General features: G+C 43.3%; 1 protein-coding gene and 1 pseudogene across 2 annotated transcripts; both read right to left on the reverse strand.

The window, feature by feature from the left end:
- Positions 1 to 506: 506 nt before the first annotated feature.
- Positions 507 to 667, reverse strand: LOC143675380 (U11 spliceosomal RNA; annotated as a pseudogene).
- A 1,466-nt stretch (positions 668 to 2,133) lies between these two features.
- Positions 2,134 to 106,873, reverse strand: PGBD5 (piggyBac transposable element derived 5). Of its 2 annotated transcripts, none has more exons than XM_077149417.1 (7): positions 106,441 to 106,873; positions 46,217 to 46,644; positions 39,593 to 39,727; positions 20,223 to 20,403; positions 16,324 to 16,521; positions 9,440 to 9,545; positions 2,134 to 7,720 (listed from the first exon to the last, which is right to left on the reverse strand). In XM_077149417.1, the coding sequence occupies exons 1-7, from the start codon at positions 106,853 to 106,855 to the stop codon at positions 7,525 to 7,527; spliced, it is 1,659 nt and encodes a 552-aa protein (XP_077005532.1). In that variant the 5' UTR covers positions 106,856 to 106,873; the 3' UTR covers positions 2,134 to 7,524. The 2 variants fall into 2 exon arrangements, with proteins under 2 accessions (XP_077005532.1, XP_077005533.1); XM_077149418.1 differs by lacking the exon at positions 106,441 to 106,873 and adding an exon at positions 87,638 to 88,188 and having other exon boundaries at positions 2,135 to 7,720.
- Between the last annotated feature and the right edge of the window lie 37,306 nt (positions 106,874 to 144,179).

A 144,179-nucleotide genomic window follows, 5' to 3' on the forward strand; every position in this document is an offset into this window, starting at 1 on the left:
CACAACTCCAGTTCTTAAATTTACACCTAATTTTTTTATTCAGTTGTTCCAGGTCCATCTTTCCAACCTACTGAAAGGACAGAAATAGTCCTGTCCCTCCCTCCCTCTGTCCACTCTTTCTGTGTCCTACCTGCCATGAGGCAGCTCTCAAGTTTGAAGCTAGATGAATTCAGGAAAAGAGAGTAATCTAAGAAAAGAGTCAATTAAAAAGCTAACATTTCAGCTGCCCAATTAATGATTTTGTTTCAACCACTGTTTTTGCCAAAGCTGTTTGCACATCTTAGTGGAGGAAAGTGGAACACTAGAAATTAAAGATAACAAGCCTACCCTCACGTGTATGTCAGGATAGAGGGAGAGGTTATTAATACATTTACACGGAGAAAATAGAATCATATATGCATAAACCTGGTGGAGAGTTTCTAAGTAAAGAAAAAACAAAAAATCCCTAAGAATTGTATTTGTAAAGAATCTACTGCAGATGTGAAGCTACAACCAAACATCTTACATGGGGAAACGAATAACATTTAATAATTGCCTGCTAGTTTTTTTTTTTTTCACCAGCTGCCCTAGCAACAAAAATTATGCTTCCGAAATCTCTTGATGTCGATTCCGCACGAAGAGCAACCGAGGCGCCCTACGTGTGCCACTCACGACAGAAGCCCTTTTTGCCTGCTAGTTTTTAATGAAACTTTTCTTTTAGCTTTGCTATGCCCTCTGTAGTAGTTGAGGCCACTTTGTTTTTTCTTGCTCACATTTGGTGGCAAGTATTTCCAAATACATACATGCCCTTCCTCTAAGGGCAGGTTATCAAATTAGCATATACTCGTCACATACAGTATAATTCCAGCCTTTTGAAGAATCTCAGACTGCATCTTTTAGAGAATATGCTTATTTAGCACTTCTGGTGCCCGCCACGGGAAGGGTTCCGTGTGGCCAACGTGGTGGTAAGTGCCACTCCCCAACAGGCTGGGTTTCCACATGATTAGTTGTACCACCGCCTTGGAGAAGCCTTTCTGGGTCATCCCTTCCCTTGGGATAGGTTATCAGTTCTCCTCCGTGCACTCACTGAGCCTTCCACAGACTTCCATCACAGCAGCCTTGCGGGCACAGACCACGTTTGATTTTTCAAAGCGTTACAGTTCCTAGCACAATGCCTGCATGTAGTATTTGAGAATGACCCTCAGTGGCTGAAAATGAATAGGCTCTGAAATCAAGAGACTGAGGTTCGGATCCTAGCTGCACCCCTTCTTAGTAGCATCACCCATGGCTCTGTAAGAACCACCAATAATGATGGTTCTTAGCTCACAAGGCTATCCTTGAGGATGAAATGAAATAACCATGTGTTCTGGTCTACCAAAGCTGCCAGAATGCAACACACCAGAAATGGATTGGCTGTTAATAAAAGGGGATTTATTTAGTTAAAAATGTATAGTTCTTCTGAGGAAAGGCAACTAACTTCCAACTGAGGTTCTTTCTTATATGGGCCTCCTCTCCAGGCCTCTGGATTCCAACAACTTTCCCCAGGGTGATTTCTTTCTGCATCTCCAAAGGCCTGGGCTGAGCTGTGAGTGCTGAGATGAGGGACGCTGAGCTGCTTGGGCTGTGCTATGCTGAGCTCTCTCATTTAGGCACCAGCCAATTAAATCAAACATCATTCATTGCAGCAGGCACGCCTCCTAGCCAACTGCAGGTATTATCAGCAACAAATGAGGTTCACATGCCATTGGCTCATGTCCACAGCAATAGAACCAGGCACCTTCACCTGGCCAAGTTGACACCTGAATCTAACTACCACACTGTGTAAAGAGGCTACCACTAAGACTAGTCCACAAATACTCAATTCATATTAACTGTTAATTTTTAGTATAGTTAGGTTTTAATTAAAATGTGTCAAAAAATGAATGTGAATGAATGAAAGACTAAAGAGGTATATGAAAAAGGAAGTGCACTTATTCAGGTAGTGCAGCTTGGAGGAGTGCAGTAGAAGCCAGTTTCTCTGTGCGCTCATCAATCACTCTTGCTCCTCATTGCCCTTCCTTGGCCAACAGGAGCCCTTCCCACATGCGGGAACGTTGGAACTTCACCCAAATCTCAGCAAGCATACCACCTTCCACTCTCCACCAGGCCATTTACAGATGGAAGGCTCCCTCTCCTCTTTATCAGTCTTTACCTCCAAATACCTACACCAAAGGTCAAGTTTCTAAATGACTTAAAAGAAAAAACAAAAACCCTAAGAATTTCATTTGCAAAGTAGCTACTTAAAGATTGAAAATACAACCAAGCATCTTACATGAACCACTTTTTAAAAAAGACATAAAGTAGTTGTACATTAAAACATAAATATGTTTTACCCCCATAGGGCATGGAAAAGGTGCACAAGTGGATTCAAACAGAGGAGATGGCTGAGAAGCATCTCAGCAATGGCAGCCTGGTCCTGAAGGAGAAGCGCCCAGGTCACCACTGGCCAGGGTTCGGATGCAGCAAAATTCTTCTGGTCATGGATAAATGGGATATTTGGGAGGTGACACACACACACACACACACACACACACACACACACACACACACACATGGTTAAGCAGCGGAACCTACTGCATATTAGCTGTGATTCAGGAGAAGACGTAGCAGCATCACCAGAGGGCAACTGATGCACTCTCACTTTCTGCAAATATTTTATAGCAATAGCTCTAAGTGCCAATTTTATACCTGATGTCCTCTTTTATTTCCTACTGGCAGAGAAAGACATACTTAAGTTTAGAAATCTTTTTAAGGATGAGAGATACGGAGAAGCTATATCAGATAAAGAATGAAATAACAGAGCCCAAAGTGAGAAGTCTCAGCAATATTCCTAATAAAAGATAAAGGTTGTTTGGGGAAGACAACCAAGGCCGCCTGGATGCAGGGACAATAACAAGACTTCTTTAGAGACAGCACTCTTTTTTAAAGCAGACTTCAGAGGGGCCTGGGGGTGGCTTGGAGGGGGACTTTCCCCTGGTAACTACATTGTTAGATTTTGGGGAGTCTCCCTTTCCTTTGGTCACATAAGTCCTTGGCTTTCTACAACCAAGGCTGACAGCCCTTACTTAATATATGGGGACAGACCAGAAACAGAAAACTGGTAAATGGGCAAAGACTTGGGAGAGTCTAATCTTGGCATTTTGGTCACTGTGGCCCATTACATGGCACAGCAGTCCCCAGACCCCAGGGGGCTCTGTAAGGATGATTTCATAGCTGGACCCCATCCCTACATGAGTCCCAGGGTGAGCACTGTCTCTGGAAGAGGAATGCCCAGCTGATCCAGCTCAGTGTTTATTGCAGCCTAAGATGAATATCCACTCAGATGCCCCCCAATCACTACTTACTTTTGAGACTGTGGCTCACTTCCACGAAACCTTTGGCTTTACTAGTTGCTAGGCCAAAAACCACCTGCCTTCTATCTAAGACAAGAAGAAATAAAACATGAAGAGGGCTATTATGGAGTCATAATTATTATGGGATCAGACGGGAAGTTTTGGTTTCCTTATAAGGACTACAGAAAGGGGGGAATACTTTATAAAGACATTAGCTAAACCAAGGATAAAACTCACAACTCTCTTGATGACGCCTGGGCTGGAAATACAGTTTTCTCCCTGGCTTACCTGGGCAAGTTGTTTAAACTCTTCAACTTTCCATTTCTCCTCCTGTGAACAGGGGACAAGCACATACCTACTTCATAGGGCTCACAGTGAAGATTAAATGAGATGGTACGTGTAAAGCATTCTGAACCACATAAAGTGTTCCTTATCGACTAGCCATTAATGTCATGCTTTCCAAACATGGTGTCCACAAGACAGTGCAGTGAACGGTGTGGCTGGTGGTGTTGGGTTGGGAAGACGAGTAAAACAGTCGTCTTTTTCCCTCTCCCACTGATAAATCATTGAATTGTCCTCATCCCAATCCACAGGGCCTGTGGAGAAATGTTTTGTTTTGTTTTGTTTTTGCCATAAAAGGCCAACTACCATTCAGGAGGAGAATGAATGAAGCTTGAGGAGTTGCATTTCCTCGCATCAACCCCCAATAATGGAGTGTTTGCAAGCTGCTTCTCTGTCTTGATGCCCCAGCAGCTCAGAGGCTCTCCATTCTTCCTTCTGGTTGCTGAGGTTGGTTCCAGGGAAAATGGCGGCACATAGGCCATACATGCGGGACTCAGAAACCACCAGTTCCTGTCCTGAGCATCTGTGATCTTGCTGCTTGCACTATGGCAGAGATAATTCACTTTGGTGGCCAAGCCTTGTCTAATTTAGTCAATAAACTGGATATGTTTGCCTGGAATGATCCAACCACCAAGGTCTTCCTGATTAACCCACCTGAGTTTTGAAATATGATCCAAGGGTAATGTTCTATTGACCACAGTAAGATGTTCAAAATTGAGGCTTTTTGATGAGCAGAGTATGGAAAAAAGACACAATGCAAATCAAATATGGAACGTGATCAAGAAAGGCAAAAAATACAAACAGAAATTAATTAATTTAAGTTAAATTCTCCTAAGAATTACCTTGCCTAATTTTAAATACAACCATAATGATGGGACTATATCATAAATTGTGTGACATATTTTAACTTGCATTTGGTATGATTTAATAGAGATTTTCTTTGAGGAGCCTAGAGGCTTTGTTGTTATTTTGTTTTGCATGTGGGTTGGGAAGCTCATCATTCAGGCTTTCTTTTCTAGACCCCTTAGCAAAAACATCCCAAAGGGAATGAGTTTGTTATGGCGGAAGGATGTGAGCAGAAAAGGGATTTCACAGGCCACCAGATGCCAAGGTCCCCATCTGCCTCGCACCCCCGGCTGATGAGCCAGGCTGGCTCCCTCTCTCATGAGCCACTCACTGGGTCCCTTTGTGGTCACCAGGAAAGCCCAACTATGAAATAACCCAATTCAAGTGTCAGCCCAACTAGGAAATAACCCAATTCAAGTGTCAGCTTCATCAAACCCAAGGATACTGGAACCAGATGTATTTTAGGTAGAGAAATTCCTCAAGTCACTCCAAATCACCTCTACAAGGGTAGGTCTGACTCCTGAAGGTTTTCCTAATCATGTGTCTTCCTTCTGGGAGACGAGAAACTCCTGTTAATCCATAACATGCCTTTTTAAGCCTGGAGTAGAGGTTACAGCCACCTCTACTAGATACCTACCTGAACTGAACTGTCTTCTTCAATGGTTTCTCAGAAGACAGATAGCTACCATTTTAAAAAGAGGGCACTAAAACTGTGTACTCTCTAATTACTTGGCCATGCAATGCCATCCACTGCTCCTGCTCATGACACTCTGGAATGACACACAATACAAACCAGGAGAAGTGAGGAAAAGTCACCATTCTGGAAGGCAGACACAGCATCTTCTTCAGTTGGCACAGGCACCTAAGACACAAGGATCCTCCCAGAACTACAACATTTCAGTCAAAACCTTTCTTTTTCTTTTTTTTTTTTTTAACTGCTCAGGGGTTCACAGTACTAAGAAGAGTTCAGGTTCTATACACTAGATTATATGACGAGAAACTAAGCCTTAAAAGAATAGCTCACATTTTTGTCCCTGACATTAAAAAACAAACAAAAAACCAATATATTAACAAAGAATCAACATCTAAATAGACCTTTATTTTTATTTCACTTGTCTGGACAGAAAAGTCATCAGCGTTCATTAGAGTCTCCGTAAGTGTTGGAAACACATTAAACTCGGAAATAGTGGACCTTGTAGAAAAGCATCACAAATTAAAAATATATTTCTCCATGTGGTAAAAGTGCTTTCAATCCAATTACAGGACACGGCAAAGGTGTTTTGGAACACAATGTAAAACTTGGCCTAGGATCCGTGGCACTGAATTAAAAGCAAAGGGGAGCATCCTGAACATTGAATGCAGGGATGAGACAGGCTCCAGGAGCACGCTGACGGCAACACTGCCAACTAACTGAGTGTGAACAAGGGAGAAAGTCCCAAAGCCTGAGTGGAATACATTTTGCATTTGTAAAAAAATGAGGTGGTTACATCAAGTTGGATCAAAGGGGGATTGTGTCATAACCAGAAGTTACTTGTTCTTGTCTGTGTGTGTGTATGTGTGTGGGGGGTCATCAGACCAGCAGCCCCTCTGCTGCCCCATGGAGGGTCCCCATGGAGACACGTATACCTTGATTCAGAAAGAAATCCAGGTCTTTTAGTAAAGCACCGGGAGCCCTGACTGCCAGCTGATCCGCCCAGAGTCCTGCTGGTAGTGCAGGCAACAAACCCCTCTGGCTCCATGTCAAATTACACCCAAGCCAGGTTTTTCCCATTTCAGGGTTTTTGCCAATGCCAGCCACATCATTAGATTGGAGTGGACAGTGCCAGGGTGACTGACTACACACGAAGGGAAGAAAATTAACAAATGGTCATCGGTAGAGAGATTTTGTGGTTTGCTTCAGCAATGCTACCTATTTTCCGAAACAAGTAATTCTGCCAGTGATGATGCCTGTGACAAAGCTGGAGGCCCATGGGCCTTGATGAAAGTGCAACAGCATTTCTTCTTGGAGGGACTGTCCTCTCCAGCCCTGGGAATGGTCACAGGGTTGTGATTATGGAAGGAAGAACCAGGATTAGGATGAGGAAAGGAGGTGAAGGAGGTGGAAAGGAATGGGGACCTTTTCCTTTACAGTAGATCTTAAGCAACAGTAAGAAAATAACCTGAAGATATATTTTAAAATAAGAAAAAAAATAGCATCACATGTCACTGCAAGTTATGGTGGCGTTTCCTTTTCCGCCTGGTCACAGCAGCCGAAACAGACTCTGAAACGAGCAGGGATGCCTCAGTTGCTACTTTAAAATGAATGGAAAACTGCTAGCTGCTCTTTCATTCTATTTTTTTAATGGCACCCAATTTGTTTTTCCTCTTTTGAGAGCCCTGTTCTAAGCAGCCTGCCACCAGGCAGATGTTGGAAAACCCTCTGGTCTCCTATACACACCTGAACAATTTTTAAGAGTGAAGGTCAAATCTTTTGCTTGCCTCCCTGTCACCTCTGGACATGTGGTGAAGCTGACTCATGCCACACATCTCTTTACACAGCAGATGATGTTGCAACTCTTCCTATGTCTGGTTCCTCTGCTTGCAATAGCCTTCCCCAAGTCACCCCTGCTAAGAGATGACACTCCCTCGCCAGGCTCAAGCGGGTATCGTGAGGATATTACGCCCTGCTGAACGAAACACGACAGACAGTAGCAATGGCCGGTATTTGGAGAGTCTCGGGGGGTGGGGGGCAGTGCCCAGTCCTTGTGGAGACCCACAAAGGACAGGCTCTTCTTCCAGTGGAAACTGGGACAAGCAGCCGCTCATTCCTTCCAAGTCCCTGCTCCAGACCGCCAAGGCCTTGCAGCAGCATTCCCGGGGAGCCAGCCACGCATCGGGGGCCTCTCCAGGTCTCTGACAGGGCAGGGCAGAATGGTGAGCTCTCTCCCTCCCCTTACCCTCCCTCAGTTTGGTCCCTTACCCACACTTCGGGCCAGAGCCCGGGGCATCAGTGGGATGGCGAGGTGTCCTCCAAGCCCAGCAGCTCCTTGACAAGTCTCTCACCAAACTGTGCCCGGCTGTATCTCTTCACGTGGTAGGCATCCGACATTTTGTAGAGGATGTACGCGTTGTTGATAGCGATGCTGATGGCGAACCAGAATACCTGCTGCCAGGTCTTGTTTGGTTTATGAGAAATGAAATACCTAAGAGGACAGAGTGGGAATAAGAAAGGCTGGCCCCGTGGCTCATGGACACCCCGGAGAGAGAACCCCAAGAGGCATCATCTGGGGTCAGCCAGATACTTGAAAATGTTTCTCTACATTTGCATGAGGGCTAAAGGGGAAGCATTTGGGTTGGGGCGAAGATTTACCTCAAGGCTTTGTCACAATGAACTTGACTTCAAGAAAATGAAAACGGGTCCTATCAAAGAACGGGGTGGTGGTAGAATGCTCGCCTTCCATGCGGGAGACCCGAGTTCAATTCCCAGACGATGCACCATCCCCCACCCCACCCCCCCATAGAAAGAATGGGGAGGCATGAAGCGGGAGGAAAGCAGGTGCCAGGTCTTCTACAGCGTGGCTCACAAGCTCAGGGGTGAAGGGGCTCAGTTAAGCCCTCGAACTTCCCTACCTGCCACCCCTCCTAAGATCTGCTTCCACTTTCCGAAGGGGCCTACTCCCCTCAGCTCCAGGCCTTTGTGAGAACGCTGCCTCTCTTCCAAGTCCACGCTCTCCTCACCACCCCCACCTACCCCTCAGATTTAGGAATAGGTCTGTCCTGGGTTCCTGCCCTCGAGGGAGCCTCCACTGATGCTCTGACTGAGGTTGGAGTTCCTTCTGTGTGGCCCACAGCACCCGGTGCTAACCCAACTTAACTCTGCTCTCACCATCCTAGGGTTTCTATGTGCTTATTTGTCTCTGCAACGACCGTGAAGTGTTTGAGAATCAACATCCCCAGCACCAGTGCTTCGAACAGAGCAGGCACTCCACCGATATTTGTTAAATAAATGCATATGTCTTTGTAATAACCTTATGGAAACTTAATAAGGTCCTGAGCATGTAAAGTACACAAAAAGTGCTTATTCAACAAGGACTCGCTAAAAGAGTCTCAGGAATGGGGCAAACTTCCACACCTAGGCTGTTTCCCAGGGAGAACCAGGTCCTTGTTCCCTTCTCCCATGAGAAAGGACATCCAATGTAGGTTGCCCTCAAAGAGTGCTGAGGCAATGTCCATTTGCCTTCTGGGTTAAGCCAACCTTGTTCTAAACTGTAGAGCCCAATCCTAGTAATTTCATGGTCATAATAGTGCTCGGAAGCAATCATTCCTGGAGTTCCTGTTAGGGACAGGATGATACTCTGCTAGGGGATGCGTAGCTAAGCGCGTCCCATGTACCATCTGGTTGTGTGTCTACTATGCATGCCCTGTGCACAGTGAGGATGGGACCATGCCTGCAATCTTGTTTAAGGACATCCGTGTTCAGAGATATGAAGTAACCAGTGCCAGAAAATAAATGGGCTGATGCTAAGTGCTCCATGGGTGTGGACAAAGAAGAGTGTAGTCTGGGTTAGAGGAAATGGGAAAGTCTCACACAGGGTGGAGGATCTGAGCCGATGGTTGAAAGGTGGCCAAGATTTGGGCAACTGAAAGGGACAGGCATCTTTGGACAAGGGGAATGGAGAATTTAAATAGTGCAGAGTGAAGGAGCCTGGGTACCTGGGGCAGAGGTTAGAGAGCAGGATGGGACAGCAAGGCTGAGTTGGGAATTCCAAGACAGGGGGGTCAGGATTTTATCTCATGGACTTTTAACTTATCATTTCCTAAAATGGGGAGATTATCAATCATCTACCAATTTATCCATTATGTGATGGCGAGGCAAAAAAAAAAAATCCCTTTTGTAGATTTGTGTTGATGCTTCCACTTACTTGCTGTATTTGTCATCATATTTGCAGATGTAGCTAAGGTGAGCAGCAAATGCCTCCACAGCCAATGGGCAGGGGATCTCTCCACTCTTCCTCTTAATGATGACTCCTGCAGAGGAGAGAGAAGACAAATCCCCCTTCTCACCTACCTCCTCCAAACACCAGTGCTTAATTTACCACGTGCCGATCTTACTCCAGCCCCGGCTGTCCCTAACCAACTTAAAATAGTCAGCAGAGGAGGCGGAAGAGGAAGAGGGGAGGAGGAAAGGACGAAAAAGAAGAAAAAAGCAAACCTAGTCACCAACAGCTTCAAAAGAGTGGAGGAGAAAAATATCCAAGTTAGATGCGTGCAAAGGTGTCTGCTGGCCGGGACACAGAGTGTCAGCGCATCAGAAAAACTGAAAGCAGGGCAGGCCTCAGCAGGCAGAGTTCTCACCTGCCATGCTAGAGACCTGGGTTCGATTCCCCGTGTCTGCCCATGCAAAACAACAATAACAAAAAAAACCTGAAAGAAGGGGCTCAGATACTTGTGTGCCCGCAGTCATAATGGCATTATTCACAAACACCAAAAGGTGGAGACAACCCAAGAGTCCATCCACAGATGAATGGATACCCAAAATGTGGTCCCTACACACAATGGAAGACTATTCAGCCATAAAAAGGGATGAAGTTCTGACACCTGCTGCAACATGGAGGCACCTTGCAGGCACTATGCTAAGAGAAATAAGCCAGACACAAAAGGACAAGTAGGGTATGATTCCACTTATGTGAAATCTCTAGTATAAGCACATTTATAGAGAAAGAAAATAGAATAGAGGTTGCCAGGGACTGGGGGGAGACAGAATGGGGAATTACTGCTTGATGGGTATAGGGTTTCTATTTGGGGTGATGGAAAAGTTTTGGATATCGGTAGCAGTGATGGTTGCACACCACTGTGAATATACTTAATGCCACTAGATGGTACAGTTTAAATGGCAATGGCAAGTTTTACGTTTTCTCTATATAATTTTATATATATATATACATATACAGTTAAAAAAGAATGAGCAAGATTGCCCTTTTGCCTTGAACGGAAAAGTGGCTAGCAGGAACAGTAACGATAAATCATAAGGGACAGCACGTGGCACACGTGGCGATGACATGTCCAAAGACGTCTTTCAGCGGCCCCAGGGAGTGTGCTACACCCGACTGGATGTTTTAAGAGGGAGATGCAGGAGTCACTCTTCCCTCCTTCCCCTTTTCTTGCTCTTCCCCCAGCGGGGCTGGGAAGGAGAGGAAGGACAGGCAGAAGCCACAGGACGCCATGGAGTCATTTCTGCCAGCCTCGATCACAGTAGAAGGGCGGGACGACCAGCTCAGAATGAGGAGGCTGCCCCCCCTGCCTTATCCACTCTCCCTGGGGCCGGCGCTTTCCTTCCAGGCCCCCCCAGGCCTCCGGGACTCCTCAGGGATGACTAGTGCCTCTTTGCAACAGAGCTGCTCCTCACACTCTGCCCCTCAGGCTCATGCATCCAGATGCCTTTTCCTCTATTAAAAACAAATGGGAATACTTCCCAGGGGCACCAGCAAAATCACTGCAAGGTTAATAAATCCTACCAACAGGGTGTGAAAACCGAAAAGGGATCAAATAGCCCTCATTATCCTGCTGCCCAAGCTAAACAAACTGTTTTCCAAGACCTGCCCCTCAGGCAGCTGCCTGCCACACTCCAGAGATAATGTGAAAGACCGTGGAAGCATGAATTTAACCAAATAGCCATTTACATTAAAATGTGGTTTGGGATTTACATGCCGTCTCCTCTGACCAGCCTTCAATTTTTCCTTCCTCAAAGCAACATGTGATTATGGGCACATTGCCACATACATATTTTAAGTAAAAACTTTCTATTATTTGACTTTTTTTCCAGGTCAGAGAATGGAAAAGAAAAGCACAGGATTCTGCAATTCTAGCAACACTTAAGTAGACATGTTCAAAGCAAAAATGACATCCCCTTGCAGGTTGACAAAGAGGTATAAGAGGGGCCAGCTGCTTTTCCCCTTTCCCCCACAGAGAAGGGCAAGGAAACAGGGATCTCACAGATTCACGTGCATAGATTGAGCCGAGATCTTTGCTTTGTTTGTTTGTCTTCCAGGAATTGTGATTTTCGCATAGAAGAAGTAAGTGGAGAGTCTGTGAGAAATTTCATTTCCAGGGCCCCAGCTCTAGCAATCTGGTTCCAATAGACCCAGGCGCATGCATTTCCCAGAGCTTTCCAGGACGCCCAGGAATCAGAGGGCCATGGATTCTCGTCCCAACCCAACTACTCGCTGGCACCAGGCCCAGCAGCCAGGCCCAGCAGCTCTCCTCCCGGCCAGATGGTTCTGGACTCTTTACTTGCTTAGAATGCCCTCCCTCCTCAGAGAGATGCTACAATGTGTGAGCCAGCTGGTTGGGGCATTCTCCACGGCTATGGCAGGTATGCTTGAAAGGATGTATGCACTCTAGAAAAGCCATGTTTTAATTCTAATCCATCTTGTGGGAGCAACCGTTTCTTATAATCCTTATTCAGTACTATAAATTGGGAACTTGATTAGGTTATCTCCACGGAGACGTGACTCACCCAATCGTGAGTATTAACTTTTAAATAGAGGGAGATGTGACTTCACCCATTCCAGGTGGGTCTTGATTACTTAACTGGAATTCTTTAAAAGAGGAAGCATTTTGGAGAAAGCTTGAGAATGACAAGAGCAGCAGAGACACAAGAATTACAGAGTCCACCAGCCAGAGACCTTTGGAGATGAAGGAGAACGCACCTGGGGAACTTCACGAAGGAAGAGGCCGGGAGAGGAAGCTAGCAGATGTTGCCATTTTTGTCACATGCCTTTTCAGTTGAGAGAGAGACCCTGAACGTCATCGGCCTTCCTTGAGTGAAGGTAACCTCTTGTTGGGACATTTGCTTTAGTTGGGACATTTTCTCGGCCTTAGAACTGTAAATTAGCAACTTATTAAATCCCCCTTTTTAAGAGCCATTCTGTTTCTGGTAAATTGCATCCCAGCAGCTAGCAAGCTAGAATAGAAGGGATGTCTATAGCTTCTGATACCTTTCCTGAGGATAACTGCTCCCGGTCCCATATCTCAGCCACCACACTTCCACCGCCAAAGAAGGACTGGGAGAACGTCCTATGCTTCACACTAGAGGCCCCGATGCAGAACCTGGCTTTCAATTGCAGCCTCTTCTGGACCCAGAGATGCCCTGGTCGCTTTGGGTAGTTCAAGGTTCCACCGAGCCCACGTGGATATGAGCAGGTTAGACCATCCCTATAAAGCAATGGAAAGTCCCTTAGTTCTTTTCTCTGAACTCCGCCATTCTGAGTCAGGCGCATTTCCAGTGTGAGTGAGTCAGGATCATTTTTCACAGATCTAAGTGTTTACTAAATCCTAAAAGTTCGCAGGTTTTGACCTTCTCCTTTCAGGCAGCCTAGGGCAAAAGCTAATGGACTGCCACTTTCTCAATACATCCAGCCATGGGAAACCTTTAAGTCTCATTTTCCTTTCAATCCTTTTCATATTTTTAGGTTTAACATGGGAGTTTCAACTTGAAATCCTTTTGAGTCATCTCAAAACCTGAATCAGCATCACTCTCTCAGTGCCCTTTCCCCCATATGATAAATCAGATCACTCTCCTCCCCTCCTAAGCTATTTTAGATTCTGCGATCCTAGCCCCATTTTGAAAGGATCCTCTAATATCCTTTTCTGAGGACCGAAAAGTTTGAAAACTGGAAATGTTAACAAGAAGTCACTTGACATTTATTCTTTGCTGACTTTATGGCCAGGTGTGAGCAGACGCTGTTTCCAGACTCAGTGGATGGACCTGTGCATATTTATGGCTGTGAACCCACACGCACATCTATATTCTACACGAACATCTTTGGGACACTGCAATCAGCTACAAGACATTTGAGAAAAACGCATTTTCCCATTTCAGCAGAAGTGTCTGTGGCCCACCTTCCTCGGGATCTTTGGCTGAAATCTGGGCCACCATTCTGCAAGTCTGAATGAGTGAGTCACAGCCTGACTCCTATTTATATGCAGACATGGTGCATTCCTGTTAGCCCCACTGCCTTGGAACTGGGCATGAGCAAAAGCCCTGGAAGGGAGCTGGTAGACTCAAAATGGATTTCAGAAGAAAAGCGAAAGGATTTGGCTCTCCATGGGGATGTTCCTCAACATGTGACAGCATTTAAGATTTAAAGAGCCTGCAAAAGAAGGTCATTTCTCCTTAGAATTCAGGGTAAAGAAGGATAAGATGCCTTTTCCAGTGTCTAAGATGCCAAAGCAAGAGGTCATCTGGGTCCTGTGGTGCAGAATTCCAGATTTCCCTGGATCTTCCAGTAGGAGCCTTGATCAACTGTGCTGACAACACAGGAGCCCCAAATCCGTATCAAATACTGTAAAGGGGGACAGGGGACAGCTGAATAGACTTCCTGCTGGCGTGGGTGCACGTTGATGGCTCCAACAAAGAAGGATGGACCAGAACTCAGAAAGAAGGCTCATCCAGCAGTGGTGATTAGACAACAAAAGTCATACTGGAGAAAAGACGGTGAGTACCTTTATTGTGAAGATAGCGCAGGGGTCATAACAAACAATAAAGGAGAGAGGAAAGGTTCTGCCACCATGGAACCAGCTGCAGAGGAGTTGGCCCAGGACTGCATCCAATGTGATAGGATTACATAGCCCTCCAGTGTGAAAAACAAAAAACATTAAAGATGATTTGCTCCTTCTCCCCTAAAATAGATGGGCAACCTAATTCCTCAAATATTCCTGACTGGCCATGTATTTTCTAAAATTAGAATTTAAGTAAGTTTCAGAGGGCCAGATGGGTATAGATGAACATAGCAGAGCAGAATGCAAAGATGAGGCGCAGTCACTAGAATATGAGGCTTTATTTCATCATCTGGGTGGCATTTAAAATCAATAAAGAAAGGAGGACTTGGTTGATACGTGGTCCAAGCACAGAGGGGGTGCTGCTTGGTCAAGCATCCCTTGACACTTAACAACAGCAACAAATAATGATAGCACAGGTTCACTTAATGCTATGCGCCAAAACAAATTCCAAGAGGATTAGACTAAAAGCAAAACTCTCATTGCAGGACCACCAGGTGAATACTAAAATTTCTCTGGCCATGGAATAGAGGAAGGACGTTTAAAATACAATAGCAAAGAAAATGATCAAAAGATTTGCCTGTATAGTAATGAAAAATCTTTTTTCATGTTAAAAACTACTAGCCATAAATAAAAACAAAAGGAAAACAATCGCAGAAAAATATTTGCTATCATTATAAAATTTGCTTTCAAAAGACAGGTACCTCAAAAGGAAAACCGGAAAAGAACATGAAGAAACCATTCAAAACTAGTCAACAAGCATATAAAAAAGATATTCAACCTCACCCACAGTCATAGCTATTTATTTAAAAATTTGTTTAGCACTTTCACCTGTCAAATAAATTTACAAAAAAGAGAAAAGATAATAGTGTTGGTAGAGCATTGGAATTTTATGCAGAGTACTTTGGAACTGAAAATTGCAAGATACTGAACACACTAAATTTTAGCATATTTAAAAATCAGCTCCACCAACTTTCTCTTTTTCCACTATCAATATCCTTATTTGTTCCCTTGGTCTCTGGTTTAAAGTGGGGAGAGGGCAACCTTTTAAGATTTGTCATGCTGAAGCATGTTTTGCACGCCATTTTCCAGCTTCCCCAGTTGCATTCATTTCTCTTCATTATCTCTTTCACCAAGCTCAGATAAAGGCAAGGTGCTGCCCTGGAACACCTTCGCAGAGGCCATCATTTACAAATAATTTGGTGGGAAGCAGCAGCCTAATCCTTACGCCCACACAGCTTCCCAGAAAGGCTCTTAACCCTGCACCTGAGCTCTAACCACTGGAGTCCAGAGGTCTAATCCAAATGGTCACTTTCAGCCTGCAGAGTCAATTGCAAACCTTTCCTCTAATTGCCCTTAGCACAACACTCCAGAGCTCCAGCTTCTACACCCCCTCAACCTAAATGGGGAAACAGCAACTCATCAGCTTGAGTTTCTCGATGGTAAACTCAACTAAAATTTAATTTTATTCTGAATGTAATTTAAGCGATGGGTGAAGGATGGGAATGAAGGCACAGCATACGTTTAAAACACATGCAAACCCACGACTTCCTTGGCATTGTTGCTTCAAAAGTAAAGAGGAAAGACTTCTTAATATACAAGAAAGAACGCAAGGGATTGTCGATAGACCAAACAGCTGTAAATACTTTTGTAAAGTGCCCTTTGCCGTTTCAATTTCCTTTGCAAGAATTTACTAGTGATTTTACTATAGGCAATTTTAAATATAATAGACTCTTTGCTAAATAAATCCCTTTATTAGGAATGCATTTTGAAGCCCAAAGAAAAGTCAAGAGAAAAATCAACTGAACATAGAGAAAATTCAATTCTGAATGATAAGATATGGTTGATACTCCCCCACCCCATCAGAATAGACTTTTTACAGAATTCCAGATGAGAAAGTGAGCATGTAAATGTCATTCACACGTGGCCCATTATCACACACACAGGTACCAGGCGGAGAATGAAATGGAGACCTCTTAAGTCATCGGTGAATTCCCATCATCATCATTTCTCTTGACAGCTTCCAAGTAACAGAGCACTAAGGGGCATTCGCCAGTTAGAAGCAGCAGGTATTGCCAATGTGGCTCAGAAGCTGGTGATACTGGGATTAGCCTAACAGAGCTGTCCCTGTGATCAAGGATGCCAAATTCCCTCCACCAGATGTCTTGTGCAAATGTACCAAACCTCCCGCCAGGCTCACGCAGCATCCCTCCTCACGCATCTCTGGCAGCAGGGACATGCCCCTTACCTTGCTGGACTGGGGAGTAGGCATTGCTCAGAAAGCGGAAGTGCCCTTTGTTGAACCAGCAGATCAGAGACATGTTGCCCTTCATCTTTATTCGGTACTGCCCCCGGGCCTGGGGGGCGGCCGCGTTGGTCAGCATGGATGGAGGGAGGCCGGTACAGTCACTTTTCCGGGAGCTGAGCAGGCCACAGCAGTAAATCTCTGCTTGGGGAGAGGATAACAAAATCCCAGACCCAGCATCATTAGAGACAAAAGCTGTTTCCCCCTGGGTGTCATTCTCGGAGGAAAGGACGGTGAGTGCCCATTTCTGAGGCCAAAGCCTGGGAAAGGGACCCTCACGAAGAGACTTCTACAATTTTGAAGACTTTTGTCCCTCTGCTCTTTCCCTCCATGCTTCTATAAGAACATATATTTAAGATTCCATGTAAGATTATATTATAAGCGAGAAGTCAATAACAGCAGCAGCAGCAGCTATCATTTTTAGAGTGCGACTATAAACCAGGCATGGGGTGGGCAGGTGCACACAGCATCTCATCTGCTTCTGGAAGCTTCTGTACACAGCAGGGGATTGTACCCACACTGCAGAGGAGGCTCAGCAGGGTCAAGGCCCTGTCCAGCCTCCCTTAGCTCAGAGGGCAAAGGGCATTAAGCCCCAGTCTGTCTGACATCTAAACTTGAGCTCTAAACCACTAATCACCCCATCCTAACAATATTACCAGGAATATACTGACCCTGAGCCAAGCACTGCGCTAAGGTCTAGGAGACAGAGCTGAGTATCCCTCTAGGGAGATAAGCTGAATGCAAAGGAGAGAATCATCAGAAATCATGGACTGAGCTAAGGCTCTGCCTGTGGATATAAAGAGCGGTAAGAGTGGGTGGGGAAGGCTTTCTGAAGGTGAGGGAATCTGAACTGAGCATCTGAGACAGGGAAGATTTGCATCTGGTTCCCACAAAGACATATCCAAGCCCTAATGCCCACCCCATGGGTGGGAGCCCATTGTATAGAGGATCTCTGAAGACAGTATTAGCTAAGGTGAGGCCAGCCTGAGACAGGGTGGGCTCTGATCCTATCTGCCTTAAAAGCAGAGGAAATGTGGACACAAGAAGAGAGAGAAGGGAGAGGGACGGCCAAGGGAACGAAGGTGGAGACCGAGGTATGGACTGCCGACAAGCCCCTGCCAGGACACTACAACCTTCCAGGAAAGCACGGTCCTGTCGACTTCTAGCCTCCAAAACTGTGAGATGATAAATTCCTGTTTAAGCCCACCGGGCTGTGACACTCTGTTACAGCAACCCTGGTGAACTAAAACCCAGGGGTGGAGGGGAGGCACTATGGCCTCTTTCGACTGTGCCCCAGATCCAAGGCCTTCCCGGGCGCTCCCTGCTCAGAGGCCCTCCCCACTCCACCCAGCCAGGCCTCAGGGAGAAGGGAGCTCCCCCTCCCCGCCCTGCCCCGAGAGCTGGTCCCCTCAGTCTGCACTCAGGGAGTGTTCCTTACTGGAGAGTAAATGAAGTGGCATTTTTGACTGAAAACCCTGGGAAAACAGTCTCATCCTTTACTCTCTTCACAGCCCACTGACGACTGACGTGGGCTCATCAGTAATTTTAAAACATTCCGTATTTCATATGCATTCTTCCCTCATCATTACACCTCTACCTCAAGCTGGGAGAAGAAAAATTTGATGAGTTTTTTTTTCCCTCTCTTGAGAATGTCTTTACTCTCTATGCATCCCCCCCTCCCCACAGGCTATCCATCACCCTTATTAGCAGCAGCGAGTGTTGGATACAACAAGCCCGAGTGTGAGCCAGTGCTGAAAATACACACAGTTCAGCGGCTCAGACCAGGCCTTTTCTGGGATAATGATTTCCAGAGTCTACCTTTTTTCCTAGCATGGTCAGATGGCCTGACCCAAACAGCACTCTAGTCTTAGGATTCAAAAGAAGAATTTTTTTAAAACAGGGAAAGAGGATTACATAAACCAGGATTAGGATGTTTTGAATGTGTCTGGGGTTCAGTATGCACAGCCAGATCAAAAGCAGCTGCATTTCCACAAGAGGAAAAGGGAAATAACAAATCCAAGAAGCAACCACGTTTTCACGAATCTATACTTGTATGGAAATAGGCGTAATTATATGAATTTCCTTTTCTGGCTTTTATTTTAATAAGTGGTCTGTGTGCCCTAGGAGGGGCAGCCTGACGCTTGGCTATGAATGCTTTCTTCAACCCTCGCTTCGCAGTGGAATCCTCTAGGGAACTTTAAAAGGCAGACTTGGGGGCGCGGCCACCAAGTGATTCTGGACGCAGGCGTGTGGAGGAGCGCAGCCCTAAGTGTTAGTCATTTCAGATCAAGCCTGCGGGGCCCCGAGTGAAGAGCTCAATAGCATTAGAGGCTTCTAAAAATAGCATGAGATTTTTTTAGCCATTACCTAACGTTCTCTGGAAAAATCCAACTTTCATACCTAATTATTTTCTTGCAACTAGAAGATTCTTCTCCTGCCCTCCTTCTCACGCGCTGGGTCAGGGGGTGCCCCCTCTTCCCCGAATTGCAGGACCAAGACCCCCAACTCTCAGGGAAGCGGCACTAATTGTCAGCTTCCAAAATACGGTCTGTGATGTTCCTTTTGCAGTCTGGACTGTGTTCCTTCTCCAGGGGCCATTATTCACACCACAGGTAGGTCCCGACCACCCCCTGCTCCCTGAGCCCCACCTGACTCTCAGTCTAGGTGAATGGAAACCCAGACAGGTCAAGACCAGGAGCAAATCCCAGAGCAAACATGGAGATTATTAGGATCTCCTAGAAACTGCAGGGGGATTCTTCATCCCCACCCACCACCCACGCTGCGTGCGGCATTGCACAGGTGATGGACGGGAGGGTGGGGCTCCGGCTTTGCCCACTCCAACGTGGCAGATCCCTAAAGCAGCTTGTTGATGGGGGTTAGCGCCCAAATCCTCCACTTCGTACTTCCAAAGCCCCTCTTCACCCAATGCTCTCAACAAATAAATAATGAGCAATTACTGTAAGCCAGGCCCTTTTGGCCACTGGGGATGGACAGGTGTGTCAGATACAGCCTCAGCTATCAGGAGCAGAACCCACAGACCAGGTCCTTATGGCAGCTGCTGAGGTCGCAGGTTGTACGCTGTTTGCTGCCCATTATTTAAGTCCTCTGGTCTGTTGCTAAGGATACATCAGCAATTCGAGTGGCTGTCATAAATAAGCGGGAGCTTTTTGTGTTTCCTCTGAGTGGACCAAGTATAAATCCCTAAATTTAGGATGAAGCAAAAGCAAATGCAGCTAGCCAAGGGCTTCCTGACTCGGTCCATGTCTTTTCCTATGATCCATATTTGTGCCAGAGCCATGGAAGGTTTTACCCCATCTTTGCAACAAAAGAACCAAACATCTTTGCAGTGCGGGGAACTAAGACCTTGCTGAGGCCCACTGAACTGTTCCCTGCATTAATCTATGTGATTCTTTACAGAAATCAGATACTCTTCTGCTGACTGGGAAGGAGCCACATTACATATCAGGGACAAGTTCAGGAAACTTCCTGAGAGCCTCATTAGAAATTGTTGCCTTGGGAGAAATCCTGGAATGGGCGTGGCCTTGCAACAAAGAACACACAAAGAAATGTGCCCCTGAAAAGTGCACGGAGTGTGGACCAGTGAGTTTCCCCAACCATGAGTCAGGGACTTGTACACCTGTAGATCTGCAGTCCATAGCAGGGGTCCAGGTATATGGGAGGAGCTTAAGTCTGCTAACACATATTTATTCCCTCAAGGAAGTTCCTCTATCCCTAGCATCCCGTGATCATTACACATCTACACTCCCTCCCTCAGCCTTCTCCCACCGAGCTGTCCAGGAAAGGAAGGAGCCATGTTCCCACCAGCATCCCCTTTGACCAACCTTGCTTTTCAAACTCTTCAAACAGGGTCAGACTGGTGATGCTGGGTCCCGTGAAGATGATGTAGTTCTTGCCCACTGCATTCCGGCAGAGGCTTTTGGCCACCATGCTGTGGAGCTGGGACTTATTCTTCAGTGCGTCCAGCCCATCTGGGTCTCCACCTTCCTTCAGGTGGACGTAAATCTTTAAGAGAAACAAATGCACGCACAACAGCATGAGACCTGGTGGCCAAAAACCCATGTTTGGGGAACATGGGTTGCCTTCACTAGTCTGGGAACTCATGGGAAAGCCACACCTTCCAAGGGTCACTGGTCCCATATAAACCACACCCCCCCCATCATTGACTCAATTTCCAGAGCAGTAAGGGTGGACCACCTGGAGAAGGCTCTGCTGTCCACAGAGAGGTGCCGGGTATCAGCAAGCCACCTCTTAGCCCTGGTGGCTGGAGGAAACCTAGGACTCTTCAGTTTGGAAAGGTTACGGTAGAGAAGGAAAATGATGAACATTTACCACATAACGAACCTGGCAGATGAGGTCACCACAAAATACATCCCTCAGATCTAAAACACCGGAGAGAGTGATGTTTACAAAAAATAAAAAAGTAAAGGTTGCTTCACCTCCAGAATTAATATATCCATGCACTTTCCATTTGTATATTGCTATCTGATTCACAACGTATGCTCACAATTATTTCACTTGTTCTTTACAGTCATAGCCACGAAGCAGGCAGAGCAGGTATTTTATGCCTCAAGTTGCAGAGGAGGAAATGGGGAGTGGTGTTTAAAAACAAGCTTGAGGTCTTAGGACCTACAAAGAGGAAGTGCTAATCAAATTTTAAATTCTTTGCCCATGCTTTTTTTTTTCATGAACATCATCAAAAGGGTCAATGCAGGAAATATAAATAAATTCAACCAGAGTTTGGTGCTCTCTATGGTTGGCTGAGCCATGAAGAATTAAGCAGATGAGAATTAATTAATATTCTCCTTTAGAGAGAATAGCTCTCACGGGATGTTTCTGGGTGCCTTTGTTGGCAATAGTTCGCAAGCTAACAGAGCTCGCCTGTGCCTGTCACAATGACTGGGGAGTCGGGCTGGCAGTGCCATCTTTAGCTGCCCTGCAATGCACAGAATGGCACTGCTAAGTGATGGGTGGTTCCATGCAAAATGCCCGGATAGAAACACTGAGGTGGACCACACGGAGGGCGCAGCACGTCTACTTCAATATGCATCTTTTAAAAAATGGCTTTGGGTGCTCCCTTCCAAAATTCAGGTATCTTCATTAAAGTCTGATGTTCTTGAGCCAGATGAATAGCAAGTGAGGTCTAATTCTAAAAGCAGTTCACCTTCTGAGGGTTAATCCTCCCTCAGACATCACCTGAGATGCCCTCAGGGTATACCCACCCTTCTTGTAGCCTGGGAAGCAATGGCTTGATAATACTGAATGGTTTTTATGGGATAATTTTGCATATCACCGATATTTCACTTTAGGGTCTCTAGATGTCTTCACCAAACATGAGCTCTGTTCCCAGAGGGAATTAGATCGTCACTACCACAGGCTACACGTGATTCTGGTTGAGGGAGGACCTTGTCTCAGAACCAGCCTTCTCCTTCAGGAGAGCCACGATTGTGTGGCCCCTCTCCTGGGTCTCTGCCCTGAAGGCCACATCTGACACACACCACCCTCTCCTTCAGATGTCCTCTCTGAACTCCCACAATAACCATGCAGGGCACTGTGTGCCCAGAAACCCAGTCTAGGGACAGTGAGTTTCATCTCATCTGTCAGCCAGGACTCTCACTAGTGAGTGGGCAGTGTGCTGTTGGAAGCAGACCTAATCTTGATGATATTCTTTTGGTTTCCAAAGGCCTCCTTTTCTGGACAGGAGGCATTGATTGGCACACTTGACCTCCAGCAGGTAAAACTGAATAGGACTAAATGTAAACAACCTGAGGTAGGTTACATTTAGTAGGATTAAATGTAAAATTCAACAGCCAAGTTCAAAAAATGAACTGCCTCTGGAAAAGGATCAAGATATGTGAATTTGTAAGAATGCCTTTAGAAGAACAATGAAAAACTTGGTGTCAGATGACAGTAAGTCATTAGACATCATGACTGACCAAGAAATTAATGTCATTTTGGTCTGCATTAACAATGAAGGAGGTGACAGTCTTATTCTACTCTGTTCAAATCAATATTGGTTTTATCCTGTTAAAAAATGGAATTCATCAGAGAAGTACGAGAGGTGAGATGTAGGATGGGATGGACTTAAACCTGGAGATTTGCACAAGAGGAATCTAAGAAACTGTCTTCTTTACTTTAGAGAGCTGTCTTGTGGCCTAAAGACTACATTCATTCTACTTTAGAACTAACATGAAAAGATAAGAACACAGATTCTTCTCAACATCAGAGAGTCTTTTCGAACATTGAGCGCTGACTAAAAACTGGATGGGCTGCCCCAAAGAGGTCCCAGAGTAAGCCAGGTGACCCTCTGATGGAAGGTCTAGACACTGGGGAGGGCTAGGTGGGACAGTTTTCGAGGTCCTACCCAAGAACAAATGGGATCTGAGATCTACTTCTGCCTTACGGATGAGGTAGAGGATAGTTACTTCGGGCCCATGAACAAAACTGCACAGGAGACTGTATCTTTTCCTGATGAACACAGAGCCTTTGATTCACAAGAGGATGAAAGAACTACAGTGAATAGATCTGAATGTGGCCATCTTGGGGTATGTCCCATCAGCCTAATGAAACTGCCCTGAATGTTAAGTCCTAGCAGCAAAGGGCCAAGGATCTAGATTCTAAGGACTCAGCTTCTGTCTTTGATCTGATAATAATTTAGAGAGAATCCATTTTTCCTCTAATGGCTTCTTGCCAATGGCTTTCCCACAGTGGGTAAACTTCTGGCTGAGGCACTGGGTGAGCCAGAGCCCTGTAAGCCAGTTTTGGGAATAAAGTCAGTCTTTTGGAAGCTAGAGTATCCAGGCTACTGGATAACTGGTGTTTTTCTTTTGTTTTGTTTTTGCATGGGCAGGCACCAGCAGTTGAACCCGGGTCTCTGGCATGGCAGGCGAGAACTCTGCCTGCTGTGCCACCGTGGCCCGCCCTGGGTAACTGGGTTTTAAACCATGGTATATCTTTAAGATTTCACCTCTCAGATTTCCAGATTAGATTCCATTGTATAGACCAATATCTTCTTTGTTCCGTTGTGCTCTCCTTGGAAAGGTAGACTTCCACGAGGGCACACAGCACTGCACTGCACGAACCTGAGACAGTTCCTGTTGGGGCAAGCCACTGGACGGACCTGCAGCAGTCTGATCAAAGGAACAGCGACTGCTTCACATATCTCTTTTACCTAGATGAAGTCAACAGGAATTTCCTGAGGAATTGGCTGACTCCTTCTCTTGCTTATTGCAATAAATGTATCAAAGTATTGAATCACGTAATTGAATCCAGGAGAGGAAATTTCTGACTCAAATTAGCCCTGCTAGGATAGAAGAAGGCTACAGCAGTACTTCCAAATTTCTAGTTATTTGCAATCCTTCTTTGTAGCTACAGTTAGAAGACATCCATTGGGATCATTTCAAAAAGCACCTTTGCTACATCCTAAGCCATGTAACCCTGCATGAGTATGGCAATTCATGCCAAAAGCAGTATCTCCGAAATCAAGGGAGTGTCAGGATCACGTTAGGACTTTCATGGCCCCTTTCCTCCATTAAAAAAAAAAAGTTGTATTTTATGATGCATTGATGAAAAGCTGATTGTATTAATGTTATATATTAAAACATTTTCTTTGGTTTAAAAGTTATTTTTTCTCTGATTTTATGAGAAATTACAATATTTTCATGAGCCCCTAAAAGTACTCTGGGCTCTGGGCATTAGCTCCCGTGCCTAGTGATGTCAGCTCTGGCTCTAATGTAAGTGAGGCAGGGATGGGAATATGGAAAGAGGAGAACGAAAAGGCTGTGAAGTTGGCAGTACCTATTGCATTTGGCATTCCCATGAAAGTTGAAAAAATAAGATAAATTCAGCTGGAAAATATTCCACAAAACCTTTGCAAGCTCAGACAGTGGCCCACCTACCACAGGCACCCGATAACTGGTTGTGGGAGTAGCATGCGAATGACCGGATGTGATCTCTTCTGCCTGCTTGGGGTGTGGTTTAATGACAGGCTCTGAAAACAGGAACTAGTGACCAGGAACTGGCACATGATATTTTTATCAGCAAATCACCGTTTAACTGTGACCATGATATTCTATGAACAACAAAATATTTTGTTCTTCAGGATTCATGAGGGTTAAGGACACACATGAGTGCATACAAAAGAAAAAAGGAAAAAAAGCCCCAAATAACCACACCTTTTATGCCAATAATGTTTACAGAGCTAGATCTACAAAATCAATCAAAGCACACGACTCCCCCGTCTGTCCTGAGTTTCAGGTACTGGACATAGAGTGGACATACATTAACAGTCCCGGTGCCTGTCAAGTTTTCCAGGGAAGCCTCGTGCTGCCCCAGCTGCCCTCCTGCTCCAGCTGCAACCAGGCTGGAAAGTCTGACTCCAGATGCTGGGAGCCTCAGCACCTGGGTTGGGTCATCTCCTCCAGGATGGGCTCCCAAGGCCGGGATATCACCTGGGGGTTCCAGGAGACGGGAAGTCAGCCTCAGCTCCCGTAGGCACTTTGTGCAGTCTGGTTACCTAATTATTCTGGCCTCCTTGTTTCTTCTTCCATAAAATACATGGGCTGGGAGGGAAGAACCACAAGGCTCCTTCTACTTCTGGATCTCTGAGCTTTTCATTGGTTCCAAAGGGGAACACGAGTTGTGCCTCGGTTGTCCTTCAGATCAGAGACCCATGGGTCTCAGCCAGTCAGAATCTTAGGCAGTTAACAGAGGGAATGATTCTTAGAGATTTTTAAACAATCGATCGCCCTCATTTGCAGAGAAGCTGGAGAACATGAACGTATCACTGAGATACCCATGCCAAAAATTCAAAGACTCAATTAGGCAGAGACGCATCGAGGGCCTTCCTGCCTTACCAAGAACTTGGCAACATACTGAAAAATATAATTATCATAAAGAAATCATTTCAAGATGGCACGGCAAATGTTCAGGTGACAACACTGCTGAATCTTGAGAATTGTGGGGTGAGGAGCGGGGACTTCCTAGAGAAGGGGATAACTCACCAGAGTCTCCAAGAATAGGTAAGCTTGGGGAGAGAAGAAAGGAGGTAAGGGAATTGAGCAACCGTACACTTTGTCAAGGAACTTGCAGGGAACAAGCAGCGGTCCCTCAAGAGAAGGGGAAGTGGGGAAAAGACCAGAGAGGGAGGGGGCTGGGCATAAAGAGCCTCAACTGTCATGCTATAAGACACAGGGCTGCAGAGTCTGGACCTGGGGCAGAGTATCTCCTCAGGGGAGTCTGTCCAGCTGCCTGTGTACAGGATGCCAGCGCACAGGACGAACTTCAGGGGCCAAGTCCACAGGAGGGGTCCAGTGGGTGGGCGGCCTCAATCGTTAGGGAGCGCTGACCAGGGGGGCAGGACGAGGGAAAAGGTAGAGAGGAGGAAAGAAATACTGTGATATCACCAGAGCGTGCAAGGGCGAGGGACGATCCCGGGGTTTCCGACCTGGCCGAGGCGGCTGACTGTGAGACAGCGCCCTTCCTGAGGGAGACACAGGAGGAAGGGGGGTGTGGGAAGGCAGCCTGTGACCGAGGTGAGCTTAAGGGGCCCGAGAGACAGCCAAGAGGAAGCCGCAGACAGAGGAAGACATAAATCTGCAAAAGGTGAGAGTGGAAGAGACAGATTTAAGAGTCATCAGCACGGAGATGTAGGGAAGTCTTTGGGGGACGGCATGACGGAAGGAGCGAGGTGGCGTCAGACCCTGGGATCACCAGCGTCCAGCAGTAGACAACAGAGGAGGTGTCACAGAGAAACAGAAAATGGGTGGCCGGGGAAGTAGGGACAGATACCAGGAGAGACAGACATAGGGGTAAAAAGTGTCAAGAAGGAGAAAATACTGAGCTGGTCCAAAAACCTGGCTGAAAAATATGTTCTGGATTTGATTGTCTTCAAGGCCACATAACTTGAGGCAGAATTGGAACAGAAATGCTCTGCATGTCTGATTAATCATATTTAAAATCCATTAGTAACAAAGTATTTCTTCATGAACTCACACCCCTGTCCTCTCCTCACAGGACATGTGGCATTGTTTCTGTTAGAAGTTTCTGTACAGGTACCTAGACTCAAATTTAGAAACACTGTGTATTGGTTCTTTTTCTTGCTGCAAAGCAAAATTAGCACAAACTCAGGGCTTACATGTCACCCATTCATCTATTAGCTCACGGTTCTGTAGGCTGGAAGTCCAGGTGAGGCATGGGTGGGTTTTCACATTCCTGGGGGGATCACAGACCGAAATCAAAGTGCAGCTGGCTTTGCTCTCACCTGGCTCTTGGGAGCCTCTTCCAAGCACAGTCAAGTTATTTCCTTGCAATTGTAGCACTGAGGTCCTGCTACTTTTAAAAGTACTCATCCTATTTTCCCGTTAGTTCTATCTCGAGAATTTCAACCCAAGTTAACAATCATAAGTATGTCAAAGGATTTATATGTAAGCACGTTCACCGCAGAGTTTTTTAGAATAGCAAAAATTCTAATTATCCCAGATGAATAGGAGACTGGTTAAAATTATTTATGTAAGTTTGACAGAACATGGCACAATTTTTAAAAATCATGATGTAGAAAAGTTATTTAATGACATAGTAAATATTCACAATAGCCTTGAAGTAGCCAGGTTATAAAATGGTTCTAATGTGTGTGTTTATATAGAAATGTGAATTATATCCCCGAGTGGCTATTTTGGTATGTTGGAATTATTGGTATTTTGGAATTTTCATGTTTTTAGGTTACACATATAATTTTTTGTTTTTTGGCATGGGCAGGCTCCGGGAATCAAACCCAGGTCTCTGGCATAGCAGGCGAGAATTCTGCCACTGAGCCATCATTACACCACCCTAAACATATAATTTAATCAGAAAAAGATACACTAAATATAAATATAAAAAAACTTCCCTATTGTGGAACAGTAATGCATACCAAGCTCTGAAATCTGTTCTATAACTACTTGTTACAATGTACGTTGAAATTTATTGCTGTTTTGTATATATTTTCCACAATAAAAAAAAGTGTTTTTTATTTTAAAAAGAGACCTTCCCAATCAGAATGACCCAAACAGGCATATTTGGAACTTTGGTATTTGTTCCCCAAGACATCCCAGGTTGAAGTTTATGGCTGTTAATATGTATTGTGTTAAATGTGTTCTTGCAGGTGATAACCCTGAACCTGGGCCTGCCTCTCGCTCTCCTGAGGGTAACACATTTTCCCAACACAGCCAGTGACATGACAGTTGAGGGGCTTTAACCCTCTGGTAGAACAAACAAGATAGTCCTGATATTGGACTATCTTGAAATGACTTAGTTTAGTTTTCCCACAAGGGAGCATCTGAACACGGGCATTTTTCCAGACTCCAGCCAACATCTTCCTAAGGGGTGGACAATCAGTTGCTGCAGGAGAAGGGGACATATAGCTAATCATAGGCTTTCCTCTTATTGTTAGGAAAACCAGAAGAAGGCTGAGGTCAAAATGTGGCCTGGAGGGAGATGACAGCAATGAGATGCCAAAGAGGAGCCCAAATTTGAGCACTCATTATAAAATAAGGAGCTTTTTTTTTTTCAAAAGCAAATATAAAACAGTACCTACATTTAAATAAACAGGGTTGTTAAAAAAATAATAGTCTCAAAAGTTTAAACCAAAAGGCATGATTTAGGAAAAATGGTTACCGATTTAGGAAAAATGGTTACCAGCACAGTCAAAATCTGGCCAAATCTGACCCATCAGTTGTCGTGTGGTCTGCTGGTCACCCCAGCCCAGTACCTTACTGGTCTTGATTTGCTTTGACTGAACAACTTCAGCTCATCTAAGCCCTTAGCTAGATGAATACATCTCTGACTCTATGATTAAAAATAAAAAACAAGTTGCCTCCAGTGGAGCCTCATTCCAACCAAGCCGACAGAGCTACTACTGCTGAAGAGACTTCATATGTCCATGTGCGACGTGAAAGCCTACCCTAAAGAATCCCACAGCTACTATGTGGGATGGCAGCATCACTAGAAATCCACATGCATATTCATATGCTCTTAGGTGCTTTCTAGAAGAGCTCCCAAAAGACAACCTGAAGAAAACTTCATTCACTTTATTGTTTTTTTTTTTAAACATGGGCAGGCACCGGGAATCAAACCCGGGTCCTCGGGCATGGCAGGTAAGCACTCTTACCTGCTGAGCCACCATGGCCCACCCTTCATTCACTTTAAATGTTTAGTTACTTGCTGGTTTGTTTTTTAAAAAGCTATATCCCTCCCTACATATACAAAGTGAGAAGGCGATAGGGTTTTTTTTTTTGACTTCCATCACTGGATAAAAAGGTTGGTTGTACACACCAACCTTTTTTTATCTTCATTTGTTTGCCAAGTGTCTTCAGGGCAGAAACATCTCTTTCAGTTGCCACGCTTTTCACCTTTCCTTGAAAAAATGTTGCTTGCGCCAATGATTCATTAATTTTTAAAACTCGGTGTTTAGCATGGGAGAGAAGAAAACTGAAAAATATATATTACATTTGGTTCCCAGACATTGGTATTAATGATGTGTATTTTGGACTATTACACCAGAAAGAACCTTAGGAAATCTGTATGATATTTGTAATACTTTTGGGGGACACATGGAACACATCCTTATTATTCTCAGCCCTGCTTCTCAAGAGGGACCTAGAGTTCATCCCTTTCTTTTTTTCAGACTTCTCAAAAGAACACCAGGGAGAGCTGCAGTAACTGATTAGCTCAAAGGCCATTAATATGCATCAGATGCTTCTACAGAGTGGTTGCTGAAATTTTGGTGCCCTCCAGATTGTCTAAAATAAAGAACTAGAGAAAATCTGGTTCCAACTATGCTGATCTTGACCACTCGTCTCCCCTTTCAGAAAGAGAATCACATTGCTCCATCATTGGTGCAGAGCATATCTGGGGACTGGGAATAATCATTTGTTTGAACCTTTTTCGTAAATTGTTGTGTAAGCAGCAGGATGGACAGTATAATCTCGGTGGTGGGAGAAAACAGCACCGGAGTACAGGATCTGCGTTCACTTAAGTAACACAGAATAGGAGTCTGTCCTCTGGGCCATCTGGGTGGGACAACTGCTCCTGAGAGCCATGAATTTAAACGATGGTCAGCCACCATCATTTGTGGCAGAAGGATTGAGCCGCCCACAAAGGAGAAACATACTGAGAAAGGCATCAGTGTTGGATGAGATGGGCTTGGGCTTAATTAAGTATTGCTTCTGTCATTTGCTAGCTCGTGTGATATGGGGAAAGTTATTTAATTGCTTGGAGCCTTGGTTTTCTCATTTGTAAAGATAATAATACTGTATATACCTCAAAAGGCCATTGCAGTTAACTGAAAGTCATGTACGGAGAAGGTTTTTTACATAGCAAAGTTCTATACCTTGCGCTGTCCCAATGGGGTAGCCTCTAGCCACATGTGGCTCTTTAAAATTAAATTAACAAAACTTATGTAAAATTAAAAATTCAGTTCCTCAATCACACTAACCACGTTTCAAGTACTCAAAGCGGCTAGTAGCTACTCTACTGGCTTGGGGCTACGGGGACAGATACAGAACATGTCCATCGTTGCATTCCATTGCATGGAAGTTCTATTGGATGTTGCTGCTTTACACCATCTTTAGTTCATGAGTTGTTCTCTTGTGGCAAAGTCCAAGCCACCACTGATGGATGATTTTCTTCTCTCTCCACCATTTTTTTCTCACATTGCCACTTACCATTAGCCAGCTGCCCAGGAAGAACACATGTCCTGGGATGCTTCTCGGCCCCTGTCTTCTCTAGCTACTCCATCAGTACTACTGACGCTGCAAGAGCCTTGCTTTCATCTCATTCCAAGGCTCAAATCCCGATGAGGCCATCTTTCAAAATGACGGGTAGGGGAAGGAATGAGTTTGACTATTCTGGGAGCTCTTTGTAGCCGCTCAAGTCAGTGAAGTCTTGGTTCTCAGTTCCTTGGGAAGAGGGCCAGGGTTTAATGTGATTTCATCAGTGATCGGTTCACTTTTATGGGCACTTAATGAATAACTTATTGTCATCTTTAGACGCCCTACATGGTAAAGAGGGCTGGGCAAATTAATCCCATTTAAAAGACTGAGGAAGAGATTAGTTTTCAGCTAGGACATGCAGATGGGTCTATAACAGATGTCCTGTAACCCAGACAGTCCACCTGCACTGCTTGCAAGCCAGCATTTTCCCCACTGCATGATTAAAAACAGAAAAATATCCTGGCCTGGCCTGTCTTTTTTATTCTAAAATAAAAATTTACTCCAAAAGCGAAATTCTACTCCAATCCTCACTTTTGAAGCCAATCCAGTTAGTTACAGCTTGGAACAAAAGATTTCATTCATTTAGTGTACAAAAATGATTAGACATCACATAAGAAAAAAAGGCTTTACACCACTTCCTTAAGTCCTTTCAACATAAAAATTATGTCTCAAAACATGAGGTTGGTGATAACTGATGTTAGAAACACTATCTCATCAGTTAGGATAAGAAAGGAGCATGGCCCTAGGATTGGGAAATAGATTCTTGGTTTCTGTCTAAACTGGAAAAAGTTCTTTCCTTGGGGAGACAACATAGCCTCATGATTAAAAAAGAGTGGGTTCAGGGGTCATAACAGCTGGGTGAATCCCCAGTCAGCCATTTCTAGCTGTGACTCTAGGCCTCAGTTTCCTTGTTGTGAAATAGAGGAAGTAACACTACCTCCCTCATAAGGCTGTTACGAAGAGAAAATGAAATAAGGCATGTAAAGTGCTTAAACAAGAAGCCTGGCAAACAGCAAGCACTCCATAAAAGTTCATTACTCTTTTTGGACCCCCAGAAGGAGATGTCATATAGCCACAGTTTAAATTCAGAGGAGGAGAGGAGTCTTCAGATCAGTCCAGCAACACTGGGGTTCAAAGACCACGTTTTCCAGCATCCCTCACCGATGTTCATTCAAATGTGCCCTGCCAGACACATATAGTGATGTGCTGGGGAGAGGGTACGAAGCAGAGCTCCTTTTTCCTGGCAGTTTCCATCTTCAATTCTACCTTCTATACCCCAGCCACCTCCACAGTAGGTCCCTTCTAACACGGAAACAAAGGCCCCTCCTCTACTGAGCAGGAAACTAGGGTTTGTAATTTGTAACTGTTCTGTCCCTTCTTTACATGCCAGTCATTCAACACTAGAGACGGTATTCCTCTTGTCATCAGCAAAGCATCCCACCTCTTTCAAAGCTTCCACCCAGGGTCCCTGCCAGGCCTCTGCCCATCCGGCTGTCCCTGTCTCAGTGCTGTCCCGCCTGCCAGCAGCCCTCATCGGGAAGCCTGGATCTCACGCTGCAGGTGTAGGCTGCCCAGTTCAACATGTTCAAACAGAAAAAAAAAAAAAAAAAATCAGTGTTTTAACTGGGGGCGGCGGGGGGGGGCAGGCTCCAGGAACCGAACCCGGGTCTCTGGCATGGCAAGCAAGAATTCTGCCACTGAGCCATCCTTGCACCATTCAATGTTTTCATTTTAATTAGTGAAACCCTGTTCTTTTCTCCCCAAAGAATCTTAGACTTCTGCTCAATCACCGTGAATCGATACAAAACAAAACAAAACAAAAAAAAACAGTAACTAAACTGTTGGTCAATGTTTTTCTCACTGAATTCTCAATCTTTTCGACATTGTAGAGAGAGAATGAACAGCTCTCTCTACATAGACAATCTCCTTTAGATCCCACAAAAAGGGCACATGTCTTCCAAGATGCACAACCTTAAGTCTGGGACCAAGCATTTCGCTTGAAACTGGAAGTTTCATCTTCTTTATGAATTGTTCCTTTTGCTCCTACTCGAATTACAGAGGAGTCTGCGGGTGAGGGGACAGGAGAGGAACCCTGGCTGGCTCCTTCTGCAAATAGGGCGTGAGCTGGAGAGTATGCTGGGCAGTCGGGACAGGTCTGCGGCACAAAACAAGAATATTCTCTTGAGCACACCAGAAGTAAATAGTCTGGAAGTGGCGGTGGGGATACCAAAGAAGAGAGCATTAGCCAGTGACCTCATATAATACAAGGAGCAAGTACGTCCAAGCAGCAAGTACGTCTCAGGATTTTCAGAGTCCCATTTCATAAATGATCCCCTCTCTGCTCGTTCTCCTCTCCACTGCTGCTCTTAACACCTGGAACCAAATCACCTGAAAGTCCCGGGAGACACTGCCAAATTGTATGCCAGGTGCACGGACAAAAGAGAATGAAAGGGGCCTCAGTTAGCCTTGAAGATTGTCCTTTGCAGATATAAACACGACACGGATAACCCTGATTCTCCTAAAATGAACTAAAATAGACATCTTCAGAAAGTCAAGCCACAGAAATACTTTATATTTAGTCCTCTGTGTTTTAAATAAGACAAGGCATCCAAATGCATCTAGCCCAGCACCCGGGGTGGGGTGAGTGTTGGGTCATTGCAGCCTTCTTCCTTCTCTTCCTGAGGGAGACTCTGGTGGAGCAGTAAGTGGGTCGAGTAGAGAGCTGTAGGGTAGGAGCCAGGCAGCCCTTTGCCTCCCATTTCTGTACCACAGCATGTTAACTGCAAGGTTCTGGGTAAATCCTGCTCTCAGAGCTTCCGTTTTCCCATCAGGACAATGAGGACACACTTCTTAAAGGGTTGTATAATGTTAAATAGGCTATGCCTTAGTGCCTGGTTATGGTAAAAGCTCAGTGATATTGGTTCCTCTCTCATTCCTTCAATCCCACTACAGTCTTGGTTCACATTATTCTTTGGCACATGACACACAGCTGCTCTGAGCTCCTCTGGGGAGCCTTTTAGTCCCCCACAGGTATCCTCCACCAGGCTCCCCATACTATCCCATCCACGTCTCTAGCATTGCACTTGTCACACTGGATTTAGGAATATTTTTAATGCATCTCTTTCCTACCAGAAAGGCAGTGACAGCTCCATTTATCTTTGGGTCTTTGGTGCCAAGCACAACACTAGCAATATGTGTGTGGTTTAAATAACACATGTTTTGCTCATTTCATAGATTTTCATTTGTATAGGGCACATTTCCCCCTATATTTTGTATAATCCTTGAAAATAGGGACCCGTCTTTAATTTCGGTCCTGAAAAACAACAACAACAAACAACAAAAACAAAACAACTGGGAGCTCCTATGGCTCTAGTTAAGGATTCTATGCTTTAAAAATTCAGAATCCAAAAAAAAAATTCAGAATCCTAGGTGATCAACAGCAGTGAAACACAAGAAACCAACCCCACAGGAGCTGTATAAACCAGGCTGGCCTACAGAAAGAAATCTCCAAGGCCTGCTGCTATTTAAGAAGTCAAGCCAGAAACTCCAGGTCAGGCAGGAAGGGAAGAGGAAAGGACACCCACCTGCAACCCCCACACCCCACAAAGTTGCCCAATGACAAACTGGCTTGAGAACTCTACGAGTGAATGGAAATGCTGCTCCTGCACCGAACGTGGACAGACGGACGGGCAGGGGCGCCGAGGGCCAGAGGCACATGACATTTGTTCCAGCCACGCAGCTACCCATAATTGGGAGGCCCACAGACACCAGACTTAAAGCGACTGGCACACCTGATTGATGGAAGTGAGACAGTTTTAGGGGGAGATAACAGAGTAGAACATTCAATTAAGACCAGAGCTCCTGGAGCTCCAGAAAGGCTTCTCCCTCTTCTGCCCTCCCACAGCATTCACAGTGTAACAGGAAGCCTCTTGTGAATAGTGAATAGTGTGTAATTCACTATTTTTATGTGTTGGTATGTTGTCCGCCAGCTAAACGACACGCTCCCTAAGGATAGGACAATGTCTTTGCTTCCATCCCTATGGTATGCAGTGCATATTTCATTCATTATCATTCCTTAAAGTCTACGCGATTATCAAAGCCTTGGCAGCATGACTGGGCTGCAATCTTGTGTTCAGTAATCTCCTCCAGAGAGCAATGTGACCAGCCCCGTGTGACTGATCTGCAGGCTGTAAGCCTCTTCCCCCTAGACTGATGTCCTCTCAAGTGTGTGGTGCATGGTAAAACACCATGACGTTTGGGATCCAAGAACTTTCAAGGTAAGCACTACATGACAGGCCCACAAGTCATGGGGGAAACAAGGTCCCCCAGTCTGAGCCACGCCTCTGTGCCAGTGTGAATTTGTGGACCCCAGAAAATCCATGGCCTTTAATCCTCATTCAGTATTCCTGGGTGGGAGCTTTTTAATTGTTTCCATGGACATATGATCCACCCAACTGTGGGTGGTAACTTTTGGTTAGATGGTTTCCATGGAGATGTATTTCTATCCATTCAAGGTGGGGTTGCTTACTAGAGCCCTTTAAGAGGATACATTTTGGAAAAAGCTTCAGAGCTGAGAGAGCCATGAGAGCCCACACAGCCAGAGACCTTTGGAGATGAAGAAGGAAAACACCCTGGCAGAGTTTCCTGAAACAAAAAGCTTGGAGAGAAAGCTAGCAGACGTCACCATGTTCATCATGTGCTTTTCCTGTTCAGAGAGAAACCCTGATCATCATTTGCCTTCTTGAATGAAGGCATCTTTCCCTGATACCTTAGATTGAACATTTCTATAGCCTTGCTTTAATGTGGAAATTTTCACAGCCTTAGAACATGTAAACTTGCAGCTTAATAAATTCCTCTTTTTAAAAGCCATTTCATTTCTGGTATATCGTATTCCGGCAGCTTGCAAACTAGAACAGCCTCTTTTAAGGGATCGTTGGAAGAAGTTTTGGAAGAGATTTGAGGAAAGAGGATGTAACATTTTCAGGAGAGGGGCGGCATTTTCAGGAGGATCTGCCTTACATCCTGGAACTCCCAAAGCTATGCATGCTTCTCACTTTTGATTACATTTTTTACCCTGAAACTTATTACTTATCTTTTATACTTTTAGAAACAAAGGATACTAACCCCTGACTATTTAGAATTATAAAGTTAATTCAATCTCTCTCTCTCTTACTTCTATACTACCATACACTTTCCGATATTCTCTTTGGAGGTTAAAATCACATAAGATATTTAATCACTTATATTTGATTCTGAGATTCCCCTTCAAATGAATTCAAGAGCATCAAATCTATAAAATACTGGAGTTCTTCTAAACACCATCACCATTATTATTAATATTGTCAAATTCTTAGCTTTCCATCCTCATTTGGATATGCTTATGAGGGCGAACTCATCCCATCTGAGGTACAGATGAGATAAGAGTTGGCCGGAATGAGCTTCCTATTCAGCTTTTCCATTGCCCTTCCATGCTACCACTGGAAAAATGACTAACCTGTTTGAAAGGTCTTTTTCCAACTTGCCCCCTTGATCAAGAATCTTTAAAGTGGAGCTATTTCCCACTGAAGGTGTCCTGCCCCCTTCACAAGGATGCAGGAAAGCTGATCGAAAGCTTAGAGTCTTGGCAGAATTAAATGACAAAGATGAGGCAAGATCTCGGTCTCTCTCCTGTAACACGCCACCTTGCATGCACTGTCCCTCCAAGGTATCATCATCCTCCTCAACAGAGAGTAACTGGAAGAAAGTTATGTGGTCAGCTCTACAGATCCTAACTGGGAGGTCCTTAGCATCAGCTATAGCACGTAACAATCAATCCCAGAAGCTCAGTGGTCCACAATGATAAACTTTTATTAAGCTCATGGGTTTTCAGATCTCAGGTGATCCAGCCTGGGCATTTTTTCATGGCCATGGGATGGAGAAGTAAGCAAAGGAGAAACATGCTCATGCCCTTTCAAATCTCTTCATGCATCACATCTGAATGACATACCACTGGCCAATGCAAGACATATGGTCAATCTCAGACCTGGAAGGAGGACGGATGGGCTGCTGTCAGTGAGAGGAGGAGTAAAGTCAAATGATAAAGGGCCTTGGAGATTCAGAAACCATGCTTCTCTAGTGAAAAGCATTTAGAAGAGCTCAGTGCATTTGACAAATAATTTAGAACATTTTCTTGTGTATACAACCCCACACTTGACATTTACATGGAAAAGAATCATGGAATCTGACCTGAAAAGGGACCTCACTGACTACCTAATCCTATCTCTTCATTTTATTGAGCACCTTTTTTTTTTTTTTTTTTTTTTTTTTTTTTTGTGGCATGGCAGGCTTCAGGAATCGGACCCGGGTCTCCAGCTTGGCAGGTGAGAATTCTTGCCGCTTAGCCACCGTTGCACCACCCCCATCTCTTCATTTTATAGACAAGGAAACTAAGATACAGAGCAATTAAGAGAACTGGCGAAGTTCACACAATAAATCAAAGTGGCAAGAGCTGGGACTCCTAGTGCCCCACAGAGGACAGTGGTCACAGGAAAGACACAGCATTTAAGTGCTGGTTCTGCTCCGTCCCACACTTAACCTTCACAAGTTTCTGCTTTCCCATCTGTAAACTGGGGCTCAACATCATCTACTCTCTGAATCCTGTAGGACTGGTGAAAATCACGGAGATAAAGATGTGAAAGCTCACACAGTATAAGGGACTGTCCCATGCCTTCCCTTCTGCCCCACGGCAGTACTTATCCAGGCTGGTGACTTTAAAAAGCTATCAAACCAGGATTAGGGCTTGGAGAACCATGAAAAGAGATAGGACCACTAAGAAGAAAATGAGACCACTTAGCTCATTTTCAGTGCTTCCTGGTTCCTCATTGGCAGAGACTTTCCTTTCTCCAGTTTTTGCTGCCTGCCATCAGCATCTTCAATGGATGAATTGGGGAGGAGAAAGTTCATGCTTTACTCCATTCCCAGGACAGCCTGTCACTGAAGTGCCACTGCTCTGTTTCCTGGACACTCAGTGCACAGATGTTTTAAAGGCTGTCCTTGGTGATGGTGGAAACCTGGATTGCTTTTGATTGGAAGCTGCCTGCTTCAATTCTGCTTCTAAAAATAAAACCCCCTCATGCTCCTTGCTGGTCCTTCTGCCCTGTTTTCTTTTCAAACCTCACCTCCTACATTTCTCATAAAGTCCAAACACTAAACCACTTAAAGTTTACTTACTGTTTGGGATGTCTTTTTTTTTTTTTTTTGGCAAAATTCATACTGGTATCTCAAAACCCTGCTCCAATATCTGTCTTCTCTAGAAATTCAAATTTTTGAACCAGCAAGTCATTCGGTCCTCCATGTTTCCATGGCAATCTGTACATATCCATGCTTCCTATTATAATTATTAATTTACACGTTCACACCCTTCACTGAAATGAGAATTTCTTGAGAGTTGGGACAATCTCATTTATACTTTAAACCCCAGCGTTTGGCACACAGTAGAGGCTCAAGAAATGTCTTTCTACTGCTTATTGACTACATCCATTAAACTAGGTGGTTAAGCGGCTGTCTCTATTCCTCAACTCCAGAATGTTCTGCTTAATATTCCCCTTTTTTCATCCCATCAGACCAGTGGTTCTCTCAGGGTTTTGAATTTTGCGGGTGAGTTAAAAAAAATCTTTTTAACATTTTGGGAAGCAACAATAACAAAAAGAACATTAAAAAACAACAACAGGGCAGGCCACGGTGGCTCAGTGGCAGAGTTCTCGCCTGCCATGCCGGAGACCCAGGTTCAAGTCCCGGTGCCTGCCCATGCAAAACAATAACAACAACAACCAAAAAACACCAAAAATCTCCTCCTACCACAAAACCTCTTAGAATCGTACAACTGTATAAATAAAAGGAAACTTAGAAGTACCAATCCAAACTTCTTAATTTATAGATGGGGCTCAGAGAAGTAGGAAAGAACATGCACCAAGATTCTCAGAGATGTGTGGCCTTGGGAAGTAACAGACATGTTTGCTACCTACTCATTTGGTTTGCAGTAAAAAGTATAGGGTGCTGGATGCAGATGGACATGTGCACATTTTGAAAGCTGCACAGGCACACCTCCCAGATGGCAGGACCACGTTGTTCCTATTCCCAGAGCCTAGTACAATGCTTGGTAGATAATAGGTACTTAATACATATTTACTCAAAGAATTTACTCAAAGAATGAATGAATGGGCCCTTACGAGGGGTCATGTAGAAGGAATCTGATGCACTCTCCACCCTATGGGAGTGTAATGGAAGAGGACACTCTAGGGGTGGTGGACAGTCACTGGAGGGTGGGCAGGGACAGAGGGCTCAGGCAGCACCTTCAAATGAATCATGTTTGGGGACAGGTCACTCTAGCTCAGGGCCTCCGGCAACTTTCCGAAGCCTGTGCACGAGCAGACTGGCAGACTTGGACTCAGGGTCAAGCTGGAGATCCTGGCCCACCCCAACCAGAAAGTACCCCAGGCCCACAGGAGAAAGGCTGGATGGTGTTTTGGGAAGTGCATTTTCCTTGACAAGGCTCTGGAGCCAATGTGGTAAGGAGATGTTCAGCTAAACCATCTTATGAATCCTCTCTAGCTCTGGGGACTAGTAGCTCAAGGAAAGAAAGAAGTGCAAAAACCCTGGGGCTCTGGGGGTGAAGCCAAAGAGGGGTCCAATCACAGGGCCAACTAATGGGAGAAGTGTCACTGAGCAGCATGGCAGGAGGCATCAGCCAAACCAGGACACATCACCCAGGTTCCAAATTCTGGTTCTCACCAAGCCCACCCTTCTTTTTTTTTTTCTGTGTGTACTCTCTATATCCTAGCTTCTCCTGGCTGCTCACTACCTGCCTCTTTTCCTGGGAAGCAGTGCTCTGAAGCAGGGCTCTAACCTCTCTTCTCAAATCTGCACCAGCGTTTGCTTGGAGAGAGCAGGTGGTCCCACCGCTGCAAAGGGCCAAAGACGTGGGTACGCGCTTCTGACAAAGGCCCCTACTTAATCAGTTGGCTGTAGGCAGGCCATGTGAAGAAGGCGCCCCTGTGATTGGAAGGCAGGGAAGACACGTGGCAAGGAGGCGGGGCGTCTGGGGATAGCCACAGAGCAGTGTTCTTAAGAGAAATGAAAGACCACGCCCCTTAGGATCCACTTTCTCGGTGAAGTCTTTGGCCGATGGTGATGAGCCCAAGAGTCTACATTGTTAGATCTGAGCCTTGATCGGGGTTCATCGATATTATTTAAGCAGTGGGAAGGAACATCAGATGCGGGCTCTTAGGACTGGCCACTGGGGGCCTCTGTGGGGCTGGGGGAGCAATACCGCCCAGCCTCAGCTGGAGCACTGGGGGTGGAGTCTGAGACGCAGTGAAAAAGGTAAGGGACAAGTTCATGTGCTGACAAGTGAGCCTGAGCTCTCCTTGACTCTTCCTTGGCGCTTTCCTGGCCAGCCCAGGGCTCACCTGAATGATGAAGCCGGTGGATGAACACTGCCTGACCCAGAGGCTGAATTTCCGCTTTTTCCTCTTTCGCAGTTCCCGCTCCGTGCACGTGGCAATGAACACTGGGTCCTCATCGATCAGGGGTTCATGTAGCACCTGCCACGTGATGGGAGGGAAAAATCAAAGAATGTCAACAAAGGCAGAGTGAGCTTAGGGGTTCATCAGACTTGAGGTCAAATCCACTTGTTTCCTTTGACAAGCTGTGTGACCTTGGCTATGTTATTTTACCTCTCTGAGCCTGAGTCTGTCTACAGAAGAGGTAATAGAGTATCTTCAGTACTATTTTGGGGAGGACTAAATAAGAAATTGTATGCAAAGTGCTTAGTACAGGCCCTAACACAGAGCATATATTCAGTAAATGGAAAAAAGTTTATAGGCCCAAGATTCCCAGCTCAAATCTCACTTAAGAGAAATCCCTTGCAGACAGAAATTCCTCTAAATAACCTCTGGCTGGAAATGTCTAGTGGTGGCGCACTTGCTCCTTTTTGAGGAAGTCCTTTATACAGATGGACAGTTCCAACGGCCAAGAAGATCTTTCCCACATTGACTCAAATTTACCTACTTTTAACTTAATCTTATTGCTCCGTCTTCTGTCCCAATAAGAAACAAACAAACAAATCATGCTATTTCTTTAGGTACTAAGGACAGCTCTGCAATCTTCTTTTTCCCAGGCTAAGCATCTCTGTTCTCAATAGAGAATGGAACGCCCCAGTTCCAGGAAGCGGGGTTGCAATGACATGCCCTTCTGGCTCTCCTCCAGGAAGTCGCTATTCTTTTCTGACATGGGTTTCCCAAGGCAATGTTCAAGATTTTAAACTTACTTTGTTGATTTCAACTTCTTGGTTAACATGGTTTTATGACTTTTTCAATGAGAATACATGAAAAAAATGAAAAGAAATAGCAAAACAAAAATTGGATCCAATGGAATTCTTCAAACTAAAGCTTTAGGAGTCTTTTGGGTAAATTTGAGGAACTTCCCTCCCCAGTACAAACTTAATTATGAATTAGTTTGTATGTCTGTAGGTAATTAAAATGAAGAACATGGGCAGGCCATGATAGCTCAGCAGGCAGAGTTCTCGCCTGCCATGCTAGAGGACCCGGGTTCGTTTCCTGGCGCCTGCCCATGTAAAAAAATAAGAAAAAAAAAAACTTAAAAAAAAAAAAGAACATAGGAAAATAGTATGATTCCCAGAACACGCTACATGTGAAGCTCCAGATTGGAAGTCCGTAAACGGCAGCCAAAACCAACCTGCTGTCTGTTTTTGTAAATAAAGTTTTCCTGAAACACAGCCATGCTCATTCGTTCGCCTGTTATCTATGGCTGGGTTCATGCTACTGTGGCATGTTGCCACGGAGGCCCTAAAGCCCACAAAACCTAAGATATTTACTATCTGGCCATTTACAGAAAAAAAATCTGCCGACTCCTGCCATAGATAGGTGCTTTTCGAACTTTCATGAACAAACTGATCACCCAGGGGTCTTGTTAAAATGTAGATTCTGATACACTGGGTCTGTGGTAAGGCCTGAGATCACCCGGGTGATGTGGATGCTGCTGATTCCCAGACCACTCTGTGTAGCAAATCCCCAAAATGTGGGCTGTCAAGGGCATAACAGAGGATAATACTTGCCACTTTTGATTTGGACACTATTCTCCCATTCTTCTATCAATTCCAGCTGGACTTCCATTAAAAAAATAACAGCATTGTATTTTTCAGTCTTAATTGTACAGGGTAGTCTTGTTTTTGTTTTGTTTTGTTTTTTTTACATGCACAGTGACATTAAACTAGGTGTCCCCTGTCTTTCCTTGGGGAAGGGGAGGGCTGGAGAGGCTGGCCTGGCCATGGTGCTTCCCTGGCCCCTCATGCCTGCCTTCACACAGTCGCTGGCTCTTTGTAGCTCATAAAACATTCAAAGCCCCATTTGGAGCCACTCTAGCAAAATGGACAAGTCCCACCTACAGTGGATGGGGAATGAAGCAGATGGAGAAAGAAAACACTGCATCAAGAAGCCCTTTTGCTGCCTGCCTGTACCCTGTCCAATTATTCCTGCTAAAGGAATGCATCCTACTCTTCCTTCTCTGAGACCGTATTAAACAAAATTACCCTCTCTTGCTGTCATCTTCACAAAGAGAATGTACCTATGTTCTGCTTGCATTTAACATATAATCAGTTATAAATTTATATTTAACTATGTATCTCATCAAAACAAAAGGGCCAGCAAGAATTTCTGACCCTCGGATTTTTTTTTCTATAAACATTAAATGAATAATGAATGAGTAATTACTAAGCATGGCATAGAGCAGTGTGCTTTCAAGAGCTCCAAAACTATGTATGTCAGAAAAGTTACTTTCTTCTCTTCCAGGCTGCAGACTACTTAACATTTCTCTATTACACAGCTGTATTTCTTCAGTCCCCTTCTGGGTATGAGGAGATCATTTTGGGGTGTGGTATGCAGTTGTGGTAGAGTAAAGGCAATGTCCCTTTTTATTTTCTTGCATAATCCTTCCTTTAAACTATTTCCCTAATTGCTCCGTTTCCAGTTTTGAGAAAATGTAGTGTTTCCCTATTTGTATACACAGACATATGTGCACATGCACACACACACGTAGCTTGGTTACTATTAGATTCTGGGAACCCTCTCAAAATTCCGCAAATATTCTGAAGACATTTCAAAGGATCACATTTACCGAAATAAAAAGGCTCCAGAGATTGTAGGGAGGAAAAGGATGTGGGTATGTGGGTTTACGAGATGAGTGTGCTGTGTGTGTGCTGAGGGTGTTGATGGAAGGGGATGAAAAGAGAATCCTTCCAGTTGTTCTCAAAAGGTAGACGCGGAGACCATCTGCAGGGGCTCTGGGTTAGGGAGGTAGATTGCAACTCACAACAAACTCAATGCGTGATCCCTTTTTTCACCTCGAATTAAATATTCCAAAGAACAAAAGGCGATTTCCACAGAGGGGATAAGCTGGAAAACCAAGAAATCTTTACAGGTTCTGGTTTCTCCGGTCAAGGATCATCACACGAACACTTTTTCTTCTCTAAGGCACAGACAAGTCATTGAGAAGAGCCTAAAAGGAGGAGCTGAACATGACGTGGCCCTTGCTGGAAAGCCAAGAAGAGAACACTCCGTTTACTCCCCCAAGGGAAAGTCTAGGTCCTTTCCCATTCAGAAAGGACAGGATTTCCACAGAAAACAGGGTCAAGCTACATATCTGGGCAAATAAGGGACAAGGATGGCTTGCAAAAATCTGCAGGTAATATGAAAAATCATAATATGATTTTTAGTCATATTGAAAACCCAATCTTACTCTATAGCTAATAAGAAGATATGTAAAGGTCTTATTTGATCTCCTTTGGTTTATCTTGTTTCCCTCCAACAGACACACAGAGCTGGCTCAATGAGGCTAAGAGACAGGAGGAAAAGGGAAGAGAAGCAAATTCCACCTGATCTTCAGTTAACTGGAATACTGGTCCAGAGGCCAGAGGGGCATCAGGTAGGTTCTTTTACTTTTCTGTTTCCTTATTTTTCTCAGCTATTGGCATGTACTAGTTATTCGCCTTCCCTCTTCTTTCCATCCTTACCTAGCCTGCTCGGGTGGCCTGACACCAACCTCTTATAAAGGGCATCATCCAGCTCCCTCAACCTTGGCTTCTGGTTTGTTTGGACACGTGGGAGTCATGAGCAAGAGATGGAGAGCAAGAGGGGAGAGAGGTCAGGGGGACTGAGTTCCCAGGCTCCCTTCCTGTCTGGTTGCCATCTGGCCTCCGCTTCTGTTCCCAGCCCCCTTCTCAGGCTACAGCCTTCACCGCTCCTTGGCACCCTCCGGCACCCGGGCTAGGGGCGAGCGCAGCTAATGCCTGGCTGCTTCACCAGCCCCGTGGCCTCCCTTCACCCTGACCACACCTCTGTCAATAGGCTTTGCATCCAGTTCACTTCGACTGCCCTCTTAGAACAGACCATCTGTTCCCTGCTGGGATCCTGGCCTAACCAGAGGGGCACTGAGTAGAAAACAGGAGCAAAAAGGAGTGAACATAACTTTACAAATACAATAGGGGTGAAAATAACATGTGAAAAGTAAAGAAATAAGTGAAAGGAAAAATTTAAGGGGGAAAAAAAATCAGAAAACATGACTAGGAAGCCCTGCACTAAATGGGCCTCAGCTAAGCCCTCCTCTTCTTTCAATCTCCTTGACTGGAAACAAAGGAAAGACAAAAGTAGCAAAACTAATCATCACCTCTAGGGTCTCCAGGGGTGTCCCCCATCTCTGCCCATCAGGGCCGTGGAGGTAAAGAGGGCAAACAGTTGTTTCTTGGGCATCACCCCCTCCCAAAGACCTGGAGTCTGAGCACTTCCTGCCCAGGTCACTTGGAGGCTCTGAGTCCTTCCTTCATGGTACCCCAGGGCTTGGAAAGGGCGAGCCCCCAATTCCAGAATTTTCTAGTGGGCACTGCAGTGTGCCAAGAGCCAGCCCCTACTCCTATTCAGTGTAGCAGGCGTGGGATCCATTTTATGTTTCACCATGATAGAGGCCACAGGTGATCAGCTAGGACAGCACTAGCACACTCAGGCGGCACTGGGCCTGGCGTAGAGGAGGCCCTCAGCAAATGGGATGATATCCAGTCCACGGATGAGGAAGGGCTTGCCTGGGCCTGGAGCAGGAAGGATCCTTAACTTCATGTTGTTGCATATCAGTCATCCAGATAGCTAGCTACTTGATTCTTTTTTTTCTTTCTTTTTTTCAATTTTTAAAAAATATAACAACATACAAAAACAAACATTCTTATCATATGATCATTCCATTCTTTGTATATAATCAATAACTCACGATATCATGACATACTTGTATATTCATCACCCGGATCATTTCTTAGAACATTTGCATCAATTCAGAAAAAGAAATAAAAAGAAAAACTTCATACATACCATACCCTTTCCCCCTCCCTCTCATTGATCGCTAGTATGTCCATCTACCCGATATATTTTTTGGCTACCTGATTCCTGATAGATACTTAGGAATAGTCAGTCCACAGCTTTCCCCAGCAACTCTCCAAATATCTGATCCCCAGGATGGTCATGAATGTTGGAATTTATTTTTGCCCCTTGCATCCAACCAACAATCTTCTGATTTGATTAATTTTCAAACACGGAACGAATATAATGTGCCCAGCCCTGTAATAAGACCATGGGGCACAGGGTATTTAAACAGGACTTCCGTTCCAAAAGGACTTCACCTCTTGCAAGGAAGGGAAGTGAAACAATTGGCAGATGGTACAGAATACTCTGTAAGCAGTATAGAGTAGGGAGGAAATTCAGGAAACAGGCCATCAACTGGAAATGCAGGTCTTATACTGGGCCCTGGTGATTGGATATGCTTGTGAAGAAGAGGGAAAAGCATTCCAGGGATCAGAAAGAAAATCACACACAGCTGGAAACCACCAAGAGCCCAGCATGCTCACAGCACAGTGGGGAGAACAGTTCAAAGACAGTTCTAAGGCTTCCACGGACCTGAAATTGGACAATATCTTCCCCCACAAAAACCCTGTGAGTCTCAGCTGTGAGGAGGAAGTAAGATACAGGGAGTCAAGGAGAGGATCTAGAAGAGAACATCAAAAAGAATTCGAAGTTTGTCAAGAAAGTCCTTGAAAGCACAAGGAAGTGTGGGTAGACTGATGGGCCTTTAAATGTATAAATAAAAGTGAACTTAATTTTTCCATCCACATAGAACAAGTCAGTGGAGCTGGGCAGCTCACCTAGGTCAAGATGTTCCTGATTAAAAATTTGGGTTACAGAAATCTATAGAAATGAGCCACTTTCCCCAGGTTGCTGGACCACTAGAACAATTTCGAGGATTATTCTGATACTCTGTCTCACCACAGCCAAATGCAATTGCCACAAGAGTGCACCAGGTAAAAGCAGAGTCTCAAGAGCTGAGAGCAAACAGGGACTTCTGCAGCAGGTTAAGGAAGTTATGGAAGATGTGAGCGAGCCAGTAACAGTTAGGTGTTGGGCTCTATCAAAGTCTTGTCCAAAAGCTCACAGGCTGTACTACTTGTGGCCGGGTAGATCCACATCTCGTCGGTAACTCTTGGTTATGTGAAGAATGATTTCAATTTCAGGCTCATTTCCCTTTGTCCCTGAGAAGGCCTTGAAACCGCTTTTCATCACCAACAGGTGAGTACACGCTCAGAGAATATGACAAAATTAATATTAGCCTGAGCAAAACATAATTTGGAAAGAACCTGTAATTAAGTGAAAGGAGGATTGGGGAGAAGAAAGGAGGGAAATTGCATCTCTGAGCCCAATCTGTAAATTTGACTTGTCTGTGGTTTGGAGTTGTTTATGCTGTGATTCTCTTCTAATCTAATTTGGAGTCTATGGGTTAATGGAATGGAAAAAGGATAGCGATAACCTAGAGGTGACTTTGGGGGAAAAAAGCAGGAAGGAAGGAAGCCCCCAAGTCTTCATTCCCGCTTCTCTCCCACCCTACTGTTGCCAGCCCAGGCGAGGCAAAGGGAGCCCGAGGGAACGTCTGGGTGTTCCTTCCCCTACGCCTCTGCTTGCCCCCGGAGAGAAGGAGGGTCTCACCTGGGTTTGGGAAGGCCTGAAGGCAGCGTCGAAGGCGTGCTGCAGGGAGTCCAGGAAGGGCTGGACCTTGTAGAGGCCGTGCGTGGTCTGGCTGGAACGGAAGGCCACCACGTGGAAGTACTTGAGGATCTTCTCGAAGCGGGCCTGGCCCATGACCAGGGCAATGCTCCCGTTGCTGTAGAAACCGCTGCTCCAGATGCTGAGGACCGACTCACAGTGGGAGATGCTCGTGGAGATCACGTAGCCCAGGAACGCCTTCATCTCCGTCAGGGTCACCTCCACCCAGGCCCCGTCGCTCCCGAACCGCTCCTGGTACTTCTTGGCGTACATGTTTGTCTGCACCGCCATGTTCTTGAGGACATTGTCTGGGACGAAGAGCTGGAAGAAGTCTATGGCACTGGCGCTGGGAGGCATCTGCCGGGTCGGACCTAAAACCCAAAGACAGAATGTGCTTTTCTTCCTCCAACCTCTGCAGTGCCCCAGTTCAACAAGGGCCTGCATTTCCCACCCCTGGCCTTTACCCAAGCCCACCCTCTGCCTGAGAGGACACCCCTACCCTCCATCCTTCAGGAAGGCACTCAAACGTTCCAGCCCCCAGAAGCCGTCCCTGACCTCCCACTGCTTCCCCAGACAGAAGAGTGACGTCCCTCCTCTGTGTCCCAGCATGGGCGGGAGACATCTCCACGCGGCACCCACTGGGTCCCCGTTGGGCGGTCACATCAACACCGTGCATGACCACTTCAGGGAGACCTTTGGTGGCCTTCTTTCTCTGGATGCACTCAGAATTCAATTTCCTACACATCTGGCAAATGAAGTAAATATTCACCCAATGAGAACGGACCAGATGAGAGGAGGGGAGGAGACGCAGGGACCATTCACCTCTGAACATGGAGGGTTGCCTCTAGTTTTCTGGCTCTCATTTTTGTGTAAATTAAGGGTTACTCTGTAAATACAAATGCTTTCACCACTTGGGGCCAGAAATATTGAAGCCAGGTAAGATAGGAATTTTTAATTTATTAGTGAATAACGCTGACCGGGCTTGTGTAGGTAATTTCACTAATGCAATAAAAACCTCACAATTTGTGATGAATTCAGAGACAAGCCCCTTGGATTTTTTATCTATTGTATCTTCTATCTATCTGTCTATTCATCTATATGTTTAAAGAGGTATGGTTTTCCACGGCAAGTAGTAATTAGGATAACAGCATATAGAGATTTGTAGGAGACAAGCTGTGGTTCAATTGCTTCCATCGAGTTATTTCTAAAGTTATTTCTCAAGATACCTAAAAGCTGCTTGTGCTCAAGAATTCTAATCACCCTTTCCCACAATTTTCCTCTACTATTGATTTGTACTATCTCCAGGAAAAAAAAATTATCAGCAAAAGTAAGACCGACAGTGTGTACACAGAAAGGCCAGGGTTTGGACAGATGTGGGCCGATGAAACCCTGAATCTACTCCTATCTAACTGTACGATCTTAGCTCTGGTTTTCCCATTTGTAAAATGGGGACAGTAAAGCCTACTCCACAAGGTGGCTGTGCAGAGCGGAACAAATGAGGTAACACCTAATGTACTCAGCATTCAACCTGGTCCTATGGGGAGAATCTAAAAAACTGGCAATTTTTACTGCATGTCATGGTCAGGTTCATGTGTCAACTCGTCCAGGTGGTGGTACTTGTTTGTCCGGTTGGGCAAGTGCTGGCCTGTCTGTTGCTATGAGGACATTTCATAGAATTAAATCATGAGCGCGTCGGCCACATCCACAGCTGATTCCATTTGTAATCAGTCAAGAGGAGTGTCTCCTGCAATGAGTGCTGCTTAATCTAATCGCTGGAAGCCTTTTAAGGAGGATTCAGAAGAGACAGGCTCTCTTCCTGCTTCAGCCAGGGAGCCTCTCCTGTGGAGTTCATCCAGACCCTCCATCAGAGTCCTCAGCTTCGCAGCGTGCCCTATGGATTTTGGACTCTACGTTCCCACGGTTACGTGATACACTTTTATAAATTTTATATTTACAGATATTTCCTGTTGATTCTTTTGCTCTAGAGAACACTAACTAATACCCTGCAATATTATCAAGAGAAATTCACTGATGGTCCTGGCTGAGGGACTTCAGAAGGCATACATTTCATTGTTCTCAATTTACAGAAGAAACTGAAGTGGCATCAGAGTCGATTTTACCCATAATTTTTCTGGAAAGGCACCAAGCCATCCTGGCACCAGCTGGTGCCAAAATGGTCCAGTGGAGGAAGCCTTGCCTGGTGTGACATTCAGAAGGGCAGGTCTAAGCGGGCCTCATTTCCACAGGAACAGCCAGATGCTCCACACCTGTCTTTAATGAACATGACTTAGTCTTAGCAAAGCGTGGAAGCTTCCAGTGGGTGAAACCATACCTAATTCAGGGACAGTGCTCAAAGAGGAGAAAACCCAGCATTGCAATTGCCTCATCATGCTGAGGAAGCAAAGTGAAAATTTTCTCTTCCTAAATTTATGTTTATTAAGTAATTTTGCCTCCCAGGCCATTTCCAAATGAATTCACACAGCAAACCTTAGCCTGGCCAGCCGCCTAAGGAAGAAACTGGAAAGGAGCCGGCTGCCTTTTTATCTGTTTACTTTTGATTTACAAACATCCTCTATGGCCTCTTTTAGTTGTTGTGATTCCCAGTATTTGAAGAACGTTGGCACAGTTCAATGACCGGGAAGGAAGGAGGGGAGGAGGGTGGGAAGGAAGGAGGAAGGAAGGAAGGAAAGGAGCAAGGAAGTGTTACACAGGAGACTTGAGCCCTATGGACGATTTAACAATATGGGTATTTCACAACATGTGTCCCCAACAAAGATCCAAATCCCTTACACTGGGTTAGTCCATAGGGAGCTTCCCCAGATGTCATCTCATGTACTTCTCACACCTGTGTGCTGCGTTATCCCATTCTGCAGGTGAGGAAACAGGAGTTCTCAAGTGCAAAGGACGCAGCCCGAGTCCATCTGACTCTAAGTGGCATCCAGCAGGGTGACACTGACCCGTGCCCAGGGCCTGCCCTAGCTCACCTATTGTCTGCCACACTACAAATGGTGCCTCTTTCACGCTCACAAGTATCCCATTTGGACAACAAAGAATGTGGTTACATGCTTTATATACTTACAAAAAGTAAGTATATATATAGCGAAGCTGAGTGCGTCATCTCCCTACCACTTCCTACTGTCTTTAAATCACATGATTTCTCATGTTTAAAACCATTTCATGGCTCTACAAACCCCTGTGAAAGAGGACCAAGTAAAAGGGTGTGCAGCAAAGCCAAAACACACATGCCTTCCCTCCACCTCGGTGCTGCACATATTTCAAGATGGGTAAAATAGAGTTAAAATGCATCGTCAGAAATAACTCTGAAGGGAAAAGAAGAACCTACACTCAAAAACAAAACAAACAAAAGCGGCATGGAATTGGGGCAGGGGCTGGGCTTGGGTTGGGGGGAGGACGTAGAAGAAATAGAGACGGTGGGAGCCTACGTTTATCTTGTATCGAGGCTGGGTGGGGGGCACAGTTCTGTGTGTTGATGGTGCCCTGCCTGGCAATAAATTCATACAATCCCCTCCCCTCCCTGCCCACCTCCCCACAATGACACACTGATCGCTTCATCAAGGCTCCCCTCAGCTACTCCCCCACGTTCTCACAGCCTCCCCAGGATTTCCCACACCCTAAAAAATAACACACCACAGCAGGTCCATGAACCCAAGGGCGAACATTTATCTCAGGTTAATAATGCAAATTTCCTCCAAAGGGATTTCCTTTGTCCCAACCCCCTTCCCCCCAAGCAAGGAAATCGGGGTCCCTGGTCTTTGGCAGCAATTAGAAAAGTACATGTTTACTTTGGAGTAGGGTGCGGTGAGTGGGTGGGACGCAGACTGTAATGCAAAGGCAGCTGGGGAATCTACAATGAATCCCCAGGGTTCACAGTGCGATGAGAGAGGCAGACGACAGGACCCAGTGAGGACAGGGCTCCCGGAAGGGCTGAACAAGAGGAACCCCTAATCCAGATCTTGGGGAGAGAGAGTATCTGGGGAGGCTTCCTGAAATGGACTTTAAAGGACTTTAAGGGAATGTCCTTTAAAGGGCAATCGATGGTTGCAAAGCAACCGACCACAGTGGGGGACGCGGGAAAGAGTTGCAAAGGCCCTGTGGTCAGAGAGAGCACCTTTAGCTGCCTGCTACTGGGTAGGCAAGAGAAAGTGAGAGAGAGAGAGAGGCTGGAGGCACCAGGGGAGCAAGGGGGACCCCGACACTGCTGCTTTCTCCTGAGACAGGGAGGGGCCAATGAAGAATCATAAGCACATGATCAAGGTCAGGCCTTAGAAGGTTTGCTCTGGCCACAGGCAGAGCATAGACAAAGGTGTGGGCAGAGGAGCTGGTGGCGGGGAGGCAGATCAGGAGGCTGTTTCTAATATCCAAGTAAGTCATGACAGGGACTTGGCTGAAGTGAGTAGAGGGCAAGGGCCGGTTCCTTTGCTTTCCCTCCTCCTCTGCCACAGTGCACTCGGTTCCCTACAGGTGAGTTGGGGCACACGAATGGGCTACAGGTGAGCTGAGGTACTGATGCCCTCTGCCCCTGGAGGAAGCCTGAACCTGGGCACCAGTGCAGCCTCATCCATTTATCATTCCTAATTGTACGAGGACGTGGAATGGGCTGCCTTATCTTAAACTAAATGCATCCAGAATGAAACCCCTGATTTCCCATCATCCCCCAGTCTGTGCTCCCCTCTCACTCCAGTCTCCCGCATTTCAATAAATAACTCCAACTACTTCAGCCTGAAACTTGAACCACCATGGACTCCTTTTACTCCCCCACCCCCACATCTGCTCCACTGGCACGTCCTGCCAACTCCAGATTATGTCACAAACCACCCACTTCAGCCCTTGAGCTGAGAAAGCCACCAGCTCTGGCCTGGACCACCAAAACAGCCTCTCTTTTAAGGGGCCTTTGCATTGACCACCCCCTCAATAATTCACAAGAGGAAGTTTTAAAATAACATAAACTGAATCACAACACTCCCTACTTAAAACACTTCAATGCTTTCCCCTTGCTTTTAAAACAAGACCCACATCACTTTATCAAGCCTTAAAGGCCCGCACGACCTGGCTCCTGGGCCCCTCTCCACAGGCATCTCGTGCCCCCTTCTGAAGGCAAGCAAGATGCAGGGAAGCTGATGCGTCAGGTCTTGAACTTGAGATTGAGCTTCCACCTCGGGGCTACATGCATGGGGGACCATCTACCCGAAGGTAAACCTCCCTTGGCATCCAATTGCATTGAGCACCCTCGCCTCAAGGAAGGCTTTCCTGAGCACTCCACCGCAAGGAGATTCCCCAGTGCTATTCTTCCCAGTCGTGGCTCCTCCTTTCTTACATTTTTCACAATTTACGGTTATCTTTTTGGAAATTTACACTTTCTTTGGTGTGCGTCTGCTGCCCCACCCTCTGCCCTCCGTCTCAACTGGGCAGGCAGAGGTGAAGGCTGTCCTGTGCCCACTCGGCTGCTCAGAGGCGGGTGCACAGCGACATACAACACAGCAGTGTTGAATGAATGAGTGAAGAATGAATGAACGAATGGGATCTACCAGGGATCTGCACAAGAGGGTAGGCATTTTTTTCTGAGTTCAGTGGGAAAAACCTGGTCTCTATGCCAATGTTCCTGTATTAATGCCTGGGGAAAGATTAGCCAGGAAAAGCTGTATGTGTCAGAGGATGCCTGAGTGGGTGGGGTGGGTTCTGAGGATGGCAGGCAGGGCCAGGCTGAACGAGGGATGGGACTGGAAAACCAGGTGGACTATAGCTCAGAAGGGCTCAACTCTGCTAGCCTGGTGCTGGGTGAGGGGAGAGAGGACAGGGGTGGAGGGATGGCAGTGGACCAGGCTGCAGTGAAGGGATACAGAGGGGTCTGGGGACTATGGCCCTGGGCCCCAGTAAACCTATGACCATCCCCTCCTAAAGACAGATCCGGTGGGATCTTAGAAGCCAATCAGGACTGGGTCTGGTTAGTACCAGGATGGGAAATGATTCTGGGAATTTGGGACCCTTTTCTTTTGCTGATTGGGCAGAATGTGGGAAGAGGAGCAGCCCAGATGACCACCAGCTGACCCACTTGGGTGAGCCTGACTCTGTATCTTCTTTTGTTCTATTTCCTCCCCTCCCTACAAATCACTTCATACCACTTTTTGGCCCTTCCTCTTCTTTTGATGCTTTCCCTCCCTCCCTACCAACAAAGCTACTGGCTGTGTGCTTGGACAAGCCACATAAACTCTCTGTATCTCAGTTTCCTGATCTATTAAATGGGAGTGAGGGTATCACAGAGCTGGTGTGAAACCTGTGAGATCCCGCTGACCCCATCCTGCTCCCTGTTTCCCACTTCAAGACCACAGATATGCAGGAGGCTTGTACCATCCAATATGCGGTACTGATTCCTGTCTTCACCCCATCTAGGAAGAAAGGGGTTGAGTTCTGTGCTTTCTATTGTACAACCTTTTAGAGATGGAAACATTAAGTTTGGGATGAGAATGGCATTTTGCATAAATTAGTATTTTTGGGGGGGTTACAAGCTGTCAATAGTTTTGTAACATAGACAAGGATCAATTAACATTTTAAAATAAGGGTTCAGAATGATGAATTAATTTATCTCTAGGCTAAATCAAACAGGTATAATAATATGACTGCAACGTCCTGCACGTCACCCCAAAAATACTCCTCTCATCTGAAACAGCTAAAATTACATTCCATGAAAGGGTAATGTAGAAAATAGCTTATCCCATTGTTCTCCATGCCAGCTGCAGCGGATCGTTATCTGCAGCTAAACTAATCAACATTTCTCACTCCTTGTTTTCTTTCCCCATAGATAGACCAAGCCTATCTATCTATCTGGCAAACACCTAAGGTCCAAGCTTCAATTACAGAATTCAACCACTCAGCCACTCAGCTGCCTCAGAGATTTCTTCCTCTGTTCAACCTCTTTGTTCACAATGAAGTGTCCAATAACAAATTGCATTCTTGGCTGGATCAAGGTTTATTCCTGGCTAGTCACAGGCACAGGAGAGCCGGCTGTGGGTCCTGGCTTTACCACTGACCTATTGGGGCTCAGCCCCCCTCTTCTGCCTGCAGAAACCCTCCACACCCTTCTTACTGGGCAGCTGTGAGCAGCGTAAAGGCTTTCCCTTGCTACTTAGGTCTTATCAGCAATGCTGACCCATTATGCCATAATTTTGTTCAGATTAACGTTACCCCTACAAATAGTACTTTCCAACAGAGGATACATGAAGCTCCTAGCCATTCTTTAGAGCCCTTTGAAAACATGCAGAAACTTTGCAAAAAACCCTAAGTACAGTTTCAGCTCCATAAGCAAATCAAGCCCTTTGGCTTTCTTGATAGGAATATATAAGCATAAATTCTGTGTTTGTGCCTGCATGTGTGTGTGTGTACATGTGCACATATTTGTGTGTACTGGGTCTTTCTCTGCTAATGCAATTCATTGTTGACAATGAAGAGACAATTTGGAATTAGGCAACCAAGCTGACATTGTTCATAGGAAACACAGACCATAGAATAGCCGTAGATAGACTCTCCAGACTAGAAAGATGATGATTAATTGGCTAATATAGGCATTAAATCCAGGGCCTTGCCTAGGCGTCATATGACAAAGAGCTAATATTCAGAAAAAAGGCAATGTGCCCCCAAAGCTCAGATGTATCAGAACTTTTAAAGATGGCACACCTTCAAAAATATTCCCAAATTACCCCACGGCACCATTAAATGGACATATACACATATAAGGACAGGTCTAGTTCATGCAAAACAGATGGTTTTGCTTATGTGCAGGAGAAGCTCAAGTGCTTGCCCACTGCAGATGAGCAGCTCTAAAATGCAGCCTGGCTATGGCTCTGCTGGGTGGAGGTGGCTCTGCCAGGCCCGAGGGCACTGGCTCATGGTGGGTGTGCTAGTTAGGTTCAGGTGTCAACTTGGCCAGGTGATGGTGCCTAGTTCTGTTGCTGTGGACTTGAATCATTAGCATGTGAAACTCATCTGTTGCTCATTACATCTGCAGTCCGCAAAGGGGAGTGTCTTCAGCAAGGAATGATCCTTAGTTTAATTAGCTGGAGGCTTAAAAGAGAGAGCTCAACAAAGCACAGCCCAAGCAGCTCAGGCCAGACATTTGGAGATGCAGAACGGAATCACCATGGGGAAAATTGTTGGAACCCAGAGGCCTGGAGAGGAGGCCAGCAGAGATCGCCCTGTGCCTTCCCATGTAAGAGAGAACCTCAGATGAAAGTTAGCTGCCTTTCCTCTGAAGAACTAGACATTTTTAATGAAACTAAACCCCCTTTTATTAAAAGCCAATCCATTTCTGGTGTGTTCCATGCTGACAGCTTTGGCAGACTAAAACAGTGGGGCAGCCAAAAAATACCAGAAGGCAGAGTCCTTTTTCCATGTGAGCACTGCATGGCCACACATGCCTGGGCCTGGAGACTCCTGCTATTGTTAACTCCCATCACATGAACTTCCCTCTACCGTGAGTTCCACATCTGTCTAGAATAGTGGTATTCTAAATTCTAGGGCAGAGTGACAAACTAATTCTTTGAACTCTGTTAGTGATCAGAGATCATATCACGCAGGTCTGTACCGATAAGATTTGTGGCTCGAACCAGCTCTGGTCTTGATGTAAACAGGAAGGTGACAAGCTGGGAAGGTTTGGTAAACATTATGCCTTGTGCAGCGATGGCTACAGAGGAAACACTCAAATGTCAGGCTATGAGTGAAGGAACACCAGCAGGTACCATGCTTCACTGTGACTTAACTTCCTTAGTGGCACTTGCCTAAAAGACCAGAAGGCAACAGGATTACTCTGTGAAAGGTTCTGAGGTTGTGTCTTGCCATGCCCAAGTGTGGTGGGGCCCTTGATAAAAGCTGATCCCCTTTCCCCTCCCCTGCCCTCCTTTACCACCTTTCTTCTCTCCACCCTCTGCCCACTCTCTCAGCTGAACCTAATAAAGAGAGGGTTAGAAACTTATATACACTTATTGAATAGCTTTGTTACCTAATTTTTCATTTAAAAAGCAAATGAGTATAATGCTTTAAAAATACACATATAGAAATAGCATTTTAGTCATTCGCTTTTAAAATTTTTCAGTATGTCCTTTATAGAAAAATGGAGAATCAGATTCTATAATTGGGGGGGGGGTTCCCACATATTTTAGTTTGGACATACATTTCCACATAAACCATAGATTTCACCTTTCCTTAGAACAGAGCTAAAAACAGTACTGGAGAGGTGACATAAAGATGAGAGATTGAGTTGTTTATCACAAGAAGCCTAAGGTTGGGGGTGGAGGAAGGTGAGAGATGGTGGGTCCTGGTTCTACCTGGAAACTGGATCCTGTTCCTAGTTCTACCTGGGAGCTGGGTTCTTTTCCTGGCTCTACCTGGGACATAGGTTCTACCGGGGAGTTAGGTTCTGTTCCTGGTTCTATCACTGCCTAACTGAATCTCTGACAAGCTGCACTTTCTCTTGATTCCAATTTTTTCAGCTGTAAAATGGTTAAGATACTTGCCTTATCTACCTTACAAAACCAATGAAATAAGACCATTCTGAAAGCATTTTGAGGAATGTAAATGATTATATAAAAGTCTCACGTTCTTATTCTGAATTAGTGGCTGCCAGGTAAAGTTGACACCCTGGGTTGGGCTCTAATTCCATGACTCACAAGACGTGTGACCTTAGGCAAGTTACCCAATGTCTCTGAACCTCAGTCTCCTTGTCGGTAAAGTGAGGGTAACAACCGTGTCGAATTCACAAAGTTGGGGTGAGGTGTCAGTGGGATGTACATCAAGAGCATAAGGTCCCTTGCGTGGTGCCCGATTTTGAGTAGGTACCAAGTAAATGGTATCTAATCCCATCCACACCCGCAGTTATGGAAGCCTGTATCATATACAGGCTTCTGTCCCTCTTCCTGAAAGCTGACTTACCAGATGGCTGTTATGAAACAGTATCCTTAGCAATGGCAGTTTAATTTCATTTAGACACTGTATCTATTTTTTGCACAGTGCTGTAGTTTTCAAGCCTCTGCTCTGGTATCGAAAGAACAGCACAAGTGTTTTTCCCACTTCTTCGGAACCTGATGGGGAGGGATGTGGTCAGGAGGAGCTCGTGGAGCCACCATCCAAGGCTGGCCCGCTTGCAGCAGGCCCCATTTCATGCACCAGTTTGGATGGGCCACCCTGGTAACTTGCTAGTTCCTTCCACAACATCACAGCTCTCTCCTGCTCCAATGTATGCACATGCCACATTCCTCTCTTACTGCTCAACCTGCTGCATTTCTTCCTTGTCAATAAAATTTTCCATTGACCTGGGATGCTCTTTCTTCCTCAGGCTTCTTCCCCAGACCCACACCTCCTCCTGTTCATCTGGCCTCAGCCAAGACCACTGATGTTCTCACATTTCTGCTAGGCTGTGGCTGTTACACGTCCCAGGGCACACACCTTCCAGGACAGAGAAAGGGAACATGTCACCAGCACTTGGGGATAATTCAAGCAGTAAAAAGATGTGCAGTCATTCTAGGCTTCAAGAAATGTATTCAAATTATGCAACTGAGAGAATAGAAAAACAGTGGTGTAACTTTACGGAGGACCCTCTTTGTGTCAAGCACTATAATAAGCATTTACCTAACTCCATTTAATTCTCACAGCAGCCAAGCAAAGAGGTATTAAGATCTCCATTTAGCAGATGAGGAGGCAGAGGCTTATGGAGAACTTGCTCAAGGTCACGCAGCTGGCAAAAGAAGGAACTGGAAATGTTCTTTCCTGTCTGCCACAATACATCCCACATAGATGGGAATAAATCCTCCACTGACGGCTGCTTTTTCTGCCTCGGTGGTTTCTTCTCACTCCTCATGTATGTGTTGAAGTTTTGACCATAAGGAAGGCTGGGAGTTTGGTACAAAAAGGGGAGGAAAAGGCTTTGGGGAGCTGGAAAAGTAAGCTGAAAGCTGACCATTTAAATAGACATGGACTTGGGTGTTTTTTTTTTCCCTCTCTGACTAAAGTAATTTTTTAGAAAGAAATGTATTCCATTATGCAAAATATCCCCTCTTGGGAAAGCAACTGGGAATAGTGGGGCTGTGACAAGGAAGGACCAATGGGTCTGGTTGCCAAAGTGCAAATGTGAAATCCTGGATATTTTAGGAAGCTATGCCACTGGGGGAAGTCAGTGGGGATTTTGTCATTCATGGAAAATCACTGGGGAGAGGTTGAAAGAAGGGCTACAGGTAAGATCCACAAGAACGGGGATTTTTGTCTTTGTCTCCCTGCTGAATCCTCAGTGCCTAGAACAGTGTCTGGTCTAAGGAAGGTATGCAATAGGCATTTTGTTGAATGAGTGAGTGACTAGTGAATGAAGGAAGGAATAAAAGGGAAATGAAATGAAAGGGTGATGACTACAGCTCACAGAGGAGGTTGAAAGCACTGAAGTACTCATGAGAAAATAGAAGAGATGGGGGAAAAAGTCAAGGGACAGGGGCCATATGTCTGGGCTAGGTCTGGAATTAGTGGCCCTTGTCAGGCAGCCGAGCTACAGGCAGGGCCCATAGCAGTGTGAGTGTGTGTGTGTGTGTGTGTGTGTGTGTGTGTGTGTGTGTCTGGACAGGTCTCACATTCCTCAAAGTCTTGGATCAAGACTTGTTCTCATCTATAAATGAGGTTAAACGCATAGCCACAGGGATACATGGACTGAGCTGCACATATAAAAAGTGTACCAATTCTTGTAACCCTGCTTTAGCTTTGTAAAAATAATACTAGGAGTGTAAAAAATTTTTTTCTAATTAAAATAAAAAAGGAAGTGGCACAAACCTCTCTTGATAGCTTCCACAAAGCAGAGAATGAGAGGGAATAAATCTTTAGAGAAGCCAGAAGGCTAGGCAAGGCCCCAAAGGGAAAGGGCGCAGTTCTTTCCAAGACCAGAGAAAGAAGGAAAGGGCACATCCCAACCTGAAACCAGACCATGGACGTCAGAAGGGCAGACCTGAAGGCCTACCACTTCAGGGCCAGAGCTGTGATTGAGAAATGCCACCTTTCCAATAATAGTAAAAGTTACCTGTTGATATGACGGTCGTTTGGACAGTGACAACAGTGACATGAAAGAAAACTGCATGAAATCATACCTATGAGACGTGTATGGATGGTGACTGCTTGTCTCCTGTTGGCTCTTCCACAGTCCAGACACAAGCCCTACTCTTGGGCTCCCCTCCCCAGTGCAGGCAGCCAGCCCTGCCTCTGCTCAGGGCATGGGCAGAGGGCGGTGGTACCAGGGACTGCCTCCGAGAGTGTCCTGTGGGACACTGGGTGAGAGCCCCACCCCCCCAGCTGACCCTGTCAGGCAAGATCTTCCCTTGTCCCCACTCCCACCTCCCACCTGCTACACACATACATACACACCAGTACTGCTGCTTTGGGATCACTGTGCAATCCATTAGCCTTCTTTTACAGACCTGCCAGTCTGCAGAAGTTATATAACCAGCTAATGGTACACAAAGAGGAGAACCCAGGCCTCCTGTCCCCCAAGCCTGTGCTCTTTCTCACCCATCATTGGACCCATCTGTATTTAATCGATGCCCTTACTCTGAGTGTGTGTGCATGCACACATGTGTACACACACTGGGAGCAGGTGGGAGTGCTGGCTGTATAATTGAAGTTAAGGAGGTGGTAGGAGGACATAAGGTCCCTTTCCACTACCCTTGGGAGAGGCTACCTGTGTTGGCCCAGGCATCCCATAGACAGGTAGTGCTGGGCTCTGTCTTTCGCATACAAGACTGAAGGAAATGAAAGCAGGCCAGAGATGCTTCATCCCTGGGTACTATTTTTATCCTGATAATTCCCTAGATACACGACTCTACCATGATGGGAAAAAGGAAGAAATAAGAAAAGAGTAGCTGGGATGGAGAAATAGATATCAGGATATAGGAAAAGAGCCAAAATGGGAAGGAAAGGATAAAAGCAACTCAGCAGCTGTTTGCCCATGGGCAGATAAGTGACAATGGGGTCAGCACCCTCATCTTCAAATGAAAGCTGCGTGAGGACAGAAACAGGGGCCTCTACAGATGCAAAATTTAACAAATAGGAACTGCGAAGGGCAAAGGGCAAAGACAGAGCTGGCAGGGGAATTGTGGAAGACAGCCTCTGGCTTCACACTAACCCCTTACCAAGTCACAATGTTGAGATCAACCTACTGTGCATCTGCTCTGAGGGCACTGTGAACCAGAGACCTCTCCCACCTGTCCTGCTGGCCCCCTGCAGGGCTTCCTGGACAAGTGGGACCACCCTCCTCATTTTCCCAAGAAGAAATAAGACCAGAGAAATGCAATGTGACAATTAATTAGTTGAGGTGACTTTGGCCTCCCAGGCTCCATTGTCCCTTTCTTCCTGGTAGCCTTTCCCTTCTTAGGGCCACACTTGTACATTCCAGCTTCGGGAGTGCTGCCGAGACATCATATTTATAGAATATATTTATTTAATGAACACATAGCAATTGCTTGCACTTGATAACCACCCCATGAGATCCGTATACTATTTTTAATCCCCATTAAACTAATGAAGAAACCGAGTTCCTGAGAAGTCAATTAATATACCCAAGGTCACACAACCAGTACATGGAACCAGAATTAGGCCCCAGGCAGCCTGGCTCCGGGATCTGTGCCCTTGACCACCACACTGGGCTGTGTCTTAATGAAAGACTCCCCCAGTTTCAATGCCCCCCAAAACAAACATGGCAAAGAATTGAAAGAGGGCAGAGATAAAACAGCCAAGAGCCCCTATACACATAGACCACAGCAACCCAACAATTAGCCAGAATATCAACCCTAGAAGCACAGAGATTTGCCTCTTTGCACAGACTAGGTGCTCAGTGAATACTGCTTGGCTGAATAACATCTCCCGATGTTTCATCAAGACCTCCTTTCTCCTTCCGAGTTTTAGTCAGGGCTAGTGCTCCCATAAGCTCTGTCCAGAATCAGAGTCTCCATTTACTTCAAAAGGAAGATTTATTTTCATCTGCCTATAAATCCACCTTGGATTACCAAGATTTCAGATCGTTTGCAGTAGGACAAGCTCAGACAGTTGTGTGTACGTTTTTTAAACTGCAATTTAAGCTTCGTAATACAAAAGCCACTCTAATTGCCCCATCAAATTGCAATGTTATTATTTTCCTAAACATTAAATTATGCAGTTTCAGGATGGGATGCATAGATAAATGAAGGCATCAATATGACAAAAATGCCCTTGGATGAGACCTCTTGCTCACCCAAACTTTATTTGGGACCGTCAGACAAGGTCATTGAGTCAGTCCTGGAAGCCAATTTCTGGCCAATGGAGAGACAACCAGTTGGAATCTTAATTCAGGGGTGCTTACTAGACACCCACTTTTCAGAAGAACTTAAGACACCAAGAGTACTGTCACCTAGCCCCTGGACACAAGGATTTCATTGCTTAAAAGAATTTAAGAGCAGAAACCCAGAGTGAGTGTCTTGTTTCCAATTTGCTCAAGTTAGTCAAAAGTCAGATAGTTCCTTCAGGAAGGAAGCCTCTAAGGAATATATTTTAATTCTACGAGGTACCTAATTTTGAGGAGTCCAGTATAGGAGGGACGCTAACCTTGATTTAGCCCTGGTGATGTGCCAGGAAATCAACTAGGGATTTGCGTATGTCAAATAACCATCCTGATACCTCCTTATCTGAGGTATCAACTTCCTAAGGGAAATTTACAGATAAGCAAACAGAGGCACAGAGCCTGGACAAATTGTTCAAGGTCAGCCATCATGTTTCAGAGCCTGAATTTGAACCCTAGCTGGTCTGGCTCATATGTCCCTTCCCTCATGATGCTGCTGTACCAAGAACCATACCATTTCAACGCATGGCCTTAGGTGCTAATAAGAGCTATGAACAAAGCATTACCTGAACACAAAGGAGGAAGAGACTAATTCCAATTCGGGGCAGGATTGGGGGAAGGATGTAAATGGTTCCCACTGTGAGAAAACCCTCCTGAAGCAAGGTGCAGTGACCTAGATCATCTAAACCTTTCACAACAGTGTAAGTGATACGCAAGTGGGTCTTCCAGGCAGCACCCAAGAGAATTTTCTACTGCACACAAGGCAATTGCATTTCTAATACTGTGAGCCCAGGAAAGAGCAAGCTGAAGGCATTTACCACAAAAGAAAGGCAGGGTGTTCTGCAGCTCAGCATTTACCTTTGACAAATCAAATTACCCAGGTTAGACCAGAATGTGAGCATGTTTAGAAAGCAGTTTTGTTGCTACTAGGTTTTTCTTGATTTGCTTCCTGTTAAAGGAAAGGTCAATTGAGAAGCACATACAGAGCCATTTCTAATCTTCATGCATAATGACAAAAAACTGCAGTGAATAATCACAACTGAAAGCTATTAAGAGACACAGATCACTAAAAGCCCTATCTAGCAAATGCAAGATAAACACCTCCCCCACTATCATCCCACTAACATTCTCTTATTTGATAAAGAATTTGCTCTTGGAGAGTACCACCACATAGACGCTGTGAGCAACACAGAGGCTCTGAACTTATTCTAAGGAAATAATGACAGGTGCACATGTGATTTGTAATAGAAAGGCAGCGCGAATAAACTAGACGTCCCCAAATACGTACTTCGCAGTCATGTCTGGAACATTCATGAAAAGGAATTCTCTACATATTCAAAGGTATGTTCTTGAGGAATATTTAAAAGTATAAGAAACTTTTTCATGAGAACACTATATAGAGATTACAAACAGCATGAAAGGTATGCGCCCAACTTACATGTTGTAGGATTATAGATGATTTTCAGCTCCCTTCTTTAGACTGTTCTGAATATGATTTCAGGAAATAATTGCTAGAATAAAATACACTGGTCTTATAAAATTGAAAAACAGACAGTAAATGATATTTTAAAGAAAGGGGTACTAGAGGTACTGATGTTCTTCTAAGCTTTCTTTGAGCTTTTAAAGGACAAAGGTTTCCTTTGCAAAACCAGAGAGGGGTGTTAGGGGATTTCTAAAATCCCTACTAGCTTTGATCTTCTATGCCTTATGGCCTCTCTGCCTCAAGTATTAACTTTCATTCCTTAAATAGGAGGCCACAGGAGCCCAAGAAGTGAAAGTAGGAATGAGATTCAGTCCGAGACCTGCAGCCTTCCAACCCTCTTTTGCACCCAAGCTCCAGCCAGCTTATTGCACTGACACAGAGGTAAAAGAGAAGAAGCCCAGGGAGCAATCTCTAGTCCAAAGGTTCCAGCCACTTTCTTCTTTGGAAGTGAGGGTGGTTCTCCTTCCCCCTACCTAAGTTTCTAAGAAGGAAGAAGGCAGACAAGCACAAATGCCCAAACTTTTGGAGACTGAAAGTAGAACCGACCTCAGGGGATGAATTTTCAATAGGGCTGGAAAAAATAAAAGACTCCCCACAATGTTAATATGGTAGTCAAATCCTTGTTTGTGCTTTCCATTGGTTATAAATATTCCTCTTTGTAACCAAGAGTATTGTTTGTCAAGACTCAGGGAAGGAAAAGCAGCAGCCAACAGATGTTTGCAAAATGCACACAGGGGTCCCCATTGGACGGGTATGAATACTAATGAGCAGGTGGAAAGGAGGAGGGAAGAGCTAAATGCCAAAGACGAAAGGAAGTATTCCCAGACTCTCTTCTTCTAATGAGTTGTGAGTTGGTCCTAAACCCAGAAAAACAGGTTAGCAGATTGCAACTTCAACCTAGATCTTCAGATGTACAAAGGAAAATAATTCTCCATCTTCCCAACCCCTCATAGGCAAGATAATACATGGTCATGCTAGATTTTGAGTTTTCAAAGACACGATCTCATCTGAGCTTTCCCTTCCTATCTGTCTTATTGTGAAGGTGGAAGAACCTTACTATTGAACAGAGAAATGTTCAGGATGATTCTGCCAGGTAAAAAGAGAGCTTCTTTCTTTCCTCTCCTGAAATGTACCAAGTGGAGGACTCCCATATAAGTTTTTTTTAAGTCCTCTCATCCACCCACCATAACAAGAGTGGTTAAGAGTGCAAACTCTAGAACCCACTGCTCAGATGTGAAGTCCAACTCTGCCACCTGTTAGCAGTGTGACCTTGAGCAAAATGCTCTTTCTGTGTGCCTCAGTCTACACACAGGTAAAATGAGGATAATAATAGAAACAACTCCTTAGAGTTCTGAGGATTAAATGGGTTAGTATGTATCAAGTTCTTTGAACAATGCCACCCACTATGCACACAGGAAGTATCTACGATCACCACTGATGTGGCTGTTTTTATTATTTTCACTGTCATTCCATAGCATCCTTGTTCCACATGGAATCCAGGATGACAGAGAGCAGCATGTGGGCACAGTCATGGAATGTCCAAGCTAGGATGTGCTGATTCTTTCCTTTCTATGTAGACACAGTTCCAAAAGAATACTTTAGAGAACAGAAGCTTTGTGCAAACTTATTGACACACTTCACTAAAGAGAAAAGGCCAAGCAGACAGGAGGCGTCTCCCTTCTTGCCTCAAAAACTCCTGCCAAATCTATGCTGTTCAAAAGTATCATAAGTAATCCCATATTCTTGGATCGGACACTTTTACCTTCTCTTTTACCAATGCTCTAAGATGCTTTCACTTTGAGGTTCAGAATCACTACAGAAAGGAGAATAATTATGCAAACCAACAGCCTCATTCACAAGTGAGCAAAATGAGGTCCTGGACCCTGGTTTCCCATGGGACATTCCCGGCACTCAACAGAGATGTCATCGTTTGTCATTGTTCAATGGTCTTCTCACATTACCACTGCCCAGAAAAGAGTCTTATTCTAAAAGCAAGGATCACTCTAAACACATAGTTCTAGGATCAGAGCCTACTTCCTGCGCCCACTGCTGGCTGGGATGAGCTCCGGAGCTACGTTCTCAGCAAAGGAGCAGAGAAGACAGAACGTGGACAACGGATGGAAACAGACTTGACCTCAAGTCCGGGCTTCATCACTTACAAAGGGCAAGATTCTGAGCAAATGACTCAGCCTGTCCACATCAGTCCTCTTCTGCAAAGTAAAGGGGTTGGACTAGGAATACCTAAGGCTCCTCCTGACTCTTTACAAAAATATAACTGTTTCCTACAGTCAAGAAGCAGACTATAAACTCATTCTTCCTGCTCAGACTGTAAAATGGGGATGATCCCACCTCCCTCCCAGAACTGCCAGAAAGGTAAATATGCCTGACACAGAGTAAGTGCTCAACGGAGAGTAGCTACAATTATGATTAGCTAATAAGGAAAGGCCTGCTCTTATGGGAAGAACACTTATCTGAGGGACATCTCACTAAGAAGTGGGGCAAAGAGCTCCCCTGATTTGGTGCAGAGTTTGAGGTCAGACCTCCTAGGTGCTGGAAGAGACTCTTTGTTCTAGAACCCCCGGTGCCAAAAGCCACTCTGTGAGTGATCCTAAATGCAGCAGGTGCAAGATGCTTGGTTTTGACACCCTTGAAAGTAAATTCCTTAAGTTACAGGGAAATGGTGGTTTATCTCCAGTAGCAGAAACCCTAAAGATGACTCTCAATGCTGATTCCAGTGTTCTGTGCCTCTGCGGTCTGCAGGAACCGATAGGCATGAAGAAGGAATGAGAAGCCATGTAAAATGCTGACCATGGTGCCAGGCATGTATAGGTCCTTAATACATGGTAGAAGCTGGGATGACGGTGATGATGGTGACGATGAAACAATAATAAAGCCAACCTAGCTCCCAGGTGTGTAAGAGGCCTTGTTAAAACAGCTGCCCTTGGTGAGTGGATCACTTCATCACAGAGCCTGGCTGAACCTAATAAGGTGAGCAATTGCTGGGCCTGGCTTCCTGTGACATCTCCAAGAATGCTCGCTTTGCACAAAGATGGCACGGGTTCCAGAACCAGAGTGATTTGACTTATCCAGCAGGTGCCTTGGACAAAGGGCATAACCCCCGCAGCCTTAGCTGCCTCATCTTCGAAATGGAGCTAATTACCTCAAAGAGAAATTGTGAGCATAAAATGAACTAATGCATATAAAGTGCAGTGCAGTGTCTGCTACACACTAACCTTGGAATAAAAGCCAGCAATTGCCAACGCTGTCTGCCAAAATGTCTAGCACTCTGGGCTTGTGCCTCCCGGTGCAGACAGGGTAGTTGCATTTAGGGCTCTCTCTTAAAGTCTGGTAAGGCTAAATACAGATGCACCTCTGGCTTGATTCGGAGTCTGGGGAGAAGGGATGCTATATTTATGGGGACTAATATACCTCTCTGAGGTCTCTTTCTAGCTGCTCATTCCAAATCCAAGTACTTGGCAGCACAGGCAGAAGATCACAGGTTGACAGACAAACCAAAACAGACTCCCACTTTTGAAATCAAGAGTGACAGAAGTTATCTTGGGGACATTTCGTTCATGTACCTCCCGTCTCTGATTATGATTTTCAAACCACCACATTGGAAATGGCATGTCACTGCATCTGCTCCCACCTTCCATCGCCTCTCTGTTAGAAATAGGATCTAGCATGGCATCACAGAATCACATCGTGGCTTTGGCAGTTTTAGAATAATAAATACATAAATACAATAATGCATATAACAAATATGATACAATACAAATAAATGGATTATAATAATACAAGGTCATCAGGTGAGTCTCTCATAAACAGGATTTACTATTAAGATGATGCTGAGTGAGGGCCAAGGAGATAAAATACCCTCTCCCCATTACCCATCCCCTGAAGTCACACCTACCCTCTATTTCTCTCTGCATCAAAAACCTTTCATTGAGAGCTAGTCTGTATATGCTCACTTACATACACCCAAGGATGCTTTACTGGGGAAGAAATGAAGCTGGGGTAGAGCCTGGAGATGGGAGAACTGGGAATTCTCTTGATTGTGCTGCGGTTCTCCATATAGCATCACTTCCTCTCTCTCTGCCTCCATTTTGGACCACTCACTTTCTGCCTGCTCTACTTAGTCCTGGAAGGACAAAGGCTTCAGTCAAAGCCCTATCTTTGAGCTGTCATACCTGGGACCGAGCATGGAGACTTCACTTTCAACTTCTCTGATCTCCAGCCCCGGCAAAGACCACATATCCGGGAAGAAATAAGGAGCCCCCTCAGGTCACAAAACTCACAAAAATGTTCATTCTTCTGATCTTCTCAACAGCTCCAGAGTAGGGCTGACCCTGTCCTTTATAAAGAAAGACACCGAAGAGAGCAAACCCAGAGAAACTGGCCCTTGTCCACGACTCCCAGGTAGCACGTGTACGAGGTGGAATCATCCGACTGCAGAGCTGCGCGCCCATGGGTCCTCCTCGAGGAGGAGCCTCTTTCTAGTTCACAAAGTCACCCCAAGGACGAGCGGAGGGCCCTGAAGGAATGCCATCTCGTTTCTCATCACCAACCACAATCTATGTTCATAGGACTGCCGAATTCTCATCCCAGCTGCCCACCACCATCTGAGCTGACCACCTCTATACCCAATTCTGATGGGAAACCTCAAACCCCGCATGCCAAACCCATACTTCTCATCTCCCCGCTTCCATGTCCAACCAGCTTCCCGCGCCTGCTGTCCTCAGTTACTGACACCCCATCCACAGGGCTGTTCCCGCCAGCAACCTTGGAGTCCTCCTGTCAACCCCTGCCGCTTCCCTCAACCCCACATCCTGAATCTCCCTCTGGGTTGGCCTTTCTGCTACTCCCAGAACAACTGCCCTGGTCCTTCATGTCTCCTCAGGACTGCACTAAAAGCCCTGGAAGAGGTGTCTCCCCCTCTCCACTCTCACTATCACCACAGCTAATTTTTTAAAACATGGTTTTTATCATGCCACACCCCTGCTTGAAATCCCCCATGGGCTCCTCACCATCTACAATGATTAAGGTAAAAAAAAAACTTTCATTACGGGCGAGCCATGGTGGCTCAGCAGGCAGAGTTCTCGCCTGCCATGTCGGAGACTCGGGTTCGATTCCCGGTGCATGCCCATATAATTAAAAAAATAAAATAAAAACTTTCATTGGTCTGTGTGATGATATTGTGAGCCAATGATCGTATACTCTGGATGATTTGTATAGTATGTGGCTATATCTCAATATAACTGCATTAAAAATTTTAAAAACCTTCATTTGTAAGGCTCTTCAGGAATATTCTACTACCTTCTATCCTCTATCTCCTACCTTTGCTGTTTGTAATATTTACTCCAAGGTTTCAGCCACACTGAACTACTCAGGTTCAGCTACATGCTACATATTTCAGGCCTCCTTGCCTTTGCATGGCTAATCTCCCATCTTCCACACACGCCTACTTATCCTTCAACACCCAACTCAAATATCCCTCTTGTCTATAAATCCTTCCCCAACTAGCCCTTCAGCCACTGCAGAGTCAGTTATTTCTTCCTCTGCATCCCCTTACAGAGATCACACTCTCCCAGTAGGAAACTCAGACTGCCCTATGAAGTATTATTGTCCCTATTTTTATAGATGAAGAATCCTTGCAGCAGAGATTCAGTGACTTGCCCAAGTGGTTGGGTTCGAACCCTGGTGGTCTGGATCCTGAGTCTGAGCTCTTAATTGCTACCCTGTCACAGCTGATTGTGATGACTAATTTCATGCTTGTCTACTGCACGAGGCTGGGCTGTCCCGCATGGCAGATGCAGAGCCTGGCACTTTCGCACACTTGGTGGGCGCTTGAGGAGTGTCTGTCTAAAGATGGACAAGGGGCCAGTCTTGGGTGGGGGTGGGGGGGTTGTTTGATGCTTCTCAAGCTAATTAAACTGAATGGCCTTTTCTTGTAATCGCAGGATGGAAAACAAAGCCCCACTTGGGAGCACGTCGCTTGAAGAGTCAGGCAGTATGTTCATGCCATTTTCTTCGACTTAATTACATAGAGAAATTAATCCTATTGCGACTTCCTAATTCAGATGCCAAGTCAATGAAATCAGCAGCTGAGGAGCGACGTGTCCCCTGTGCCTGGCCCTCTCGGCGGCCGAGGGCAGGGCCCGCATAGGCCAGGCATGTGCCCTGCATTGTCCTACCAGGAGCCCACCCTGAAGGCTGGTCATTCCTGAGGAAACTGTGACTCCCACTACCCACCCTCTTGGACAGGACCTCGTCCAACCAACCTGCCCCTCCCCACCTCCCAACTCCACATAGATAACAGTCAGTTACTCTCGGTGCTGAGAATCTGCACTTGCAGAAAGGAGAGAGAAGATGCTATGCGCTACGCATGCCGAGCCTGAGTTATGACTTTATGGTTCATCTGCAAAATCCTGAAAGCAAATGCCCACCCAGAGAAGAGGGAAGTTGTGCATGTCAGCACCTTGTACCAAGACCCGGTGTACCAACTTCAGCCTCAATACCCTATAAGGAGGGGAGCTTAAGGGGATAAATGTAAGAGCATCTGAAGTGGGCCAAGAGGATGCAATGGGTCAAATTAGAAATAATACAAATGGTAGAGACAAAAAGTCAGAAATAGCCATAAGCATCCACAGGCAGACTGCGCACACACAACTGCAGACAGGAGGGTTTAAGGAGACCTGCTGGGGAAGCCTAGTGTCTGCTGGCAGTGCTGTCCAACTGTGTTCTCTGCAGAGATGGAATAATGAGGACCATGCTTTCTTCAGTGTCCATGGTACTGCAGAGCTTATAAACTGCTTTCATACACGCTCTCTCGTGCTGTTCTCACAGCAAAGACTCTTGAACACCTAAGATTTCACTCCTGTTATAAGGAAACTGGAGGCTTAATGAAGTGGAGGAATTTACCTTAATTGCAAACTTAGAGCCGGAAATCAAACCCAGGTGTTTGATCGCCACGTCCAGAAGGCAGCTATTCTCCATTTGCTCCCCCTTCTGCTGGTGACACACTTAGCCACCATGTTTCCCACAGAACATCCCACGCCCTGATGCGTGGGGTGTGTTCACAATGCAGATTGGTGCCAAGAGACTTCTCCCTCAGGCAGATACATGCCACCAGCCTCACCTCTGGGCATCTCTGGGGGCCTTCATTCTAGATTCTGGAGGGGCTGCATTCCCTGCTGGCCTCTCTGGTGCTGGTGAGTCACGGCACCTTCCTGGATGACAGAGGCAGCCCTGCTTTGGGTGGAATCCGTTATGGCATCTCTACCAGATGGTGGGTGCTGGATGTCGCACGGAGCAGCTCACCAGACGTCTTGCTTCCAACACCAAGCTGAAGGCTGCACCCTCCCCCAGCCTGGGCTGCCACCGAGCACACTCCTTGGCTGCGGCAGCCGCACAGTGCGGTGTAAATGTCAATCGCCATTTAAATTTCTATTATTGTCATCTTCTTCCTGAACCTGAGTGACTCCCTGCGAGAACAGGGGAGCCCTCCAAGGCCTAATGCAAATCCTAGCCACCCACCCCGCCCCGCTCAGGGCTTTTCTGGTACTCTCTTTCCTCTTCCAACTCCACAGCCAGGCGGCCAGGAGTGAGCAGGAGCCGCCCCCTCCTGCCTCTGCAATCACGTTACCTCCCAGCAGTCCTCCTCCGTCTGCCCTAAACCCTGGTCCTCTCAGACCCCAGTTTCCTCCCAGGGCCAGGCTAACCCCCCACCCCCAGTGGTGGCCACACTGTTCCTTCCAGCCAGAATGGCCCTTCCTGCCTTTCCCCTCACCCCCACATATGCATCTTCTCCAGAACTTACAAAACCTAGCTCAACTGTGACCTTTCTCATGGATCTTTTGTTCCCGTTCTCATCTTTAATAAACGCACTCCTTCCTCTGGATTTTCAAGACTTTTAGATCTTTTTCAGAAAGCAATGCACTTTCTCCTGTGGACTACTGTTATTTATACTTTTATACTGTAAGCTTTGGTCACACCTACTTCTCTTTTGTGGGCCCTCCTCGTTACTTTCTCCTACAGTTCTTATGCCAGTAGGAACTGATCAATGACATGGAATTGTAAAGTGAACAAACCACTGCTCCCAGAGTCAGCTCTGTAGGTGACAGGGCAGAATCACTCTCAAGTTGTTGAGGAAGGTCCCAAAAGCCCATCCTGTACACAGCCTCAGAGCCTCTTTGACTGGCAGAAAATACTGGTGAGGGCAGACTCTGGCCAGCTGCATAGCTTATTTTCTGCTAAGAAAAAAAGTGAGCCTATTTCCTTACACGAGCACATGATTCAAAGTCAGTAATCTAAAGGACCGTCTCACTGGTGGCTGTTCCTGTGCATGTGGTCAGATCAGCCCCTTTTTCTGAGGCTCTGTGATGTTAAAGGCTCTTCCCCAAAGTCCATGTGCCATGGAGGGCACTGTTACACACTAACCACTTTTTTTTTCCTAATATTTTTTTTGCCCTTTTTCTAATTCTAGGCCTAAACCATACTTGTTTCTTAACAAGTAGTTGAGTCAGGGTCAAGAGAGAAGGTACTATGAGGGAGGCTAATTTGTTGCTGGCTCAGAAATAAGGGAATCCTGGAAATGAGGTTATAAGTGAGGCCATTTAGAACATCCTTTAAAGCACATTTCTTGTCTGTGTGTGCACATTTCTTGTGTGTGTGTGTGTCTGTTTTTTAAGATTCTTAGAAATCTTAAAAGTGTGCATAAATGATACTACATACACATCTGCACTGCTACTCGTCTGCTAGAGGTTTCACGTTGTTGTTGTTTTTTTTAATTAAGAATGCTTCCATTTCCATCCTCTAAAAATATCTAGGGTCTAAAAGAAAAAGGAAAACGGTAAATGTGCCTTTCTAAAACCTCAATGAGGCTCTCCCGGTACCTGAGGTACAGGATAGGCCATCTGGATTTACAATGTCCAGTGAGAACCTAGAATTCTATTTTTTCTATAAGCACTGATTTTTATTTTGGTTTAAGGACAAAAGGTTCTACAGTTAGGTTGCACATATTTTCCCAATTCAGGTTTCCTTTCCCAAAACCCCTTCCTGCATTTGGAATATTATCCAACAATAAGGCACAACACCATATCCGCAATTGAGCCTATATTTGCGACACGTTTCACAAAATTATCTAAATATATAAAAGTTTTTACTAAATTACCAAGAATAATGACAGCAATCTCAAAGGAAAAACCATCAAAGGATCTGAACAATGTATATAAACAAAAGAAAAGACCAATAAGTAAATGAATATATGTTTAATCACACTATAAATCAAATAACCATTGGTGATGTGGTACCATTTATTTCCATCAAATTATCAAATATTTAAAAAGAAGGATAACTGCCACAATTGGAAATGGGCATCTGCACTACTGATGACAGTGAAATATGGGAACTTTTATCAAAGATCTTAAAAGGGGCATCCTCTTCTACTAACATAACACAGGTAGACAGACAAAGGCATCTGGTGTAAGGGTGTGCATTACAGCATGATGATAAAAGTGAAGTTTTGTATAAAACCTAAACGTTCAATAATAAGAGACTGGTTATCAGTAAATGACAGCACATTTATAAAATGCAATATTAGGCAGCCATTTAAAATGATGTAGTTCAGTACTCTCTTAAATTTTAATGCCCATAAAAATCACCTGGGGATATTGTTAAAAGGCAGATTCTGATTCGGTAGGTCTGGGTGGGGCCCAGGAAGCTGCCCAGTGATGCCAATAATACTGTTCCATAAGCCACATGTTAGGTAGTAAGGATGCGGATGGATCTTTATTGATAAGAGCTTATTTACTTTGTAATGTTATAAATCAGTAGAATATGAGTTCATTTTTAAATTAAGATGACAGATGGTTATTTGGAAAGATATTAGCCAAAATTCAAATAATGCTTAGCTTAAAGTGGTGGGAATTTAGGGTGGTATTTGTTTGTTTGGGTTTTTTTTTTTTTTTGCTTATATGTATTTTCTACAAAAAACGAGTGTCCCTCAGGTACATTAAAGGTAGAAATTAGTACTGACTCTGCAAACCTGTGATATTAGGGGTCCGTGCCCATGGGCCACCTGTCCCAGATGGGGCTTTAAGATTGCGCAAATTTCTCATCCTGTCACCACTTAAGTAGAATCTCAGTCAAGCTTCCTTTTCCAAAATCAAAACATCTTAAGGATTCTTTTTATTTTCCCTGTTATGTAAAAGCTGTAGTTCTGGCTCTTTAAAACACTGCATAAAATTCTTCCTTAAAATACAAGACAATTACTTGCCAATCCCCTGCTGCAGAGAGGAAACCTTGTCATTACCAAGCATATGCCACTCAATTCAAAGTCAGGGCCCCACCGCCAGAAGACTGCACTGTGATTCAGCAAACAAGAGGCGACAGCGAGCCATCCTGGAGAATCTACAGCCAAATTCTGAAAACACCAAATACGTGCAACTGAAATGTGAACCCCAGGGCTGTGCATGAACATATCACATGAGGGAAAAAAAATGTTAAAGGCTCTTCCACTCAGCATGCAGGGCTGACAGGCAAAGCAAAGGCAGCAATTTTCACTGTCACCTTTGATAAGAGCAAAGTTGAATTCAGCAACTAAATGGATATTTACTTTACGAAAATACTTTAACCAGGATCCTCTCCACAGCCCAGGGAAGAATAAATAAGTGACGGCACCTAGAAAGTCAACAGTTTCTGGACCAACAACAGGATTTCTGGAAACAGCTTAAGAGAAACGTGTCTAAGCACTAAAAGGAGGAAGGAAGTGGGGACTGGAACAAATATTTAATCAATTACCTATTGGGACAGAGAACTGTGTTAAGGACTTTAAAATGCTATTTCCTATAATCACCACAACATCCACTTTACGGATGAGGAAACTGAGGTTAAGAGACAGCAGGTGGGTGCTCAGGTGGTTCAGTGGTACAAGGCCTGCCTTCCATGTGGGAGACCCGAGTTCAATTTCTGGACCATGCACCACCCCTACCCAAACAAAAAAAAACAGCAGGCATAAGGACAGAGCCAAATAAACCTGGGATCCTGGTTTTGCCCCTTATCACCTGTGTGCCATCAGATGCATCCCTTCTATCCACTAAGTTTTTGTTTCTTCATGTGTAAAATGTGGATAATAAAATGACCCCACATGCTTGTTATGAAGCTGAATTGAAAACACATACGGCAACTGTCTAGTAGAATGCCCAGCACATGTAGGTGTTCGATAAAGAGAAAGGAGATATTTTGTCCTTTACCCAAGGAACCCCGGCCCTTCCTACATGACAGAGGCAGGATTTGAATCTGGGTCCCTCTCGCCCCAGAGACGCTGTACAAAATCACATTGCACCAGGCTGTACCCACCTGGCCAAGTTTTCAAAACACACATCCCTCAGAACTCTTTTCCCTTCCCCCTGCTCCCCCACACCATGCAGTCAAAATCTACATTTCACCAAACTGTCTAAAGTCAAATGTCGCAATATTTGACCTCTTTTGACTACTTTAGTTCCTCATTTTTATTAACAGGATACTCTATAACTGAATTCAAATGGTTGAAATGCATGCTCCAATAGCTCCCCCATTGTCACTCTGCAGTTTCCCTGACCTTCTTTCCGAAAGGTATTCCCCCAAAGAAATCAGGAATCTTCTTCTGTCCCTTCACCAAACCACCTCCTTTTAGGTCAGGAAGTTTTTCAACCATGCTTGGTTTGACTCACATCAAATGGACAAGTATGCTGGTAGTTTTCCCACATTCTATTACCACTGATTATTCCTGAAATCACTGATAGGGGGATGACTAACCTAATTTGACAGTCTTCATCTTTGTTTCTCTCATCCCTTGGCTTCCATCCCCTTCACTGCTCATTCTGCCAGCCCACACAGCCTTTTGTCCACAAGACAGGAGCACAGAGCTTCCTTCCACCGGAATAGGTCTTGTTTGCAAAGCCAGAATTGGAGATAAAAAGCAAGGTAAAGCCAGCTAATGGCCAGGTGCCTGCACAACTCGTCAGGCTTCTGAGAAGTAGGCTCTCAGGCCAGCGCACAGAACCCAGCTAGGTACCCCCGCAAACTCCAACCAGAAAAAACTTAAACGGAGACCCAGTGACCTTTCAGTCAAGGACTAAAAATGACAAACATTTAGCTAGTCTGTAGCACCTTGCATGTGCCTTCATAATATATGCATTTCCTCTAACCCAAGAGTTTGCCCAGGATTGTCCTGGAATTTTAGCATTGGAAGCCCTGGGTCCCAGGAAACCTCTCAGTCCTGTGCAAACATAACACCCCCAGCCTCCACGGGTGAATGAATGCATGAACTCCATGAGATCAGAGGTGCACAGATTACAAAAATGGGCCCTGAGCGGGTCAGCCCGGCCAGCATCAGCGGCACTGGGTTCAAGAGCACACAGTTAGCAAACTACAGAGCTGACCCTGATAACTCTTCTCATTATTTTACTATGGAAAAACTCCCACTAGTGGAACTTCTTGAAACTCCATCATTAGAATTCTGTTCCTTTGAGTCAAGAGCCTTTATAGAAGGAGGAGGAGATGAAGGCAGAGAGGCATCTGGGGCCAACGAAACCACGCAGGGCCTTGCTGGCAGCAGGGAGAGGATGCGGGGAGCTTTACATCCCTTTAAAAATGAAAAACCTCAAAAATGTTCAGGTAGGGAAACAAATCATTAGCACTGACATCTCAATATAATGTCTTTATCAGCTCTTTCTTAAGCGTCAAAAGAAGTTCTAATAGGGAGAAAGAAAGGAGGAGGGAGAAGACATAACTTGCAAGGGCTGAGCTCAGTGTAGGACCCACGTCCCCTGCACAAATTTTACCCATTTCACAACATTATCATTTTCCTTTCCACTAGCTTTAAGCAGAACAGCTGAGAGACCTTTTCCATTTATTTAACTTATGCTTTCTCATCTTGAAGTAGCATGGAGAGGAATTTAGCATAGCATGCCTATTTCTCCAAACTGCTTCTGTTCCTGGATACAGATACATTCATGTCTCCAAACACAGAAAGGTGCCATGGGCAGCGCTACTCAAGCTTAAATATGCACAGAAACCCCCGGAGGTCTTGCTAAAATACAGATTCTGATTCAGCAGGTCTGGGGAAGGCCCTAGATCAGCTCCCAGGCGATGCCCATGCTGCTGGTACCACACTTTGAGATACCAGGCTCAGGAGGAGAAAGAGAGATGTGCTGCAGATTAGGAGCAGGTGGGAAGTGGGATGCTTCTTCCCTGGCAGTCACTTCTATTGTGAAGCCTCAAATGACAACAGAGAAGACTAAATAATTTCTCAATTTTATTCAACGAGGAGTGGCTAATGTTTGGGAACTCAGATGCCTGATTTCCTCATTCTGGGCTGCTGGGTTGCCCCACCTGGAGGGGCACATTCACCTTTGAACTCTCTGAGGATGGCACCCCCAGAGGTACCTGACTATGACGTAGGCCACTGGCAGAAATGAAATGCTGGAGAGCTATTCCACCCCCCACCCCATCCTCCATTTATCACAGAGTCCCGTGTTTGATGTCCCAGGAATCTCACACAGGGTCAAGAAGAGGTCTTCTCAGTAGCCAAGACAGATGACAACAAAGTTGTTTACAATACTCAAACCCCGATAATTTTTATTTCAACACAATACTTGGGCTGTGGTGACGAAGAGCTCAAATGAAACAACAAAATAGCGTCTAGGAAAGAACCTGGCCCCCCAGGAGATGCTCAACTAACCAGTGGGAGCCATTACAGAAGTTCTCCTACCCCTTTTCTATTGTCCATGATCCCTTCTTGCTACTGTTGACCGACCATTCCTCATCTTCATTTCCTTCCCTCGCCTTTCCAGTTTTGTCATTTCTGAGAGATGAGGTCTGGGTAAGCCAGACACGGAAACCAAGTAGATCTATATTATTATCACCATGTCTCCCAGATAAGATTCTGAATCTATAAACATGGCTCAAATGTCATTTCCTACTGCAGAGAGTTAAATTCTATATAAAGCAGTATTTATGGTCATTCACTGCCCACCAGGGGAGTTTCGGGGCCCTGGAGATTCATTTTAATACATTCATATAAAGTACAACTTAAAATTGCTCATGCTAGTATCCCTGAGTTGTTTGGTCTATTATTTTAAATCTGTCTACCGGGGTAAATCGATGTTCACTAACAGCAATATTTTAACTAACATTTCCTACAAATTTTTGAATTACTGTTTTTTTCATGTACCAAACAAAAAGATTCTGGATTGGATTAAATTTCAGTGCTAAACTAACTATAAAATATTGAGGCTAAGGATTGCAGGGAGGTGATAATTAGGGCTAGGTAGCACCATGGCCCCACTGATAGAGTTACTTTTAAGCTGGAACTGTCCGACTATCTCATTTTGAATGTTCCAGCAAGTTTCCAGGGAGGAGGTACAGGTCTACAATTGTGTCCTGAAAGATAAGTAGGTGTTAGCCAAGTAGATCGGATGCAAAGGATATTTTAGACAAAGAAAACAGCACATTCAGGGAATAGCAAGCAGGTTGGAATATGCAAAATGGAAGTTAATAGGATCAATGTGGCAATGAGTGAGGGACTGCATGTTTTGATTTTATCTTCTCAGAGGCCAAAGAGAGCAAATGTGTGACTCACAGGCTGCCACTTCCTACTTCCCCACACAAGGCAGACATAACTAATTAAATGTGGAACTCTTTTCTACTGAACACAGCAGCTACTACCAATCAATTAGTGTTGGCACAAAACCTGAGACCTGGCACTCCTGCTATTCTGGCAATGCAGAGCTGCTGAAGGACTTTGAATAAGGGATGGAAAAGATGGTATTTGTATTCTTAAAAGATCACAGGCTAGGGAGACTTCAACCTAGAGGTTGTGTTGGATGGAACCCATGAGACAGGACAAGCTTTCCCAGGCAGGGTGTGAGGATTTAGAAGGAGGTCGAGGACTGAGCTCTGGCTTTGAGCAGGCCAAGCAACACAAGCGGGGGTGAGGTGGGGGTGCTTTCTGCCACAACCTTCTTATGATCAGCATTGTGCCCTCATTCAAACAAGTGCTGAATCTTCCCCTATGCCACAGCATGAGAACTGCTGTCGCCTCTCCTTGTTGACCGCCATTTGAAAACCGCCAAGGGATTATGTGCACAGAGAATGTGGCTGAGAGGCCTACACTCTTGGTGAGCTGCCTCTGTCAACTCTGAGGATGGTGACCTGCCTGGAAGCAAAACAACAGAGCACCTGCTACTGCCTGGATCTTTGGTTGAGTCAGGCCAGAGCATAAGAAAGAACAGGAAGGCCTGCAGGTAGGAAAGGGGAAAGAGGTGACTCAGACGCAGCCACCCATCAGCCCTCTTCTCTGCAGCTTTCTTCTATGGCCCACCTTGATCCTTCCATCGTGTGGAGACCAGGAGGACCCTGCACCCAGGCTTTGGGCCACTACTGGGGCAGTGGTGGGCTTCATCCTTCAGCTAAGCACCCTCTCTTTTCCATGTGTGTAGATAATGCTTGAACGTTCTGTGGGGTTGCAAAACCCTTAGAGAATCTGAGAAAGCCATGACATTTTTTCTCATGCAAATAAACAGACACACTTATATGTAAAATGGTTCTTAAAATAGTATAGGTTCCAAGGGCCCTCCCAGACTTTATCCAGGGGACTTCTAAGAACTCATGCTCTTCAATATTTCTGCAGACAGGGAAGTGGAGCCTTTTAACTTCGTCGGCATCATAGGCATGCCCAGGAACTGATATTTTAAAAGGGCTTATGGAAATATTCAAGCCCTGAAAAAGCTTTATTGACACCATAATATAAAAAACAGAATTGGAAAATACAATCAAAATATTTAATTAAAATAGATAAAATTTAACCTTATGCCAAATGGTCAATGGCAGTAACTCAGCTCACAATATTATGTACAATTCATAAGGAAGAATATAATATTTTGAAATAATTTGGGATGGGTCTTGAAAATCTTAACCTTGCCCATATGTGAGAGTGCCTGGGTCAGGGAAAAGTATCACCTTCTACCCTGTACCCACCTTTATTTAAAGGGAGAAACTGAGGTCCAGAGTGGAAATGGTTTACCCAAGATCACACTGCCAGGAAATGGGAGGGTGGGAAAACAAAACACAGCCCTGGAAGTCAGCAGCTGGGGCTAGGCTGGGATATTTTATATAATTATTAAATGCCCCCAGAATACAAACAATAATTGAACCTCAGTGGAACACGACAGAGACAAGGGCCCTCTGCAACCTTCAAAACAACTAAACGGGATGACTGCTTCTTTAGTGTGGTGGGTTCCAGCTCCATGTTAACCCTCCCACCTCCAGACATAAATAACCGAGATGCTTAGTCCTTGTCCCTGTATCTGGACATCATCCAATCCAGAACTTTCCTTTGCGTCCTTCAACCAGCCTTAGAATTACCCAGCAGAAGCCCAGAGCCTGTAATAAACTCTTCCCGACTCCCTCTTACCCAGACATCCAAGGTTCTTCTGGTGTGTACTCTCACTGCAGCAAACTAAGAAACCTGAATTGGTTTGAGGGCAGCTGTGTTCCTGGTGGTTTCTGTGGGTGGACTTCAAAAGGGAGAAGCCCATGTCCACAGTAAGGTATTTCGCCCAGAGATAGGATGTGGTATCAGGTTTTCAAACACCTCTCACCGCTACCTGTGCCACCCCTCTGACAGCCAGGCTTGCTCCTGCAGCTCAGCATCACTGGGCTAGGGAAATGCTTGGTTGCAGCATTTTGAGGGGCTGATTCATCATGTGTGGGTTTTATCAGGTGCTCAAGGCCAGTGTCTCCACCTCCCTTCCATTCTGACTGGTCCTAGCAATAGGCTTAGTACACCAGAAAAGCAATGGGGAAGATGGCCTAAGGACAGATTTTCCTGGCCAAATATCAGGGTGGTAGCAGGAGGGGTAGGGGTGGGGAGCTTACAATAATTGCTGGCAAAGGCTTAATTACAATATCTAAAGTGAGGGTCCAAGACAGTGTTCTCGTTCACGCTATTAATCAGTCATCAAAATATTTATGAAGGATTTAGAGACTGCATATGGTGCTACAGTTGAGCAATTTTCCAATTTGCTCTCTCATTTTCTCCCCTAGAAAAAAAATATTAGTTTTCTCTCCTTGCCCTCAGGGATGTGACAGAGGTTTCAACGATAGAGACATTCTTTAATCATGTCATAATAAAATGGTATATACTAAGGTGCAGCCCTTTTATGATGCTGGTATTAGTAAAACGTATACCACGCTATGCTAACGTAACTTTAAACCTCTGCCTTCTCCTTCTCAATACCCTGTGGGCTACATCACAAAATGTCTTTTTTTTTTTTGAGGGGAGGGTGCATGGTCCAGGAATCGAACCCGAGTCCCCCACACGGAAGGCGAGCATTCTACCACTGCACCACCCATGTACCCAGCTACATCACAATATGCCTTTGAGTCTCATAGTAGAACAGTTTTCAGGACCATGATTTAAACTATATGATGTTGTGAAGACAGAGCTGTATTTGGTCATCAGTAAAGCACAGCTCCCACAGTCTTTTTGGTGCAAGTAAGAGAACGTGTTAGTTCCAAGAAAAATAAACCTCATCCTCTTCATTTCTAGTAACCAATAAATAGAATGGGCTTTACAATTATGTGATGCCCCAAATGCTTTGCACTAATGTCTCATTAAACCATGAGATAAAAATGAGCCATAAATTGCACGCCTTGCTTCCACACTCTGTAGCAGACTGAGCCTGCCCTAGAGAAAAGGACAAAGCTGCCTTCTCTTCTACGAGGAGCCAGATACACCAGTCCTGCTGGGCATTCACTAATTTTAATGATGTGGTTAGAAAAGAAAGGAAAATGAAATAAACTTTTCATAGAAGAAAAGCTGCAGTGATACCTATTAGGAGAGTAGAGTTTAGTTACCCAGATTTCCAAGTGAAAAATCTTCCTTTTTTTTTTCTTTTAAGCACTTGGATGAGTGTTCATAGCGACAATCCAAAATTAACCCCTGCCTTTCTCCATGTTGCTCAGTGGCAGCCCATGTAGTGAAGCAGGGCTTCTGAAGCAAACTGGGGACAGCAAGTGATTCTGGCAGGGCCAAGATGAAGGATCTTCTCAATCAGAGGCTGGAAAGGGGGTGTGAGAGGTGTCAGTCAGTGTCTACAGGCTTTAGGATATCACAGATCAATAACAACTAAGAAAAATAAAAGGAACCACCTTGGTTTACCAATGTTGAGTTTGGCAACTAAAAAACATCAAGTCTCCTTCCCACAAAAAATCTTTGTCTATGATTTACCAACCCTATTTGGTAAATCCCCACCACCACCCCAAAAAATAAAAAATAAAAAAATAAAAAATTCAACAAATGGTGCTGCAATAACAGGATAGGCACAGGGAAAAAGCATGAAATGTGACCCCCACCATATAGCATACAAAAAAAAAAAGTGGAATGCCTGATTCTAGACCTCACACATCAGTAATAGTGCTACCAATATTTCTACCAAAATAAGGTGCATTCCTTACTTGATATCTCAACTTGAAAGCATGCGGTACCCCAGTTAGTCTAACTGGTCACCATTTCAGGGCACAGGTGATCCCTACGATCACCATCAAACAGCCAATATTTCTGGTCATCCTCAAATGCTGTCTCAGTTTTCCCTCCACGCATACACCCTGCGTCCCTGGAAGCTTAAGCGTGGAGAAGGCAATTACCATTTACATTTCTGAGAAAGGTTCACACCCGTGGTATCTACTTATTGCAGCAAGATGGAAAGAGGAGCAAATAAAGGTGGGGTGTGGGGAAGAAGTCTAAACTTTAGACTTGGTCTCGACCACTGTCTCTCATGTGCCTGAGACCTCCCTGGCCCCCAGCTACACCCCGTGGCTGCACCGGGCAATGAGAAAAATGAGAAGAGAGGTGGGTGCTGATTTGGCAATGGCACCTGGAAGCTCCAAGACTCGTGGCCCGGGCAAGGCCCACCTAGGGTCAGCCCTTCCAGGACACCAGGGTCATCTGCGAGCCTCCTCTGCCCCAACACAGAGCCCCCCACCCCCAGTCTGTTCCTCCAGGGGCATCCGAGCCTCCTTTTTAAGTTAGAGCTTCAAATTCGTTTAATTCCAGGCAGCTTTTTTCTTCCTCCAAAGTTCAGCTAAAAAAAAAAAAAAAAAGCCAAACTGTATTTCAAGTCTGTTCTACCCTTTTACCCTCTCTACATCTCCCCTTTCCGTGTTCTATGGGAACATGGCCTCTGCGGGAACGCTGTCTAGATCTCCTACCCCTAAAAACTTTGCTCCACAGCTGCCAAAGCCCAGGCACCCACTGGGTCCCCACGGCCCACTTCTCCAGACGTGACATGTGTCTCTCCTGGTGACTGAATGGCTCCTCGGCAGCTCCGTCCCCTCACCGCACTCCTTCCTGCTTGGGGTTCGGGCAAGAGTTCACCCCCAGAAACCTCTGCAGTCCCCAACAAAGCCTTTGCCCACCTGCCCCGCGACACTGGGCTGTTACCCACGTGCTCTGCTCTGTGGCCTGGGACTGGCCGCCGGAGGCAGAGCTGCAAAGAAAGGCAGGGGTACAGGGGCAGGCAGCGCCTGGCTAAAGAGAGCAGCCGGGGCAGCTTAGCCCAAGAGCCGCAGGGAAAGGAGAAACAGCTGCACTGGACGGGGGTGGGGGGGTGGGGGGAGACACGGGGCTGTGGAAGACCCCACCCAGACACACACTGCTGCAAAGCATGTCCAGAGACCACTGGGGAGGGGCGGGGAGGTTGCAGAGTTGGGGAAAGATGAGAGAAACACTTCCCTTCACTTTTCCAGCTCACTCTTTTCCTCTCTTGCTCATTTAGTTTCTCTGGCTGAGCTACAGATCTGCCATAATCTGGGACCTCTCATTCAAATTCCGCCTATAGCTCCTCAAAGAAACACAACACCCCCCCACCCCCACCCCCACCCCCGCGCGCGCGCGCGCGCGCGCGCACACACACACACACACACACACACACACACACAAATCCTTTACCAAGGTTTTCCACAACACAGGCTCATTAACTTTGATCTCCATCCTACAGATCAGTGTAGCTGACCACAGCCCAGTTCCCTCCCCTCACAGGGCTCCTATAAAATAATCCTGTGAACCAGAGCAAAGCACACTCTGTAAACTCTGCCCAAATCACCCTCCCCCTTAAAGCTCCACAGGAGACCAGCTCTGACCCCTTCCTTCTGTGGCTCTCTGGCATGGTGTCTGTGGTCCCTCTGTACGTGCGCACGGGATCTTGTTCTCCTCCTCCATTCCTCACCTCCCCACCCTTTCAGGTTCTCAGCCCTGGGGACTTCTTGCCTGGTTTTGCAAGTCAGGGCGTTGTCAGAGCTAAAGCAGGTTTGCAGCATCCACAGGATACATGGCTACTGCCTCCTGTCCCCATCCAGCTTGGGTTGGTCACTGCCTCCTCAACCTTGTGACACCCCACAGGGGCTGAGGACAGCACACATGCAGGGGTCAAAGGAAGACCTTGGATTCAAGAATGGACAATCCAGGTTCCACCTGACTCACCCATGGATTAACGTGAGACCTTGGGCAGGTCACTCCCCTCTGAGAGCCTCCGTCTCCTTATGGGGGTTATAAAGGCTCTGCCATTAAGGGGAAAGGACCCTAATCATGGGGTTGTTGCGAGGACCAGAGAGAACAGTGTATATAATATAAGCCCATGTGTAGCGTGCTGTGTAAAACAGCCACTCCATTTTAAAAGTCACGTTGTACATCAGATGAAAATTCCATGAAAGCTCATGGAACAATGGACCATTTCTAGGGGTCTGGAGACTCAGCTGAGTCCTTTCTAAAAAGACAGCTTGGAGGCACACTGGTGCCACTGGCAAGACAGTTTCGTCCAGGCTGGTGGCCTGATTCCAGGAGCTGGTAATTCACACTCTGCTGAGCTCTATACCTGCCTGCCCGTATGCACATGCACACTTACACACTCGCTGAAAACCACCTACCTTGGCAATGCTAAATGAAATTTCCGTCCATGTCCCAGCTCAGGAATTTAAAAGGGAAGGGAAACTTTCAAGCTGTGCTGGTTTATCAAGTACAACTACCATCTAGCTTTGTTAATCTCATGGCTAGATTCTCCAATTTAAGTTCAGGAGACTGTTTCCCTAACTATGAAATCTGAGATAAAAACTTCCCAGTAGCATTCAAATAGAAAAAGTAAAAATTTTAGAATTTGCAGTTCTAAGGAACAATATTTAATTCAGAATCAAGTTTTTCTCTTATTCCCTCAAATTATCCTAGACTTCTTCAGATTCCTAGTTTTTGACATTTGAGGTGACATTTTTGTGAAGGAGGACAAATCTTTAAGTGGCAAATGAATCCAAGCAACAAGGGAGGCCTTTACACATATTTATCAAGTTTATCCCTAAGAATAATGTTATAAAAATAATTGTAATTACCCGAAGAAATCACCATAAGTACTAGGATAATATTTTTGTTCAAAACCTTCTCAGGGAATACATGGGTGAACGCATACACAAAAAATTAATGAAGCAATGACTTAAGATTGTGTGCACTTCTCTGTAGGTATGTTTTACTTCAAACAAACAAAAAAGGTAAAAAGTCAAAACCTTCCTCAAGGAAGATTGATAGTTTCATAACTTCTAAGCTGGATGACATTTTCCTTATTTGACTTGCTTTCTTTAGAGCTTAACCACAAGAAGCTGCCAGGAAGATTCCAGCTCTAAAGCTGTGCACTTGACAGAACGCAAAGTTTGCTTTGGAGACGGCACGCCAAGCCCCGGCACATCAGCTCCTCGGCTCAGGAGCCACATCCTGCCTGGCATGCAATTCTTCCCAGGTCCAGGGCTACAGAGAGAGACAGAGAGAGAGAAAGAGAGAGAGACTCATTTCCCTCCCCTATGGATCTGCCAGAACAGCTTTAATGAATTGCTTTCCAGTGGCACATCTGGTCTACCAGAAGCAGTTCCTTAGCGCTGTCCCGGGGGGCAAAGGGCTGCGAAGGTACACACAAATGAGGCAGCTGCCTCTTAACCCCTTAGAGTCCAGCCTCTCTGCCTTACTTTATCTTTCGCTCTCTTTAGCACGGGATATTGAGTGCAAAGTAGATGCTCAGAATAGGACCGTGTTTGATTCATTCCTGGGGTCTTAGACAGAAAACCTATCCATGAATACAGACCATAAATTCTTAGGTGGCAGAGCCAAATCTTCTTCACTCCTTGCATCCTCATAGCTCCCGTACTAAGCTGGGTATTCAGTGCTGAAGACCTTAAAACCCAGTTTCCTTGCTCTCCAAATCTGAACACTGCCTCCCTCAGGGCTTGCAGTTCCACATTAAGTAAGAGTCAAACATCAGCATTGGGGGAAACAGGATGCAAAAGGGTGCTCTGATTAGGCAGCACGGAAAAGAGCAGAAAGACAGACCTAGGAAGCAGGCAGAACCTTTCCCCACAAACTAAAGGAGTCTTTCAAAAGTTGTCTTATTACTTGCAACCCTGACAATTACTATGGTTCAGGCTGTCTAAGATGCAGCTCATCAATTAGCAAAAACATTCCCAGATAGGATTATCAAATTCAGCAAATTAAAATGCAGAATATCTACAGTCAGGCTTGAATTTCAGATAAACAAAAAAATTGCATAGGGGCATGCTTACACTAAAAAAATTATTTCTGGTTTATATGGAATTGGCAGTCCTTTATTTTACCTGTCAACCCTATTCCCGGGCTATAGCCTTCCCTTCTTTGTTAGCATATACTTGGCATCTTCCCAGGGAGCTCATCTCCCCACGGGAGCTGACTACTCAGGGAGCAGGAGATCTTGCCCAGGGGCCCCAAAGGAGCTGATCTTCTCAGAAGGGCTCTGTCAGTGACCAACTCCAGCACAGCTAATCCCTCTCCTTGGCCCAGTCCCTTTCCAAAGCCCCTCCCTTTTGGCTTACACTCTGGAAAGCCATAAAGCTCCACCTCTTTGGGACCTATGAGCACAGCTAGAATGGACAATGCACACTAGAAGCCTCCAAGTCTGGTCCTCAGGTATCTACTATCACTTGCTACCACCATCACCAATTATAATAATATTAATAATAAAATGAGAAAGGAAGGGGGTAAAATGGCTAAAAATGTGTCAGGAAGATACTTGCTGATGGCATCTTCACATGCAAATCCAAAATTTTAGCAAAATGATGCCAATTTCTTCCGGCAAAGTTGCTGGAGAGTCCTCTAACAATTCAATTCCTAAGGTCTTAATCATTCCATCCATCAAAGTGTCCAGTTGGTTCTAATCTCACAATATCTATGGCATCTGGACTCTTCTCACCATCTCCGCTGCTCCACGGTTTCTCACCAAAATTACTGCAAGAGCCAGATCTCACTCTTGCCCTTCTATGGTCTGTTCTTAACCAGCAGCCAGAGTTCTGCCACTCCTTTGTGTGAAGCACTACAAAGGCTTGTAGCTTACTCAAAGTGAAAGCTAAGTTCTCATGGCCTGTGACACCCTCCGTGACCAGCTTCCCACCTCTTATCCCTCTGACTTCGCTTCCTGCCACTCTCCCCCTTGCTCACCCCCTCAGCTACTCGAGTCTTGCCAACTTCCTTGCTCATCCTTGAAATCGCCACCCCTCCTGCCATGCACACATTCACTTGGGGCCCTACATTGGCCATATCTCTGCCTGGATGGCTCCTCCCCGAGATATCCACTTGGCTACCACCCTCAGCAATGAAGTCTTTGCCCACATCCTACCTTCTCAATGCAGCCCATTTGTCCACACTCTTTAATTCTTGCCTCCCTATCCCTGCCCTCTCACTCCTAAGCCCCTAATCTTGTCTACTGTTTCCTTTTTCCAAGGTACTTTTCTTTCAAACAGGCTATTCATTTATTACATTTATTGCTTATCATCTGCATCCCCCTTTATAATATATATGCTATGCAGATAGGACTCTACTTTGTTTACTGATACATACATACCTAGAGCCTAGAACAGTGCTGGAAACATAGTTGGTGCTCAATATATATTTGTTTCCATCACCCTCCACTGCATGGATAAAGAAGCCAAACATTTACTGAGTACCTGTGGGGGGCAGGCTCTTTGGAAGGGGCTTTATCAGTGTCAGATAACTTAGTGTTCTGCTACTTAGACTGAAGTTCCTCCATTTTATAAATGAGAAAACTGACTCAGAGAGATCACTCAGCTACCAAATAACAGACTCAGGATTCAGACCCAGATATGAAGGCCACATGCAGTCTATCAGCACCCTGCAAAACATATTCATCACCTGCAGTCATCAAGGAAGCACCAGTTTTGTCTTCAGCACTTATCATTTCCCAGCAGGGACAGCATGAGAGAAATGGACTATTGGAACACAGAGTGGGCCATATCCCTTCAGAGAGGCTGGATTTGACTCCTGGGTCCCAGGGTGCGTGCCGTGGCTCCAATCCTCCCCTCCAGTGGAGACATGGCCAATGTGTACCACATATCCGTAATGCACCTAGCCGGTGGGGTGGGTACATAAATGTGTCTAACACAGTCTGTGGCTTGCAGTAAATGCTCAATAATTGCTTGGTAATATTGAGATGGCATTTCTTACAGGGAACTCCTGACTTGTCACATGGAGGAAGTCAGGGTAAACTGCCTGTTGCTTGTGGCAAGAGAGAAATGTGAGCAGCAAGAAAAGAGCACTGAGGAGAGCCTTGGCTCCCAGGCTCTGAGAGGCAAAGAAGCTGAACAGTTAGGTGATGCTCTCTGCCCCAGAGCCTGAGAGAGGAGGAGCAGAGGGGACTCCGGGATGCTTTTGTAGACATCAGCTGTGGGCTGGAAATTGGCCTGCTTCTATATCACCGTATCACAAAGAGGAGGCTGCTTCCTCTCCCACCACAGGCAGGCCTGCCAACCCTGGGGGGACGCCACCAGATTTAGACCCCAGTGAGCCTATCATGAAAGATAACCACCTTTCTAAGGGTCTCAGCAGCCAGAGAGAGGACGATCAGTCAGAAGAAACAGAATACACATCCAGAAAAAGAGAGGTTCTATAGAACACAAACGACAACTTGAATTTTAATTAAAATAATATTAGCACTCAGCAAGATTCAACTGCAACATACAGAAAAAAATACATTTCATATAACTAAAAAGAATGATTTACGAACAAACGACTCTTTAGACAAACCAAGGGTGAGAGTGGTCATACATGATTCTCGACTCAACTAAGTCAGAAGATTAAATACAAGAAAAATCAAAGTATAACAAATAGTAAAACTAACAAAGTAAAAGTAAGAAGAGATGGTAATCAAAACTAAGATATGAGGCTTTGAGATTCCATCCAGAGACCTAATATGCACTAATAGGAGTTTCCCAGGAAGAAGAAAAACAGATGGAGTGACACTATAGGTCATCAAATTCTGGGCATTGATGATAAGGAAAAACACGTACAGGCATATGTCTACATCTTCATCCAAGCAATTACAAGACCAATCCTTGTCAGAAAGAACTAGTCAGAACTCTAAAAATAAAGAAAAGAAAAGACAAAGAAAACCCTTCTGGCAGAATGAATTCATACCTGAAAAAAGACAGAGACCTAGGCCAGCCTTGGACAATGGAATGACACCATAACAGTGGAAGGTGGAGTAAATTCTATGGAACATGGAAAGAAAGAGACTGCATCTCAAGAAAGGTTTCCCTAGAAATGACATTATTCTGCCATTATGACAAAAGAAAAAGATACCTGAAGCTAAGAATTCAGAGTCTACCAGTACCATAGTTGATAAACACAACTAAGGAGGATCCTGACGACAAATGATCCAGAACCAAGATTCCATGATAGGAAAAAGAGACTAGGAAAATGGTTTCAATGAGTCAGAATGGTCTTGGCCTTTGCAAGGTTGAATGGCTGATGTCTACTTCTTCAATGTCACTTCTGACGTCCTCAAATTTATGTGTGATCGATGGTCACTTAACTGTGTAGATTCACATTATGCCTAAGTAGTGTAACTATCTCACTGATTTGCATAACACATGCAATTCAGACTTTAATTAATATCTAAATATTCACCTTCATGTACAATTAAGCATTGTAGATATAACTCAGACTGAAATTATCCCTATGTGCTTTATATGCTGAAATTCTATAAATTCTATAAAGTATAAATGCATGATTATTACAAGAGCAAAATTTTGAACTAATTAAAGATATTATAGAAACCAGTAACTTTAAAAACAAAATATTAAGACATTAAGAGCTTATAAACAGTTAAGTGGAGAAATAGGTTAACCATTAATACTAGTATTACAAATAATAAGAGTACATTGACCAGATAACTTTAGAAAGAACAACTCATCCTTTTTGAACAATTATAAAATTAAATAAAAATATAAAGCAGAAAAACAGTTTAGATTATATCATAATTATAATCTTTGCAGAATTATTTCATGTACTTCTTTTCATAATATTAAACCAAATAGCCCTTTAGGAATTTTATAGTCATTTAATTTCATTCAGGCAATAAGTATTTCAAGAAAAAGTCTATTTGGGAATCCTTTATGTAAGAAAATGAATTAAAAGCAGAAAGCTAAATTTGCCAGCTTAAAAATACAGGAATAGAAAATAAAAATCCCACAATCACGGATGATAATACCCATGATAACACGTTCAATCTAAACCCAAAAACGAATTCACAGAACATGAAAAAAAGAAAGAGTTAAAGAAAAGTTTTACTTTCATTAATTAAATGATGAAATACAAGAGTTTACAACAATGCTTTAAGAAGAGAATTTCTTGTAGTTTTAAAGTATAGAGACTATTGCTACACTAAAAAGCACGCTGAAATGATTGCTGGAGACTACCTACCATTTCAGTAGAAAGATGAAGTTAGAAGATGAAGTATTACTGAGATTTGCCCAAATTATGACTCCTAGTTATAAAATTCCTTCTGGAAAACATGTCACTGAAAAAAAAATCCCCCTCTGAATGAATGTGCTTCTTTAACTTGCACTGCAGACATCTGGGTGTGCAAACACATCCAGGAGACCTTTGAAGCTTGGTTGCCTGGTGGATTAATGACAAATTCAGCCACGTGTGTCTGCCTTTCCTGCTGTCCCAGAAATTTCTGGATAACCAAACTGATGTGTCATGAGAGTACAAGTGTACCTTGAGTATATGCATTGTCTCCTCCAGGAAAGATGCTGAAACTGACACTCATGTACCAAAAGCTATTATGCAGATGGAAATTCAGAAATCATTTTCTCTTGATAGAAAAACATACTGTTCCATTGCCATATTCCAAGTTTTTCTCAAGTTATTTCACGAGGTAGCAATTGCATATAAAGACATTAGATATAAAAAACACTATGAGTAACAGCAATATCTGAAATTTACTCCTGAAACTATTCGAAGAACGTCTTCAAGCAGCAAACAAAGTGATTTGTGGGACTATGTTATGCAATTGCATCATATCCATAGATTGAGCAAATCCTCAAATCCAGCTGTTGAAAAAGGATAAGTCTACCTTAGAGAGCTATTGGAGAGGAAGGTGGAGACATTACTACTGGAAGTAGCCTATGTTGGCAGAGGTAGACAAAAATACCTAGCTTCTTTCCCAACCTCAACTGAAAGTAAGCATCCCTTTATTTCACTAATGAGCAGGTTACAGACTACAGGTGCAGTTAAGCTGCTGACAGCACGAGAAATTACTATTCCTATACTATGTTGTCAACCTTTTACATTTTGATTCCTAAAAGTGTCAATAAAATGTAAATGCTTTTTTCTTTTTTAATGAAACTTCACATCTATTCTTGTATTCTAGAGGTTGACTCTGCAAGGTGGGATTTGTTTCAGCCTTGATTTAAGCAAATACTCAGCCAGTGGACACATATGGTTGGTACATCTCATGTGTGCGTGTGTATATATGTGTGTGTAGTGTGTGTGTGCAATATAAAAGGATACTAAGAAATTCCTTTGAACTGTATGTGACAAAAAGTTAAATTAGGAGCCTAGATAGAGAAGATCTTATTCTGGGGAAAATCACATGTTGTTTTCAAATGACTATAGAGAAATATGTATTTAATTATGAAGAATGGCAGAAGAAATGGACAAAAACATTGTCAGAATGGAGTAAATTATGGTCAATTGGGTGGGCCATGGTGGCTCACTGGCAGAGTTCTCAACTGCCATGCCAGGAGACCAGGGTTCAATTTCTGGTGCCTGCCCATGTAAAAAATAAAAATAAAAATAAAAATAAATTATGGTCAATTGATTTTCAACTGCCAAAATAATTCAGTGGATAAAGGTACTCTTTTCAATAAATGGTGCTGGGACAACTGGACATTCACATGCAAAAAGAATGAAGTTGGACCCCTACCTCACATCATATACAAAAAATAACTCAAAATGAATCAAAGACCTAAATATAAAAGCTAAAACTATAAAACTCTTAGAAGAAAACATACGGATAAATCTCAGTAAGCTTGGATTTGGCAATGGTTTCATAGATATGACACCAAAAATACAAGCAACAAAAGAATAAACAGCTCAACTAGACGTCATCAAAATGAAAAACTTTTGTGCTTCAAAGGACACCACCAAGAAAGTGAAAAGACAACCAAATGAATGTGAAAAAATATTTGCAAAACATGTATCTGAAACCTGTAATTGAAGAACAATTACAACTCAAATGGGCAAAGGATATGCACAGAGATTTCTCAAAAGAAGATACACAAAAGTCAATAAACGCACGAAAAGATGCTCAATGTCATTAATCATGGGGAAACGTAAACCAAAACCACAAGCTACTACTTGGAAAATAAAACAAACAAACAAAAAAACAAAGTAGCAAGTGTTAGTGAGAATGTGGTGAAACTGGAACCCTACACAGACATTGTTAGTAAAATGATGCAGTGCTTTGGAAAAAAGTCTGGCAATTCCTCAAAAGTTAAAACAAAGAAATGTGATAAGACCCAGCAACTATTTCCCGAGGTACCCGAGAGGAATGAAAACATGCTTGTGCATGGATGTTAATAGCAGCATTATTCATCACAGCCAAAAATTGTAGAAACAACCCGAATGTCCATCAATGGATGAATGGATAAACAAAATTTAGTATATGCACACAAAGGAATATTAATTGGCTATAAAAAGGAATGAAGTACTGATCCTTGGTACAACATGGATGAATTTTGAAAACATTATACTATGTGAAATAATCCTACAAAAACCCCACAATATATGATTTCATTTCTATGAAATGGCCACAATGAGCAAATCCACAGACACAGAAAGTATATCGATGCTTGCCAAGGGCTGAGAGAGATAAAAGGGTTAGGGAGCTGATGACTAAAGATTTCTTTGTGGGGTGATGAAAATCATCGAAAATTGATTGTGGTAACAGGTATATAACTCTGAAAATATTCTAAAAGCCATTAAATTGTACACTTTTATTAGGTGAATTGCATGTATAAGGACTATATCTTAATAATTAATAAAGTTGTTACCAAAAAAAAAGAAAGAGAAATTCCACATTATCAAGTAAAAAAAAAAAAAAGAACTTGACCAAAACATCAAAAATGAAGAAAAGAGAAAAAGTAAAATAAATAAAATAAGATGGTAGGAAAAAAATCATGCCTATTTGTAATTACTTTAAAAGTGTACAGATTGACAGATTAGTGTGATGCCCTGATATATCCCAGAGTGATTTGGGCAGAGAATAAAAAAGTGTTCACAAATTTGGGGAGACAGAGGAAATATTCAACTTTCCCATCTGCAAAATTCCTGATATTCTCACAAGCAGTGGGGACAACCAATGTAATAGGCTGCGCCCTCGATCTTGGGGTTTGCCCCTTTGAAACTTATTCCTGAAAAGGAGAAGCTAAACCTACTTATAACTATGCCCAAGAGTCACCCCCAGAACCTCTTTTGCTGCTTAGATGTGGCCCCTCTAAGGCAACTTGTCAGGTAAACTCGCTGCCCTCCCCTCTAAGTGGGACATGACTCCCAGGGGTGTAAATCTCCCTGGCAACATGGGACAGGACTCCCGGGACCCAGCATCATGGGATTGAGAAAGTCTTCTAGACCAAAAGGGGGAAGAGAGAAATGAGACAAAATAAAGTCTCAGTGGCTGAGAGATTTCAAACAGAGTCGAGAGGTCATCCTGGAGGTTATTCTGATAACTTATATAGATATCCCCTTTTTAGTTTATGGTGCATTGGAGTGGATAGAGGGAAGTACATGAAACTGTTGAACTGTATCTTAGTAGCTGTGCTGGTTTGAAAGGAAGTATGCCCCCTAAGAAAAGCCATGTTTTAATATAAATCCCATTTCTTAAAGGTAGAATAATCTCTATTCAATACTGTATATTTGAAACTGTGATGAGATCATCTCCCTGGTTGATGTGATTTAGTTAAGAATGGTTGTTAAACTGGATTAGAGGATGATCTGTCTCCACCCATTTGAGTGGATCTTGATTAGTTTCTGAAGTCCTATAAAAGAGGAAACATTTTGGAGATTGAGAGAGACTCAGAGAGAGCAGAGAATGCTGCAGCACCATGAAGCAGAGAGTCCACCAGCCAGCGACCTTTGGAGATGAAGAAGGAAAACGCCTCCCGGGGAGCTTCACGAAATAGGAAGCCAGGAGAGAAAGCTAGCAGATGATGCCATATTTGCCATGCACCCTTCCAGCCGAGAGAGAAGCCCTGACTGTGTTCACCATGTGCCGTCTCACTTGAGAGAGAGACCCTGAACTTCATCGGCCTTCTTGAACCAAGGTATCTTTGCCCGGATGCCTTTGATTGGACATTTCTATAGACTTGTTTTAATTGGGACATTTTCTCGGCCTTAGATCTGTAAACTAGCAACTCATTAAATTCCCCTTGTTAAAAGCCATTCCTTTTCTGGTATATTGCATTCTAGCAGCTAGCAAACTAGAACAGTAGCCTTGATTCTTGAAGACAACTGTATAACTATATAGCTTTTACAATGTGACCATGTGATTATGTAATCCTTATGTTTGATGCGCCCTTTATCCAGGGTGTGGACAGATGAATACAAAAATTTTAAAAATTTGAAAGGGTACAGCCTGATTTCTGCAACTAAACTAAAAAATCTGTCAGGTTGCTTTACAAATACATATCCAGCTACATGCTATAAGAAAATAGAATAAAATCACAAAAACAGGTTGAAAATAAAGGCTAGACAAGGAGATACCAATGAAATGCAAAGAAAGAATGCAGGAGTAGCAAATTAATCCTAAACATGCTAGATTTAAGGTTAACTGTATAAGTTGGATAAAGAGGGACATTATTAAGGGCACTATTCGGGTAGAACAAATAAAAGGTAGAAACATTGTATGCATCAAACAATACAGAAGTTAGAAACTTAGAAATGCAAAAATAAAGTAAAAATTTAGCCCTTCAAAATGCAAATATCTAGGAGGGAGGAAAAATAGATACAATGATAGAAAGAAAAATATCCTTATTTCCCTCAAATAAAAAAAATACATCTTTTCTTACATTTAAAAAGATTAATTGCATAGTTGGCAACAAAGAAAACCTTTACAAACCTTTTCCATTGAAGATTAAAGGGTATTTCTTTGATCACAATCTACTAAAATTCAAACTAATAACAAGGATATCAAAATTTCTTAACTACTTGGAAATTAAGACCTATATTCTTGGATTCCCCTTAGATCAAAGAAATAAAAAGGGAGATTGACAAAGCTTTAGAAAGCAATAGAAAGGAGAAATACTTCATATGAAAACTTATAAAATATACAAGAATTTCTGCTCTGAAGAGTTTGTTAGTGTCAAAAGTCTTCATTATTAGAGAAAGTTAAAAAAGTAACAAAAAGGAACTTTGCATCTTCAGCAATTAGAAAAGGGACAGCTCAATAAATCAAAATAAGTTAAAATGAAAAAATTTGAAACTATTAAAAAAGCAAAAAATTAAGTACAAAAATGGCAAATGAACTCAAAGCATGCTCTTTAAAAGGACCAATAAAAAACAAAAGCACACACCTTACATGACCAGTTAAGGATGAGAGAGAGAGAAGGTGGGGGTGGGGTGGGAGGTGGAGAGAGGGAAAATAGATGTGGGAAGAGAGAATGGAAGGAAGGGGAAAGACAGGGGGATATGCAAAAATTGAAAATGCAGATATATAAGCAAATGCAGAAGAGATAAGGAACATTTTAAAAATTAAAACTTCATAGAACTTTATGAAAACAAATTTGAAAATCCTAGAAGAAAGGGACTATTTCTTAGGAAACCAAATTTATCAACTAAGTCAAGAAGTGGAAACATGCAGAAAAAGATACCAAGACCAGATAGGGTCACAGTTGTGATTTATCTAACCTTTAAATCTACTTTTTTTTTGTTTCTAAGCTGCTAGTTTCCACCCATACAATGGGTTGGTTTAACAATAGGAAATTATTGGCTGACGATCTCTGAGGCTAGAAGGCTTGCTTCCTACCAAGTTGGAATGGGTAGGGTCGGTATATTCTGTCTCGCCAGCAGTCTTTAGGGTTCTTTGGCTTTCCATCACATGGCAACGTACATGGCAGCATCTGCTTTCTCTTCTGCACTCCACTGACTTCCAGCTTCTGGCTGCTCCCTGTGCTTCTCTTTCCATATCCAATTTCCTTTGCTGATAGGACTTTAGCCAAACTGAATTAACGTTCACCCCCATTCTGTTTGGGGACAACTTAACTAATGACATCTTCATTGGTCCTATTTACAAAAGGGTTCATACCCACAAGACCAGGGATTGGGACCTGGACATGCCTTTTGTGGGGGTCATGATTCAATCCCCAACAGTACTATTAAACTCTAACAGGCAAGTTTTTCTTAATAAAAGCTAATTCATTTTATGAAACCAATACCCAAATCCGATGGAGATGAGATGAAAGGGGGGACACTTATAAATCTGACTTATGACTGACTAATAACAGAAACTATGAACTAATATTAGCAAACAACAGAATTCAGCCATTTATCAAGGAAACATATATCCTGATAACAACTTGAATTTATTCCAGGATGTTAGGGTGGCTGGGGAAATCAATGAAATGTACTTCATCAACAAATGAAATCTGATAAAACTTAGGACCTAACCAACAGATGCGAAAAAGGCATTTGATAAAAGTTTAGCAGCCATTCCCTATAAAAACTAAGTAATAGGAATAGATGAAAAAACTATTCATGAAATGTTATTGGATAAGAAGAGCTAGATAGAAAGGTATCTAAAATGAGTCCATACTTGCTACACAATGACAACACATATATATTACATAAGAAATATGTTTGTAGAGGAGCAACAAGTTGTCAAAATGGATTGTAGGGGACAGAGATGGGTGGGAAGGAGACGGGAGAGGAAGAGAGAGGAATCCAAGCACCCCCAAAAGGAAAATGGAGTAAAAAACCATGTATTATATATTAATGCATGTAAATAAAATTATATATATTTTCGTATATATTTTAGTATTAAAAGATCCAAGAAAAGATGTATTCCTTTTGTTTTTAATTTCACAATCATCACTTTCTTTCCCGTAACCAGTTACAGGATAACACGCTTTGTTACAAATGTTAACATTAGTTATGTTCACATGAAAATGTCAATCAGAGTATTGGTTGCAGGTCAGAATTGAGGTATGCCTATTCATAGCTCATTGCTCATTGCTATGCAGAGCCAAACTTCTGATTCACCAACCACCAAATTCTACTTCTGAAAGCATTACGTCAGAGCTGTTAAAGAGCGCAGTTTTGTGGAAACAATCCATGGGTTTTCCTTGGTTCCATATGCATCTATCACCTTTACTGTGGCTCTAAAGGAGTTTAGGAGGTCAGAACCCAGAGGCTCTCATTTAGTCCCTAGAGCCTCCTCTCCATGGAGATGTCAGTTTAGGGGCAGAGCCGGGATGGATGCCCAAAGGGTGACTATCTTTCTCCAAAGCTCTTTCCGCCACATCATAGGGGTTTTCTGAGAAAGGCAGCTGCAGATATTCACTTCTTCCTGCCAAAGTATTCCACACACACAATCTTAAAAATTTTGGTTTGTTTTCTCTCAGTCATTCCAGGTTCCCTGATGTAACTCACCATCTCCCTGAATTTATCTAAATCTTTTTCAAAATTTTTGTATTTCTTCTCTGTCCATACTTCTCAGAGATAATGTCTTTAAATAGACTAAACAGTATGAATTTACACTTTGTATTATTTACCTACAATTTACCACCTTCAATCTTAAAGAAATGCCTCCTCACTGCAGTTGAAGTCTCCAACTTCTAATTCGTTTCTGTTCCAGGATTCCCCTGGAATTCTGAATGCACTTCCTCTAAGATGTCATAAATTGTGCTTCGGTTCACTCCTTTAACAAAAATTGAGTTTTTACCATGTTTCAACCATGACCAAGACATCCAAGGTCACACTCAAATGGTAAATGGATTAATTTATTTTGGATGGCTGTAGGTGCTAGGAGTGACCAGAAGGAAGGTGATGATTTAAGATTCCTGGAGACAGTGACATTTGAACCAAGGCCCAACAATAAGCAAGGGCTGCCAGTTAAATACCAGGAGGAAGAACATTCCAGGCTGAAGGCAAAGCAGGCTCCAAGGCTCTGAGATGTACAGTAGATAGTGTGGCTGGAGGACGTGAACAGATAGGAAAAGTAATCTAGGTCAGCACTGGAGAGGAAGGCAAGGGCAGATCCTATGAGCCTTGTAGGCCATGAAAGGAATTTGGATTTTCCTCTGGTTTAGATAGGATGCCATGGGAGGGTTTTGAGCTGAGAAATGAATGAATGGGCTTATGTTTTTAAAAGAATGCTCTTCTTTATTTAGACAATAAAGACTGAGATGGTATAATCTAGGAATGCCTAGAGTGTATAATGATAGTGAGTAAATGTGCAAATTTAAAAATATCTCTGCTTGAGGAAGAAAAAAGGAATGTCAATAATGCAGGGTGTTGAAAATAGATGGTAATTAATATTTTAAAACTTTAACGTATGTGTGAGACAAGCAAAAAAATGTTTATTTGGTACAAAATTTATATTTTGGCTAGTGCATTTCTTAATATAACTTTTGTGGGCAGCTTAATCGAACACCATAGTACTTGGAACCTTGCGTAGTGCATGAGATTTTATAGATATGTCCAGAGTGATGCCCAGATAAATCCCAGAGTGATCTGAACAGTGAATAGGGAAGTATTTGTAGAGTCTCACCATAGCGGGAATGGTGAGAAAGGAGGAAAATTCAACTTCCCCAAGTGGAGAATTCTTGATATTCTCACAGTCAGTGGGGACAACCAAAACTGAGCCCCCAATCTTGGGGGTTGTTCATATGAAACTTAATCCCGCAAAGGATAGGCTAGGCCTACTCAAAATATGGCCTAAGAGTCAACCCCAAGAGAACCTCTTCTGTTGCTCAGATGTGGCCCCTCTCTCTCTCTCTCTCTCTCTCTCTCTCTCTGCCAAGACAGCAAGCAAACTCACTGCCCTCCCCCTCTCTACGTGGGACATGACTCCCAGGGGTGTGGACCTTCCTGGCAACGTGGGACAGAAATCCTAGAATGAGCTGGAACTCAGCATCAAGGGATTGAGAAAATCTTCTCGACCAAAAGAGTGAAATGAGACAAAAATAAAGTATCAATGGCTGAGAGATTCCAAACAAAGTTGAGAGGTTATCCTGGAGGTATTCTTACACATTAAATAGACATCACCTTGCTAGTCAAGATGTAATGGAGAGGCTGGAGGGAACTGCCTGAAAATGTGGAGGTGTGCCCTGGTGGCCATGTTTCTTGAAGATAATTGTATGATGATATGGCTGTTGCAATGTGACTGCGTGGTTGTGAGAGCCTTGTGTCTGATGCTCCTTTTGTTTACTTTATAGATGGACAAGTAAAACATATAGATTAAAAATAAATAAACAATAGGGGGAACAAATGTTAAAATAAATTTAGTAGATTGCAATGGTGGTAATCGGTGAAGGGGAGGGGTAAGGGGTATGGTATGTAGGAATTTTTTTCTGTTTTCTTTTTATTGCTTTTTCTGACTTGATGCAGATGTTCTAAGAAATGATCATGATGATGAATATACAACTATGTGATGACAGTGTGAGTTATTGATTATATAACAAGAACGGAATGATCATATGATAAGAATGTCTGTGTTTGTATGTGGTATAAATAAAAAATAAAAATAAATTAAAAATAAATTTAAAAAAAGAAATGCTCTTCTTCCACAGCGGTGTGGAAAAAGAAATTGGGAGAGGGAAGGAAGACAGGAGTGGAAGATGGGAATCCAATTATACGAAGGCTCTGGTAGCCCAGCCAAAGGATGATATTCTCTCAGCTAAAGCTAGTAGAATGGCAATGATGTAAGAAGTGAAAGGTTCTGTGATTCTAAACTTTTTAATAAAAATGACTTATTACATATATACCCCAAAGCAGCCAGATTTTCATACTTTTATAATAATTCCTCATGAAATTCACAAATAAAAGGGAAGAAAGCTCTTTATATCCCTTGTTACTCTAGGCAGAGCATTGTCTTTACATTATAAGGTATTTTAGGGATTTTATTATACCCCCAAAGATAATATAGTCCTTCCTCTAGCCAACAAAAATTTTACCTTATTCTCTTTTGTTGCTATTTTTCCTTTTCCTTTCTTACAGTATCTGCAACCAGACCCAAGTTTTCTCCATAGATTTCACTGGTATCAACTACTGAAGATGGCACTCTCAAAGTACTCTCTTCTCACCAAACTTGCTAAATCCCCCTTTCCTGCGAGATCCCACCTTTATTAGATACATCTGAATACAGGCCTGAGTTGTGAGTTCAGAGTCCAGCTGCAGTTATTTGAAATGGTAACAACTACAAAACTCAAATTTCAAGACATTTTCACTAAGAAGGACCCCAAACAAAGGGGAGTGGAATTTCAGGTGATGGGGCAAAGATGACATATGGTCCCTCCCCACCCAGCCTCTACACAAGCTGCTCCCTTGTTTGAGATACCCTTTCCATTCCCTTCCCTTGACTAATCTTCATTCATTCTTCAAGATGCAGCTTGCTGGTCAATCAAAAGACCTTAAATGAAAAACTCAACAGGCACCAGAAATGTTTCCTTCTTTCCCAACCTGGCTGGATCAAATGACCCCCTTTGGAATCCCATATAAATCCATGTTTACCCTAATCACAGCGTGTATCAGCATGTCTTACCTCTTTCTCTTCACTTTGTCTCTCCTACTGAACCCCAGGAAACATGTGTTACTTAGCGTTTTATCCCAGCAAGTTTCAATATGCTTGCTGAATTAACACAATTATACATGCTGGTAGGAATATAATCTGGAAAACTGTTCAGCAATATGTTAAAGCAATGGTGTTCAATTCCTGGTGATTTTGCCACCCCAGGGGACACCTGGCAATGTCTGCAGCGTTTTTGGTTATCACAACTGGGGGACAGAGGTACTGCTGGCATCTTGTATTAGAGGCCAGGGGTGCCGCTATATATTCTACAATGCATAATGCAGGACAGTCTGCCACAGCAAACGATTACCCAGCCCAAATGTCAAATAGTGCCAAGATTGAAAAACCCTAGCTTACGACCTGGCAAACCTGCTCCTACACATATAAGCCCAAGGGAAATGATGCATATATCCATCAAAAAAACATATACAACAGGTTTGTAGCGGCTTTATTTTAAAAAGCCCCAAACCAGTAGCAATCCAAAAGTCTATGAATAGGATAAGGGATAATTTAACTATAGTATATTTATACAATGGACTATTACACCACAGCAATAAAATGATAAAGATTGCCACATGCAATAATATGGATGACTCTCATAGACATAACAGTGAACTAAAAACCCAGACCAAAAATAACAGGCAAAATCACTCAATGGTGATGGAAGTCAGAACAAAGGTTACCTTTGGGGGCAGGGAGGTACTGACCAGGAAGAGGCAGGAGGGAAGCTTCTGGGGCAATGGAAATATTCTTTACCTTGATCTCCATGGTGGCTACATGGGAGTGCCTTTGTAAAAATTCATTGCACTTTAAACACTTATGATTTTTGCACTATATGTATATTATGCTTCATTTTTTAAAAATTATATACTCTGGTAAGAACTACCCTTCCAAAAGGACTCATGCATTGGGTTGCTGCCTTATAAGCAAAAAGATTATTTAATGGACCCTAAGGTTTACAGCTGGCAGGAGTGTAAGTAGGTACATTTCCACAACAGACATCAAAAGCCTTAAAAAATGTGAAAATCCTTACTCAATTCTGTTTTGATTTTTTTTATCCATTTTTTCTAATTTTATTCTAAGGAAGAAAATTAGAGATGTACACACAAACTTAGTGTGCTGGTTTGAATCTGTTATGTACCTCACAAAAAAAAAACCTGTTCTTTCAATCCATCTTGTGGGGGCAGATGTGCTGTGGCAGGGACCTTTTGATTTCCATGGAGATGTGACACACCCAATTTAAGTTGGGTCTTAATCCTTTGCTGGAGTCCTTTAAGAGAGCTCAGAGAGAAAGAGAGAGAGAGAGAGAGATTAGACAGAAACATCCCTGCAGAAACAAGCAAGGACCCACAATAGCCCAGAGACATTTTAGAGAAAAGGACCAGGAGACAACACCATATGCTTTCCCACTGGACAGAGGAACCCCAGATGCCATGGGTCTTTCTTCAGTGAAGGTATCCTGACGTTGAGGCCTTAATTTGGACATTTCTATCGCTGTAGAATTGTAACTTGTAACTTAATAAATCCCCATTGTTAAAAGTCAACCCATTTCTGGTATATTGCATTTCAGCAGCTTTAGCAAACTGAAACACGTAGCTTCAAGAATATTCATTATGGCGTGGATTTAACAGAAAAAAACTGAAGGGAATTTTTTCCATCCGACTAAACAATATTAAGAATTTATCACAACGATTTTTTTAATGTAAATGGAAAATCTTCACAATGTATTAATTAAAAGGAAGGAACTTTCCAAACCCCAACAAAAAAACTTGGAAAAACCAACTTGTCAAACCCCAAGCAAAACCATTCCAGCCATCCTAAAGAACACCTGGGGAAATATATAGGATTCTACAAAGGTTCCATACACTAGGGTAACTTTCCAGAAACCTACAACCCCCAGATGGGTCCCTGGACCAGATAAGTCCTGAAACCTAGAGCGGCCAGCCTTTCCCAAACATCAGATGGTTCCATCTTCCTACCCTATAATACTGACAGCCCCTTCCAACATGAAAAAGTTAGAATGGCCATAGTCCAAATACCCCTAAAGAGTTGGACAGAAAGATCAAAGGTGATGGTAGAGTTGTACAAAGAAGGTAGGGTTTAACAAATAAATACAATTGCTGAATCACTAAACTGATGTTTTTTTTAGTCTCCAGAATCTTAGAGCAGTTATAAATAAAAACCTAAAAACTCTGAAATCTGTTCTACAACTAACTGTTGTGCTGTGCTTTGAAATTTATTGCTTTTTTTGTTTATATGTTATTTTTCACAAAAAAGAAAAAACAAGTCAATTCTGATGATAAAGAATATTTATTCCTTCTAGCCTCCTATATTCTGGAGTAGCTAGAAGGAAAAAATTGAGATGATGGTATGGTAGCCATGACAAACTCTGGGATCTGTCCTATGAAAACCATTGCTTTTTCTTTCTTTAGTTTGTATATATATTATATTATACAATGAAAAAAAAGTTTAAAAAAGTTACCCGATAATATGTCATCTAAGATATACGAAAATATACTCAATACGCTAATTGTGGTTACTGCTAAGTGATGGAATATTATGGAAAATTTTTAAATTTTATCATTTTTCTTCTTTTTGTGTATTTTCTAACATGAACATATGTTCATTATTAATATGAAAAAGCCATATGGTCGATGTTCTTAAAAACAAAAGTGAGTTTTTTAAATTCTAGACTTGGGCACCAAACCCCACACAAGTTCAGTGGTTGCCTGCATCCTGCAGAATGATTCTTGAGCTCTTACTACCATAGCTGGGGCATAACAGGGATTAGGTTAAGAGCTAAAATCCTAGGTTCTTCTATAACCTGATTGTGGGGCTGGTTAAACAAATCTATACAGGTATTAAAACTCACAGAACTGTACATTAAAAAAGTAAAAAGCAATTCCATGTATAAATATGAAAATAAATATTTTTGACTGAGGATACAATTCAAGGTGCTGAAAAAAAAGACTACTTTTCATGAATTATCTGGTCTGTCTAGGAGATAAATGGTGATCACTTAACCAGCTAATTTCTTCACTACCACCCCCACTCACCCACCCACCCAGCCACTGACTAAAGAGACACAGCTGTCTTTCTCTATAAAGTGAAGATGATAACTTCTATCTCACAGAGTAATTGTGAAGGTTAAATGTTATAACGTATGAAAAATCAAGTTACAAATGAGAACTGTTGATTATTATCATCTTTGAGAGCTCAGGTTTCACCTGCCACAAAAATAGACTCCTGGGAAAATAACAAGACATCTCTCCCAGGAAGCTCTCTTCTCTGAATTCTGCATGGCTACAGCACGCAATTTTGAGCTTGACTGCTATAGAGCATTGCATAAGATATATCTTGTATCTCACCAAGATTCTAAGTTCCTCCTAGAGCCACAGAATCTAGTACAGAGCTAAAGGTAGGTGTAGCTGCTTTTTACTCAGTGCAAAAGAGAGGGGCTCAGGTATCCCAGCTCACAAATCCCTTTATATAGCAGGTCTCAGGTGAATTCTGGTCCTCAGAGAAAAATTTTTTTTCCCTTCTTACTTGTTAGCCAAAAAGACTTTAAACCAAAAAATAACAATAAGCTCTAAAGATAAAGCATACAACAATGTTAATTTTTAAAGCCATATGTTCTCCTCTAGCTTCTCAAGGTCACACTCCCTCTGAATGATTACAGAGAGCTGCTGACATGGTACATGAAAAAAACCTCTCCCCTGAAGTCCACACCTCTAATATAAAGAGAGAACAGCTCAGATCCCAGCCAGCCACTACAAAGGACGGATAAAGCCAAGCAGATGCCAGCCCTTGGGCAGTGTGAATCTGCCTTTTCCTCTGCTTCCTCAGAGAGAACAAATCACAAAACTGCTCAGAATAAGAAACCAAAAGGGCAGAGGCCCAAAAAAAGCAGACGGGCCTGAATTTCATGCTGTTTCCAAAGAGTGAGCTCGCATACGGTGCTGGTTATTTGCAGTGGGCAGGAAGCCACTGACAGCTTGAGGGGGGTATATTAGGGGGCTGTGCTGCAAGTTGGTTAAGAGAGGACCCCTGCCTCTGTGCTCCCCAGCAAGCTCTTTCTTCCCCCCAAGTGACCCTCCATCCACACAGGGGTTAAGAGCTCATCAGCCAGCCCTACTAGCAGGAGAGAGAGAGAAAGAGATTGGTGGTGGAGAAGACTCTCTCCATCTATTACTACTGGCTACACTTAATATACTGAAAACCAGAAGAAAGGAGCTGAGAAGATTGGTACAGGTAAGGCTTCAAGAGGAGTTAGGATTCTCAACCCTAACTACAGAAATATCACTATTAAGTTGGTCCAAGGATATACCACATCATTCCCCCTCCCCCCCCATGCCTCCGGGCACCAAGTGTCTCTCTACTGTGCACCACCGCCAACCCCCACCCACCCACTGGGGCCATATGGCAGCACTGACTGCAGCCCAAATGCACAATTGCCTACCTTCCTCAAGCATAGGGGCTCTCTGAGGTTTTCAGTGCATCAGAGGGCTCCAGAGGTGACAGCAGTTATAATCTCTTTCTGAATAAAAGGCACCCTCCTCAGCACAGATCAGTAAGCAATACACATTTATATACATTACACAGCTACATTCATGTACGTATACACATGACTTTTAAAGTAGGAGGCTGGCAGGAAGCCTGTTCAATATATCTAGATTCTTTTGCTTTTTTCGTCTGCTGCTAACCACAACAATTTTTAAAAGGTATTTATCATGAAGGCTGATTATAAATCGAATCGCCACCCTCTTGTTCTCCTCCCTTCCCACCTTAATCACATGGGAAGATTTGTTAACAAACTGGGGTTACAAAGATGGAAGAGAGGTCCAGGCTGCATTCCTTGCAAGGAGGGAACACACTCTTGTTGAAAGTTTTTTAGATATGGTACTTGGATAAGCTAGCATGCTGTACCTTATAAGGTTTTAAGAGACTTCACTTTCAGAATGGCTGGGGTGTAGGTAGCTCTCAGCTGCTTAATAAACACATCTATCTCTCTCCCCACTGCTAGACTCAAGGGTTTTCTCTCACAAATGCTTCTGCAATAATTTTCAGCCCCCATAAATCATATTCCATTGTTTCAGGGAAATTGGAATTCATGCCTAACAAGCCATTCGCCTCATCCCCCCACCCCCAACTTTCCCTCAGGAAGAGTGTGTTGCAAAGAGGAAAGGAAATTCTAAATTTAATTCTGGATTTAAAACGCACACTCCCACCTGAAACAGGAAATCAAAATTGGGTATAAATACCACCAAGTAACCACTAATTTCTTTAGTAAAAGTGCTTGACCATGATTCTTAGATCCAGCTGTGAACTCAATGGGCTTTCAAAGAAGAATATGAACCTAACATCAAATGACACATGATATTGCTTTTCATGATTGTAAGTGCTGCAGTGGCTAGATTAAATTGCTCTGCTACAGAATTTATCCCATTTGTAGGTTACTTAGAAACGTAATATTGCCTTAAAATTTGTTTCAGTGGTTGGTTCACCCTTCTCGCACCACCACCCTCATGATTCTTATTCATAACTAAGTTTACTCTAACCAATTCCCCTATCTTGCCCTGAGATACAGGGAGCCTTGCTGCGTTCTCCCAGGCAGACTTGAAGCATGTGTCTCAAGTGTTTCAAGATCAAAAACTAGATCACAGACACATATAGCATAAAGTCCACCAAGCCACAGCTCTGCGCTGGTACAATTCATTAAGAACTAATATGGAAAACAGCTGTCCAAGGCAGGAAATGCTTATGACATTCTGTAAAATGTACTACTGTATAAAAGGATTATACAGATGTGATTTTGAACATTCCCAAGCCCTTAACTAGAGCCCAAATGTGAACGTGGTTTTAAATGTACTGCACCCCCAAATACTGCACAGCTAAATTGGATTTTGCTAGCCCAGATGCAGCTAAGGGCATCGACACTTCAGCCTGCCTGAGGTTTGCAAACCACTCCCTGCTGAGAGTCCAGGCAATCCTACCCACAAGCTCAGTGCAGCCTACCAGACTGCAGCATGCTCTTCTGATACAAGTCCAGGCAAAAGCCAGGGGTCTCCTGGGCATTTCCTCTCTTGTGCCCTGTTTCTAACTGGTTGAACAACAATCAGGGAGACCCACAGGAAAAAAATCGCATCATGCCCAGTGGAAGCCACTCCCTGTCCCTCATCCACACCGGTTGCACACACTTCCACCAGATGAATGGAGTGTGCAGGAACAGGGGCCTGCCAAAGAAGAGGGTGGAGCAAAGAAGTAAAGCATCAGAAGGGTGGAAAGGACTAGTCTCCTCCTCTCAGACAGGGCAGAGGCTGTTGAGTTTCTGCAGAATAAGTTGTAATATTTTAAAACCCAACTTTCAGGAAAAGCAGGCAGCAAAGAGGACATTCAGCAGCAGCAGCTGCCAGAGCCCGGTGATCTTCTTCAGATATGAGGGACTTCTCTACGACAAAAGTGATATTCTGAACACACCTGTAACCTTCTGGACGAAGAGGACACAACTTAATGCTATTAAACCGGTCCCTTCACTCTTCTCTTAGTTCTTAACAAGGGACCCTGAATCCCACGGACAGGGAAAGTTTATCAGGTTAACTGGAGAAAACTAAGCCGAGTAAAGACACTGTGGGTGGCCTCCCACAGTTGTCACTGGGCCATGCTCCAACTGCTATGCCACATGCCCCACCCCTGGCACCTGGGGAAGCCTTGTTCTAGGGTCATCGGTGCATAATGACTTCCCTCAAAGCCATGGCAGGCTTTCCGATTAAAACCTCAGCTTTAGTCCATCCCTAAGGGGCGAACCCGAAAGTGAGAATGGCTTTGGGTGCAGGACGCGGGGGCCATCCCCGAAAGTGACGGAAGGCCCCTCCCACGTCCTTTTCCTTGGCAAAGTGCTCTGCAGCAGCCTCCACCTCATCCCCTTCTCCCTCCCAGGAATTCGGAACCCCACACGCAGTCGGATTAATTCTTGCACTTTAAATCCGCGCTCCGGCAACCATTTGTTTCTCAAAACGCACAGCTGCCACTACCAGTCAGCCAAAGGAACATCTGGAATCCGCCCGCCCCTACAGATGTGCCGCTCCCGGCTGGACTCCCAACCCGGACCCCCGACCTGGCGCGTTCTCCGGGCGCGCCCACCCCTTACCGCTGGTCTCCTCGAAGCGCGGGGGAGGGGTGTCGCGCAGCGTCGGGCTCCAGCCCCCGCGGTCCTCGTCTTCCTCCAGCTCCTCCGCAGCGGGGCAAGGGACTGGGCGGCTCTGCGGCCGCTGCCCCCCGCCGCCCGCCTCCTCCCGAGCCCGGGGCTGCGGCGGGCGCGGCGGGGCGGCCGAGGACAGCGACGAGCTGGTCTGCTCATCCTCGTCGTCCGAGGAAGCGGCCGAGGAGGAGCGCGAGTCGGCCGACGTGCTGTAGAAGGGGTTCCCGCTGCTGTCCTGGCCGGACTCGCCGAACACGTCGTCAGAGATCTGCAGGCTCTCGTAACGCGAGCGGGCCGCCTCCAGCAGCGATAGCGCCTTCCTCCGCGGGCCCCCGCCGCCGCCGCCGCCGCCCTCAGCCATCATCTTGGCAGCCCCCCACTCGCCCCCTCGCCCCCCCGCCCCCCACAGCACCTCCCACCCGCACACACCGGCTCCGCGGCCGGCGCCCTGCACCGTCTCTCCCCACCAGTCCAGCCCGCAGCACAGCGCCCTCCCCTTCCCCACCCCCGGCCGGTCCGCCGTCTTGGCCCGCCTTCGGCCCAGCTCCCGGCGGGGAAACAGCCACCCCTCACTCCCCAAAGCTACAGGCGTCCGCAGGCTGCGGTCGCGGAAGCCGCGGCAAGATGCGAGCCCTGCACGCGGAGTGGGACGAGAGAGCCAAGAGCAGCCGCTGCGGCCGCGGGCGCTGGGATCGCTGGAGCTGTCACTGCCGCCGCTGCCACTGCGTCTTTCGGCGCCGGCCGAGCCCAGCCCGCTGCCTGCTGGTGCGCTGCTTCTCTCCGAGCCGATCCCCTCCCCGCTGCACCCCTCGCTTCCCTAGCCGACCTTCCCAGCGCGAGAGCAGCGAGAGAGGGCGGACCCGCCTTGCACCTCCAATCCCTGGCCGGCCAATCGGAAGCCGGGGCCGGAAGGGAAGGGAGGGCTTGGGCGGGTCCTGAGCTCCGGACGCCTCCCCACCCATCCTCGGCCTGGGGCGGGGCGAGCCGGCCGGGGCTGGCGGGAAGGAGGAGGTCTGCTGGCTGCCTCAGGCCCGGTCCCTTCTTCTCCGGGGCGCGTCGCTCCGGACGGTGATCCCGGAGGCCCCGCGCTGCACGGTGGAGGCAGGGAGGAAGGAAGCAGGGAGGGGCAGCTGGCTTCTTCCTGAGAGAGGAGGTGCCGGGTTCCCTGTGCTTAGCAGTCGCCTAGCGTGAAGGAACTGTCCGCTTTGGTGGTCCTGAAACAAACTGCCTAGGACGCCCACCCCGCGTGGCCAGCGGCGGCGCAGGCTGCCCAGGGAACGTGCACCGGACGTTCCAAGTGGGTGACGGGACCCGAGAGGCAAAACTACAGGCTGCTGCTGCTTCTGTTTCCAGTGGGTCAAAGCATGCGCCGCATGCTTCTAAAAATAAAAAGGCTGTCTGGCTTCCTGAATCTTGTTTTAATTAGGAGTTGGCCTTGTGGGTCCATTTCTGGGGTCAGTCTCGCTTATCCCTGTAATTTGAGGGTGGAAAATAGAATTAGGTATATAGGCATTCCTGATCCTCTTGGATTCTTACATTCTTTTGAAATCAAAATATCGATTACTCTAACACCTCTGTTTTAACATCACACACACACACACACACACACACACACACACACATACACGTGCTTAAGAAGATATTGCACAAGTACCCTGGTTTTGTGTTCTGTTTTTTTTAAAAAAAAAAAAAAAAAAAACACATAGAAAAGAAAGGTTCCATCCTTCCTGCTCCTTGGGCAGGAGTGTGTGACAGTCATCTTTGTTGATGCCACTGCATATAATCAGTCAGTCTTTTCTTTCTGCTCTCCGCCTCTCTCCTACAAATGGTACAAGAAGTCACATTATCAGTGATTAGGTTCATAAAGTCACTTTCACTCGGGAATAAATCCACAAAGATGTGAAGGGCTTACAAATCCTAACGGGTATTAACTAAATAATAATTACACAAAATGGAAAGGTATGCTGCTATTTCTCAGTGTGCATAAAGGATAAAGATTTGGGGACCAATTAGCCACCAAATGATGCTAGTTCTCCCAGCAGGCAGGCACCTTCTTGCTCATGGCCTTCCTTTCCAGCATCTTCCTTTCCTCCTCCCAAGCCAGGGGACCTGCACAGGCATAAATTCATGATGATCACTAATAGACAATATATGAAAAAGAAAGAATTCACATACAGTTTTTCTATATGGGTTGGTTGGGGAAATGCAAATATTTCCAACTCCCTTGGAAAATTACGCCACAGAAAAGAAGGGGTTTCCAGCTTGTAGCAAGAATGAAATTTTTATAAAAGCAACAACCGTATATCAATACGTATAGAATGTGAATTGTTATTTTTAGCATTTCTATTAACCTATCCAGTGTAACTATTTCCTTTTTGCTAGCTACGAATCTGAGGGTCAAATGTTAATAAAAATGACCTAGGGCGGGCCACGGTGGCTCAGCAGGCAGAGTTCTCACCTGCCATGCCAGAGGCCCGGGTTAGATTCCCAGTGTCTGCCCATGAAAAAAGAATGACCCAGAATCTTCCATTTAGCTATATACTATGAGAACCAGCCTAAAGATTTTGAAGAGTAATCAGACTTATCAGAAAGGGTGATAATGAAGCACTAGTAGAAGATGCAGAGGGCAAAACAGGAAACCACAGCTCAACCTTTAATGCTATGTTCAGGAAATTAATAAAACTCCTGCAAAATTTCATGTAATCCATGCAAAATAATTTAATGGTGTCAGAGAGGTAGAATCTATAGGGAAAAAATTTAGTCTTTTCTTCTACCCAATTGTAGCCAATCCCAAAGTAAGCAGTCAGCATTGTTTTAAAAATGATGGATTGCTTTGCTCTCCATATGCGTCAGTTTGAAAGGATTATGTGCCCTAGAAAAGCCAGGTTTTAATCCTGATCCATTTTGCGGAAGCTGCTTTTTCTATTAATCCCTATTCAGCACTTTAGGTTGGAAGCATAATTAGATTATCTCCATGGAGATGTGACTCACCGAATTGTGGGTATTAACCTTTGATTAGAGGGAGATGTGACTTCACACATTCCAGGTGGGTCTTGGTTAGTTTACTGGAATCCTTTAAAAGAGGATGCATTTTGGAGAGAACAACAGAGCCAGGAGAACCATAAGAGCCCATCAGCCGGTGACCTTTGGAGATGAAGAAGGAAAACGCCCCTGGGAGAGCTTCATGAAACAAGAAGCCTGGAGATGGGGACAACCAAATCCATATGCCACGCCCTCGATCTTGGGGTTTTCCCCTCTGAAACTTATCCCTGCAAAGGATAGGCTAAGCCTACTTAAAATTAAGCCTAAAAGTCACCCTCAGAGAACCTCTTTTATTGCTCAGATATGGCCTCTCTCTCAGCCAACATGGCAAGTGAACTCCCTGCTCTCTCCCTCTACATGGGACATGACTCCCAGGGGTGTAAACCTCCCTGGCAATGTGGGGCAGAAATCCCAGCATGAGCCCAGATCTGGCATCTGGCATCAAGGGACTGAGAAGACCTTCTCGACCAAAAGGGGTAAGAGAGAAATGAGACAAAATAAAGTGTCAGTTGATGAGAGATTTCAAACAGAGTTGAGAGGTTATTCTTGAGGTTATTCTTATGCATTCTATAGATATCCCCTTTTTAGTTTATGTTGTATTAGAGTGGCTAGAGGGAAGAACCTGAAACTGTAGAGCTGTGTTCCACTAGCCTTGTTTCTTGAAGATTATTGCATAATGATACAGCTTTTACAATGTGACTGTGTGATTGTGAAAACCTTGTGTCTGATGCTTCTTTTATCTAGGATATGGACAGGTGAGTAAAAAATATGGATAAAAATAAACAAATAATGGGGGAACAAAGGTTAAAACAAATTGAGTAAATTGAAATACTAGTGGTCAATGAGAGAGAGAGAAGTAAGGGATATGGTATGTATGAGATTTTTCTTTTTCATTTCTTTTTCTGGAGTGAAGCAATTGTTCAAAAAAAATGATCATGTGATGAATACACAACTATGTGATGATAATGTGAGCCACTGATCTTACACCATGTATGGAATGTTTGTATGTCAAGAATGTTTGTATGTTAATTTTTTATAATAAAAATATTAAAGTAAAATTTAAAAATGTATAGCACACAAAAAAAGAAACCCGGAAAGAAAGCTAGCAGACTTCACCATGTTTACCATGTGCTTTCCAGTTGAGAGAGAAACCACGAATTCCATCAACCTTTCATGAGTGAAGGTAATGCTTGCTTGTGCCTTGATTTGGACATTTCTATGATGTTAGAACCGTAAACTAGCAACTGATTAAATTCCCCTTTTAAAAGCCATTCCATTTCTGGTATATTGCATTCCAGCAGCTAGAAAACTAGAACAGATTTTGGTACCAGAGAAGTGGGGTGCTGCTGTGGTTTGCAAAAACCAAATACGTTGGAACGGCTTTTTCAATGGCTAAGGAGATGTTCTAGTTTCCTAGCTGCCTGAATGCAATATATGAGAAACAAAATGGCTTTTTAAAAGGGGAATTTAATAAATTGCAAGTTTACAGTCATTAGGCCATGGAAATGTCCCAATTAAGGCAATTCTATAGAAATGTCCAATCTAAGGCATCCAGGTAAAGATTCCTTGGTTCTAGAAGGCCAGTGAGGTACAATGTTTCTCTCTCAGCTAGAAGGGCACATGGTGAACATGGAAACATCTTCTAGTTTTCTCTCCAGGCCTCTTGCTTCATGAAGCTCCCTGGGGGCATTTTCTTTCTTCATCTCCAAAGGTCTCTGGCTGGTCAGTTCTCGGCCCCATGGGTTTGCCATGGTTCTGAAGCTCTCTCTTTGTTCTCAAAAGCAACTCTCTCCAAAATGTCTCCTCTTTTATAGGATCCAGTAAACTAATCAAGACCCACGTACAATGGGTGGAGACAAGTGTCCATCTAATCAAGTTTAATATCTCCAGTTGATTGAGTCACATATCCATGGAGATAACCAAATCAAGTTTCCAACCTATAATACTGAGTAGGGATTGGAAGAAACTGTTGCTCCCACATGATTGATTAGGATTTAAACATGGCATGTCTAGGGTACATAAATTCTTTCAAACCAGCACAGGAGAAGATTTGGAGTAGTTGTGAGGAGCTCGATAGAGAAGGCCTAGAATGCTTTGAAGAGACTGTGGACTTCAAAGATGGTTCTGATGAGGCTCTAGACAGAAATGAAGTGTGTTATCACAAACTGGAAGAAAGGTGATCCATTTTTAAATGGCAGCTAACTTGGCAAAATTGACTAGTGGCTCTGGCAGGAAGGCAGATTTTAAAAGTCATGAACTCAGATATTTAGCAGAAGGATTTCCAAATTAAATGTAGAAAGTGCAGCCTGGTTTCTCTTTGCAGTTTATAGTGAAACGTGACGGGAAAGAAATAACTGAGAACTAAAGTCTTGGGTAGAAAGGAACTAGAAATTAATGTTCTGAAAAATTCTGGGTTTCCAGGAAGTGAGACCCCAGAGAACGGTGCCCCACATGAGGATCTGACCAAATGTAGAACCAGTCAGCCATTTCAGAGAAAGCCAGGATTGTAGATGGAGTTATCCAGGAAGGATTTGTGAAAATTCCTTATGTCTGATGGGCATGATCCGAGCTTACTACTTAGAAAGCCAAAAAGAGTACCATGGGATCTGTATGAACAGAACCACTGCCAGTCTTGACTGAGAGAGACAGAAAGGGACCCACTGGAGGAAAAATAACTTCAGAGGTAGAACTATGGAAGCTAAAGTCTAAAGTCGATAAACCTCAGGCCAGGAGAGTCGACCCACCCAAGCACTTGGAGAGGGTGAGTTTTCCCTAAAGGCAAAGGATGGACCTTCCACCTCATTGCAGTGGAAGAGTTGTGCAGCCTCAGGCTTTGTAGAGGGTAGAGGACATTCCTTGGGGATTGGGAAGAGCCTGGCTGCCACCACATGGAGGGGCTGAGCATGTGCCCCGGAAATGGCAGAGAGCCCAGCTATGGCCCTGATGCTTGGAGAGATTGGAGCTGAAAAAAAGGTGGTCTCCCCAATGCCCCCCAAAGTTGCATTCAGAGAGAGGTGGGCTACTACATAGGCTCTTGGAAAGAGTGGGACTGATGCTTTCTAAAGCCCAGAAGATAAATGACTGTCAGTTTTTGAAATCTAATGGAGTTTGCCCTGCAAGCTTTCTAAACTGCTTGGGTCCGGTGACCCCTGTTTTCCTTCCAGTTTCTCCCTATGGGAATGGGAATATGTGTACTATGATTGTCCTTCCTTTGTATGTTGGCAGCAAATAACTTGTTCTGAGTTTTATCGGTCCAGAGCCAGAGGAGAATTTTACCTTAGGACAGACCATGACTGTAGCTGACTATGATGAGATTTTGTACTGTTTCTGACTTTGTATTGCATTTGTATTATTACTGAAATGCTTTAAGACTTTCTGATGTTGTTATGGAAAGAGTGTATTTGTATGTGGAAAAAAAACATGTATTTTTTAGGGTCTAGAGGATGGAATGTGTTGGTTTGAAGGGATTGTGCACCCTAGAAAGGCCATGTTTTAATCCTATCCATCCTGTAGAAGCAGTCTTTTCTCTTAATCCCCATTCAGCACTTTAGTTTGGAAACTTGATTAGATTGTCTCCAAGGAGATATGACTCACCCAATTGTGGGTATTAGCCTTTGATTAGGTGGAGATGGAACACCACCACCCATTCCAGGTGGGTCTTGATTAGTTTACTGGAATCCTTCAAAAGAGGAAGCATTTTTGAGAGTGCCACAGAGCCTACAGAAAAGAGAGAACCACAAGAACCATGTGAGCTCATGTAGCCAGAGACCTTTGGAGATGAAGAAGGAAAATGCCCCAAGGGAATCTTCATGAAACAAGCCTGGAGAGAAAGCTAGCAGACTTTGCCATGTTCACCATGTGCCTTTCCAATTGAGAGAGAAACCCTGAACTTCACTGGCCTTCCTTGACTGAAGGTACTGGTACCTTGTTTAGTCATTTTTATAGACTTGCTTTAATTTGGATATTTCCAAGGCCTTAAAATTGTAAGCTAGTATCTTATTAAATTCCCCTTTTAAAAAGCCATTCCATTTCTGGTGTATTACATTCTAGCAGCTAGCAAACTAGAATAGTATCTTTACCTGGATGCCTTAGATTGGATATTTCTATAGCCTTGCTTTAATTTGGACATTTTCACAGGCTTAGAATTGTTAACTAGCAGCTTAATAAAGTCCTCTTTTTAAGAGCCATTCCATTTCTGGTATATTGGATTCTGGTAGCTTGCAAACCAGAACACCATTTTAATCACAACTTTCTTTCACCGCCCATCCCATGTTACCTTTACCCTCAGCAATGGTTATTTTTGCCTCCTAGGATGACCCAAGCCTTCATTCCTGAAGTTTCTAGGCATTGGTAGTCCTGCCTGGATTGGGTTGTTGTACTTTTCCATTGACATTAATCAAGGGGCCTGGTAGGACCAAAAGAAACCCTAAGGGATCTCCTGTATTCCAGGAAAACTCTTCTTTACCATCACTGTGTAGTTTCAGTCCTATTTCCTCTTTGTTTTAGTTTGCTAAGACTGCCAGAATGCAACACACCAGAGATGGATTGGCTTTTAATAAAAGGGGATCTATTTAGTTAAAAATGTATCATTCTTCAAAGGAAAAGCAACTAACTTTCATCTGAGGTTCTCTATGACATGGGAAAGCACAAGGCAATCTCTGCTGGCCTTATCTCCAGGCTTCTGAGTTCCAAGAGCTTTCCATGGGGTGATTTCTTTCTGCATCTGCAAAGGTCTGAGCTGAGCTGCGAGTGCTGAGATGAGGTACGCTGAGTTGCTTGGGCTGTGCTGTGTTGGGCTCTCTCATTTAAACATTCAGCCAATTAAATCAAACATCATTCATTGCAGCAGGCACTCCTAACCAACTGCAGATGTAATCAGCGACAGATGAGCTTCATATGCCATTGGCTCATGGCCACAGCAACAGAACTAGGCAACTTCACCTGGCCAAGTTGACACCCAAACCTAACTACCTACACCCTTCATAGCCAGAATAAATCACCTCAGCCAGTACAATAATCCCCTTTCTTGTCTATTTACTTAGAGGCATGAGAAGTCCAAAGTGGCCAGGTGCAGTCTTACCTTCCAGTTCAATGGAATCATTGCTGTATATCCTGGTAGGAGCATTCCTCCTTTAGTACTAAGACCTATAGACAAACAGAGCTTACGGTTTCAGAGGCAGGAAACAAAACATTTTCTAGTGGATCACTAAGGGTGATAGTGAATGGTGTCACTCCATTTCCACCATTTGATTCCTAGACCCGTTAATCCTGGCTATGGTAGAAACAGCACCATAGAGTGGATGCTGATTCAGAACATACACCGCATCCTAGTAAACATTGCCCCAGCCCTGCAAAGTATTGTCACCTTGGGGGTATTGTAATTGAATCTTCAAAAGGCCATTTCACTGTTCTAGCAGCCCAATTGCCTCTGGATGATGGGGAGCATGGTAAGACCAGAGAATTCCATGAGCATGTGCCCATTCCTGCCCTTCATTTGCTGTGAAGTAGGTTCCTTGATCAGAGGCAATGTGGTAAAGAGTACCATGATAGTGGATAAGGCATTCCATAAGTCCGTGGATAGTAGTTTTGGCAGAAGCATTGCCTGCAGGGAAGGCAAACCCATATCCAGAGTATATGCCTATTCCAGTTAGAACAAATCACTGCCCCATCCATGATGGAAGTGATCTAATGTATCAACCTGCCACCAGGTAGTAGTCTTATCACCGAGGGGAATGGTGCCATATTGGTGGCTGAGTGTGGGTCTGTGCTGCTGGCAGATTGGGCACTCAGCAGTGCCTGGTTGGCCTTGGTGAGTAGATGTCCATATTGCTGAGCCTAGGCACAACCTCCATCCCTACCACCATGAACACTTTGTTCATGAGCTTATTGAGCAAAACAGGAGTGACTGAGGATAGAAGATAACTTGTATCCACAGAAAGGGTCATATTATCCACTTGATTATTAAAACCTTCCTCTGCTAAAGTCACCTGCTGGCGAGCATTCACATGGGACACAAATATCTTCAAGTTTTTTGCCTACTCAGAAAGGTCTATCCACATACCCATACCTTTGTTGCCAATTTTCCAATTATGTTTCTTCCAAGTCCCTAACCGTTCAGCCAAACCATTAGCAACAGCCCACGAGTCAATATACAAATGTACCTCTGGCCAGTTCTCCTTTCAAGCAAAATGAACAACCAGGTGCACTGCTTGAAGTTCCACACACTGGGAAGATATCCTCTCACCACTGTCCTTCAGGGACATCACAGAAAGAGGTTGCAGTGCTGCAGCTGCCCACTTTTGGGTGGTATTTTTGTATCATTTGGAATCATCTGTAAACCAGGCCCGAGTTTTCTCTTCCTCAGTGAACTGATTGTAATGAACACCCCAAGAGGCCGTAATTCTGGCATGGAAAAGAGAAGGTAATGTGGCAGGAGTAGGGGCCACTTCCTCATGTAACTTACTTGTGCCTATCTCGTATCTAACATTTCCATTTTATGATGGAGTGTTGCTATGCATGTCTAGCTTTATGGCTTGGTGGATCAAACAACACCCAGCTCAGGACAGGAAACTTGTGGTAACTTGGTGGCCCATGGTTAAGTATTCTGTCTCTATTAGGGCCCAGTAGTAAGTTAAAAGTTTTCTCAAAAAGAGAGTAGTTATCTTCAGGGAATGGTAAGGTTTTCCTCCAAAATACTAAGGGCCAGAGTTGTGATTCTCCTACAGGGGCCTGCCAAAGGCTCCAGATAGCATCTCTATTTGCCACTGACACTTCCAACACCATTGGATCTACTGGATCATATGGCCTACATAGCAAAGTCGCTCCACAGCAGCCTGAACTTGTTGCAGGGCCTCCTCTTGTTCCAGTCCCACTCAACACTAGCACCTTTTCTGGTCACTTGGTAAATGGACCAGAGTAGCAAGCCCAAATGAAGAATATGTTGTCTCCAAAATCCAAAGAGGCTGACTAGGCTTTGTGCCTCTTATTTGATTGTAGGAAGTGCCAGATGCAACAGCTTATCCTTCACCTTAAAAGGGATATCTTGACATGCCCTACACCACTGGATACCTAGAAATTTCACTGAGGTGGAAGGCCCCTGTATTTCTATTGGATTTATCTCCAATCCTCTGACATGCAAATGCCTTACCAATAAGTCTAAAATAGTTGTTACTTCTTGCTCACTAGATCCAATCAACATGCTATCAGCAGTACATGGATCCCATGTGATGTCTTGTAGGAGGTAGAAATGATCAAGAGTCTGCAGACAAGATTATGACATAGGGCTAGAGAGTTGATATACCCCTGAGGTAAGACAGTGAAGGTATACTGCTGGCCCTGCCAGCTGAAAGCAAGCTTGTTCTGTGGTCCTTACTAACAGCTATTCGGAAAAAAGTATTTACTAGATCAATAGCTGCATACCAGGTACCACAGGACATGTTGGTTTGCTCAAGCAATGATACCACATCTTGCACAGCATCTGCCATTGGAGTCACCACCTCGTTAAGTTTACAACAATCCAGTGTCATCGTCTAAGACATATTTGTTTTCTGCACAGGCCAAATAGGAGAGTTGAATGGGGATTTGTTGGAAATCACCACCCCTGCATCTTTCAAGTTCTTAGAAGTGTTACTAATCTCTACAATCCCTCCTGGAATCTGGTATTACTTCTGATTTACTATTTTGCTAGGTAGGGGCAGTTTTAGTGGCCTTTCCTACCATAATAGCCCCCACTCCACAAGTCAGGGAACCAATATGGGGATTCTGCCAGTTGCTGAGTGTATCTGCTCCAATTATGCATTCTGAAACTGGGGAAATAACTACAGAATGGGTTTGGGGACCCACTGGACCCACTGTGAGATGGACCTGAGCTAAAACTCCATTGATCATCTGACTTCCATAAGACCTACTCTGACTGGTGGATCAAGTAATGTTTTGGGTCTCCTGGAATTAATGTCGCTTCTGAGCCAGTGTGTAATAATCCCCCAAATAACTGATCATTTTCTTTTTCTTAATGCACAGTCACCCTGATAAAAGGCCATAGGTCCCCTTGGGGAAGACTGGGAGGAAGATTAACCGTATACATTTTGTCAGTGTAAAAGGGTCCTTCCCCAAGATTACCTGGCCTTACCCTCATTTCAGGGGCTCTGGGTCTGTGAACTGTCTCACATCTTGGATTTGATTAAGTGGCCATGACTCTCTGTTTTTGTAATTTAGGTTAGATTTTTATTCACTTGACTTAGAATTCTTCTGCTTATACAGATCAAACAAGAATTTAATATACTGCTTATCTATTTTAATTCTAGGTACCCCATGATCTACTAGCCAATGCCATAAGTCTGCAAGTCAGATTATTTTGACTGCTGCTTGAGTCTGCTCTCCATTATGGTAGCCCTACTCGCCTTGCCTTTGGTGATTAGGCGCTGCTACATCACTTCTGACTTACAGAGAAGGGTGACTACAGAACTCTTCAGGGATGATAGAGCTCGTCTCACAAATTTATTCCTTACAGTCTTGGTAAAAGGTGTGTCCTCTGGGCATTCCTGGGGTGTGTGAACAGGTCATCCATGATAAATCCACTATAACATTTCAACCTCTTTATACCTTTGGATTCCTTCTCTATATTATACCAGGGCAGTTCTGGCATTTCAATCTCAGGTAATTTCAGCCACCTTTTGACCCTTCTTTCATCCAACCATCCAAACAAACTATTAATGCCCTTTCTAACCCTCAAATTACATTAGCAACTAAACATCTCTGCGTAGTAGGCCCATATCAATAAATTCAGCCTGATCCAACTATATATTTCTTCCACACTTATCCCACACCCTTAATATCCATTCTCACATATAGTCCCTGATTTCTGTCTATATAAATTGGATAACTCATGCAGTTTTTTGGGGAGGTGGTTACAGGTATGGCAGGCACTGAAGGGATAATCTCTTTAGGTATAGGTTGGATGGCTAACTCTTCAGTGCAGACTGGAGATTGGAAAGTTGTTTCCTCAAAGCAGGCTGGAGGTCTGGAAGCTCTTTTCTCAGGGCAAATTGCTTCCTCAGGGAAGAACATTAGAGGTTTATTTAGTTAAGACTCAGAAGACTCCAGGGTTCCAATGTCCACATTCCAATTTACAGGATCCCCATTTTTTCCCCAATCAATTCCTTTACTTTAACAGCAGCCACCCTGTAAGGTTGAGATTTTAGTTTATCTTGTAAATCTGCTATTCACACAATGAGACTGTGGGTCTGGTTTTCAGGCATTTCAAGTCTGTAACAACAGGAAAAAAGATTTTCTTTCAGGGCACACATAGAAACTTTTACATCTTTCATACAGCATTTAAGTTGCAAATCTGAAGACTTCAGTTCATTCCTTTCTCTTAAAACTGTATCCAGCATATCTAAGAACAACCAGCCAACAGCATTATACCTCTTAACTCCTCAAAACTCTGTTAAGGTGTCAAAAACACTGTCATCCAGAGCTTTGCCTTATATAAGTGTACAATTAGCAGGATCAAATGGTGATATTTTGCATATTTCTACTGCCAACTCATGTCATGGACTTTCAGTACCAACTTGATTATTGGAAATACTCATTAATGCCATTGAATCTAATGAGAGTAGAAAACCAATTGTAAAAATCCATTTTTAAGATTCTGTTTCTCAAAAAACACTGCCACTATCAAGCTATATTCATCAGGGTTCTCTAGGGAAACAGAACCAGAGGAGATATCTATAAATATGAGATTTTATATAAGTGTCTCACTCAACTGTGGGGATGCACAAGTCCATTTTCTGTAGGGCAGGTGTGATCTGACATTGCAGATGAAGTCTTCAATGACTCTCTCAGGAGAGGCTGGCTAAAGTGGAGAGAGAGATTCTCTCTTCTGACTTCTCCTTTAAAGCCTTCCACTGATTAGATCAAATGTCACTACATTGCAGAAGACACTCCCTTTGGCTGACTGCAGATGTAATCAGCATGGATGTGATCATATACTGATAACTTAATAAACCAGTCTTCTGGTTTATTAACCAGCCACGAAATGTCCCTGCAATAATGGTTAGGAAAGTGCTTGCCTGACCAGACAGCTGGGCACCATCACCTGACCAAGTTGACACATGAACCTAACCATAACATGGGGAATTGTCTTTTATGTACCGGTAGCTAATAGGCATATTTCATTGAGTCTAAGCCTCCTTTCATGGTATAGTGCCCCATTGTTCAATGCATCAGTATGAAAGAAAAAATGCTATCATTTGAACTACGATACAATGTTTTCTCTTCACCTAGAATTTTTTTTTTTATTAATTAAAAAAAGAATTAACAAAACAATTAGAAATCATTCCAATCTACATGTACAATCAGTAATTCTTAATAACATCACATAGTTGCATATTCATCATTTCTTAGTACATTTGCATCGATTTAGAAAAAGAAATAAAAAGACAACAGAATAAGAATTAAAACAATAATAGAAAGAAAAAAAAACAAAAAAAACAAAAACAAAAAACCTATACCTCACATGCAGCTTCATTCAGTGTTTTAACATAATTGCATTACAATTGGGTAGTATTGTGCTGTCCATTTCTGAGTTTTTATATCCAGTCCCGTTGTACAGTCTTTCACCTAGAATTTTAATTTAAACTTCTTGAAAGAACTCTTTGATGATTCTTTAGACAGAATTTTGTCATGCATCATTTGAATGTACACATAAAAATATAAGTAAAAGTAATTGGTTAAAGTTTTCCTAAAGCAACATTCAAGATCTCACTATTCGTACTCACTTTATAATTTAGAGTTGTTGATACTCATTTTTCCCCCAAAGCATGCTCTTCTGAGCCATCCAGAGCCTTGCTGATGCCACATTTCTTATACAAGTGCCCCATAATCATCGAAGTTGGCCTCCATTCTGCATGTCTTGAGGCTGGTGCCTTTTCTTCTTTTACTTTATTCAAGTTTTTTGGGCAATGATCAGGACTTATTTCCTTCTTCAATAACAACGATTATTTCCTTCCTTAAGAAGCCTGTTGACTGGAATGATGAGGAGTGTAGGTGGCCAGTCATGCCCTAAGAATCACAAATGAGTTGGCACAGGTAACTGTGTAAGGTTGTCAACCTCCCCAGCGGTGACTATAAGGCAAATCCTAATTTTAGGCATGAAAATGTGAGAGAAAAGAGAAGGTATCTAAGAATTATTACTTTTGGTGCTTTCACACTTCGTGATTTTGTAAATGGCTAAGCTGCTGCAGGAAATGGAAATGAGCAATATTCGAGTCAGGCCAGGTCAGGCTAGGAAATCTTTGGTGAAGAAGGCAGAAATGGAACTATGGCAGTTGTTGCTTCTCCCTACGTTGCTTTACTCATCCCAAAAGAGGTGGCTGGGGGCAGAACAAGCTCCTGAGACTGAGAGCAGAGAAAAAGAGCAGCAGCTTCTAGACCATGATCAACACCTGGAGAAGAGGTCGGAGACAAATATGCATGGCACAGGGCCAGCATCTGAGGCACATGTGACACACGTACCTAAGGATTTGGCCTTGTTCAAAATGCTTTTATTTGGTGAATTTGTCTAGAAGCCAACACAGAAAGGCAGAGAGAGAAGGCAGTGGGGCCAGTGTTATTGAAAACTCAGAACAAATTTCTTGAGATGCTCTGACATCCCCTTTGATTGATTGAGTCATTCATTCATTTTCCTTCATCTAATAAAGGCATATTGAGGATCTGTTGGGTGCCAGACCCTCTTCTAGGCACTAGAGAGAAACCAGGTGTGAAAAAAAACCTGTTTTTAATAGTGCTTACATTCTCACGGGAAGGAAGAGAAGAGATTTTTTTAAATAAACAAATATGTAATATGTTAGTTATTGATAACAGTAGAGGGACAGAGTGGTTGTGATGGCGGTGGTGTGATGAGTGTGGCTGTGGGCACATATGTGTGTTTATATAAGGTGGTCAGGAAAAGCTGCACTGATACAGTGACATTCTGCAGATACTTGAATGAATGAAAAGAACGAGCCATATGTATTCCAGGAAGAGGAACCAAGTGCATATGTTCTGAAGCAGGAAGATATTAACTATGTTCAGTAAACATTAAGGACACCACTATAGCTCAGGCAGAGTGAGCTGAGACAGGAACAATAGGACATGGTGTTAAATCGTGGGAGGGTTTGGATTTTATTTTGAGTGAAATAGGAAGGCAGTCAAGAGCTTAGAGCAAAGAGGTAACAACATCTGTCTAATATTTTAAATGGATCACTCTATCTGAGGAGTGAAAAATAGACTGGAGCAGAACAAATGTGGAATCAGGAAGATCTGTTAGGACACTAATGTAATATTGCAGATCAGAGATGAAAGTTTTGGGGACAAAAGCGATGGTGGTAAAGGTGCTGAGATCTGGTTAGGTTCAGAATCAACTTTGAAGGTAGAATCCACATGTTTTACTGAAAACTTGAACCAGAGCTCTAAGAGTGAAAAATAAGTCAAGAACACTTTTTAGGAGTCTTTGCTTTTTAAGTTGGTAGACTTTATTGTGGTAAAACAAATATTACATAAAATTTGCCATTTTACCCATTTTTAAGAATGTAATCCAGTGGCTTTAATTATATTCACAATATTGTTCAACCATCACACTATCTCCAAAAGTTTTTTTTACCTCTCTAAACAAACACTGTGTACCCATTAGACAATAACCACCCATTCTCCTCTTCTCCCAACCCCTGGTAACCTCTAATCTACTTTCTGTCTCTACGAATTTGCTTCTTCTAAACATTTCGTATAAGTGGAATCATACAATATTTTTCCTTTTGTGTCTGGCTTCTTTCACTTAGCATAATGTTTTCAAGGTTCATCCATATCATAGCATGTATTAGAACTTTATTCCTTTTCATGGCTGCATGATATCCCATCGTATATTCTTCTGTTGATGGACACTTGGGTTGTTTCCACCTTTTGATTATTGTGAATAATGTTGCCATGAACATAGCCCCAGTTTTCAGTTCTTTTGGGTAAATACCTATGGGTATAATTGCTGGGTCATATGATAATTCTTTGCTAAACTTTTTTAGGAACTGCCAGATTGTTTTCCACAGTGGCTACATCATATTTTCCCTTTTGTTAATAAAAGCCATGCCAATGGGTGTGAAGTGGTACTCACTGTCATTTTGATTTGCATTTTTCTAATGACTAATGATGTTCTGCATCTTTTCATGTGCTTATTGGCCATTTGTGTATCTTCTCTGAAGAAATGTCTATTCAAGTCCTTTGCCCATTTTATAACAATTGAGTTGTCTTTTTGTTGTTGAGTTGTTGGGAGCTCTTTATATATTCTGGATGTTATACGTTTATCAGATCTATGACTTCCACATATTTTCTCCCATTCTGTAGGTTGTTTTTTCACTTCTTGATAATGTCCTTTGATGCAAAAAGTTCTTAATTTTGATGAAGTCTAATTTATCTGTTTTTTTCTTTTGCTTCTCATGTTTTTAGTGTCATTTTTGAGAATCCATTGCCAGATGCAAGAACATGAAGATTTACCCCTAGGTTTTCATTTTTTGGGGTGGGGTGGGGGGAGTGATAGTCCAGGAATTGAACCTGGGTCTCCTACGTGGAAAGCAAGCGTTCTATCACTGAACCACTGTGGTTTTGTTTTAACAGTTTAATAGTTTCAGCTCTCATATTTAGGTCATTCATTCATTTTTTTTTTCATTAAAAAAATTTTTGTTGTATAATATAACATATATGCAAAGCAAAGAAATAAAAAAACAATTGTTTTCAAAGCACTCTTCAACAAGTAGTTACAGGACAGATCCCAGAGTTTGTCATGGAGGTCATTCATCCATTTTTAATTAATATTTGTACATGGTGTGAGGTAAGATTCCAATTGCATTCTTTTGCAATCCAGTTTTCCTGGCAGCATTTATTAAAGAGGACATTCTTTCACCATCAAAAGGACCTGGCATCATTGTAGAAAATCAATCAATCATGGATGTTTGGGTTTATTTCTGGACTCTAGATTCTATCCCATTGGTCTGTATCTTTATCCTTATGTCAGTACCACATTGTTTTGATTACTACAAACTTAGAGTAAGTTTTAAAATCAGGAAGTGTGAGTCTTCCTTTTTTCGAGATTGTTTTGCCTATTTTGGGTTCCTTTACAATTCCGTATGAATCTGAGGATTGTGTTTTCCATTTCTGCAAAGAAGGTGGCTGGAATTTTGACAAGGATTACATGACTCTGCATATCACTTGGGTAGTACTAACATTTTCTCAATATTAAGTCTTCCAATCCATGAAGACAGAATGTCTTTCCATTTATTTCATTTATTTAGGTCTTTAATTTCTTCTAGCCATGTTTTTTTGTACAAGTTTTTTACTTCCTTGGTTAAATTTATTCCTAGATATTTTATCCTTTTAGATACTGTTGTAAATGGAAATGTTTTCTTAATTTCCCTTCATACTGTTCATAGCTGATATGCAGAAATACAACTGATTTTTTGTGTGCTGATCTTATTATCCTACAACTTTGCTGAGTTTGTTTATTAGCTTTAGTAGCTTTCTTATAGATTCTTTGGGATTTTCTACATTTAGGATCATGTTATCTGTAATAGAAACTGACTTCTTACTTTCCAGTTTAGATACCTTTATTTCTTTTTATTGCCTATTTCTCTGGATGGAATTTCCAGTATAATGTTGTACTGGACAGAAAGCCTCATGGCTTGGTATTGCCTTAGAAAGAATGCTTCCAGTCTTTTACATTGTGTGTTAGCTGTGGGTTTTCATATATGTGTTTCATCATGTTGAAGACATTCCCTTCTATTCCTAGTTTTCTGGGAGTTTTTAATCATGAAAGGGTGCTGGATTTTGTCAACTGCCTTTTCTGCATCAAATGAAATGATCATGTTTTTTTTTTTCCTTCATTCTATTAATGTAGTGTATTACATTGACTGATTTTCATATATTGAACTAGCCTTGCATTTCTGGGATAAATCCCACTTGGTCATGGGGCATAATCCTTTTAATATGTCATAAGATTCATAGTTTTTAGCTTTAACTGCTGCAAGGGAAGCAAGATTGGAGGGGGAAGATTGTGATTTTGATTTTGGATCTGTTGGATTTAATATAGCCAAGTAGATTTGGAAAGCACGCAATTGAATAGAGGAATCTGGAATTTAAAAACCAGGTCTGAACTAGGGATGTAAATATGGAGCTATCAACATATAGATGATAGTAAGCTAATGGTTCATTGGCTTATTGAACTAATAAGGGAAACAGATATGGAAGACATCAGAGGACTGAGTCTTAGAGCAAATGTATATTTGGAGATTAGAGATAAATCAACCAAGGAGACTAAGAAGATAGAAGACAAAATGGGGTTCTAGTAGCTAAGTAAAGTATTTCAAAGAGGAGGGATTGAGTAACTGTTAACTACTGCTGGGAAGTCTAGCAAGTTGAGGGCTGAGAATTAACCCCTGGATTTTGCAATGTGGAGGCCATCAGTGAATTTGATTAGAGCACCTTCAGTGGAGTAGTGTATCAGTTTGCAAGCTGCGAGAATGCAATATATCAGAATTGGAATGACTTTCATAAAGGGAATTTAATAAGCTACAAGTTTATAGATATAAGCCTGTAAAAATATCCAAACTAAGGCAGCCAGGGAAAGATACCTTAATTCAAGGTTGATGTCATCCAAAACACCTCTGTCATCCAGGAAGTCATGTGGCTGGCATCTGCTGGTCCCTTGTTCCTAGGCTCTGTTGCTTTCAGCTTCTGTTCTTGTAGGGGTTCCTCACTTTGCTTCTCTGGGGCTGGCTTTCATCTCTTGACTTCCCTTGGCTCTCTCCAGGTTCTGGCTTGCTTAACATCTCACAGTGATGTATGCTGGGATCCAAACATCTCCAAACATCCGTGTTTCTGTTACCTGAAGTAACTGTTGTCCAAGCATCTACATCTGCTCTCTCTGTTGGCTCTCCTCTGTCAGCTCTGCTCTCTTCAAAATGTTTCCTTTTTAAAAGAACTTCAGTAAACAAATCAAGACCCACCTGGAATGGGTGGAGTTACATCTTCATCTAATCAAAATATCATACCCACAATTGGCCATGCCACATCTCCATGGAGATAATCTAATCAAAAGTTTCCACCTACAATGTTGAATAAGGATTAAAACATGGCTGCTCCACAAGATTGAATCAGGATTAAAACGTGGCTTTTATGGGGTGCATAATACTTTCAAACCAGCACAAGTAGTAGGGATGAAACTTATTGGAGGGGATTTCAGATAATTGGAAAAGAAATGGGGATATTGAGAAAGAAAAATTCTTGAGGTATTTTGCTGCAAAGGAAGCAGAGAAAAGTGTCTAGAGGGTGGTGTGCAGTCGAGAGAGATGTTTTAGAATTTATAGATGTTTGAATGCTAATGGAAATGATTCGGTACAGAAGAGAGATGTTGGAGAAAGAGGGAATGATCGATAAAGCAAGGTCCTTGGGTGGGTTGAATGGTAATGGGCTGGAAGACACAAGCAGAGGGGTCAGTCTTAGCTCAGAAGGGAGAGTGGAGTAAAGGGCCCAGATGCAGGTACATTAGTAGATTTAGTGGTAATGCGTGAGAGATCTTTCTGTACTGATTCTGTTTTCTCAGTAAAGTGGGAAGCAAGGTGATCAGCTATATCTGAGTAAGGAGGAAGAGGTATTCAGTTCTCAATACTGACTGCACATTAGAATCACCTGGGGGGATTTTAAAAGCACACTCACATCCAGGGCTCAGTTCCACACCAATTAAGTCAGATTCTCTGCAGGTGGGACCTAGGCATTGGCGTTTCAAAGGTTTCCATGAATCAAAACTGTATAGCCAGAGTTGAGAATCCTTGAGTTAGGGATTCGAGGAGAGAAGGTATGCAATAGTCAAAAAATAATTTTCAAGAAGAGTGGGAGGCTCAGTCAACTAGAGAATTTTATTTGGATTTGTGGTCATGAATTTAAAGAGAAACGTTTCAGCATGGTTGTGTTTTTTCTTTAACCACATTCAGTTGCCAGGGGCAGACAAAGGGTTAACAGTGGCGTTTTGCCAGACGTGTTTTGATAAAGGGAGAGAATACAAGAAAGTGATTATAAAGATGGGCCTGTAGGGCAGGCCACAGTGGCTCAGCAGGCAGAATTCTTTCCTGCCATGCTGGAGACCCGGCTCGATTCCCAGGGTCTGCCCATGCAAAAAAATAAATTAATTAAAAAAGATGGGCCTGTAATGTTGCACGATAAGAAGGGATGTGAGAATTTGGGGGAAACATTAAAGGACATTTAAAAGAGAGTAAGTGAATGGCTTCTTATCACAGGAATTTTTTTCTCTTCTGACTTTTTAATATACTTAACATTTCAAGGAAATAATTTAGGGCAGTTGGCTCCCTGCAAAGCAGCACAAACAACTCTAAATAGTGAATCAACCTGCCTTTTTTTCTCAGAGTTTGAAATCAATTTTTGTGCAACAAGTGAACATGATGAGGCATTTAGAGTGAAGTAAAAAATGCCTATTGGGAGTTAGCTTTCCATATTTTTGGAAAATGGGATAATTTATTGAATCAGAGCTGTTTCTAAGGCCTTTTCACAATTGTGTTAGTTTACCATGTGTCCCTTCCCTGTTATATAGTTCACATCTTCCCTCCTTCAGAACACCCAACCCTTATCCCACCTGCTTTCCAACTGAGGAAGGGATCTGATACAAGAACTATTCCTAAAGTGTATTTGTACTGAAAAGGAGAAACTGCAGACAGAAGCTGGTGTTAAAAACAATTGAATGGATTGCTCAGTGTTAGGATCTCAGGAATTTGAAGAAAGAAGGGGGAGATGTTCCCTGCAAGAGAGGAGCACTTCTCAATGTTCCTAAATCCACAAACCTGCAGCTGGCACTGATGTAGTTTAAGGTATAAATTGGAGTTTCAGGGTCAAACTTTTATCTAAAATATTACATTGACCTCTGTCCCTCAGGTGAGAATGATCAAAGATGGTGCTTCTAACGTTGTCTGCAAACTAAGCATGGCAAACCTGTACCATCACCTAACTAGCATGCCACCCATACTCTAATTTTAGAAAGAGAGCAAGACTGCAAGACAAAGTACTCATATTAAGGATTTCATCAATTTGATGCAACCTCTGACCATTTCTCTATCTTCATTTGCTGGGATTTTTTTATAAGCAGTAATGTGGAACTAATAATTCTTGGTTACTATGAGCAACTCAATTATCAGAGAAACAATGGTCTCAAAAGTTTGTTCTAATTACTAAAGCAGAAGAGAAACTAATAAAAATAGGCCATTTTCAATAAGGTTTAAATGAAGAGGATTTTCCACTCCATTCTAATTAAGCCAACACAGATATCCCATTCCCATAACATTCCAAGTAGTTGATATTTTTCAGAAGTATTATTGGTTCCTTATGGAAGATTAAACTGAGAGAAAACAGAAGTTCATAGAAATCATAGCTAAAGTTTACTGTATGCATTTTCTATGTCAGGATCTGTGTTAAGTGGTTCACATAGGATATCTGGATTTAATCCTCACCAAAAAACCCTGTGAGTTCAGTATTCTTATTATCTCCATTTTATAGAGGACAAGATTGATGATTTGAAAGGCAAAATCAATTTTCCAAGGTCATACAAAGAGTGTATGATGGAGTTAGAATTAGGACTCAGGCCATGAGATCTCAGATTCCAGACTAAACTCTGAATGGTGGTTAGCCATAGCCTTTTGCCCGCCACCTGTTCACACCACCTACTTCCATTTAGGGACAACAACAATATTTAAACCATGTAAGCTGTGCATGAGTGACCACTGGCTTTGATTATTTATATTCAGGGTGGAAGAGCTGCCTCATATGTTCTGCTTCAGCCCAGGAAAATATCCATCCTTCCAACCATCAGTCAGTATTAATTGTTGCTCAGGGATGAATTAAGCTGCAGGGATCACACACAGTTTACTGCATCACCCATATTTCTTTCAGAAAGACTAAACAGCACAGTATTCTCTTTGAGACAAGAAGGAAAGATGGGAGTGGGGATGTTAAAAGGAATGCACAAAAATATTTCTGGGCCAAGAATGATTACTCTTGGGATTATTTTGCTGGTGCTTGAAATGTATTAATTTGCCTTAAGGTTATTTGTCCCCTAATTATAATCAAAGAAGCTTAGATGGATGAACATGTTGCTCCATCTGCTGTGATTCTGTGTTTGAATGGATTTATCAGGCCCTTCCCTGAGAATGCAATTTAAGGGGCAGAATAACAAGTGGGCAGAAGGAATCTGGTGGGAGAAAACCTATGAATGACCTACAAGGAGAGGAGAAGCCAGAGCACCATCACTGACCAAGACTTTCCTGGGGCTGGGGGTGGGGGGTGGGCGCCACTCCCTCTGCAGTTTGGGAGTTGTGCTTCCAGACCCCAGTCCAGCCAGCATTAGCGGGTGCCTCCTCCTTTGGGATTAGGGGCCCTTTCCTTACTCAGCTGTAAGCCTAAAAGGAGAGTTTTGGTAGAATGCGTGTGTACCAAGAAGTGAAACAGAAACATATGAGTTAATTTTGCGCAGGGTTTTCACAGTTCTGGAAAGAACAAGATACATATGCAGGTACTAGCTATAAAATAGGAATTGTGTCATTTGGAGGATTTTGTACACCAATTAAAGGCTGTTATATTTGCACTTAAAATTGGCATTGTGGAATAGAAACATGAATGGTAAAATTCATGCTAATAATTAAAATCTGTAATTTTCCTTCACTTACAAGGACATTCAACAGCAAGTAAAAATCACCATGATGAGCAGAGGGAGATGTTGGCAGAAAGGAAAATGCTTTATATTTTGGTATCTTTCACAGTGTTTTTCTCATGCTCTTTGTACAAAGGACCCCTATATTCATTTTGCACTGGGCCCTGCAAATCAGCCCTGGTACAGTTGTGCAGTGTCTCAATGACCCACTGGGGCAAATGTCACGAGTTCCTGTCCTGACAAATTGACACCACAAGAGCTTCCCAAAATTAAATGAAACCTTAGAGAAAAGGAGGCACCCTCAAACTGAAAGAGACAAGTCCTGAAATGTAGGCAAATTTGGATTTGAAATATAAATTAAGTTATATATTTTTTGTACACTTTAGTTCATAGACTGAGATGTATTTGTAATCTTAAAGTGAAATCCTTTGGAATGAACAAACAGCTCTTCCATATAATTCCATACATTCACAATCAAAACCACCCCCCACCCCCCCACGGCTGCCTGCTTTGAGATTTAGCCACCTTATGCTCAGTGGCCACAAAAACCTGCCTGGGGCTTTTCTTTTGTTCTAGCGGAAAATTAACTGGACGAGAAATTGAGTATTTAGTCATCTCACTTGCGTTTGTTTGTTTTTAATCATATCCTACTCAATCGTCCAAATCTAATTAAGCTATTAGTGTCATAAAGCAGGGATGACACGTGCATTGGCCACAGTGTGCCTCTATTATTTTTACTCTTGGTGTTATTTTAGAAGAGAGAGCTTCATTCAGAACCCACAATTCACCAAACAAAAGACATTTTATGGCACACCTTCAATGTCCAAGATACTATTAATTGGCAAAATTAACCATCTCCCTTCCTCCATTGAAGGGAGAACATTTTTCCATTTTTTTTTTTTTTACTTCCTTGAGAACTTTTCTCTAGGAAGGGGCCGCAAATATTCAGAAAGTATTTAGAAGAAACCCACTGGCAACTGGCTGAATCCCTCTTCACAGTACAGGGAATTCATTCTAGACTAGGTCAACCGTGATACACATGCAAAGAGTATTTGCTCTAAAGTCTCAAATTATGGAGTCCATCCTCATAAATAACAATAATTGTAATATAGAGAGATACTGTTATAAAGAACTCTATTTATTAAAGACTGTGAGCTGCTGAACATTTGACCCGCTTCATTTCCTGTGATTGTCACAACAGCCCAGTAAGCGGCACACTATTTCTATCTCCATATTAAAGATGCATAAGTTAAGTTATGATAAGAAATTACACAACTCTCCTCAGGTCACAGAGCTGCTGAGGGGCCAGCCGAAATGGAAATCCACATTTATGCCAGGGCCTGTGTTTGTCAACACAGGGTTGCAAGCACTTTTCACAACAAAGGGTTGTAGACAGAGGCAGAGGTGAGGTGTCACACCTGCTGAGAGCCTCCTTTGTTTCTTAAGGCAATACTGGTACACACTTGAGTGACTACCCTGAGTGAGGGATGAGATCTGAATGCAGCACAGGACTTATTTCAGGGTGTAAACATAGCATTGAAAGGGTACCGATGACTCACAGAATGAATAGAGGGAAAGGGGTTTGGAGAGGTATCTGGTTCCCTACTGCAGTGGTCACTAAACATTTTTCACTGTGGACCTTTATTTCTCAAAAAAAAAAAGTTTTGAAAATACACCACTAATTAAGCGTATTTATTTATGTATGCATATTTATTTATTTATAAATTATAAACCCAATTACAGCAATAAAGTATTATGTACATTGTAAATCATACGCACGAGATAAACATTTTAAAGGATAAGATAACATTAAATAAAAATAGAAATTCTAATATTTTTTTCCCACATTTCACTGGACTATTTCTGAACCCACCTTTGGAGAGCACTTTTTTAAAAGAGAGAGATATAAGCCTTTGATTTTTACTATTAACCCCCAGGATTAATTTCTGAAGTGGGAAAACAGACCTGGTTTTTAAAGACACATCTTCAGAAATGATTAGAGAAAACAGAAGCCTGAGCCCTCTGGTGTTCCAGTTGGGTTCCAGTCCTCTGATCAGTGATTCAGCATCAACTGGGGGTTCAAAGCTACAGCTGTATAACCCAGATCTCTCATCACAGATGCGCCAACCCAAAACTTTCAAAATATATTTCATTTAAAATCCATATAATCACAAAACCTTTTAGTCATTAGTGGTGCAAAAATCAAAGTGTTTGAGGGCTTCTTCCAGTTGGAAAAAATAAAACAAAACCAATAAACCTTTGGGGAAAAATATAACTTTATTCGAAGGTGGAAGCAGAATTATAGGATATGATAACAAGATTGATTTTAGAGAACTATTGGTCGACCAGATGACGTAAAAGAGCAAAGGACTATAGTGACCAAAAAATTGTCAGAATTGTTGAATTTAACATAATCCACTTTCCAGTGGAACATTGTATGGCAGGTTGCCCACATGCCTGCAGTGAGCAGCTGTTCTGCCTCTCTCTATTGGAGAGGAAGAGAAAGGGGATTTACTCCTTAGTAAGATTTTCCGATTGTAAGAAATTTTAAGCGTGGTGATGAGTGGATGAGGTGGGTTTGGAAGACGACCGGATGCCTGAAAAAATAAGATAAGTGGACTTTGAGGTAAACACCCTATACTTGTTTGAATCTATTACGTACCCCACAAAAACCATGTTTTCATGCTGGTCCAGTCTTGTGGGAAAAATAATTTCTTTTAATCCCTATTCAGTACTGTAGGTTGGAATATTTTTATTAGATTTTCTTCAGGGAGATGTGACACACCCAACTGTGGGTATTACCTTTGATTAGCTGGAGATGTGACTCCACCCATTCCAGGTAGATCTTGATTAGATAATTAAAGTCTTTTAAAGGGGAAACACTTTGGAGAAATACCAGAAAACACCAGGAGCCTTCAGAAATGACAGGAACGACAGAAGCCTCAGAGCCCACAGAAACTTCACAGCAGAGCTGACACCGATGCAGACACGTGGAGAACAGAGGCATGGACGTTTGGAGATGCTCGGAGCCCAGCAGAAGTCGCCATGAGATGTTAAGTGAGCCAGAGCCTGGAGAGGCAGATGGCAACCACATGACTACCTAGTTGACAAAGGCGTTCCTAACCCAGGGACCTTCCTTGAATTAAGGTAACCTCTTTTTGGTGCCTTAATTTGGATGTTTTCATTGCCTTAGTACTGTAAGCTTGTAACTTATTAAATTACCCTTTTTAAAAGCCATTCCAGTTCTGGTATATCGCATTCTGGCAGCTCACAAACTAACACAGATTTGGCACAAGGGAAGTGGGGTGCTGCTGTGGTTGGAATGGCTTTTTAAATGGATAAGGGGAAGACCCTAGAAGAACTGTGAGGAATTTAACGGGAAAGGGCTGAATTGCTTTGAAGAGAGTGTTGGCAGAAATGTGGGCTCTAGAGACACCTCTGAAGAGGCTTTAGACAGAAATGAGGAATAAATGTCATTGCAGGCTGGAAGGAAAGCAACCCTTGCTTTAAAATGGCAAATAATTTAGCCAAATTGATTACTGCTGTTGAACGGAAGTTAGAATTCAAAGGCAATGACCCAGGATACTTAGTTGAAGAAATTTCCAAACTAACTGTGGAAAATACAGTCTGGCTGCTCCTTGAGGCTAATAGTAGAATGCAGGAGAGAAAAGATAAGTTGAGAATTGAACTCGTGGGTTCAAAGAAAACAGAAATTGATGATCAGGAAAATGATGGGTTTCCAGAAAGTGAGACCCCAATGAATAGGGCCCCAAGTGAGGACTTATCCAAGCATGGAAATATTCAGCCATTTCAGAAAAGGCCAGAAGATTGAGTAATCCAGAAAGATTTGTGGAAAGTCCTTTGGTCTGATGGGCATGATCCCAACATATTGCATAGAAAGCCAACAAGAATGTTGTGGGGTCTGTATAAACAGAACTACTGTCAGTCTGGACAAAAATGGGCAGAAAAAGGACAGATTGTAAGAAAAGTAACCTCAGAGGCAGAACAGTGGATGCTAAGGTCTGAAGTCAAGAAACCTGTGGCCAGGAGAGTGGATCCACCAAAGCACTTGGACAGGGTGAGTTTTCCCTAAAGTCAGGGGGTGGGCCTTCCACCTCACTGTTCTGGAAGGGTTGTACCCCAAGCCTTGGAGAGGGTAGAGCACATTCCTTGGGGACTTGGGAGAGCCTGGCTGCCACCCCATTGTTCTGGAGAGGTTGGGAGTGTGCCCCGGAGTTGGCAGAGAGCCCAGGTGCAGCCCCAATGCTCGGAGAGGTAGAGTCAAGAAAAAGGAGGTCTCCTCAATGTCCCTCAAGGTTGCAAACTCCACGCCAGTGTTTGGAGAGAGCAAGACAGCTGCATAGGCTCTTGGAAAGGGTGGGCCTGCTGCTTTCTAAAGCCCCAAGGATAAATGACTTTGGCCTGCAGGTCTTAGGAACTGTATGGGTCCAGTGACCCCTGTTTACCTTTCAATTCTTCTTAAAGCAATGGAAAAATGTGTCCTGTGACTGTCCCTTCTCTGAATATTGGTAGCAGATAACTTGTTCTGAGTTTCACAGACCTAGAGCCAGAAGAAAATTTTTGCCTTAGAACAGACCATGCCTCTAACAGACTTTGATGAGATTTTGTACTGGTTTTAGCCTTGTATTGTGTTTGTATTGTTACTGAAACGGTTTAAGGCTTTTGTGATATTGTGATGCAGTGAACGTTTTTTGTCTATGGAAAACACTTGTCTTTTTTGAGGTCCAGAGGATGGAATGTGCTGTTTTGAATCCATTATGTACCCCAGAAAAGCCATTTTTTCATACTGGTCCAATCTTGTGGGAACACCATTTCTTTTAAACCCTATTCAGTACTGTAGGTTGAAATCTTTTGATTAGATGTTCTCCAGGGAGATGTGACACATCCGATTGTGGATATTAACTTTGATCAGCTGGAAACGCGACTCCACCCATTCCAGGTGGGTCTTGATTAGACAACTAGAGTTTTTAAAAGGGGAAACATTTTGGAGGAACACCAGAAAATGCCAGGAGCCTACAGAAATGACAGGAATGACAGAAGCCTCAGAACCAACAGAGACTCACAGCAAGGCTGACACCGATGCAGGCATGTGGAGAACAGAGACATGGATGTTTGGAGATGCTTGGAGCCCAGCAGACATCACCATGAGATGTTAAGCAAGCCAGAACCTGGAGAGGCAAATGCCAGCCATGTGACTACCCAGCTGGTGAAGGTGTTCCTACCCTATGGATCTTCTTTGAATTAAGGTAACCTCTTATTGTTGCCTTAATTTGGGTGTTTTCATTGCCTTAGAACTGTAACCTTGTAACTTATTAAATTCCCCTTTTGCAGAAGCCATTCCAGTTCCGGTATATTGTACTCTGGCAGCTAGTGAACTAACACACTCCCTGTCATCTTATTGAAGACCTACTATGACAAGGCTCTCCTTCAAATGGGATGTCAAATGCATTGAGAGGAAAGGTGTATGAATCCAATTGCCAGCAGCCATGTAAAATTGTTCAGGTTGTGCATTAAGCAAGTGTCCCACCCTAAGGGAATACTGCTAACATTGCAGACAATTTTGTTATTTCAAAAAATTTTAATATTATTTTGTCCACTCTAAAGATGGGTAATTTACTGTTTATTATGACACCTTTAAAGCAGATAGCATAAAACTACCTTCTTTTTATTAAAATCAGTGCTTTACAGCATTTTTCTGAACGATGGAAATAAAGTGTCTCCTTTTGAAAGGGTCAATACACACATACCCTGTATTTTGGTTTCTTAATAGACCCTTTCATTTTTTAAGACCCAAATTTTGTAAAAGGTGCACAGTCCTCAATACAAACATTTTAGCTAATGCTTATATAGAATACATTCCCCTACCTGGTTCAGGATGCAGATGAAAAGTTCTATCACTGACAAGGCATAACAAAGAGTTTTTCTACAGACAGTAAATGGTTATGGGAGAAATTAACCCTGCAATCTGTGGTTGATTTCAAAGGCTTTGAAGAGATGGCAGATACCAAGGCAAAAGTTGTTACTCTTGCAGAAGCAGCTGGCTTTGAAGAGATCAATGAAAGAGATATTAAAGAGCCCTTAAAACGCGCATGCTGAGGGATTATCAACCATGAACTTGTTCTGGGAAAGGTGCAAATACAGTTTGAGGAAGTCTAGGTGAAGAGTTTGGAAGAGCATCAGATCAAGCCACTGGATGCCACCAGTCTAAAATAACATAAGGAACTCTATCCCTGTTCTTGAATATGAAGGCAGTAAGATGAAAGGCATACTGTTAAAAATGATCTCGGGCCTATATAGCACCCTACAAGTAACCAATGAGAGTGTAAGCAGACATCTCACTAGCCATTTTTGCATCCCATAGCATTGTCCATCTCTTTACCAGGACCTTTTCCCTCAGGAGTGTCAACAGCAGTGGCTTCTCAACTTTTGTCTACTCCAAATGTCTACCTCACTTGATGAGTAGCATTGCAGGAAATTGCCTTAATTTATTGTAAATTTACGTCTGTACTTTTAAAGTAGATTCATTTATTGCTGTCTTATTTGCTGTGCTATATTGCAAATGTAATATTGCACGCAAACCCTGCATGCTAATGAATACAGAGCAACTGTTACTTCACCCATATTGATTGTCTGGTGATCAGGAAGCAATGCTTTAAGCATTTTATGTCTCTTCATAACAGTTTGCTGTTTATATACAAGCATTTTACTGTGTTTTAGTAAATTGATTAGGGATTTTCTGTTGACAGTATATAATAAATTCTTCCATTTAAAATAACTGGGAAAAGACTATTTTTTTCTTGTTGTTATTGTTCAGAACATCTGATTTGCAAGAATGGATTAACTAATTTAAGTGGGAAATAGATGCCTGGCGTATTTTTCTGCTTTGATTAAGAACTAAGAACAAATGGATAAAGACCTTTTTTGCCTAAACAACGTCTAAAATAAACTGCTCCTAAGCACAGGACTGTTTATCTGATTGATGGACTTATTATGAGTATATCAAAATTAAAAATAATCCATCCTTGATATTAGACTTTAGCTAAATTTAATGTTTTGTAATTGATTTGAGGTTAATCTTCTGAGATTTACTTACTAAAACTAGAATGGTATTTTAAGCTCCCAGTTTAAATCTACATGTATCTTCATTGTGACACTAATCACTATTTAATACCCAACATTCATTTATCATTAATAAGCCTCAAGGTATTACATAAGCCTAAGAGAGAAATCTCTGACATAATGATCCACTAATTATATTATGATGGAAATTTTGTCAGTTTATTAATTTCCTACTTGTTACATATATATTACTTTGAAATTTCACAAAATACAAGTTAACATCACTTATGAAGACTGAATATAGTGAAAAAGAATTTAAGCCAGCTTAATGATTTGCAGTTTACAACTAAGTTTCAAACATGTATGAAAAACACCATGGATTGAGGGAAGATACTTCAAAAATACCCTGGATGCTCTATATTCCTTCTTCTCTACATTATCATTTTTTTATTCGAAAATGTAGATATGCTGGTTTAATCTGCTATATCCCAGAAAAGACTATGTTCTTTTAATCCATTCTTGTGGGGACAGGCATATTGTGAGTGGGCCCTTTTGGTTAGGCTTAGAGAGAAAATACCCTGGGAGAAGAAAGAAGGAGCCACAGAACTGAGACAGCCATTATTTTTTTCTTTGTATGCTGCAGGGGTCACATTTCATTCTTTTTCCTTGTGAGTATCCTGTTATTGCAGCACCATTGGTTGAATTTTTGTTTGTTTTTCTTTTGTTTGTTTTGGGGAAGTGCATGAGCTGGGAATCAAACCCCATGCTCCCGCACGGCTGGTGAGAATTCTCCCACTGAGCTACCCTTGCACCCCGAGACAGCATTTTGAAACCAGAACCAGGAGAGAAGGACCAGCAAATGTCACCATGCACCTTCGCATGTGGCAGAGGAACCCCGGATGCCAGCAGTCTGTCCTCAGAGAAGGTATCTTTTTCTTGATGCCTTAATTTGGACATTTTCATGGCCTTAGTGCTGTAAATTTGTTACCTAATAAATCCCCATTCAAAAAGCAAACCCATTTCCAGTAAATTGCATTCTGGCAGCCTTAGCAAACCAAAGCAGTTGATAATGAGGAAATTTTTCCTTAACCATTTGAGAGTTGATAAACTAGGCTCTCCATCACCACAGGTACTCCATCACTCCGTGTTTCTGCAAATACAGATATTCTCCCACAAAATTGCAACACTAGCATCAAAATCAAGAGATTAACATCGAAGCATTACTAACATTTAATCCACAGACCCTTCCAATTGTCCCCAAACAATCACATTATGTATGTGAAGTTACTCCTTTTAACCTTATGTAAATATGGTTCTTGCACTTGTCTCTTCACATTTTAATGTCTCTTGACATTGATGCTAACTTCTCCAACTTTCAATTTATTATTTATTTACAGAAATAAAAAAAAATAAATTATATTTTCCTGTTTCTTTTCTTTTCTTTCTTTTTTTTTTTTTTTTTTTGCAAAGGCAGGCACCAGGAATTGAACCCGGGTCTCCGGAATGGCCGGCGAAAACTGCCACTGTGCCACCATTGCCTGCCCTTTCTTGTTTTTTTAAATTGAGTTATAATCTGTTATCATAGTTATTTATTTTGATGTTCATGGTGTCCCCAATTTGAACAGTGAGAGCCCCTAGAGCTGGCTTCTATGTTCTTTTAAAACGTCCCCATAATTCTTTGAGTACTTTGGCACAAGATGTTCCAAGTTTATCTTGTACTTTCGTTACCCAGGTCCTGGAATCAGTTAATTCTCCCGGTTCCTTTAAATGGAGTAGCGAATTTAGAAGGCAAGATCTGGGCCCTAGGTATCCTCTTTGCTATTGGGATGTCACTGATCCCAGGCAATTTAGCGTGCAGTGTTAAATATATATATGCATGTATATAAATATGTCTGTGACATCCATGCACACATTTACATCTATATGTATTTCTATATTTATCTATATATTTTAAGGTTGGGTTCATGCCATCACTTCCAATTCCAAACCAATATACAAGGTTAATTCTTGCTTATCCTTTTTCCATATTTGTATTTACCTTTTCCAAAAGTGAGAAACCTAGCCTTCATTATCCTTAATGTAGTTACATCATTTGATCAACTTGTTTGTATAGGATCCTATTCCATCTCCCCTGCCAGATGCCCTCCTCATCTCACTCGGGCTCTGATTCTCTAAGTCTGAGCAGTTCTGCTCCTACGTGGACATGCTCTGCACCCTACTAGGACAGGCTCCCCTCCTCGCTCAGCTGGGTCAGAGACTCCACGCCAGGCTTCACCAAGAGGGGAGCACTCTCTTCAGCCTGCTTGGGCTCTGACACCCTCACATCATGCCCTGCACATTCTGCAAACTTGGTAGGACATGATGCAGCAAAATATATATATATTTTTTTACATTTTCATCCCACTAAACTATGTATCTATTTTCAACTTCAGTGAAATGTTAGAGTTATTGAAAATATATGTGCCAAATATAAATTTCCATACGAGGTTGGAAAGTTGAGCTGCTGCATCCATGCCAGGAAAATTCGATTATAGGTGGTACACAATTCTGTTTTAGAGATTCTTGCTATGACATAAAGACATAAATTCTAGATTGCAGGACAAAAGTACACTTTTGGAAAAAAGCTACTTTTGGATTTATTTGCTCAGTACTAATTTGGCCTGGTATTTTAAATAAAATTAACATCATGAACAAAGTGTTTCAGGAACTAAAATTTAATGTACATAATGTTCTTGAAAGCATCAAAGAAATTCAGAAATGTTTTGAAGCAAAAGAAGCAATTTTATAAGATTGCACTTGTCTCTTGACATTTTAATGTCTCTTGACATTGATGCTAACTTCCCCAATGTATAAAACTTTACAAAAAGGATAACAAAAGCTCAGTTCGTCTGCAAATCCCATGATTGGCTCAATTATGATCCAAAGTTAATTTTAAAATAAATTTCTTTTCTCTATAACTGTTACAATATCTTCTTAAAAGATATGATTCTGCATATCATAACCTTTTCAGTGATCCAAAGATATGTATTTTGAAGAATTACAGTGAATATATAGAGCTGTTCTATGTACTAATATACAGAATAGATAAAATGAGCATAAGCATAAGCAATATAATATTGATGGTTTATCAGCATGTGAGGGATTAAAAAACTCAGGTTACTTTCTAAAACCCAGTATCCCATCTATTAGTGTATTTGAGCAATAGTTTCTCAATGCCTTTCTGCATATTTCTATAGCTCTCAGGATATATTGACTTTTTCCAATAAGTTTCTCAAAATTAAAATTTATTTTAAGAAAAGACTAAAGGCCTATTCCGTCACAAGAAAAACAGTCACATCTAGCAATGATTTCTACAAATAACAAGATTTTGAGGCAAGTGAGCAATGAAATTATCATGATAACACTGGCCATGAAAGCAAGGTATGTCATTATTTTATAGTCTTGTGACTTTGAGCTTTTAATTATTATGATTACAATGTCCATTTTCTATAATTTTATTTTTAATCTATAATTTTAAATCCAATCATTTAATTTGCAAAATTTATACAGATTGACTCAATTTCAGTAATTATTATTTTTGAGAAACAAATAATTTACAGTTACAGTTTTTAACTTATAGAAGAGATAAACCTCCCTAAATCACTCTGAGATATCATCTTTGACTAACCTTGCGGGCTGGAAGGTCCTTGCCACCTACTGAATTCTGTAATCTTCACAAGAAATAAAGGAGAAAGAAAGCCCCACAGCACCTCTTACTGCCTTTAGGTCAAGAAGGTAGTATATTTCATCGCCCACCCCCACCCCACCCAGTTTTAGATTTCCTTGGCTTAGAGAGATTCTCCTTATTCTAGAAAATTACTAATTTCATAAGTCACTGATGATTTGCTTTCCTTGAGGGTCCCTTGACCCTCAGACCACCTTGGAAGCCCTGGCTCTGATACAGAAGCTCCTGTACTTAGCAATTTCACTAAGCTATTATTGAAATGTGCTACAGGTTAACACTGTGGCCTATTTGGCCTAATTATTTATCTCCATGTAGAGTTGCCATGTAAAATTCAGGATGCCATTTAAATTTGAACCTCAGACTTGGGAAATAAAATAGTCTTCATTGTTTATCTGAAATTCAAATTAAACTGGGCATCGGATATTTCTTCTTGTTTTTTTGTTTGTTTTGTTTTGTTTTGTTTTCTGTATCTGGTAACTCTATCTCCATAGCAAAGTATGGTTTATAGGCGGCAGTGAAGCTATGGAAATTCTTGGCACCTCTAGGTTCAGAGAAAGCCTGCCTGAAAGATGAACTGAAAAGATATGGGAAAACAACATGGCAGTTATACCACCGTCCCTATTAACAATGGGCTCCTTTAGCTATAACCTTTATTACAGATTGAATCATCACCCCACAAAGACATGTTCAAGCCTTAACTCCAGTCCGGTAGATATGAAACCATTTGTCTTTGACAGTGTTATTAGTTAATGTGAGGCCAAACTAAATCAGGGTGGGTTCTAACCCAACATAACTAGACTCCTTATAAGCAAAGGAAATTTAGACACAGGAGGAAGAGCTAGAAGGAGACAGCTGGCCATGTGGCAGAGGCAGAGACTGAGTCATGGATTGCCAAAACCAAACATCACATTGCCGGCTTCAAAGGAAGCATGATTCTGCCCACACCTTGATTTTGGACTTCTAGTCTCCCAAACTATGAGGTAAATTCCTGTTGTTTACGCCAACTGGTCTGTGTTGTTTGTAATAGCAGCCCTGTAAAACTAAGACAACCACGTTTCAATTAGTTTGGAAAAAAGACAACCCATTTGTTCTCTTTGGGCCTTAACTTCTTCAAGTGAAGATCAGGGGTTGGATCACAAAATCCTTGTGAATCTGATGAAACCTATGGAATCTCCCCCCACCCCACCCCAAATGCATATACATCAAAATTATGTACAGTTTCAGAGAGGTCACAGCCTCTTGCTTGAAAGCCTTCTTGGACCACATATTATATGATTTCCATTTTTCTAGCTCTAGGGTATCATTGTTCTGTGGCTCTCACCCTGCTAAGAAATAATAAACCAATATGAAGAAGTAAAAATCTGGAAACACCTTTGTGCTGGTTTGAAAGGATGTATGGATGCTAGAAAAGATGTTTTAATCAAAATCCCATTTCATAAAGGCAGAATAATTCCCATTCAATACTGTATGTTTGAATCTGTAATTATATCATCTCCCTGGAGATGTGACTCAATCAAGAGTGGTTGTTATGCAGGATCTGGGTAGGTTTTGATTAGTTTCTGAAGTCCCATAAAAGAGGAAACATTTTGGAGAAAAAGGGAGATTCAGAGACAGAAGAGAATGACATAGCCACGAAAAGCAGAGTCTACCAGCCAGTGACCTTTGGAGATGAAGAAGGAAAATGCCTCCTTGGGAGCTTCATGAAAGAGGAAGCTAGGAGGGGAAGCTAGCAGATGGTGCTGTGTTCACCACATGCCTTTCCAGGTAAGAGAGAAACTCTGACTGTGTTCGCCATGTGCCTTCTCACTTGAGAGAGAAACCCTGAACTTTATCGGCCTTCTTGAACCAACGTATCTTTCCCTTATTGCCTTTGATTGAACATTTCTATAGACGTGTTTTAATTGGGACATTTTCTCAGCCTTAGAACTGTAAACTAGCAATTTATTAAATTCCCCTTTTTAAAAGCCATTTTATTTCTGGTATATTGCATTCTGGCAGCTAGCAAACTAGAACAGATTTTGGTACCAAGAGACGGGTGCTGCAGAGGTTTTCAAATACCAAACATGTTGGAACAGCTTTTAAATGGATAAGAGGAAGATTTTGGAGGAGTTGTGAGGAGCTTGATAGAGAAGGCCTAAAATGCTATGAAGAGACTGTTGGTAGAAATGTGGATTCTAAAGATACTTCTGATAAGGCCTAAGATAAAAATGAGGTACGTGTTATTGCAAACTGGAAGGAAGGTGAACCTTGTTTTAAAATAGCAGATGACCTAGCAAAACTGACTAGTGGCTTTGGCTGGAAGACAGAGTTTAAAAGCCATAAACTTAGATATTTAGCAAAAGAGATCTCCAAATTAAACGTGGAAGGTGCAGCCTGGTTTCTCCTCACAGCTTATAGTGAAATGCGACAGGAAAGAGATAAGCTAAGAATTGAACTATTGGGTACAAAGAAATCAGAAATTGATATTCTGGAAAATTCTGGGTTTTCAGGAAGGGAGACCCCAGACAATAGTGCCCCATGTGAGTATTTGACCAAATGTGGAACCAACCAGCCATTTCAGAGAAAGCCAGGATTGGAGATGGAGTTATCCAGGAAGGATTTGTGGAAACTCCTTATGTTTGATGGGCATGATCCAAGGCTACTGCATAGAAAGCCAACAAGAGTGTTACAGGATCTGTATAAAGAGAACCACTGCTAGTCTGAGAGGGACAGAGAAGGGACACATTGGAGGAAAAATAACTTCAGAAGGAAAGCCATGGAGGCTGGGGTCTGAAGTCAAGAAGCCTCAGGCCAGGAGAGAGAACCCACCCAAGTACATGGAGAGGGTGAGTTTGCCCCAAAGGCAGAGGATGGACCTTCCACCCCCTTGCAGTGGAAGAGTCATGCTGCCTCAGGCCTTGGAGAGGGTAAAGCACATTCCTTGGGGGTTGGGGAGAGCCTGGCTGCCACCACATGGAGGGGTTGAGCGTGTGCCCCGGAGATGGCGGAGAGCCCTGATGCAGCCCCGATGCTTGGAGAGGGTGGAGCCAAGAAAAAGGTGGTCTCCCCAATGTCCACCAAGGTTGCATTCAGAGAGAAAGGTACTTGGAAAGGGTGGTACTGCTGCCTTCTAAAGCCCCGAAGATAAATGACACTCAGACTTTGAAATCTAATGGACTTTGTCCTGCAGGTTTTCAAAACTGTTTGGGTCTGTTGACCCCTATGTTCCTTCCTCCCTATGAAAATGGGTATATGTATCCTATGACTGTTCCTCCTTTGTATGTTGGCAACAAACCATCTGTTCTGAGTTTCACAGGTCCAGAGCCAGAGGATAATTTTGCCTTAGAACAGACCATGCTTGTAACTAACTTCGACATTTTGTACTGGTTTTAACCTTATATTGTATTTATAATGTTATTGAAATGGTTTAAGGCTTTCTGATATTGTCATGGAGTGAATGTATCTTGTATATGGGAAAAATACATCTTTTTAGGGTCCAGAGGGTGGAACATGCTGGTTTGAAAGGATGTATGTCCCCTAGAAAAGCCATGTTTTAATCAAAATGCCATTTCGTAAAGGCAGAATAATCCCCATTCACTACTGTATGCTTGAATCTGTAATTATATCATCTCTCTGGAGATGTGACTCAATCAAGAGCGGTTGTTAGGCAGGATCCGGGTAGGTCTTGATTAGTTTCTGAAGTCCCATAAAAGAGGAAACATTTTGGAGAAAGAGGGAGATTCAGAGACAGAAGAAAATGACATAGCCACAAAAATCAGAGTCCACCAGCCAGTGATCTTTGGAGATGAAGAAGGAAAATGCCTCCCAGAGAGCTTTATGAAACAGGAAGCCAGAAGAGAAAGCTAGCAGATGATGCCGTGCTCACCATGTGCCCTTCTAGATGAGAGAGAAACCCTGACTGTGTTGGCCATGTGCCTTCTCACTTGAGAGAGAAACCCTGAACTTACTTGGCTTTCTTGAACCAAGGTGTCTTTACCTGGATGCCTTTGATTGGACATTTCTATAGACTTGTTTTAATTGAGACATTTTCTCAGCCTTAGAACTGTAAACTAGCAACTTATTAAATTCCCCCTTTTAAAAGCCATTTTGTTTCTGGTATATTGCATTCTGGCA

This window comes from Tamandua tetradactyla, chromosome 2 (genome assembly GCF_023851605.1).
Source record: "Tamandua tetradactyla isolate mTamTet1 chromosome 2, mTamTet1.pri, whole genome shotgun sequence".
Classification (NCBI taxonomy): Eukaryota; Metazoa; Chordata; class Mammalia; order Pilosa; family Myrmecophagidae; genus Tamandua; species Tamandua tetradactyla.

Excerpts from the sequence above, each read along its gene's own strand:
- PGBD5 (XM_077149417.1), bottom strand. The coding sequence starts at position 106,855 with ATGATGGCTGAGGGCGGCGGCGGCGGCGGCGGGGGCCCGCGGAGGAAG. Across the intron at positions 46,645-106,440 it reads GCGCTTCGAGGAGACCAGCG|GTCCGACCCGGCAGATGCCT; the intron begins GTAAGGGGTGGG and ends TTTGGGTTTTAG. Across the intron at positions 9,546-16,323 it reads CTACTCCCCAGTCCAGCAAG|GAGTCATCATTAAGAGGAAG; the intron begins GTAAGGGGCATG and ends TCTCCTCTGCAG.